This window comes from Cornus florida, unplaced genomic scaffold (genome assembly GCF_030987335.1).
Source record: "Cornus florida cultivar Cherokee Brave unplaced genomic scaffold, ASM3098733v1 CherokeeBrave_3.0.0_Hap2_Chr04, whole genome shotgun sequence".
Lineage (NCBI taxonomy): Eukaryota > Viridiplantae > Streptophyta > Magnoliopsida > Cornales > Cornaceae > Cornus > Cornus florida.
In genome coordinates, this window is record NW_026775574.1 from 14,267,570 (window position 1) to 14,411,748 (window position 144,179).

General features: G+C 35.3%; 10 protein-coding genes and 1 pseudogene across 22 annotated transcripts; 6 read left to right on the top strand and 5 right to left on the bottom strand.

The window, feature by feature from the left end:
• Positions 1–2,103: 2,103 nt before the first annotated feature.
• LOC132304748 (14-3-3-like protein GF14 iota) lies at positions 2,104–14,018 on the bottom strand (annotated as a pseudogene).
• Positions 14,019–18,418: 4,400 nt separating this feature from the next.
• Positions 18,419–22,130, bottom strand: LOC132302784 (14-3-3-like protein GF14 iota). The gene is made up of 7 exons (XM_059799722.1): positions 21,853–22,130; positions 20,552–20,858; positions 19,974–20,061; positions 19,739–19,848; positions 19,488–19,636; positions 18,864–18,910; positions 18,419–18,763 (listed from the first exon to the last, which is right to left on the bottom strand). The coding sequence occupies exons 1-7, from the start codon at positions 21,923–21,925 to the stop codon at positions 18,758–18,760; spliced, it is 780 nt and encodes a 259-aa protein (XP_059655705.1). The 5' UTR covers positions 21,926–22,130; the 3' UTR covers positions 18,419–18,757.
• A 1,962-nt stretch (positions 22,131–24,092) lies between these two features.
• Positions 24,093–31,388, bottom strand: LOC132302785 (probable methyltransferase PMT5). Of its 3 annotated transcripts, none has more exons than XR_009480921.1 (10): positions 31,193–31,388; positions 29,968–30,984; positions 29,590–29,725; positions 29,082–29,322; positions 27,326–27,536; positions 26,852–27,015; positions 26,378–26,678; positions 25,423–25,555; positions 24,930–25,132; positions 24,093–24,528 (listed from the first exon to the last, which is right to left on the bottom strand). XR_009480921.1 is itself a non-coding variant. In XM_059799723.1 (9 exons), the coding sequence occupies exons 2-9, from the start codon at positions 30,477–30,479 to the stop codon at positions 24,983–24,985; spliced, it is 1,848 nt and encodes a 615-aa protein (XP_059655706.1). In that variant the 5' UTR covers positions 30,480–30,984; positions 31,193–31,388; the 3' UTR covers positions 24,093–24,982. The 3 variants fall into 3 exon arrangements, 1 of the variants encoding a protein (XP_059655706.1); XR_009480920.1 differs by having other exon boundaries at positions 24,093–24,808; XM_059799723.1 differs by having other exon boundaries at positions 24,093–25,132.
• A 7,984-nt stretch (positions 31,389–39,372) lies between these two features.
• LOC132302786 (protein KTI12 homolog) lies at positions 39,373–47,943 on the bottom strand. Its single transcript, XM_059799725.1, has 2 exons — positions 47,595–47,943; positions 39,373–40,607 (listed from the first exon to the last, which is right to left on the bottom strand). Exon 2 carries the CDS (start codon positions 40,554–40,556, stop codon positions 39,645–39,647), a length of 912 nt encoding a protein of 303 aa, XP_059655708.1. The 5' UTR covers positions 40,557–40,607; positions 47,595–47,943; the 3' UTR covers positions 39,373–39,644.
• A 457-nt stretch (positions 47,944–48,400) lies between these two features.
• LOC132302787 (uncharacterized) lies at positions 48,401–54,119 on the top strand. Of its 2 annotated transcripts, XM_059799726.1 has the most exons (9): positions 48,406–48,697; positions 48,923–49,140; positions 49,628–49,742; positions 50,049–50,138; positions 50,338–50,511; positions 50,620–50,739; positions 51,354–51,464; positions 53,571–53,650; positions 53,739–54,119. In XM_059799726.1, the coding sequence occupies exons 1-9, from the start codon at positions 48,545–48,547 to the stop codon at positions 53,800–53,802; spliced, it is 1,125 nt and encodes a 374-aa protein (XP_059655709.1). In that variant the 5' UTR covers positions 48,406–48,544; the 3' UTR covers positions 53,803–54,119. The 2 variants fall into 2 exon arrangements, with proteins under 2 accessions (XP_059655710.1, XP_059655709.1); XM_059799727.1 differs by lacking the exon at positions 50,338–50,511 and having other exon boundaries at positions 48,401–48,697.
• A 7,519-nt stretch (positions 54,120–61,638) lies between these two features.
• Positions 61,639–81,707, top strand: LOC132302789 (beta-glucosidase 40). Its single transcript, XM_059799729.1, has 13 exons — positions 61,639–62,169; positions 65,048–65,114; positions 65,478–65,536; positions 65,870–65,945; positions 77,158–77,229; positions 77,639–77,726; positions 77,817–78,072; positions 78,537–78,652; positions 79,983–80,206; positions 80,340–80,371; positions 80,655–80,757; positions 81,088–81,196; positions 81,361–81,707. The coding sequence occupies exons 1-13, from the start codon at positions 62,038–62,040 to the stop codon at positions 81,533–81,535; spliced, it is 1,509 nt and encodes a 502-aa protein (XP_059655712.1). The 5' UTR covers positions 61,639–62,037; the 3' UTR covers positions 81,536–81,707.
• LOC132302788 (uncharacterized) lies at positions 66,582–69,816 on the top strand. The gene is made up of 2 exons (XM_059799728.1): positions 66,582–68,600; positions 68,703–69,816. The coding sequence occupies exons 1-2, from the start codon at positions 67,266–67,268 to the stop codon at positions 69,516–69,518; spliced, it is 2,151 nt and encodes a 716-aa protein (XP_059655711.1). The 5' UTR covers positions 66,582–67,265; the 3' UTR covers positions 69,519–69,816.
• A 181-nt stretch (positions 81,708–81,888) lies between the features above and the next one.
• LOC132304749 (expansin-A2-like) lies at positions 81,889–82,876 on the bottom strand. The gene is made up of 2 exons (XM_059802471.1): positions 82,738–82,876; positions 81,889–82,511 (listed from the first exon to the last, which is right to left on the bottom strand). The coding sequence occupies exons 1-2, from the start codon at positions 82,874–82,876 to the stop codon at positions 81,904–81,906; spliced, it is 747 nt and encodes a 248-aa protein (XP_059658454.1). The 3' UTR covers positions 81,889–81,903.
• A 4,767-nt stretch (positions 82,877–87,643) lies between these two features.
• LOC132302790 (UDP-glucose 6-dehydrogenase 1-like) lies at positions 87,644–91,137 on the top strand. The gene is made up of 2 exons (XM_059799730.1): positions 87,644–87,831; positions 89,376–91,137. Exon 2 carries the CDS (start codon positions 89,396–89,398, stop codon positions 90,836–90,838), a length of 1,443 nt encoding a protein of 480 aa, XP_059655713.1. The 5' UTR covers positions 87,644–87,831; positions 89,376–89,395; the 3' UTR covers positions 90,839–91,137.
• A 13,256-nt stretch (positions 91,138–104,393) lies between these two features.
• Positions 104,394–110,964, top strand: LOC132302791 (uncharacterized). Of its 9 annotated transcripts, XM_059799735.1 has the most exons (6): positions 104,394–104,687; positions 105,663–105,726; positions 106,262–106,344; positions 108,111–108,593; positions 109,029–109,126; positions 110,247–110,964. In XM_059799735.1, exons 4-6 carry the CDS (start codon positions 108,485–108,487, stop codon positions 110,586–110,588), a joined length of 549 nt encoding a protein of 182 aa, XP_059655718.1. In that variant the 5' UTR covers positions 104,394–104,687; positions 105,663–105,726; positions 106,262–106,344; positions 108,111–108,484; the 3' UTR covers positions 110,589–110,964. The 9 variants fall into 9 exon arrangements, 7 of the variants coding, with proteins under 7 accessions (XP_059655718.1, XP_059655720.1, XP_059655717.1 ...); XR_009480923.1 differs by having other exon boundaries at positions 108,549–109,126; XM_059799737.1 differs by lacking the exon at positions 106,262–106,344.
• A 27,272-nt stretch (positions 110,965–138,236) lies between these two features.
• Positions 138,237–142,347, top strand: LOC132302793 (uncharacterized). Of its 2 annotated transcripts, none has more exons than XM_059799741.1 (3): positions 138,237–138,665; positions 139,617–139,784; positions 140,680–142,347. In XM_059799741.1, exons 2-3 carry the CDS (start codon positions 139,640–139,642, stop codon positions 141,948–141,950), a joined length of 1,416 nt encoding a protein of 471 aa, XP_059655724.1. In that variant the 5' UTR covers positions 138,237–138,665; positions 139,617–139,639; the 3' UTR covers positions 141,951–142,347. The 2 variants fall into 2 exon arrangements, with proteins under 2 accessions (XP_059655724.1, XP_059655723.1); XM_059799740.1 differs by having other exon boundaries at positions 139,634–139,784.
• The last annotated feature ends 1,832 nt before the right edge of the window (positions 142,348–144,179 follow it).

The following is a 144,179-nucleotide window of genomic DNA, read 5'->3' on the forward strand; positions in this document are numbered from 1 at the left end:
GCCTGCTCCAAATTCTGGAGCAGGCTCCCTTGGTATTTTTGATTTATTTTACGATTTTTTTTTAATTTTCTACATACTATGTTCACTGTTGGAGCATGGAGACTGTTTGAATGAATTTGGAACTTTACAGAGGGATCAAGGAATGAATTTTGAGTGTTATTAAGACCCTAAATTGAGTAAATTTTAATTCTAAGTTGTCGGGACAAACAGTGTAAAAATTAAGGCACTTAACAAATGGAAGTTGAATAAATTGTTGAATTAAAATTCAGCAATTTGGTGGAACATAATGTGTTTATAAAACTTGTTTTAGAATGCATTCAAGTGCATGATAAGGTCATTTAATTATTAATTTTGATCTATGCATGCTTAGGAGGCTAGTTGCTGAATTATTAAATTGTTTACTGCAACTATATGGTTAATGCTTGGATTTAAACTGCTGAAATATTTAAACAATCTTCTGTATTGTTTTAGCAATTTATTGGTTAATAATAGGATTATTTAACCTATTCACATGCATGATGAAGTCCCTGACATATTAAATTTGGTCTATGCATGCTCTGGATGTTAGTTGTTGATTTGTTAAATCGTCTCCTGCAACTATAGGGTTAAATGCTTGGATTTAAATTGCTGAAGCTTTAAATATTTTTCTGCAATTGTTTGGATGGTAGTTTTGGTCTGTAAATTATTGAACTGTTATATATGTTGTAATTTACATGGATATGGAGGATGGTATGTACCGGTATGGGACGGTGACATACTAGGGACGGTTTAGCTCAAAACGCATAAACCTAACCTAATGGATTAATGGAATGGATTGAAAGATATCGAATCCTAATTGTGACTAAGTCAGCTCAGCTGTAAACAAGTTGGATGACTTCCTGGATTAACGGTTGGTAGTTAAGTCATATTAACTGAATAAGTTGAATGACTAACTAGTTGGTTTATTGTATGACAGTTTAATAAATAGTTGAACTACATACACAGGATTTGGACGGACTTTATATATAAGGTTATGGTACCACGAGTTGAGCTTGAGTCTCAGACTCGTTGGTTAGGGTGCATATATGCAGTGGATGCGTAGCTGGTTATAATAGGTTGAGGTGTACCCTGTTAGGTCTAGGTACTCACGCCCACCTTTGGGTGCGTATTCGCATGTTGCCTTCTATTCAGGTTGAGACCCCTATTATAGACTGGTGAATGTCCCTTAGTGTGGATATATTTATACGTATGGACTAGATAGATATTTTGAGGTCTCTGCGGTGTATCTGCGTATCGGGTCACTGTATGGATTGCAGTTAGATTAGAACTTGCTCGTGGGTCTGACCCACTCCTTTATTATTCTTTTTAGGTACAGGACGGTTCCAGCCTTAGAGCTTGATCGTGCTTGTCGAGGATAGTCTCACCTTCATCTGATTACGTAGGACTTCTCTGGATATTTCTAGCATTGTCTATTTTCAGTTTTCAGTTTCAGTTGAACTTTTGGTTAGGGGTCCATCAGTGGATTCCCAAGTTGTAACCTTGAAGTTTTGGAGGATTGGATTTTCAATTTTTAGTTATACATGGAGGATTTTATAATTAATGTTACTTTCAGTTTTATCCCATCACTTTTGTTTCATTTTGTCATCTGTGTTCGCTTTAAAATACTTTAATTGTTTGATATTCCCTCGGGTTTGGGCCTGGGCCTGATCAACCCGTGTCTCGGATTCGAGGGGTATCACAATTTACATTTTTATATTTGATATGAAAAACATTAAATGGTAGAACCAACTGCAACAGCACAATATCTTCGCATGAACATGCACCTCACATTTTCTCTTCTTATCGTCATCAATTTAATGTTTTTCATTTTACTAAACAAAACAGTACTAAAAACTTGAGTGTGAAAACCAAGATTTGATTTGGAACGACCCACAAATTGTTTGTAAAAGATCCCAATTTGCATTGTATAAGAAGTCTTTCCAAACAGTAGAATAGAAATTTTAGACTCACACTATGTAATGCTTTTCTGAACAATAGATTTTGTTTTTTTAGTTTGGGGGCACAATTACATATTCCCAAATTCGAAATTCCACCAAATCCAAAAATATTTAGCTATAAAATACCTCAATCTAAAGGTAAATCAGAGGTCCAAAGAGCAAGGTTGTCCCTCAACACCTACATATTCAGGGTAAGGTTGTCCCTCAAGAGTATGACTCCTCACTCAATGTGTCTAACTCTGCAATTGCCTTATCAAAAGCTTGTAATGGCAGGTCCCGCAAGTTTAGTAACCAAAAAAAATCATCAATCTATGTCACAAAAATTGGATGAGAATAATACAAAAGCTTTCAAAAGGTGATGCCAGGAATATAAAAATTTCCTTTCAGGAGAATTCATTATCTAGTAGTAAAAGATGGAAAAGTTGAGGGCTAGGCCAAGACGGATTGGGTGCGTTGAAGGGAGATCTGTATTTGCAGTACCAGAAGCAACCTAACAAGGAAATAGCAAAAAGAGGATACATCAAGCGAATACAAAGTCAATATGCATTAATTCACCATATATTTCTATGTATAAGTTGTAATACCCTTCATTTTAAAAGGATAGTCTCGGTATTTATTTATTTGTTTTAATTGTATTTTTTAATTATTTAATTAATTATTTGACTAATTGCTTATGTGTTTAATTGAATTAGGTATTACTTGATTATTTGATTATGTGTCTATATATTATTTGTATTTGTCTATGTGTTAATTGTTTAATTAGATTATGTGCTTAAATGGTGTTTTGATAAATTGTAAATTAAATGTTTTCTTTTCTTTTATTATTTTATTTATTCTTCTTTATTCTTTTGTACTCTGTGTTCGTTTATTATCAATTTGTTTTGATATCCTCGGGTATTCGGGCGTGGGCCTGGTCAACCCGCATTCGGAAATTCGGGGGTATCACAATTGGTATCAGAGCAGTCCAGGTTCATGTGTCCTTAGGAGTGTCTTTCATTATGTGACTTCCGCGTTGCGTCTCTTAAAACTTAGAGCCCGTATTAGGATTCGTTGTACTCTATTTACGGTTTGTTAGAAGGAACTGATGTCAATTATATTCTGTAGTCATAGAATGATTGGCACTAGGAAAATGATAGGTTCAAGGCGAAAGCGATAAAGACCCAAAGGAGTAAAAGAGTACGTTATCGATTTCGTTGCCAGAAGGCAGAGTTAGGGATCGATGGTTTAGGTTCGTTTGCCGTTACTTTAAAAGTATAAGCCAAGGAAGGATTTAGGTGTACGTGATAGGTCACCGCATATCAGGGCCAACACGACTTCAGTTGTTCTTTTTTAAGAGACAAACGAGGAGTAGGAGCCGAAGAGGATCCTAATGGAGGAGATTTATGTGCATCCAATAGAGAGGGTACTAAATCTTGAAGATAGATGATCGCGCGAGGTGATCTGAATTGCTAGTAGTATAGCGAATGTTATTAGTAGAATTGGGGTTGATCAATCTACAAATAATTAAGCTTCTTATCATCTCTAAAAGAGGTATTTAAGAAGTATTGTTCAGGAGTTTGGGGATCGGATGTGTTCTTATCAGAATGAAATACATAATTTTTAAATCACATATAAGAGGGCATTGGTATTATGTTGTGACGTTCTAATTCGCTTTAAAAAGCCAAGTTAGACAGTTTACATTCCGCATATAAGAAGGATGAGGGTTAAGCCCTTGGTATTTGCTTAAGCAAACATTTGTGTTTTTAAACTATGTTTTAAAGGATATGTTTCGAGATTGGATGATTATTTATGAAATTATAAAAGGAAAGTTTGAAAAAAATCTAATAAGGTTGATTTCAAAGGAGATTTTTTATTTTTTTTTTTATTTTTTTAGAAAGAACGATATCCTAAGTAGGAGTATATCTTGTTTTATTATGTTTATCATACGTGTTTTATTTTTATTTTTGTTAATTACTCCGGATTTAGTATGTGGTTTAGTTGGGGACACAAGTGTGTGATCAGCTAACTATTGTTTTAATAACATGGATTAATAGCGCTATTTACGCTAGATTTGTAAGCATACGGTCATAGGATTTGGTAGATACACATAAATCTAGCCAATCTATTGGACCTAGACATGTGTCATTATGATGTGTTTTGGGATGGGATAATTAAACCATCACTACGAGTCAAACAATCTAGAACGATTAGTTTGATATACTTTACGTTAGGTATGGATTCGTATCATATTACAATGCCATGATATTGGTGGTTGTTAATATTTCGATATGCGTGAGGTAGTAGTAAATAAATATCACTGTAGTGCCATGACGATATATCAGAGGTGCTGGATTTGCTGAACATCTTCTTGAAAATTTCAGAAATTGTTACCAAGTCGGAAGGAGGATTTAGTACTGGATTAAGTACTTATTGGAATGACACCGAATGAGGATGGAAGACTGAATAAATATTCATCAGTAAATTCTTAATCAAGAATTTATTTAAGAGCGTGTGTCATTCGGAGGAATTTGCCGGTGTTGCACACGGAGGAGGAAACTAAGTCTCTTCATTTCCATAAATAATATGGAATTATTTTTTTAGTCACAATTTGCAACAATTAGCTGTTGCAAGGAAATTGATGACTTATGTAGAGGATGAAAAGATTTCATATTCTTTTGAAATTAGACAAAGAAGTTGGATTATCATTAACTTGTCTTAAAGAAACAGGATGTGTCAAAGACAAGATGGTAAGACCAAACACTTATATAAAGATGAGGTGCATGGTATGTATGGAAATGTCGTAATTTGTTGACTTTTGTTGAGTTAAAGTCATGGTATGTATGGAAATGTCGTGGTTTGTTACCGATTGACTTTCAATATCGGTAAGTTTATCACAGATCAGTGGTGGATAGATTTAGTTGCAGAATTCACTTTTGAAGATACTCCAATTTAAACAATGAGTACAGACGAAAGCTGGTGGTACCGGATTAACAGTACTTTCTGCAGACAAATTGGATGGAGGATGCAATGACTGAGTTTCACAACTCTTAGTTCTTTATTTATCCCAGTGGAAACATGATACTTCAGGGTATGAAGCAGACGTTTGGAGGACAGGTAGGAGGGGAGACATAGTGATTTTGTCTCCCATTGTAATTTTTATTAGATAGTCGAGATGGACCATCAGAGATCACTAGATTATTTACAGCTATTCCTTATATTGAAGTGGAAATGAGAGAGCATTTTCCACGGATTTAGTTGAGGGATTGCTGACTTCGCACAAGGGTCATGATTCTGGATGGGATATTGGTTGACTGATGAGTTAGGTTAGCTTAGTTCTTCTCTATTTCGAACTGGTAGGACTTTAGTTCATACGAATAGAATGGATCACGAAACGGTTTAGATAGATGAAAGTGGTAATTCACACTTTATATCAAGTTCCGTTTGGTGGAAGCAATTATGGAAGTGGATGCTCTTAACAATCGATAAGATATTTAATTCTTTCGGTTCGTTGATGAGTTATCAGTTAAATGTATAGCAGGTGTAATAATAACACTTGTTATTATCAAGGTAGTTCAGGAGGTCAATTTTAAATATTGGAGCTGACCCTAGAGAAGGAGTTTAAGGTACTGGAGGAGAGTTAGTAGTTTCTGTAAATAGTGATATGACAATCGGGCGACTGAGATGAAAATTTATAATTTTTCTTGGTACACCCAAATGGTTAGAAGGTACATCACAACATTAAATGTCAATTTTGGTGAACAGGTACGGATAGGGACGTGTATATAATTGCCCTAAGTGTAAAACCTGCTACAAAGGTGGAAAGTTGATAATCGGATATCATAGGAATCTTTAGCCACTTCCTATAACAAATATGGAAGTTGAACTAAACAAGAGTGACGGTCAGTGGGAAGGATCGACATTGATTTGGAATTTTAATTTTTCATACGGAATCCGAGTGGTGGATTGAGAAAGATCGCTTGAGGACATAAATTTGAGTGATGTTTATTTTAGAACTTCATAGTAGTTCTATAATACAGTGATAGTGGTGTTATAGCATGTGGATGTCCATATTAGTGGATGCAAAGTGCTATTTCGAATGAGCTTTATGAAAATTTTGGAGCAGCAGCTCTATTTCATATCTATAGACGGAGGAATTAATTGAGAGATTAAATTAGACCATAAAGGATATGTTTAAGGCGTATATTCTAGATTTTCATGGACAGTTGGAAGTGTTTACTTCACTTATCGGAATTTTGTCTGTGATATTATTGGCACAAGGAGGTTAGTGTGATAACTTTGGAGGTTTTGTATCTTACACAATGCATACCTCTCATTTGTTGGTTGGAAATGGAAGTAAGGGTTGTACAATCAGACCTCGATTTCATTTAAAAATATGTCGGGAAAAGATACTTCCTTTTGTATTGAACTGCGCACGGTTGGGAGGCGACAGTGGGATGTTGTAAATTGTTGAACTCGTATACTAGAGTTTTTCTATCAGGGAGAAGTTTGCTCGTTCTGTTTTCCATGTAGGAAGAACGGCGATTTTTGGAAAAAGGCAATTTTACTTATTACATTGACTTTTAGAGGATTGTGTTTCGCAATTGAGGCAGTCGCCTCTGAATTAGTGTTAACAAATTATTAGCGCTGGGTGCATAGGAGTTTGTGCGTATATTCTATGGCACTTGGAGGTGTTTAGATCATTCCCTTGTCAACATGGGAAGATTATGTTGATACAACCTACGCATCGTATGATTATTGTGTTTCTTAAAATATAGGAACCCTGTATACCACTTGGTATATTGGAGTTAAGTGGAGCCCTTATAGTGAGGTTGCGTCTATTTGGGAATATGAGGATGTTTTTCGCTCACAGTTTCCAAGCATAATGGAAGAAAGTAAGGGCGAATTTCGAGGACGGAATTCCTTTTATTAGGGGGGAATAATGTAATACCCCTAATTTTAAAAGGATAGTCTCGGTATTTATTTATTTGTTTTAATTGTATTTTTTAATTATTTAATTAATTATTTGATTAATTACTTATGTGTTTAATTGAATTAGGTATTACTTGATTATTTGATTATGTGTCTATGTATTATTTGTATTTGTCTATGTGTTAATTGTTTAATTAGATTATGTGCTTAAATGGTGTTTTGATAAATTGTAAATTAAATATTTTCTTTTCTTTTATTATTTTATTTTATTTTTCTTTTATGGTTATGGTTAGTAGTAATGGGCCAACCAATTGGGTCCCATGGACTACTTAGATAGGAGGTTGGATGTGTATGGATTATTACCTATGGATAATGTATGTATATATATAGATATATATTATATACATATATAAAAAGGAAAGTAATTTATTAATTATTTTTATGGTAACTTGGGTAGTAATATTTAATCTGATGTATATGTTTTATATTTAAATAATAATAATATACATAAATTTGATACGTGTTATGTTTTAAGTTATTTTATAATATTATAGTAACTTAAGTATTATTGGATAATCCATTAATAAATAATGGAATGTGTATAATTTATTTATTTAATAAACATATATATAAATTATATACGTAACATATTTTACTTACCTTTTTAATATATATATATATATAAGAGAAAGTAATTTATTAATTACTTTTATGGTAATTTGGGTAGTAATATTTAATCTAATGTATATGTTTATTTAAATAAAAATATACATAGATTTGATACGTGTTATATTTTAAGTTACTTTATAATATTATGGTAACTTAAATATTATTGGATAATCCATTAATAAATAATGGAATGTGTATAATTTATTTATTTAATAAACATATACATAAATTATATACGTAACATATTTTGCTTACCTTTTTAATATTTTTATTTACATTTTTTTTTAGTTGACTTGGATTGGGAAAAGGGTTAGGGTTATTTTATTTAGCCTATAAATATATAGCTATAGGTTGTAAAAGGGGGTTAGAAATATTCACGTGATATATACTAGAGAGATAGTGTTAGAGAGGGAAGGAGGAAAAGGAAGGAATGAGGAGAAAAATCATGTAGAGAGAAGATCAAGGAAGAAGAAGTTAAACTTTCAATCCGAAAGTTTAAGGCAAGTTCTTCTTCTATCTCTTTCCCTTTGATTCGTGTTTCCGTACATGCCTAGGAAATTTCAGGATTTATTAAACACATAAAATTAAATAATTATGCATGTTTAATTGGGTTAGAACATAGGTTTTATGAAATTGGTTCATATCTGTTCTTGTGTTATGAATTGATAAAATGCATGATTTTGATTTAATTTCTTATGTGAATTTTTACATGTTTAAATTATGTATTTTTTCATATCTGTGGAATGATGGAACGTAGAAACATGCCTAGGATTCCTGAACATTAAATAGGGACTAGGTTTGGGTTTTAATAAATTTAAATAGACTCAATCATAATGATGCTTGCTATTTGAATGTTTTAAACAAACGAATGGATTTTATCTTTTAAAATATTTTAGCAATTGAGATTAAATGTGCAGGATGAATTGGATATAGAGAATCCTTATTTAACGGTATAATAAAATATCATCATGTATAAGATTCAGTTTGGTGTAGCACATATGATATAGGAAGTTTAAAGAAATAATAAGTCATTCCTATTATGTGATAACTTGATATCATATTTATCATAGTTATTTATGGAATGTTTGATGTATTTCCTTAATTGTTACATCAATTGTTGGATTGTGTGGTTTAATGCACCGGTATGGGACGGTGGCATTCTAGGGATGGATTAACTTATCAGTTAAGTCCTACCTATTTTATATAAGGGAATAGATTAACTAAAATGTTAAGTCCAACTTTTATTTAAGTCAGGTCAGCTGAACAAGTTGAATGACTTATGGAGGATTAATTTATTATATAAGGGAATGGATTAACTAAAATGTTAAGTCCTACTTATATTCAAGTCAGGTCAGCTGAACAAGTTGAATGACTTATGGAGGATTAATTTATACTGGATATGATGGTTACTAGATTATATATATATAAGTATGGTGCCATGATATGAGCTTGAGTTTCAGGATCAATGGTTAGGGCGCGTATATCGCCAGGATGTGTAGATAGATATAGTGTAGTTGTGCACCCTGGTAGGTCTAGGTACTCATGCCCACTATATGTGCGTTTTGCATGTTGCCTACTATTCAGGTTGAGACAACCCTATAGTCTAGTGAGGTTCCTTTAGTGTGTGTATATATATATACGGACTACTAGTTACTGTTGGATTGACTAGGATGTATACGTGTATCAGATCTCTGCTTAGACTGTAGTAGAGTAGAACTTGTTTGTGGGCCTGACCCACCATTATTTTTCAGGTGTTCGTCACGAGTAGAGGTTGTTAGTGCTGAGCGGGGATCAGTCTACATCATTCTTCCGATGCTACATAGGAGTTCCTTTATGATTCAGTTTCCTATTTTAGATTACTGTCATTTGTTTAGTTTGGATTTTCTAGAGGTCCACACAGTATGGATTCCCGAGTTGTATTTTGGAGGATCAGAAGAGTTTATTAATTAATGGAAATATATTATGAGGTTTATTATTAGATTATCATTTTAGTTTCTTGTCAGCATTTTATTTATTCTTCTTTATTCTTTTGTACTCTGTGTTCGTTTATTATCAATTAGTTTTGATATTCTCGGGTATTCGGGCGTGGGCCTGACCAACCCGCATTTAGAAATTCGAGAGTATCACATAAGTCAATACGCATTATATGTCAATATGCATTATAAGTCAATACGCAATAATTCACCATGCATTTCTATGTACGTGAATATGCACAAATTCACCATGCAATTCTGTGTATAGGTTGTCAAAGTGTCATGTCAATAGATGTGGACGTGCCTCATAGCCTTTCAGTGACTGTTCAGCAGCCTCATTCCTTTCCTGATCAGTCATAAAATTCAGCAAGATACCGGTAATAGTCACCTCTCCTAAATTCAAATTAGCCAGAGCACAAGAAAATATAAACTTTGAGAAGAAAAAGAAAAAAAAAAAAAATATATATATATATATATATATATATATACACATATATATTAAGAATAAATAAAATATAAGTAGCAGAGCCACATTGCACTTCCCTTTTTGGGGAAGGGCAAAAGCATAAGTAGAGTCCATTGCCTCCTTACATGTGCACCACTTATATAAAAGATGTACGAAAAACAAAGAAAATTCACTAGGACCCTGCAAGTGAGACCGTGGAACAAATGAACTGCCCACTTGTATGATAGACGCGTGAAAAACAACTTTTTTTTCCTCAGATCTGAAAACAACTACTCTCTTGTATGATATCTTTTAAAAATATATTCAATAGTATATCCAGAGTTAATTTATTTTAATCAACAAGATAAAAGAGGATAATAATATGAGAAAAGAGTTGTATTTCATCCAAAAACTAGGAGTAAACTACTATAGAGCAACTCATATCAAACAAGCACGAAAAATGCTGGATTATCCAGGCCGACATAACTCACAATATTATAGTCGAATACAGTGGCTTCTCCAGAGCTGGAAGAGGGCTCCTCGTCCACCTTCTGGTAGTAACCATTAAGCATCTTAACATTTTTCTCATTTCCCTTAGACTCTTCCTTCTGCTCAATTGAAGACATAATACGTCAATATGCTCTCCTGGCAGCTATAACATTCATGTATCCAAGAGAAAGAAGGTTCCGCTCCTCCACAGTCAGCTCAACATCAAAGTTTGCAACTTTGTTCATATGCTCAACCATTTCTGTGACATCCATCAAACATGAAGTTTCACTGGAAGCATAAAATAAAGACTTGAACTTTTATGAAGGTTCATATTGACTACAAAATGCCAGTACATAGAAATGTCATACCACAATTCCAGATAAAATTTCTATTACAAAAACTTAAATCTTCATAATCCAAAACCATTCGATGTTTTCACAAGCGATTAAAGGTTCCCAACCACCAGAAAGAAGAGCCTATTATCACACACAATTTCTTTACCATAATTAAATGCAAAACCACCATTAAACAACTCATCAAGACTTGAACTGCACATGAATACTATCAATTAATAATTCAAACCATATCAAGCATCGTTGGACAAAACTATGAACATAATAAGCTCAAAAAATACATAGTCAAATGGTAAAGCACAACAATGCCCATCTTCATTGAGGCGCCAAGTGTTCAAATGCATCAAATCACAACAAGCATCACAATGTTGGATGAATCCCAATAAACATAATCACATAAATACAGCAGTGAAACAGTCAATTTCCCACATACATCAACTTCGAACAGCACAACCTAACTCTCAATTAAACACATCAATATAATACAAGTAACCCAATCGATCAATGGTATACCCTCGTCTCCCAAAAAAAAGTAATATTCTTTTCAAAATTGATAGAATCAAAATCGTATCAGTCAAAGCAATGAAACATAGCTATACTAGAATATAAAAAGAGTACTTTTGGCAACATAATAACCATATAAGAAGGCCTAAGCGTATGAGAGACTAAACTTTTGTTTAAGAGAATAAACAAATTAGAAAGCCCAAGAGTGAAAGTGTCAACCGAACATAGAAAGAGTGAGACTGTGAGCCCAACGAGGAAGCCCTAGTTACAGAAACGAAAGACCAATACATGTCAATTATATCTTCTTCTTCTCTGTCTTCTCTTCTACTCCTCTCTTCTCATCTTTGTACTTCTCTCTCCTCGTATAGTTCTCTTCTCTCTCTGTCCTTGTTTTTTTGGGCTCTGTTTTCTTATTCCTTTTCTTCTTTTACACTCTCTCTCATCTCATCTACTTCTCTCTCTTCATTTACTTCTTTTGTCTGAACATCTTTTTTTCCTTTGTGCTCTGTTTTATGGTTCTTGAATGCTTATACGGTTGATGGATTTACATTTTTATATTTGATATTAATTTTTAGAATATTAATACGACTTATGAGATGTGAATGCTTTTATGGTAGTTTAAAATTTCAATTGTGTGCCTCACTTCACTCTTGCGCCTAGGTTCCGAAGGACCTCTAGCGCCTTGGTGCGCCTTGATCCTTTAATAATGCATGCATACAATTGAGGTCTAGGTATCAGTTTCCATTCGGTATCATAAACGAACTTGTTGCAAAGTACAAGTACAAAAACGATGGAATGTTTTCAAGAGCCAGGTTTATTCTCTAAAGATTTATAAGTAGATTCTGCTACGCCACGTGCATAGTTCTAAACATGGTGGGGAATCTATTATGACACACACACACACACATATCATAACAATAATAAAAACAATTGACAGCATAGGTTGCTCAGTTTACATATGATTTAGAATACCAAGAAACATTAGGCTGAACTTCTGGACCGCATAATTTCCAGTATGAGAAGTAGACGTATGAGAGATGCAAGAAATGGAAACAAGACGTGAGTCCAACCATTTTTACTCCATAAAATCTATGCCAACAAATTTCAACGTATTTTTTATCAGATCATCCATAACTGGGACTAAACAAATTGGTGAACACTACATGCATGTTTCCCACTAATCCTCTTTGCACAATGGGTTTCCATGTCATTGTTATGCACCATTTTCACAAACTCCATTATAAAAAAGGCAAGAAGGTACTGATAAAGTAATTTGAGAAATGAAGATTTATTACCAAGCAAATCTTTGAATTTATGATGCACCTTTAAAGGCAAGTTTGAAAATCTAACTAAAGAAGAATAGGAAATTACAGAAGAAGAAAACATGAGGCTAAGACCTCATACTTCAGAATCCATGAAAAAGGAAAGCAGACATCATTGAGAATTCTAAGAAGCAAAAGGAAATCGTGAAGTTCTGATTGCAATTTCAACAAAGATAAGGATTTCAAAAACAGGCTGCTTGTGAAGAGAACAAATAATTCAGAAGTGGTGGCAGACCAAACAATTGAAAATCCATATAATTACTTGAATTGGGTATTAGATTAAACAGGTAGTGGACAGAAATGTAGGCCATAGAAAATTAAATAAGATGTAGAAGATTAAAACAGATGATTCTAATACTGAGAGAGAGGTATCTCCTAACCTTTTCAATCATGGGATTTGGGAATTTCACTTAGGACAGACCAACTATCTAGTGGACAATGACCAATCTCACAATCAAACAAGGGATAAACCAAACAACCCTTCAAACAATTTATCCCGTCCACCAACCTTTATTTGCAGTATAATTGATATTTTCATGAGAAATCCTCACTGTTCATTCCCGCATCTTCACAAACATACTGGATACAAGGTTTCCCATTCTCTTTATCATCCAGTAATAATATTATGACTTATTAGAAGGAGAGGAAAATGTTCCTCTTTCTCTTACGATTTGTACATTGGAGAGTTAGCAAAATAATTTGCAATAGAGGTGCCAAGACTTGGACTTGTTTACTTTGTATTAACTAAATAGAGATACTAAAGTTTAGGAGCATTCAATCCAATATATACTGATAATTTGGAAACTAATGCTGAAGTTGGAAAGGAAATAACATCAAAATCACTTACTTCACTCTGTCAAAATTAAGACCCATCCCTTTACCACCATCTTGACCTGTATAAACCAAACACATTCAAGACAATTTTAATAATGTTAGAAATCAAACACCCTCTGTAGCATTTCTGCTAAAACTGATTACACGAGAAGTGAGAACAATACTTTGAGACTTTTACAATTTAAGCAGTTTAATTTGACAAAATAGTTATCCCCTCAACTAATCCAATGAATAATATTAGAAGAAAAAATTCTTTTTTTCCAAACAGTAATAACTTAACATTTGAAACATTTACCCTTATTTTCCAACATTTTCTTAGCAACAAAGCAAATAATAAAAGGGGAAAAAAAGGCCGTGATAGAAGCCAAGAAAATGGGTTGCTAGAACCCACAACTGGCAGCCAAAATTTTATTTTCTTTTCGTTTCTAAGAAACCAAAAACAAGGAATAAGAGAAACAGATGGTACCTGGTAATGGTAATGGGGTGTAGTAACCCAAAACTTCCAAGTGCTTGCCATCTCTGGGAGATCTGCTATTGGCAGCCATAACTCGATAAAACGGCTTGTTTTTGCATCCCAACCTCGATGATCTGATTCTCACCACCAATTTTTCTGGTTTTTCACTTCAAGAATGAAAATAGACACCGCCAACACACACGTCTCTGGATGGAGAGACGATGGCAAACTGGTAATTACCAGAGCAGCCTAATGAATGGCAAACTGGAAAAATTCCCTTTTTATTTATTTTTGGGGTAAACCTATTCACTAGATAAACAAACAGCGTACAAAATCGTTGTTAAATAAACGAGCCCAACTCAAACTGTTTTTAAGACTCACATTCTGCATATGTTAGTTTTTGAGATACAGAGTCTTTAAATTATTAATAAAGAAACCTAAATATATTGTTCACAACATTTGATCAGTTCATTTCTTATTTGAGTTCATGATTTAATCAACATCATTGCAAAGGAAAAGAAGATCACGATAAATCCCTCAAAACCCAATCCTGCAAACCTAATGAATGATCACAACAGCTTGATGTGCAGCAATGGCGTGCTCCAAGTGAGCGCATTGAGCACGAAGCGATTTTCGTCTCTCTTCAATGGCTGCAAGGTGGTCTTGAGCCTGCCTATACTCTCTGGATCTTTTTCTTGCAACTCTGCGGACATGGCAGCAAAGGTAAGCCTGCTCTCGCCTGGAGTCGGCCGAGGTCACCGCCTCAGGAATATTTGTTTGGGACTGAATCACCGCCTCCCAGACGGAGAGGGGAGAAGTCCAGCAAGTGTATCGCGGGGTGGACCGCCCCCAGACCAGCAGTCCTGGCAAGCCCTTACACCATCACCTACAACGCCGTCACCCAGGTGTGGCACCGAAAGCCCCAAACAGTGTTAGCCGGCTTCACCTACCCTCATTACCATGCATAGCATATAGGGTTTACTTATGCTCCATGATATGTCCTATTTAAACCCCTCTGTACACTTGTATTATTCATTCAATGCAAAATACATTTTCACATATTCTAACATAATATGATTTTGAACGTTATCTGCTTGAGTAAACATGACTTAGACATGTGAATTTCTAGTTTACAATTAAGTGGGATTTCTGATTTTCGGTTTTTACTTTTGGTATAGCATTGTGTTCATGGAATGGAAAATTGACCTATTGTTAGCTCAAAAAAGATTGTCTATTGGATTAATAAATAAAAAACACTTTCAAATTCTATCTATTACTCGACAATAGAAAGTTTTACTTTAAACAGAGATGTCAATAATGAAGAACTATATTGATAAAAAGAATATAAAAACTCTTTTTGCATTCCATAAAACCAAACACCAAAAAATGTCGTCACATACATAGGGAAAAGCTTATCCCTTGAAGAGCTCGTTTACATGAATAAAAAAAATCTCCTATACAAATATGTATATATATATACGCACAATTGAATTGAAAAGTGACAAGAAAACCTTAACAGCTGCAAGGAAGACGACGTGCTTCTGCAACTCCTCTACCGATAGACCAAAGTTACTTTGCTCTCAATCCATCACCAAATTCCTTCCTTTACAACCCAATTCTCCCAAAATCATCCACAAGATCAAGAATGTCGTCGGTTGAGTCGGTGCACTGAGAACCAATCGATAGTTGTTGGGTGTCGAAAGCTTGGTTCAAACATGCCCAGGAAAGTTGCATAGCCAAGAAGATGGTGAGGCGGGGCTCTAGCCACGATAAATCGAGACCGACGCTCTTGAACTCGGCGATGGCGTAGCAAGCAATCTGAATGTATTCAGCACACAATCGTCGTGCCCTCCAGGTCTTCACCACAGAAGATAGGAAAACCAACATTTCCTCCAGCACCGGGGCTTCGACCCCGACTGGATTTGGAATAAAGCGTGAAAATGTCTCTGGATGAAGACTCCAGAGTTTGTCGAGACAAGGAACATTCCGAAACTTGCACAGGTAGCCACGCCACTCAACCAGGTCATTTGGGCCAGGGGGAGTCGAATTGGAAGGAAACGACGTCATTTGGGCTAGGGTTTATGCGAGGAGGATTTGGAGGCGAATGACAGAAGAAGGTGAACAACGAAAGAAGATATAGCGTATGCTGCGTATATATAGACCCTAAACCATACTCTTTGAAATTAGAATTAGAATTGAAAAAGGAATTGTATTTTATTTTATTTCACCTTTCGTTAAGGAAAGTATTAAAAAAGAGTATTTTAGTAATTTAAGTAATTAATTATCAAGTCTTGTCAAAAAATTTCAATTTTTTAAAAATTTGTCTACGAGTTCTAGTTAAAACCCAACTAATTTGTGGGATATTTCTCACTTGTTCCAGTCTTGGGCGTTGGGCCGCTTGATCGCTCTCCCGGTGTTCTGCGATTAGGGTGTTCTCCGATTCAGGTGTTCTTATAATGTTGGCTGGTGTTGGTGTGCGGGAAGGGTGCTTATCCAGTCTGTTATTGTGCGCTGGACTTCTTCTTTTTGGCATCAACTATTGCTGTCCACTCTATGGATGGGCTCAATCCAAGCTTGTTCTCTGCGCCTTATTATCTATGTAGACTATGTGTTGCATTATGTCTGTTATATCAGTTAGGCTCTGTTTCTAGTTGCGGGTCTTGTGGTCCTGTCTTGTTGGGTCTTATGGTCCTGTATGTTATATCAGTTACGCTCTGTTTCGTTTGTTTTTGTCTCTTGTAGATGCTGTACGGCATTGCTTTTGCCGGGGAAAAAAAAAAACTAGAGTATAAAAAGGGCTAAAATAATTAAATCTCTCTATTATTTTTAAAAATTACAAATAACTTTTTTAATTAACCGCTAAATTATTACAATTTGATAAAAATAACATTCAAGAGTATAATATTAATTTAAAATTTAAGTGTCATATTTTTTAAATGACAATTATGTCTTTCACGAGGTCCGCCACAAAAATCAAAATTTCCATTAATAGATTTTTTTGTTCACACCTTTTCATTATATATATATATATATATAGAGAGAGAGAGAGAGAGAGAGAGAGAGAGAGGAAAGCTGATCCCCATATTTTTGGGATCCTTTTTTTTTTTTTTTTTTTTTTTTTTTTTTTTTCAGGCACTCCAACACTCGGATCTTCTATGCATTGAGCCACTAGGGTTGCTGGCGTATAGCACCGTCACCATCCCCACCCAACTTCCACCACCACCTGCAAAATTGAAGGCACAACCACCATAATCGGTGGCGCCAACACCACCATAAATGTCAAATTTTTTCAAATTTTTTTTTTTAAATTTGTTTATGTACTATTTATCAGCCATTGCTAATTATAATTTTTTTAAGATTTGTCTAAGTATCTATATTTTTCTGTAAGAGAAAGTCTACTAAAGGCCAAGTGGCATTAAAAAACAAGGATATAACTTAACTCAATTAGAGAAATCCAATTCAACTTTAGCCTAATCCTAAATTCAACAACTTATCAGAAACATTTAGTCCGAATAGTATAATTTTTCCTCAAAAGAATAGGCAAAAAAAAAAAAAAAAAAGGTCCATCACATTTTAAAGCTGAGAAAATTGAAAATATATTTTTCCGTTTGGATAACAAATTCACTATGGAGATCATCAAGTAGCAGAAACAGAAGTAAAGGAACAACTTTGAAACAAAAACATCATGAAGTAGCAGAAACAGAAGTAAAGCAACAACTTTGAAACAAAAACGTGTGGCTTCCACACTGTCCCATGTTTGCATGGTAGTAGTATTCTGTTTTCAACTGCCTCATCTATATTGGTTACTCATTAATGCTGCAAACAGTTTAGTTTTTAGATTTATACACAAAAAAAAAAAAAAAAAAAAAAAAAAATTCATTGCAAAGGCAAATAATATTACAATAAATCCTTCAAAACCAAATCCTACAAACCTAATGAATGATCCACAGCAGCAGCTTGATGTGCAGCAATGGCGTGCTTCAAGTGAGCACGAAGCGATTGTAGTCTCCCTTCAATGGCTGCAAGGTGGTCTTGAGCCTGCCTATACTCTCTCAATCTGTTTGCTGCCACTATGCAGCCGCAATAAATCAAGGTGGACGCCCTTGAATGTGAATGTCTTCTGTAGACAATTGTCTTGTCCTCCACTTCTTCACCGATGAACAAAGAAAACACACCATTCCCTCTAGAAATCAGGCGTTGTCGAGCATGAGATCACTTCGAGCTCATTTTAAACCACACTGTACAATTTGAATTAGTTCATGTATTCATGCAATGGGACAAAATATTTCAAGTCCTAGAATAAAAGTACATTATACACACAAAATGGCAACTAGTACTCCTAGCAAGTGTGAAGAGACTTAATGGTCAGCTCATACATATAAATCCAGTTCAAGAAAGGTTGAGACTACTTGAGAGTTTGGAAAAGAAGGTAGCTGATACCAAAAGCTTCGAACCACAATCAGAGAAGAGATATTATATTAAAAAGGGAAATTTAGAAAGAAAAATGAGCAATCACACTTTAAAGCTGAGAAATTTGAAAATATATTTTTTCCATTTGGATAACAGATTCACAATGGAAGAACATGAAGTAGCGGAAACAGAAGCAAAGGCAAGGTCCACAAAGGAAAAAAACTCGGAAACAAAAATCTGGCTGGTCAGCCTCAAAATCTCCTCATCTTCTGGCTTTTGGATGGCCCCAAAAGATTAATTCCATTGTAAGATGTCTTTCTACACTGTCCCGTGCTTCCCTTCGCGAGAAAAGCTGAAAAAAAGCAACTTTGCATAGTATTCTCCTTCGAACAACCTCATGTAATGCTCTTGGTTACTCCATTAATGCTGCAAAACAATTTATTTTTAGATTTATGCAAAAAACAAAAAGGAAGAAAAAATAAAGGTTCCAATCAGTATTTGATTGAAAATAAAGTGAAACTCTAACCTCTGGTTCTGCAGCTTTGCCTTCTTCACCTTTAAAGCTGTCCTCACCTGCACCAGAACATATACAATCGATATTAACCTTCATAAATCCTATATGCTTCTAATTATAACAATAAAAAGAAAACATAAAGAGATTAAATTATCTTCACAAACTGAGACGAAATTCACGCTCTTTCCCACTCTTCTCCTCATCGCTAACATGATTATGGCAAGCAACAAGTGGAATGATGGTAGACCCTATTGCACCATCACAACAATATCCACGCACCAACATGCACCTCACATTTTCTATTCTTACCAGACCATTTTTCAGCAATCTACTGTTTTGCATTTTATGAAACAACACAACACCAATAACTACAGGTTTTTCTAGTGAAAACCAGGATTAGGACATGAACTTTTTTCAATTCAATACATTTGGGATGGCAGTCAAATTGTTAGCTAAAGATCCCAATTTGCATAGTATAAGAAGTCTTTCCAAAAGGTAGATCTGGAATTTTAGACTCAGAATATGAAATGCTTATCTGAACAATAGACTTTGTTTTCTTAGTTTGGGGGCACAATTCCACATCCCCAAATTCAAAATTCCACTTAATCCTCCTAATCATTTTTGGCTAGAAAATACCTCCATCTTCAGGCAAATCAGAGGTCCAAAGTGTAAGGTTGTCTCTCAACAGTTGCATAATCAGGGTGCTGTCCTTGTATGACTCCTCACTCAATGTGTCCAACTCTGCAATTGCCTCATCAAAAGCTTGTTTAGCCAAATGACAGGCCCTGCAAATTTTGTAACCAAAATAAATCATCAATCCGTCTCACAAAAATAGGAGGAGAAATATAAAATCTTTCAAAAGGTGATGCCACAAATATAAGAATTACCTTTCAGGAGAGTTCATTATCTCGTAGTAAAAGACGGAGAAGTTGAGGGCAAGGCCAAGACGGATTGGGTGTGTTGAAGGGAGATCTGTATTTGCAGTAGCAGAAGCAGCCTAACAAGGAAATAGCAAAAAAGAAGACACATCAAGCAAAGAAATATACGTTGATATTCATTAATTCACCATGCATTTCTATGTATAGAAAAGTTAAAGAGTCGTGTCAATAGATGTGGACGTGCCTCGTAGCCTTTCAGTGACTGTTCAGCGGCCTCTTTTCTTTCCTGATCAGTCTTAAATTCAGCAAGATACCGGCAGTAGTCACCTTTCCTGAATTCAAGTTAGCCAGAGCATAATATAATATAAATTTTGAGAAGAAAAGGGAAACATCAAAAAGAAAGAAGTAGCTGAGTCACATTACCCTTCCCCAAAAGGGAAGGTAAAAAAGTATAAGTAGAGTCCACTGCCTTCTTACATGTGCAACACTTGTATAAAAGATGTGCAAAAAACAAAGAAAACTCACTACGACCCTGCAAGAGTGACCGTGGAACAAATGAACTGCCCTTATATAATAGGTGAATGAAATATAACTTTTTTCTCTCTCATATCTGAAAACAATTATTCTCTTGTATGATATCATTTAGAATATATTCAATATGATATCTAGAGATAATTTATTCTATTCCACAAGATAAACAAGGATAAAAATATTAGAAAAGTATTGTAATTTATCTAAAAAACAACGAGTAAACTGCTACAGAGTAACTCATATCGAACAAGGAAAAAAAAATATAGGATTATCCGGGGCAACGTGACTCACATCTTATAGTAGAAAACAGTGGCTTCTCCTGAGGTGGAAGAAGGTATCAGGTGCTTGTCTATGATAGTAAGAATGTCACTACAAATCTTGGAGAGTTCGTCCTCCACCTTCTGGCGGTAACCCTTAATCAGCTTAACATTTTGCTCATTTCCCTTTGACTCTTCCTTCTGCTCAATTGAAGACATAATACGCCAAGATGCTCTCCTGGCACCTATAACATTCTTGTATCCAACAGAAAGAAGGTTCCGCTCCTCCACAGTCAGCTCGACATCGAGTTTTGCAACTTTCTTCATACACTCAACCATTTCTGACATCAATTAAACATGAAGTTTCAGACTTGAACTTTAATGAAATTTCCTATTTAGTATCAACTGCAAAAATTCTACTACAAAGAAATGTAATACCACAATTCCTCATAAACTTTCTATTACAATGATCTTAAATCTTCACTAATCCGACGCCATTAAATGTTTTCAAAACCGATAAAAGGTTTCACAACCACCGGAGATAAAAACATGCATAAACACTGTTAAACAATTCATCAAGACTTGAACTGCATAGGTATAGTATAAATAAACAATTCAAATCATCGTGTTTCTGCTTTACGAATGTGATATTTTTTGGGCATTTCTAATAATATCTAGTATTATTCCTATCTTGGCATTTTTAATTTCCAGAGTTTTAGCTCCGATTAGCAAAGGACCAGAGAAACTTTCTAGTTATGAATCGGGTATAGAACCAATGGGTAGGACTTAATTGGATTGAGACTTGGTATGGAAACCTACTAAGTGAGACCACAATAAGCTTGAAAAATACATAGCCAAATGGTAAAGTACAACAATGCTCATCTTCATTGAGGCCGAAGTGTTCAAAAGCATAAAATCTCAACCAAACATCACAATGTTGGACGAATCCCTATAAACATAATCACATAAATCTAGCAGTGAAACATCAAATCTCCGCATACGTCAACATCGAACAGCACAACCTAACTCTCAATTAAACACATCAATCCAATACAAGTAACCTAATCGATCAATTTGTATCCACATTTCCCAGAAAAAGTATTAATCTTTTCAAAATTGGGAGAATCAAAACCATATCAGTCAAAGCAATACTCATCATTATGCAATTTCATAACTTACACATACAAAGAGATCAAAACACAAACAGATCCACATCAAGATCAGCTTCTATATACAGATAAATATGCACGCGCACACACACACACACATATATATATTTCAGATGTATGAATTTATATGTAGCAAACGAAAGGAAATAGGGATCAAATGCGAGACCTTCGTAACGCTCAGCCTGTTCAGAGAGCTTGGCCATGTAAACTTGCGTCTCTCTTTCCTTCTCGGTCGACATAGCTGGTGATGAGAGAGAGATCAACGCTTAACACAAGAGAGTGCAAATTTTTAGAGAGAGAAATAAGAAGGCTACGAGAGGAATGGGGAGGTTTATATAGTGAAGAGACTGGTTAAAGATCGAGCAACTTGGGGAAGGAAGACCAGATCTGGACCGTCGGATTTTGGGTGAGGGTTTGAAAAGATAAATAGAGCGCGCAATTTGTGATTCGAGAGAGGTATATGTTGAGGGTTGTGTGAGGTGGTTTCGTTCAATCGTGTAAGTCGGACGGGCTTGGATGCAGTTTTTGTAAGTATTAACCGGGGTCTGAGCGTAATTTATATTTTACTATGGGCTTCTTTGAATTTACAGTTCTTAAACTTTAATTCATGTGACATAAATAATGTTTTGAAAATGTATTGTTTGTGACATAAATAATGTTTTTGAAAATGTATTGGGACTTGGAGAGTTTTGAACTTATACACAAGCACATGAACCCTACTTCCATTTTTTTTTTTTAAGCACCATGAAACCCTAAAATTGAGCTCAAACAGTAATTATTATTATTACTACGTATTGCTCTAAATAATAAATATTCATGATTCGGCTGGATTCAATTGCAAATCAAGTATATATATCATAATTGAAAGAAAAAAATATGATTGGATTTGAAATCAAAATTTCATTTTGTGTATTTTTCTACTATTTTATCCTTATTAATTAGAATTTTAGCTTAAAAGGATAATTTGATAAAGTTACAAAAGTACAACTAAATTGATTTATAAATCCCATCAAACTTCACCATTTTTTTGGTGGGATTTGAAGACACCATATTTGGGATTTCAAATCCCATGAAATCTTATGTTCCCAATACCATATATAAATTCCATTTTTGAGTTAAAAGCCTCATCAAATCGCATCTTAGGTTCCAAACACTCGGATTGCCATTTTCAGTTTCAAATCCCATCAAAGAGCACCATTCCAAATACTTAGAAATATTTTCAGTTCCAATTTTTGAATTCAAACGTCTCATAACCTTACTTAGAAATATTTTGTACTTTCATAAATTTTTTGTGGGTTACAAACTAAGAGTGCACAGAGTCGGTCCAAACCGAACTGAATATATGCTTCGGTTCTTCAACATTTCGATTTCGATTCTGATTTCAAAATTGGGAATTATTGAATTTCGATTTGGTTCGGTTCCAGCTTCAGATCCTTTAGAACCGAACCGATTCCATTTTATGCAGTATATATATATTTTATGATAAAGTTAAGAAAACACTTGAAGTATAGGTTTTGTGCACAATGCCTCCCTCATTTTCAAACATGACTACTATGAGTCCTTATTTTTAAAGAAAGGTGCATGTCAGTCCCAATTTTTCAAAAAATGTGTAAATAACCCACCACTTTTTGACCAAAAATAAATAGTCATTTAGAATTACAATTTATGATTTATATTATATTATAATTACAATTAGTCAGTATTACAATTTACAATTATAATTATATTATGCACAAAATAGACACAAAACAGATTCCTCTATTCTGCAAATTTGATAAAGTCGGAATTTTGTTTCAAGCAGCGGGAAAGGTTGTTGCTGGTCTAGCACCATTCCAACAAATATTGTACCAGCGTTGTTTAGAAAATTCAAGCATTTCTTTACCCTATATTCTGATGAGGGTGTTGTGCATCAGTAATTTGAACCATATTCTGTAATTTTCTCTCTTAACTTCTGTAACTATTTAGAGAAAATTTTCATGTATATATCTTTCTATTAACTTCTTACAATGTATAACATATTTTTCCTGCAAAGTAAAAAGATTTTTCCTCCGATTCCATGTCCCAACGGTTACGAAAACTTTCCCTCCAAAATTTTTCCCTTCGGTTTCATATCCAACAGTTACTGTTTCAGTCCCATTTTCAATTTTTTGGGAATCATTAGAAACGGGTTGATTCCGATTTAGCAAGAAACCGAACCGGACCGGGTTGATTCCAATTAAGCAAGAAATCGAACCGGGCCAAGTGCACCCCTTCCTCAAACAACGCTCTATACCAACTTCTTGTGTACTTGTTTTGTAATTCTTTGTTCTGTTAGTTTTTCTTACTATACTTCCCCAGCCAAAACAAGAAGATAAAAGAAGAAATGGCAGACCGCCAAGTTCAAATTTCAATATGAAAACATGGGTCTCAAGTACAAAATTAACAGTGAAGCTTGTGAATTGAAAAGAAGGTGGGATGAGAAACAACTATATTACAACATTAGTTCTTATACTTCGTGGCACGAAGCTCCCCTCCTCGACGGGGGAGTTTGTTCAGTACAGAAACACAAATCCAGTTACAAAATTGATATAGAAATCAGAAAAAAAAAAGAAAAAAAAAAATGGGGATGAATGAATTGCTACAAACTCTTGTAGAAAAAATGATCACATCTACAGCCACTTCTGCAGCAAAATCTCCTCTAATCTACTACAGCTTCTGAACGCACCTCTCTTTCAATGTTGGGCATCTCGGAAATCCACCTACACTCCAAGCCCAGACTAATAGTGGAGGTGTCGTGCAACTTCACTACGGTACAGATCATAACAAATCTTGGACCATAATGAATACGATATCGACCAGAGTCCTGAAAAACATGCAATTACTGCTGAACTGTTTTTTACGTAGCAAAGATCCAAACTAAACACAAGCTTCATTCACAAATGGCTGGTGATTTTCATGAACTCGCTCCAATATATATATATATGTATATATTTTCCTAACTAACACAGCTCCAACTTAATCAGCTCTGAATCTCATACGTTGCTTCAAGTCATAATTTTTATATTTGGTCAGATACAATGTTGTGAACTCTTCACCCTGTGCATGCACTCTTTAAACTTTCAGCAGAATTGTATCCATGATTTCTACAAGCATCCATAAAATCTCTTTGAGGAATTCAAAAGTACGAAATGCACATTTCATAACAGCAGCAACAATGACGAAATTTTGTTTCCTTTATTTTCCTGACAAGTTCAGAGAAATTACCATAGTCAAAAAGGATTGTCCTACAAAGGGTGAGAACCGTGGAGCTGAATCAATCATTTTCTCAAGAATGGCTTTTGGCAAACAAGTAGCCGTTGGTCACTGCCATTCTGAAGGTCAATCACCCTTGCTTCCCATCGAATCTGTGTAGTAAGTGCACGCGCCTTCTCTATTGGCCCTAGAATATCACAAAGAACAACCCATCCCTGCCAACCAACCACTAACTTATATATCAATTTTTTATTTTTTTTTGGTCAAGTGAATATATCAAAATTGACTGTTCAATCATGTGAAAGGTGCAAGGACTAGAACAAACAGTAGAAATAAAGACCGGTCCATCAAATGATGCACACCATATAGGAGCTTAATACTCAATAGAGATGTTATAGGCAAATCTTTTTGAATGATTTTAGAAAACAATATCAATCTTAGTAAACAAATAACTTTTCAACCAGAAAAAACCAACACACGCACACTCAAATACGATTAAAATTACCTCAGGGCGTAAAATACGATCCATCTCCAAAAGCAAGTTCATTATACTGCATCCCTCTGAAGTAAGGTGTGAAAGGAGCCCATTTGCATAAAGCAAGTCATATGTTCGGGGGTATGTGGGGAAGGGTTCACACCTGTGCCCAATTCCACAGAGCATCCAAGTCAGAACAGAGTTTGATTCTTCCATAACTGAAGGAGTCTGTAGTAATTATATTTGTAGAACTGTTTATGGACAAGTAATCAAAGAAATGCAAGACTGGTATTCAAGAATATGCAACCCACAAATAAATTTAAAAATATCCACAATGTGTAAGACTTTGACTTCACGTAGACATTCAAAGTCCAATAAATCCAGTATGTGTGCTTCGGTTTACTGACTTTAGTTCAGTCTCCAGAAGAAATTATGCATGAAGTTTAAGAGAGACGATTACAAGTGTACAAAGGCAGTCCTAAAATCACATGAAGGAAATTACGACACCTTTCAATTGTTGCAAAACCAAGTTGGTATAAATTGACAATCATTTAAAATCAAATCTAGCATTGCCTCACTTTTCATGTTTTAGACAATTTAATACCTTCAGATCCAGTCATTTTTCTTCACATCTTCATCACATAATAAGGAACGTATATGCAATCAAATTTAACATCAATATATTCTTTAAGACCTAAAATGCCCACAAAATTCTCTCAAAATCTTTTTAAAAGAAAAGATAGATTTTGTATTGATAGAACCAGTATTTTAAGAGAGATCTAAAACCATTTTTCTGAGAAGGATCTTCTACCAAGATCTTTCAGGAACGGAGGGAGAGAAAAGTTTCTTCGTCTTATTTGTCCAAAAAGCAGAGACAAAGCTTCCAATAATTTTTTTTTATTAACCGTGTCAAAAAAGAACTTAAAAGAGAAAGAACCACCAGTTTGGATACATAATTTAGAGGGAAGTCAAAATAACACCCTACCAGTCATGCAAAACGCCAGTAAAACCTTGATCAAGTATGAGAGGAAGCGTATTACGTTCCTTGATGGGCACAACATTCATCACCCACACTGATTTTTTTGCCTCCATAAATGCAGCATTTAAACACCCATAATGAGCATTCATGTCCATCACATTACGTATCATGTTATATGGAGGCAATGGGTCTTCATCGCCTGGCCTCTTTGGATGGTCAGAAAAAATCAATGGTGTAAGCAAAGACCAATAGTTTCTTAGAGCTGATTTTGAGATCTGCAAGTCTTCGTAGAAATCTTCAGGTTGGATTCCTGCAAAGATAGAAGGGAATCAGTACAGTGACATTATGAGTGATTAAGTAGGGAAAGTCCCATCTGATTTATTACATCTGGAGATTAATGAAAAATTCAACATAAAACTATTGTAACAAACAAATTATCAATACAACATTAAGAACTAAATATTGCTTAAAAACAATACTTTCCATGAACTTCAAGCTCAGCTGGGCTCAAAAGGGAACCAGAAGACCGTTTCTGAATGGGAATCCAGCGTTTGCTGGTAGTCCCACTTATACAAGGTACAAGAGGATGATAATATGATTGAGCGTCCTGCTCTTCTTTACAAAGAGGTATGAGACCATGGTTGCTGCAATGAAGAACAGCAGAAGCACATTAGAGGTGTTTTCTTGAGAAAAAAGGAGGAGAAGGGAAGGGGGGAGAGAAGGAAAAAAATAAGTTTCCAAACAAAAATTAAAGTGAATGAACACGATAGCACCTTAAGTTAGAATCAGTTTATAATTCAAGCACTTATTATGATTCATGTCATATTCATTCTGACGAGTTTTACGTTAGCTTTCAAACTGCCTTAATTAAAATTTGTTTATAATTCAAGCACTTATGCAAAGAAATACAACACGTCATCAGGGAAAGGCGTGCATTACAATTACTAGACTCACTTAGATGTATAGCAATGAGCCTCCACAGTTTTCTGCCAGACAAAAGTCTCATCTTGCTGAGCTAGAAGATTCCAACAGATTTTCTGGGTAAATTCTTCAATTGCTGTTAACATGTGTCCCTTCTTTGAACTCAATGAATGTCCACGTGGTTTCAAAACAAAATAACCTCCAGGCTTCAGTAAACGGTCAACTTCAAGGAGGAACATCCCATCTGATTTGTAAAATCATCATTAGTGTGGAACGAAATGTAAATCTGCAAGGTCGAAGTATCACTGCTCCTAGTGATAGTATTTTAATGTCTATAATAGTTAACGAGATAATAATAATCCAACAATAGTTAATATCCTGAGTCACCAACTTGGATCCATAATGCATAACTTTTTTTTTTCTTCTTTCTTTTGCTAGGTAGCCTAGGTTCTATGATTCATAACTAACTAATAATTCTATTTCCCACTAACCACTGCATGAAAAATATTTATATATCAGTTAACTAAATATAATTTTTAACACAAAATGAAGCAAAAAAATTCTTTAGACACAGGAAAAAAATGATGCACCTATTTCCCTTGGTGACCAATTACCTCATATACACAGGAAAATGCAATAAAAAATTCAAGATTAGCAGTTTAACACAAAATTTTCCTTTCCCATGGTTTTCTCAATTATAAGTTTTCCACATAAAATCTAATTGTCTTCTAGTTTGTTTAATTTTGTCGTTTGCATACTCCTGGTAAGTAACTACTGTGTTTGGTTAAATGCACACAATTAGTAATAAATTGATAGAGACAATAGCACAGTAAATGAAAAATAATAAATTTACATTTTTAATAATTACAATCAAGTAAGAGGAAATCAGAGTTTGATTAGGACCTATACAACATAACTAAGACCATAAGGAAAGATAAGGGCTCCTATTCCTTAGGTAAGACTACGGCCCTGAATCAAACCAGATGGCCAAACAAATATATGGAACTGACGCAAATTAATTTGGACAAACTTTTGGGTTGATTTGAGTTGAGTTTGCCAAGCAAATTACCTCTCAAAAATCTGAGCTACTATCCAGTATAAACACAGGATGTAGTGCATCGAAATTCTCTATGACTGCAAAGTTCAGCATTAATGCCTTTTTTGACTGCATTTAATTGTTTTGCATTCACACATTGGGAAATGATTTCTATTCATGTTGTTGCTCCACATAGCATAAACTTTTCATATTTAAGGCTTTCAAAAGTTAAACTGCTTCTTACACTGTTTGACAACTGTTTCCCTTTTTTTTTTTTAATAAGTAAAAAAAAAAAAAGAAAAAAAAAAGGGAAACAGTTGTCAAACAGCGTAAGAAGCAGTTTAAATGCGACAACTGTTTCCCTTAAAAAACAAAAAAAAAAGGAGTTACATGAAAGGAGAGAGTTGATTTAAGCAAAAGTAATTCATATTTAAAGGTGTTAGCAAATCGTTACTATGATATTACTTTAAGCATACGTTGTATCATAAATAGACAGCTTCAATGACTACACACTGTTTGAATGTTTTGATTTTTGATTCTTAAGTTGAGAAAAAATCTGACTTGCATCCAAATAAAAGTTCACAGTTTCATAATGGAAATAATAGTCTAGATGTTTAATTGAATAAAATATATGGGCATCAATGAAGGAACAGCTAACTACTTTAGCATCAGCAAGAGACAAAAGGAAGCACGTGCATGGAATTAGTCATGTGTGAGTGGAAAAAAATTGTAGACCAACAAGTCCAACAGTACCTTTTCCATCCCAGACAATGCCACATTGAGCACAGTGAATCATGTCAAATGATAATGACGGATATGGAAGCTGTTTTGAGATAAAGTTTCCAATGATTGCTGGAAGACCTCGCTCAAGGGCCAACTGAACTTGGCTACCCGTTAGCTCATATGCCGCAATACAAACAGTCATTAACTTCAGTGAGAGCAAATGAGCCCCAAAGCTACCAAACCCACAACCAATATCTAGTACACTGCGCACCTGTAAGAGAAAGAATAAACAAACTTAATGCAGCAGAAATGGTCCTACAGCATTGTTGATTCTTCGAAAGGAAAGAATGGCAATAAATATAGTACTTTTAGTTAGTTCAAGCATGAACTTTTTTAGATACTCTAGAATACAATAATAGTATAATAATAAAAATAAAAAAAATAACACAAATAAAATAAAATAAAATAAAATAAAAAACAGCTCAAGTAAAAAGTAACAAATGTAATTAAATCTATATAAAGGAGAAGGAAGACATACACCAGCTTGAAAAAATTCAGAGTCACTTGCCAACCCAATCATCTCGGCAATTTGGCGAGAGTAATCTTTGACACCATCATGGCTATAACCATCATCAGAGTGGAAAGCAATTTGATTCTCCTCTAGCAACATTAACCTGGAAGAGTTTGTTAAGAACAAGAGGGAAATGTATATAATATTAAATATCCAGTCATTAGCTCACAAAAACAACCTAGGGCCTCTTGGCATGTGCTTGTATATGGGATCAATGTAGTATTCTAGTGTGTTTAAAAAAATTTTAAGTCCCGAGGCCTGAATCAATTTTGTAATTAAAAGAGGTGACACTAATATTCCCCTAGTTTCCTAACATCAAAGATAGACTAGATAAATAAAGATTACCGTTTCGTCATGCTTCCAGAAGAAAGGAATTGGTCTTTAGTTAACTTCAAATTTCCGCTCCATATCACATCCCTACCAGCTGGCCAGGTCAGGGGGATCTTATAGTCCTTAGGAGGACGAATCAAGCACTGTTGACCCTCTTGAGATGCTTCACAGTGTCGATCAAACTCCTCCCCATTACTAACACCAGCTAACAAATTTCCAGACACATTATAGCAAGGTACGTAGTTCTCTCTTTCTTTGCCACAGAGACTGAACTCTCTTAGACGACTAGGTCCTAGTGACAGAGTCTTTAACTCCAAATAATCACTTGTTGCTTGCTCCTTTAGCTTTCTATAATTCAGATAAATGTTGGGTTTTGCAGCAGAAGTTACAGAGTCAAAGGCACTTGAAGAAGATGATCCCAATAATGCAATTAGTACAAAGATGCTTATAATACACAACAGCAACCAATTGAGCGGCGGTCTAGGGCCGAAAATTACAGAGAATTTACTCAACCAGGGGCTTCTCATGTCCAAATTGTGCAACCTCCTTTTAAAAAGTTGAGCTGAGCAAACCCACTAAGAAAACCTATTGCTTAAACTTGAATCTCCAAGATATACAAAAACCATAACCTATCATAACATGACAGTTCCAATTTCTAAAATCAACATCCCCCGCAAATCCTACTAGCATTGAAACAACTACCTTATTAACTTCCTTCACAATCACAAAATGCACAGATCATATAATTGGATCACATAATCAAGAGAGCATACAGAGCACACTCATCATAAAACCATCCAAGACATAACCAGAAGGCAGAATAAGCTCACAAAGTCCCGATTCAACACCCAATTATAGATCAACTATCTACTCGTCCGATCAGAGAAAATCCAATTATCTAAATCAAAATTATTAGTCAAAACCACACCAAATTCTGGAACAAAGAGCACACTTCCTCATAAAACAACAAATCTAATCGTGCAATGCCAATTCTAAAGACAAGTGATCAGCGAAGTAAATCTTCAGATCAACCTGCAATATATCATAAACAAAATTAAGCTCCTAATCACAATTCGAATCGATCTACATTTTTCATAAATCAAGAGAGAGAAACATTTAGATCTTAAAGACGGATCAGATCGCATAACACCACAACAATCTAGATTTAGAAAATACGTTGTAAATCCAACAGACATTGCATGATAAAATACTGGTGCAAGTAGTTAGGGTTTTGGCATACCAGGTCGTCGAAGTGTTTCTTTCTCTATATTATATATATGCACCGTTGAGAAAGCTATACGTAGTTCTGATTCGCCATTGACATGTAGAGAGAGAAAGTAGAGAGGGAGGAGCTTCTTGATTTGAGTCCGATAATTGTGGATTTTCGTTTTAGTTATGAGCGTTTGTGTGTGTTTGTCTGTGTGATACAATCATATAAGTGAAAGGCTTTTATATACTGTGTGTGTGTGTGTGTGTGTGTGTGTATTACTCAGATTCAAAGGCTCGCAATTTTAGAAAAACAAACAAACAAAATTACTTTTTTCCAAACATAAATAAAAAAATTATATTAACTAAATTTACTACCTATAAAAGAGGAATAATTGTGTGCTATTTAAGGTTTTAGCATTTATTTTGATTTGCATTTTACGCCTACCAAAAAGCTAAAACCCACTGAGGGGTAATGATAGAGTGACTGTTGCTGTGACATTTGTGCTTGACAGAATAAATCGAGACGCTCGTTGAGATTGATGGTTGTGATTTAGTCGAGCAAAGAATTTGTGGCCTTTTCCGTTGAAAAATGGAGGATATGGTTGACTTTTCAACGTCACCCTCTGAATAAATCCTCCACGTTAAGTAGATGTAGACCATTAATATTGTGACGCATGAGTTTTCTTGGTGCGGGCACTAAATTACATAGCCATCTTTTTCAATAAATAATTACTTATAGGGCCAAAGATTTTTTTTTAAAGTTTTGTAGTAGTTATTAATAACTGTAAAATTTAATAAAAAATAATTGGAAAAAAAAAATAAAATAAGAAAATATTTCTATGTTTTTTTATAATTATGTGAAACTTATTCATAATAATTTATCACTAATTCAAGTCTCCTTAGGAACAAATGAGTGCCTAAATTTTTTCTGTCTAAGAAAATAATATATCTTTTTTAACTTGTAGACTTTTTTAATTGTGTAGTTAATATAACTGTATAAGTTTATAAAAAATAATTAAAAGTAAATATATATATATATATATATATTGCTATGCTTTTATAATTAAGTAAAGCAAATTAATCACAATGGAGCTTGTGTTGTTTATATTTTGTGATTATGGAGATTTGGAAAGAAAAATGAGTTTTAGTGAATTGTCAGAGTTACTTTTTTAATTGGTTATTTATACAATAAATAAGAAAGTGTGATTCTTCATTTACTTGTATTATGCATAAATAATCAATTATAAACATTTGATTAGGTAATCCACTATAATAAATTGATGTAAGTATCACTATTCAAAAAGGAAAATACAATTGTGGAGGCGCCTTGTGGATGCAGTTTTGGAGTTGTTGTCTTGATGATGGCCAGACATTTGGTCACTCCAATTTGCTGTTCTTCTCCCTTGGTGGTTTCTATTCTGGAGCGGTGACTCTTTCTCAACAAATCTGGAGCCGGTTCTTCATTTTATTGTATTGCTTCATGATTTGTATGTCTTTATTTGTCTTAGTTTATGCCTCTATACGGCCTCCTGGCTTGGCTTTTGTGCTTTCTAAATGATATAAAAACAACCTATCATAGTTCTTGAATTAAATGATTAGACTTTTGTAGGTATGAGGGTCCGAGGACACCGTTGAAAAGTCAATTTCTGGGGTATATCACTCAAGGCAATGCGAAAAAAGCAGAAGAGCTATAGAAGGGAGAGAAAGTTAGTCACCGAAGTTGGGATTGAAGTGATGGTAGGAGAAATAATGCCCAAAGTCGATAGTCTGTGTAGTCCGTCCCTTGACCTTTTCATGTTCCTTCCTTTTATAGCCTAAGGTTACTGAAGGGGAATTTATTAGCACTGATTGGGCCTCCTTCTAAACAGGGTAGGGCTCTCGTAATCATTAAGATCAAGCTGCCCTAATTCCTATTCTTCAGGACCCACTTAATAAGTGTAACGTTCCCCTTAAATGACCCAGGTAAGATCAGGCCTAACGGCAGCGATACATACTCCGGCTATTTCTCACTTTGATCCTCAACTTGGGTCTTGCTTTGCAAGACTTGACTAGTTTTCTATTGTCCATTCCAAAGTCCCTTCTGTATTCCCCTCGATAACGAAGTCTTACCATTTATACTTCGTTCTGGTTATGTTTAGATAATTTTAGGGCCATCAATCGATGATTCGTAATCAGATCAGCTCGTGTGATACCCTCGGATTTCCGAATGCGGGTTGGCCAGGGCCACGCCCGAATTCCCAAGGATATCAAAACAAATTGATGATAAACGAATACAGAGTACAAAAGAATAAAGAAGAATAAATAAAATGCTGACAAGAAACTAAAGTGATAATCTAATAGTAAACCTCAGAATATATTTCCATTAGTTAATAAACTCTTCTGATACAACTGATCCTCCAAAATACAACTCGGGAATCCATACTGTGTGGACTCCTAGAAAATCCAAATTAAACAAATGACAGCAATAACTGTCTAAATCAGGAAACTGAATCATAAAGGAACTCCTATGTAGCATCGGAAGAATGAAGTAGATTGATCCTCGCTCAGCACGAATAACCTCTACTCTTGACGAACACCTGAAAAATAATGGTGGGTCAGGCCCACAAACAAGTTCTACTCTACTACAGTCCAAGCAGAGATCCGATACACGTATACATCCTAGTCAATCCAACAGTAAGTAGTAGTCCGTATATATATATATACACACACGCTAAAGGAACTTCACTAAACTACAGGGTTGTCTCAACCTGAATAATAGGCAACACGCAAAACGCACATATAGTGGGCATGAGTACCTAGACTTACCAGGGTATACAACTACACTATATCTAGCTACACATCCCTGGCAATATACACACTCTAACCACTAATCCTAAAATTCAAGCTCATATCATGGCACCATACTTATATATATATATATATATTTTAGTAACCATCATATCTAGTATAAATTAATTCTCCATAAGTCATTCAACTTGTTCAGCTGACCTGACTTGAATATAAGTAGGACTTAACATTTTAGTTAATCCATTCCCTTATATAATAAATTAATCCTCCATAAGTCATTCAACTTATTCAGCTGATCTGACTTGAATATAAGTAGGACTTAACATTTTAGTTAATCCATTCCCTTATATAAAATAGGTAGGATTTAACTGATAAGTTAATCCGTCCCTAGAATGCCACCGTCCCATACCGGTGCATTAAACCACATAATATAACAATTGACGTAACGATTAAGGAAATACATCAAATAATCCAGAAATAACTATGATAATATGATATCAAGTTATCACAAAATAGGAATGACTTATTATTTATTTAAGCTTCCTATATCACATGTCCTACACAAACTGAATCTTATACATGATGATATTTTATTATACCATCAAATAAGCATTCTCCGTATCCAATTAATCCTACACATTTAATCTCAATTGCTTAAACATATTAAAAGATTAAATTCATTCGTTTGTTTAAAACATTCAAATAGCAAGTATCATTATGATTGAGTCTATTTAAATTTATTTAAACCCAAACCTAGTTCCTATTTAATGTTCAGGAATCCTAGGCATGTTTCTACGTTCCATCATTCCACAAATATGAAACAAATACATAATGTAAACATATAAAAATTCACACCGGAAATCAAATCAAAATCAATCATTTATCAATTCATAACACAAGAGCAGATATGAACCAATTTCATAAAACCTATGTTCTAATCAAATTAAACATGCATAATTATTTAATTTTATGTGTTTAATAAATCCTGGAATTTCCTAGGCATGCATAGAAATACGAATCAAATGGAAAGAGATAGAAGAAGAACTTGCCTTAAACTTTCGGATCGAAAGTTAAACTTCTTCTTCCTTAATCTTCTCTCTACAGGGTTTTTTTCCTCTTTCCTTCATTTTCCTCATTCCCTCTCTAACTCTCTCTCAATGAGGAAAATGAAGGAAATAGGAAAAAAACCCTGTAGAGAGAAGATTAAGGAAGAAGAAGTTTAACTTTCGGATCGAAAGTTAAACTTCTTCTTCCTTAATCTTCTCTCTACAGGGTTTTTTTCCTCTTTCCTTCATTTTCCTCATTCCCTCTCTAACTCTCTCTCTAGAATATATCACGTGAATATTTCTATCCCCTTTTACAACCTATAGCTATATATTTATAGGCTAAATAAAATAACCCTAACCCTTTTCCCAATCCAAGTCAACTTAAAAAAAAATAATAATAAATAAATATTAAAATATTAAAAAGGTAAGTAAAATATGTTACGTATATAATTTATGTATATCTTTATTAAATAAATAAATTATACACATCCCATTATTTATTAATGGATTATCCAATAATACTTAAATTACCATAATATTATAAAGTAACTTAAAACATAACACGTATCAAATCTATGTATATTTTTATCATTTAAATATAAAACATATGCATCAGATTAAATATTACTACCCAAGTTACTATAAAAGTAATTAATAAATTACTTTCCTTTTTATATATGTATATAATATATATCTATATATATACATACACAACTATTCATGGGTAATAATCCATACACATCCAACCTCCTATCCAAGTAGTCCATGGGACCCAATTGGTTGGCCAATTACCACTAACCATAACCATAAAAGAAAAATAAAATAAAATAATAAAATAAAAGAAAACATTTAATTTACAATTAATCAAAATACCATTTAAGTACGTAATCTAATTAAACAATTAACACATAGACAAATACAAATAATACATAGATACATAATCAAATAATCAAGTAATACCTAATTCAATTAAATATATAAACAATTAGTCAAATAATCAATTAAATAATTAAAATAAATAAATAAATACCGAGACTATCCTTTTAAAATTAGGGGTATTACAGTTCGAGGTCCTAGGGTCGTCGATTGACCCGTTAATCTGTGGTTGGATCGGATCGAGGTTCTAGACCCGTCGATCAAAGTTTCGTGGTCAGGTCGGATCGAGGTTCTAGGCCCATCGATCGACGTTTCTTAGTCAGGTCGGATCGAGATTCTAGGCCCGTTGATCGACGATTCATGATCAGGTTGAATCGAGGTTCTAGGTTCGTCGATCAACGATTTTATGGTTGATCGGATTGGGGTTCTGGGTCCGTCGATCGACGATTCATGATTGTGTCGGATCGAGGTTCTGGGCCCTTCGACCGATGATTCGTGGTTGAGTCGGATCGAGGTTCTGGGCCCTTCGACCGACGATTCCTGATCGGATCTAGGTTCTGGGTCCTTCGATCGATGATTCCTGGCTGGGTCGTATCGAGGTTTTGCGCTCGTTGATTGACGATTCATGATCGGATCTAGGTTCTGGGTCCTTCAATCAACGATTCATGGTTGGGTCGTATCGAGATTCTGAACCCGTCGATCGATAATTCGTGGTTGGGACGTTATGCTCCTCGCCCCAGCCTTTGAATTTATTATGATTTTGTCTTTCCTACTTTGGAGTAATGATTTGTGGGGGCTACTTAGATGACGAGTATGTGACGTGGCTTTAGTACATCCACAGCTTTTTCGTTAAAAGTTAGGACTAACTATATTTTATTAAAAAATTGACACAGACTAGTCATATAGAGAAAAATGAAATTGATTGACTGATTGAGAGATGGAAAATAGAGGTTTGAGTGAAAGGTAGGCAATGAATTATGATTAGAGAGGAGTTGCTAAATAATGAACATCACACTAATGATGTTGTTGGCGCGTAATTAACAAACCAACCCAACTTGATTGATTACTTATTTAGGAAAAGAGAATACGTTAATATATGGTAGTAGTAGGTTGAGAATATATATATATATATATATATATATATATATATATATTGTAGTGAGATAGCGGGATGAGGCATGCATGAGGTGGTTTAGCACTCTAAACAGCCAAACATTCTCGTTGAAAAAACTTACAATCTCACGTATATGCTAAAGTGTGGCATGTGGTGCGATGCCAGCTCACCGTGCAGGGCAACAATATAAACAATAGCTGTACCAAATCATGCACGCACATATATGTGTATATATATATTTGTGGTAACTTTCCAAAAAACAAATCAGTGAAGGTGAGGCTATGTTATTAGGCTATACAGTGAAGGTGACACTATGTTATTAGGCTATATTACCTTGGAGCTGCTCATATATATATATATATATATAAACACGCGCATATATAAGCTGCATTACAAATATCAAATCCCATTGATTACGGTGCGACCCACGTGTTAGAAAATATCCATAAAATATGTTTATATTGTATTATATTGCATATTCCATTCCTTTCTTACAAAAATTATTCCTAAAATTTTAATTTGGTACAAATAATTGACTAAATTATTCTTATTGAACCATTTTATAAAGTATATAAAAATAAATAATTTTATAAAATGATCGAAAATGACACTATTAATTAGAAGACACCCTCACGTACATAAAACATTCTCAAAGTTTCAATTTAGTACAAATAGGTCCCTTTGACAAATTTAAACCATAAGTTGACTAAATTATCCTTATTAAAACATTTTATAAATATATATAAAAATAAATAATTTTGTAAAATGGCCGAAAATGACACTATTGGAGGATGCCGACAAAGGACAAGTAAAGATAAAAATAAAAAATAAAAAATAAAAATAAAAGTAAAGATAAAATTAGAAAAATAAAAAACAAAAATAAAGTACAAACTAAATAAAACAAATTTGCTCCAAACTCTGAAATTGCACATTGATGTTGAGATATATATATCTATATATATTTTAATAGTATTGGTGCAAAAAAAAAAATAATAATAATAAAGAAAATAAAAAAAGTAACGTGCGCATAACATCCCTATACTATGAGATTAGTAACATATATATCCTTTTAGGCATTTTCGAAAGAATAAAAAGACAAAACGGGTATTGCAACACTAATTTATGTCAAATTTTCGATTAAGGGGTATTTTTGCACAATGTAAAAAAATTAGGAGTGGGGTAAAATGACCGAAAAGGACACTATTGGAAGACGACAATGGACAAGTAAATATAAAAATAGAAAATATAAATATAAATATATAAGAAAAGTAAAGATAAAAATAGAAAATAAAGTTCAAACTAAATAAAATAAATTTGCTCCAAACTCTGAAAACACTACACATTGATATTGAGATATTATTATTATTTTTGTTTAACAAAAAAAATAAAATAAAGAATAAAAAAGTAGCGTGCATAACACCCTAACACCCCCTGTACTACGAGATTAGTAGCACTTTTTTAGGCATTTTTGGAAGAATAAAAAGGTAAAACCAGTATTACAACACTAATTTATGTCAGATTTTTGATTGAAGAGTATTTTTGCACAATGTGAAAAAATTAGAAGTATTTTTTACACACTTTTTTAAACAAAGATAAAAGTGTTACGTAAAGTATACTTTAAATGTGTTTTTTTGCACTTGTCCCTACTTTTAGAGGTAATACTCCCAATGAAAGTCATACCACCTCAGCATAATATGCTTTCACATGTATTACAACACTAATTTTTTGAAGAATAAAAAGGCAAAATCGATATTATAACACCAATTTATGTCCGATTTATGATTGAGGATTATTTTTGCACAATATGAAAAAATTAGAAATATTTTTTGCACACTTTTTCAAACAAGGATAAAAATATTAAGTAAAGTATACTTTAAAGGTGTTTTTTTTTTTTTTGCCCTTGTCCCTACTTTTTCCCAATGAAACTCATACCCCCTCAGCATGATATGCTTTCACATGCATCAGTACACAGAAGGGGTTTTCTTTTCTACCTGTCACATACTGTCCCAAAAGAGAAATCGATTGGTTGAAGACGACTACCCCAACAGTAGAACTTTAGACATGCGTTTCGTGTGTGCGCGAGAAGAGGTTCGCCGGCATATTTGACGAGGGGATTGCCAATCACAATTCTCATAGAAGAGAAAACTTTTTGAAAGCAGAGCAGACGCATAGTCCTATTTAGAGAATTTTCGGGCCAAAAAAGGTATTTTCGGAGTTTCCCGACTGTTGAACCATCCATTCAGTGGGTCCCACCACCACAACAAGCACAGCCAAACGCTGGATGATCGTATTCCAATCTAATTAACAAGTACGTAGTGGTTGCTTTCACAGTTATTAAACTTTGACTCGAGAACTATTCAATGGAGAAAATTCTTAAATTGGAAAATCTAGAAGAAAAGAACAAACAGACATTATGATGAATTAATAATGTTGAAAAAAAGAATACAAATACGACCACTAGCATTCTGTTTCTTCTAACCATCAATTTTCTGGAGCTGCTGTTCCCACCACAGCCAAAATGACATCCATTGTGTGTGTGAAAATAACAATTTCCATATTTTCCTAGTGATGCAATAAATAATCTATTCATTAGCACAAACATACCAAATTGAAGACACCCCACTTGGGCTTTCATTAATCTAATATCACCTGGAGCCTCTTCAAGCAGTTTCTAGTTCTCTGTTCAAGTAATCCACAAACATCCTCTTTGCACTCTCTGCATCAGACGGCGGTGGTGGGCCACTCAAGCTTGACTGCCCTGTCAATTTGATGAAAGTTCTTCGCAGCCTTCGTAGCTCTGGCAGCCCAATGGTTCTTGAAATATCGATAGTTGGTAGTCCCTGGCCAAGAGTAACTCCATTCACAGGCCCCCCAGTTGACTGGGTTTGTGCTTCCATTATAGCATTAATAACTTCTTGTGTCGCTCTGTCCATCTCATAAAGGGAATTTGCCTCAGAAAACCGTGCAGATTGTGTTGCAATTGTAGGCTGCAGAACTCTAACATCCTTTGTTTTCGAGTCCACTTTTTTCGTTAAGTACAAAACAGCATCCAGAATGGCTGCATTGCTCTTATCTATTCCATCTTTAGATGGCCATAACTCAAACAAAGGAGAATCCCATCTATTTCTTCTGTCTGGTTTCTCGAACCTTCTCACCAAATCTTCAAATATTTTATCATCATATGACGTTTCCCCCTTCTTCTCCCTGCGTTCTTCATTCCATTTTCTACAATGGATCTCATCAACATCACAATAAAGGACACAATATCTTATCCCAGCAGCACGAGCTAAACACCATAACTCATATCTATAACCCTTGATGCTGTTTAAGGAATCTACTATAATGATATTATCTTTTGATAAGGATCTATCAACTTCAGACCTAAGCACCCCTCTTAAATTCTTCTCAGCTGTCATGTCAGCATAATTGTGGTTGCGATCAAGATGAAACGAAGCTTCATCAATGATCCTGACTGTTGGTTTGGGTTCCAAGTCTTCAAGAGTTTCCAATAAGCGGACTGCAGCTGTTGACTTCGCACTGCATGGTTGCCCACAGATTACAACCAATGCCATTCACAGAAAGTCACAATTGGTTTTTGAGTCTCTCCGATGCTCTTTACTTTCCTGATTAGAATTAACCAAAAATATATACATATAAATATATAATAACAAGTATCATGTATGACTATTTAAAAGCTACTTTATTTTCAAGGTAGACGGCAGGATTTGAAATTAAAGATAAATGCAAATCTGTAACTTCACGTTACAGCCCTTGTTTAATGAAAGAAAATTGAAGCTTAATAGATGTCAATCTAATACATTTCTCATGGTCATCAAGATTTAGAAAATGTGATGATGCATAATACAAAACAAAAGGCACGAATTAGTAAGGGGGAAAACTTTTTTTTTTTGATAAGTAAAAATAATATAAGAAAAGGCGTTCAAAAAGGGAAAGCGTCCCAATTACAAGAGTGGGACCAGGACTAAGGCCCCAACGAATCCAAGAAAGTAATTAAATCATCCGAAGAAGAACATAAACTTCTCTTCACATAATTGAAAAGAGAGCGAAGAATGTAAAGTTTGACCATTGCCGTAGGCGACTCTTTCCCTTCGAACATTCTGCTATTTCTCTTCTTCCAGATGCACCACCATACATTTAGGGCATTTGAAATGAGAGAAAAATGATTTTATTTATTTATTTGAGAACTTGGTGGATTTGTTGGAATTTCATTGCTTTTCCCATCTTGACATCTAGTTGCTCTAATGTAAAGAAGTGTGTGGCAACTTGTTGGTTGCCTTTCCTCTGTACCCTTTAACCTCTTTTAATTTTTCTCCCCCGCTATCATATGCACATCTTGTATGCTATAGTCTATAACACATCAATATAACCATATTCCTCAAACAATTCCAAACTGAAGATTGGAAAATTAAATCAACACCTGAACCAAAGCATAACTACCAACGAATTGACAAATTTCACCATAATCACGATTTCACGACATAAACAGCTCAAATTTACACAACACAGACTTGTCAAAAAACAAAAACAAAAAAATTCTTCTCAGTGAAAGAGTTCATTAATCAGGACATGAGAAACAAACAATTTATGGAGATATGATCGGACCAGTGAGTGCTAAAAACAGAAAAAGGGTTTGTACCCAACTGGGAGCACATGACATATTGCACTTTTCTTGGCGCGCAAGTACCCTTTTTTTTTTTTTTTTTTTTTTTTTTTCACTTTTTTCCAAGAATTTGTAATCGTGCCGATAGATTTGATTAATCAGATAATAATAATAATAATAATAATAATAAAAGAGCTTAATTTTCTTGTTCTCTGTTTCATTGGGATGTAGACTAAACTTTTAGTCTAAGCCAGAATTTATAACAGTTGAAGTCACCTGATTCAAATTTATCCATACAGTATAAACTAATAGTGGTACCTTTAATTTCTGTCACCTATACAAGAAGATGACATATTACATGCATCTCTGATTTCGTTACACCATATTCGGTAATAGTGATACCTATATTTTCTGTCACCTGTACAAAATGATGCCACACTATATGCATCTCTACTTTCTTTACACCATATTCCATTAAAATGCGATACCTTTAATTCCTGTCACCTATTTAAGAAGATGTCATATCATATGCATCTATAATTTCTTCACACAGAAGTCCATAATGGTGATACCTCTACTTTTGATTTGCTAAATGATTTGAGATGATTAGCTTCGTCTAATGGTAAAAGCTTTTGGACTTCCAAGCATGAGAATGCGGGTTCAAGACTAATGGCAGCTAATGTGAAAATAATGACAAAGGCTTGAAAAATTAAGTAGCATTTAGGAATTCTCACCTGTTTAGTAGGTAATCTGCCAATCTCTAGAGTGCTCTTGAGGGTGGGTAACGAAAAGCAAAACTTAGGCTGATTGTTTTTCCTTGTCACTTTTCTTAGTAGTTTCATCTACTCTCTCATGATCCCATCACTCTTTTCACCTATGGTGTTTTAGTATCCTTTGCTAATGTAGCCCCTTTCGCCCTTTTAGTTGACATAGACCCAAGTCATTTAGTAAAATGAGGATGATGCTAAACTAAGGTTAGATAAGACTTACAGGCAGACAAGCTTATCAATAAGAATGAGAAAGATGACTAACACGAAAGATGTGTTGATGGGTCACCCCGAAGGAACCTCTGTGGTTGGTCGTCTTCTTCTATCGAATATTGGGCACACCCTCTATTATAAATTATAACGAATCTCCGGGTACTAAGATTCTTAGGAATCTCCAGATTAACAACCGAGGTTAGCTGCTCTCCCTGATCCTGATTCCAGAAAATCAAATATTTGATAGAGCATGACCCGTGTTGTAATACCCACAAGGTTCTTTGGTGAGTGATGGTGATGATTATTTAATGCTGGGTATCGTGGAGCCTTGTTGTAGAATATAAGTGGGAGTGTGAGTATGCATGTATTACTGCATGACTGTATTTGATGTGCCAACACTAGGATAACCTGTCCACATGTTTGACCCATACACTCATTTGGACTGAACAAATTAAAGTGAGAAGGTCTTGGCATGGACAGCTAGATTCATGTTTGTATAGTACAATATGGAACTATTAGCTCAGCAAAAGTTATCAAAAGAATTCTCTGGAATCACTTGACCTGATGAGGCTATTAGGTAAGATAATATATAGAGATATTAGCAAAAAAAAAAAAAAGAAAAAAGAAGAAGAAGGGATGCACGTGTCACATCAAAAGCAAGTGGAGGATCTCTAAACCCCACATTAGAAACACCTGTATCTATAGTTATATTTTATAATAGTAACTCCAGCTTCTAAAGGAAGCTTTCTATATAGTTCTAGAGTATCGTACTAGTAGATATTGGTAGAAAATATAGGGGAACAGGGGAGAGAACAGAAGCTCTCGGTCCAAACGAAAGAGAGAGGAAGAATAAGAGAGAAGAAAAAGGAAGTATATAGCAAAGACCTGACTTGGCCAACTTCTCTGCGAGTTCGTACAAGGTAAGGACAGGTTGTGGATTGTTTGGTTCCAGGGCATGAGGGCTGTTTGGAGTTGCTCTTACAGTTCAAAGGTTTCTTAAAAGTGGCGATTTTGAGGAGAGAAGAAGACTAAAGAAGAAAAGAGGAAAAGAATTGTTGAAAATTTTGTTGTTTCTACTGTTAAAATGTTAGAAAATTTTATAAACTTGTTTCCTCACATGCAAACTATGGGATTAGATTTTCAAATTGTTTTATTTAGCATGAAAATGATTGTGAATCATTAGACCTCATATTGGTTTCCTGTGCTGAAAAAAAAAAAAAAAATTTGAACTGAAGGTTTAGAGCTGAAAATATATTTTGACTTGTTATTTATATTTGAAATTTTGAGGTATTAAATTACACTAGTTAAAGAGCTTCCGGGTTTTGATTTGACTTTAAAATGTTGAGAATTTTATTTGTTAGAAATTTTTGAAGAAGTTGTGAGAACTGCTGTGGAACTGAAATTCTGGACAGAATTATAATACTGTTTTTTTTTTTTCTTCGATACTGACCTGCTCTGCGAGTATACTTATAGAATAAATTTAATAATAATAAACTATGGTAATTTAGCTTTCTAATGCCTTCAGTCTCGTCTCGTGTCATTTGAGCAAATATTTTATTTTGTATAAATATTTAAAGATGAGTTGTTTTTGGTGAAACTATTCGGACCAGCAGTGTCTTTGTGTAATTTTAGATCCTACCTATTTTTATTTGAGAAAGAAAGTTTGGAAGATGAAAATAGACATTTAATGGTTTCTCCATAAATTTATTTCATCATTTGATATGAAGTACTTGATTTTCAATTAATTTTCTAGTATGAGCTATGGCTGTGGATGAAAAATAGTTTGTGGAATGCAAATGATATATGGTTATCTACATTGTTATTTGGCTTTGGTCCCTCAATTGTGTATGTGCCTGGCATGAAATACGTAGGGTAAGAAACTCCCTTAGGTTGAAATACCTTAAATGACCCGGGTTTAATGAGGGGGTGTTCACGGTCCCTGGGTGAGACCCCCATAAAGCCGAAAGACGGAGGCGGCGGTCCCGGGGGGAAGGTCTCTGAACAAGCATAGGGTACACATTGTTGGACCAGTTATTGCATTGATGATATCCGCTGATTTGCCATTTGGAATGGATTATTTGTGTATTTATTCTTTTGAGTTGAAATTGGTGATCTAAAAGTTTGTAGTTTAAAATTATATTTGTTCAATTATAAATATTATTATTTTCTACCTAGATTCAGCTCCTTAATCCCATTGTTCAGTTCCTTTTTCTAAAAGAATGTTAAAATGCTATTTTCTTTCAATGGTTCAAAGAAATTTGTTTTCTACTAAAAAGGTTATAGTTTTTTTAGTAAATCCCGGGAACCTACTGGGCTCGTGTAGCTCACCCTATTTTTCTTATAAAACATTTTTCAGGATTTTAGCTAGAGAGAAGGCTTCAAGAAGTAAAGTTAAGACAGAGGAACAAGGGTTGGTAAGTTATTTAGTGAAGTTAAATTTTGATTTACTCTTGGATGGTTTTTGAAGTGAATGTGAGTAGGGAGGTATGTAATGGTTTGAACTGATGTTGGTATATTTTATGAATGGTGGTTAGCTCACGTGCCTTGAGGAGCGGGGCGTGACACATGTTGTCCTGAAAAGAGCAGCAATAAAGGAGAAGACGGATATCTAGATAGCTATATATGCACGTGTTTAATAAATACAACACTTCTTCCTTATACACTTCACAATCGTATTCTATAAATTCTACTAATTTTGAACAAATTCGATCTACCCTTCTCAGTACCCTAGACTAATAGTAACCAAATAAGGTGATGATTTCATATTATTTCATATGATCGGAGACAAATTATCAAAGTTCATTTATAATCCAAAATGATTAGTCCAGACATGTGTCAAAGAACATGACACAATGTGTAACTAATAAACAATTAGTAATTATAAGACATTTAATGGACAATGGATTCCCCTTTTTCTTCTCTTTCTTTTGTGGGTAAGGTAAACAACGAATTCTCCAACCAAGTTTGTCAGCATATATAGAATTTACATCAAGCAGTCAGTGGAAGAATGCAACAACATAAATGAATTCCCCAAGCTAAACAAGTAATCAAGTTTAAATGAATACCCCAAGCAAATCCAAAATTTTTAGAAAATAATAAGCATTAACACAATAAGCTACAGGCAAAAACAGCTTTGGGTTCTAATAGACTTAATGGACTCATTGCTTTTATATATCCCTTAAATTCCACTTTGTTTAATGGCCACACTCAGAATTGTAAACCAAAATATGTAAAATCTCAATGAATATGGGGCATCATAAAATGCATTTAAGAGACGAAACAGATACGAGTGAGGTTACTATGTTTCATGACTTGACTCCAACGGACCTTGTTGAGTGGGTTGGTAAGTTTCATTGGGGGGCAATTGAGAAAAGCAGGCAGTCCAATATTGAACTTGTGGACAGGGGCCAAGCAAATTATGCCACTGGCAGGGGCAATTTCTAGAAATTCCAGTCTCAAAATTCAAAATCCCTTGCAAAAATAGCTGCCCCAATCAGTTGGGACAGCCTATAAACAAAACCGACCTTCACCCTTTTCTTTCGAGCATCTCAAATTCCTTCCCGATTGGCCATAGTTCAAATGGGATTCAACCTAAAACAAATTCTAATGCAATACTAGAAGTGAAATTAAGTCGAAAAAACAATTAGCGACCATGCTTTGCAGCTTAAAAATTGAAGGCTACCACATACTGGAACTACAAAAGGCAAACTCAAAATGAACGGAAGGGTCATAAAAAAATTTAAAATTTAAAATTTAAAATCATTAAATATATATATATATATATATATATATATATATATATATATATCTTCACAACGTATTCTAGGAAATAAAAAATAAAAAAATCCAGGAGCTATTTTCCATTGTTGACTACATTTCAATGAAGAAATACGGATTTGTGGACAATATTGATCTATTCTAGCTGGCCCACCTAATTAAACTGAACCCACAAAATGTTTGTATTTTAGAACAATTCCACCAACTCCTATTTTATGGTAGGTTAAATTGCAATGCCATTGGTATGACCTCCATTTGATTTGAGTTCAAATTTTTTGGCTCGGTAGCAAGGAACAACTTTAACTCTTTTCAGTAGATATAAATGCAACAATTGGGATTGCCAACAGACCTAAATATACTATTTCACTTTATTTCAAAGCCAAAATTATAGAAACTTTTGAGGCCCCCTACCTTTTTCTTATAATCTATTACAAATTTTTCTTTCCTATTGGTTTGATCAACAACCGGAGTTTTCTTTTCTCCAACTGTTGAAGAAGGAATTCACATAAAGAAGGCTATGTGAACTTCATTTATTAAAATTTCTAACCAATTTAAATTCTTTAAATCAAGAATCTCTTCAAGTGTGTCATTATTCTTTTGTTTTTTAAGAGTTATTAGTATTCTTGTGTTGTACAGCATTCAAAGGTTTACATCACTCATTCACACATTTGATTGTTCATAGTGTGAATTATGTGAAACGTGAAATGCTGCAGATACAGTCTGCAGTACATCACTAGTGCTTGGAATAACTGATCCCTCTCACTAAAACAAAACCATATCCATGGAACACAAACTTGTGTTTAATTGAAAAATGGAACAGCAAAAGATAGTAGGCACATTAAGTGAGCATTGACCAAGATCCTCACGACCCATCATGATCCACCGAACTTTGGTCAATTCTGAAAAACTACAATGGTTGGGAAAACGTTGACCATCAATGCCCCCATCAATTTCCTGATTGAACCCAAACTAAAATTCCAGGAGCTATTTTCTACTTTCTAAAATCATTATATATATATTCCAGAAGCTATTTTCCATTTAAAAAATATGACCAAAGAGAGCTTTGTTGTTCATTCGATTAATATGAAATCAAAGATTTGATTTTTGGTCGTAGTTTAGCAATATTATAAACCCTAATTGCCCAATGGTGATGTATGCAACATGTGATGCAAAGTTTAATATACATAATACATGTGATCAGATCACTGACGGAGTAGGGTAGTTTTGGTTACCTGGAAGTGAAACCCCAGGTGAGATCGACAAGCTTACAACACAAAATTCCTTCAACGATTGTTGTTGATGGCAAATTCTGTTACGCGATTCTTCAATTTGGCACATTAGCATCAAACTTTTGGGGGCTAGGAAAGATAAAAGCTATTGGTTCGGGAAAGCAATTACAGCTAGTTCGTTGTGGTAGTTTGTTGAAGAAGATAGAATCTTAGAAGAATATATATACGCACGTATATATATATACACACTAGGGTTTCAAGATATCAATTGAAGAAGAAGAAAAGGAGGACGGGCGGGTCATGCATAAAATACTAATAAGAATAACGATACAACACAATGCTATGGTGCTAATGCATGAGCCTGGATTAACTTTCACATTATGATTATGACTGTACTCACATATGGACTGGCCTAGATATCAAGGAGTTCAGTAATAGTACCAATGCCGGCCCAGCCCAATACGAATTGGCCTATTTCATGATGACCCACAAACAGAAATAGCATAGCTATGGCAAAGATTCCTACCCGACTGGCCCGCTCCGTTTGGGGAGCTGATTATGTAAATGGGACGTGAATGGAAACTGCTTTTAAAAAATTTCGATGGGTTTCGGGGCGATTTCGGAGAGAGTTGTTCCGCGCCGAATGTATTATAAATTTATTAAATTACCCTTATATATTATAAGGATGGCAAAATTACTCCCGTTGGGCCGCGATCCCGTTTGGAACGACTTTGGGACTGCTTTGAAAATCCAGTGGGTTTTGAGCAAGTAAGGGGGTGAAAAAATTAAACAATGATGATGAATGATATCCTGCCCCCAAACAGCCCAATTGCCATCTGTAGACATACGGGACAAACATGTAATTTCAATATATGAACCCTACCTTCCTCAGAGAATTTTCGTTTTCTGTATCGCTTTGAATCGAAATCGAAGTTTGGAAAGAGTTAATAGTGATGATGGAGGACGACGAAGAAGGCCCACCACTCGCTGTTGAAATCGACGACCATTACTTATCACGACCGACTGATCAACGGCACCAAAACGCCGAAGCTTCATCGGTCGGCGTAACCGTCATCACAGGCTATCTCGGTGCCGGCAAATCCACTGTAATAAGTTCATCCTCGTCATTCTCAATAAGCGTTCAAGGACACAAACACATTTACACACATATTGTTAGCATATGATTGATACTGAGCTTAATTTTTGGACTGTTAATTTCAGCTTGTTAATTATATTTTGAATTCTCAACACAGCTGTTATAAATATATATGTATATGTTGTTAGCATATTGTAGCTGATTATGACCTTAATTTTTGGACTGTGGACTTCAGCTTGTTAATTATATACTGAATTCACAACACGGAAAGAGGATAGCTGTTATATTGAATGAGTTTGGTGAGGAGATTGGAGTTGAAAGGGCAATGATCAACGACGGCGAAGGAGGCGCTCTAGTCGAAGAATGGGTTGAGCTTGCAAATGGGTGCATTTGTTGCACTGTGAAGCACAGTCTGGTTCAAGCGTTGGAGCAACTTGTCCAGAGAAAGGAAAGGTCTTGAGCTCTAGTTCTTCATAGTCTTTGAATTCATTTCTATTGCATTATATAGTAATTTCACAAATACCCCTTTATGGGTCTAGTCATTTTGTGCAAGTGTAATTTGACATAGACCCCTCCATGTGTCTTAGTTTTTAAGTTGTATATATGCTCTGTTTCAAACATCATAGACTTTCTTTGAGAAGTAGTGAGATTATATATTTTTGTTATAAAAATTATTTTCGTATTACTCTTTGACCCCTTTCATTCATTCCTCTATCCTGCTAACAAAGAAATCAAAATGCATACACAAAGAGTGAAAGTATCGAGTTTTACAATTATTGTCTTCCTACAATTTCTCTGCTGCTTGTCTTCTTGAAGCTAAGTTAATCGGTTTTGAACAGTTTGGCATTTCATTTGATTGGTTAGTTGCATAATATACACCAATACCAATTGGGAATAGCATAAATCAATTATTTCAGAATTGTTGTTTTTGTGTCTGTAGGCTTGATCATATATTGTTGGAGACCACGGGGTTGGCCAATCCTGCGCCTCTAGCATCTGTTCTTTGGTTGGATGATCAGCTAGAAGCACAAGTCAAGCTCGACTCTATTATTACTGTGAGTTTCAGACTATAATAATCTAACTAAGTTTATGAGCCATCTGTATTTAGGTATTGTTTTATTTTTCACATTTCTTGCTCATTTCTAGTGTTGTAATTGCCTTAATTATTTTATCAGTGGCTCATGTTATCATAAGTGTTATTTTGTATGATTTGCTAGAAGTAGATATTAGTTAGCAAACGAGATTAAATTCTGCCTTGGGCTAATTTGCTTATGTTTTTCTTCATTAAAGCTGTTAGTCTTTGTTTTACAATGAAAGTTAATTTTTTTTCTTAGTTTCTTCTTATGAATTTTTTTGCATAGGTTGTGGATGCAAAAAACCTCCGTCACCAGCTCCAGGGACATCATGATTCGTCTTCATTTCCTGAAGCATTTTCACAAATAGCATTTGCAGTAATTGTCACGTTGTTTTACTCTCATAATTCATTTTTGGAAGTCATTATCCAGTTTTGTCAATCTCAATCATGCTTCCTGGTTTTCCTCGTTATCGTTGTTTCTTTCATCACTCCTTGAAGTGTTCATATTAACATACCTTGACTAGCACGAGAACTTTAAGATCTTCATAAGTTTTGTTGTTTTTTGTTTATTGTAGGATGTTGTGATTCTTAACAAGGTTGATCTGGTATCTCCAGAGGATTCCGGAAGTGTTCTGGAGGAATTGGAGAAAGACATACATAAAATCAATTCCCTAGTTAATATCATTCGTTCCGTACGGTGTCAAGTTGACTTGTTGAAAATACTAAACTGTCGGGCCTATGATGCTTCAGTTAGGCATACTTCATCTTCATTTATTATCCATAGGTACATTTTCTGAGTTCATAATGACATTTACTAAGCAAAAACTGATGTACGTTCTTTTTCTTTTATTTTTCAGCATGCCACTCATTTGGAAGCATTGTTGGAAGAAAATAAATCTCTAACTACAAAAGATTTTCATGATAGTGGTGTGCGAACCTTATGCATTTGTGAGCCACGTCAGGTCGATCTTGATAAGGTACTTTTGTGAGAACTATAGATGGAGCATACTGTAGGAAATTGTTGGCATGTACCTTTTCCTTTGTTCACAGCTTGTTGAAACAGCAGATCATTAAATTCGATTATATACAGAAAACTTAGATAGTATGAATGGTAAAAAATTATTTGTGAAATTTACTTTTTAAGTATTTTGTATTGTATTGTACGGACTGATGATATTAGAAGAAGCTTCGTGAACTCAAAGAGTACCATCTGTGTTGCTTACCTACTTTTATGTTCTTATAGTAGATGCATATTCTCTTTTTTTTTTTTTTTTTTTCCTCTGGCTAATGGGGAATCACATACCATGGGTTTTGCCCCGGTTGGGGGGGGGGGGGGGGGGTGGGTCTAACAAATTGTGGTCCTCTTTGCATCAAGTTACATTTTGCTTCTCATAAATTGTGTGAAATATTAAGCCAAAGGAATTACAAATCACAACCTAAAGGGGTCAATTTGATAGAATGGCGTGCATCTATGCATTATCTTCCTTGCTTTTCTTTGTGCTCCTGCTTGGCTATTCTCTTCCTTGCTTAGAGAATGTTTATATGAGTCGTTTGAGAAACGTTTAATCTCTATCTCTCTCTCTCACTCTAGGTTCGTTTGTGGATTGAGGAGATTCTCTGGGATAAAAAATATAGCATGGATGTCTATCGCTGCAAAGGGGTTCTAAATGTCTCAAACTCAGATCAGCTTCATACTCTACAGGTATTTTTTGTATAAAATGTCATTAAATGCTTTATCAAGGTATGTTGTTATTATTATTATTATTATTTTTCTGGTGTGTGCGTGTGTTCCAGCATTTAAGACCTTGTGATTCTGTTTTGGGATTTTATTTTTATCCGTCCTTGTTCTTTCTTATCTTCTTGATTGTTAGCTAGCTGGACTTATATGATCGGTACATTTAGTGGACTTCTCTATTTACCTTTTGAGATAATCTTATAAAGCATGCTCATGACTGAACCCACATAATTAAAAAACAACTGCGAGTGGAAATACTTCTATGGCTGCAATATATGGCCTGAACTTATCTGTGCCCCAATGTCAACACATAAAAGTGATTTTAAGTATTTTTTCTAGGCTCTTTTGTTGGACAATTAACATCTATTAACGTAGATGGCCATAATATCCATCTCTCTGGTGTGTGATATTATTTTTGTATAAATTGACTTAAAGGCTGGATTGAGTGTGTCAATATTATATTCAAGCTGCATATTGTGGTAGGCCAGCTCTCACCTGGCCGATTTCCTCCTTTACTGATGTGTTTGCATCCCTTACTGAATTTGCGCATTAATCTTTTTTGTCTAAGCTCCCTACTTTTGGTCCCAGCTTATAATTTTTGACTATGAAAAAAGAAAAAAGAAAAGATAAATAGTCGAAGTCACCGAACAAGTATCATACTCATGTATCATATAGATAAAATAAGATATATCTGGGTGGGTACTGAACATAAAAACCTGAATGGTTGCACAGCCAATTGCCAACTCTGCTGGAGCACCTCGTTGTCTCAAAACTAGTAATTTTATTGTCCCTTTAATATTTCATCTTTATTTGTTATTGTGTAGCCTAATATTAGTTTTCTTTATTGCTCTGAATCATAATTAGATATCTCATTTAGGTGCTAGAGGATGTGTTTATTGAATGTGTAGTTTAGGTTTAATTTTTATTTTATCTTTTTGTGTTGAGGTTTTTAAGAATTATAATTTGAAAGAAGGATAGGCTTGGCGGGGCTGGCCTTCAATGAGGGGTATGCACCATTTGGGTTAAAATGATGGATCCACCCCACCTCGCCCAGGGTAATGTGGGACGTCCCAATCTGTCAGGACCCGCCTCACACTAAGCAGATATTGTCTGCTTTGCATCCTCTTGGCACTCACAGTTTTAAAACGTGTCTATACAGGTAGAAGACATCCTCCCTTACAAGTGCCAACAACTTCTCCCATCCAGGCGATGTGGGACATCACATTCACCCCGTCTTGGGACCCAGCGTCCTTGCTAGCATGACCTTTATGGAGTTGTGCACGCTCCTCCCATATTTCGAGGATTGGCTTTGATACCATCTCTCAGGATCCACTTTACACTTTGCAGACATTATTAACGATTTCATTCAAGCTGTACTAGGCGGGGATGTTTTAGTCATGGCTTCATCTTGCGCTAGTCATTTGTTCAGATAGTACTACTTGTATGTTAATAATGAGTCCTCCATTTCACTTGCAAAGGAGCCATCCCAAACCCTTCATCCAGAACCAATGTCTCAGGTCTGATAATTATTAGGCTCAACATGTGTACAGGGGATCATTCCCTGACTTCGTGAATTGCAGTTTCTATTATCACGCCTTCGTAATCATATTACATACCCTAGTTTTTTGGCTCTTTATCTTGTGTTGGTGCAGCTTGTTTTCGAAGAGGTAAACTATTGTATTAACATGTTCACTCATCTCTAACCAATGTCTCGGGTTCTGACAACTATTAGGGCAGCATGTTTACAGGGGATCATTCCCTGACTTTGTGAATTGCAGTTTCCATTATTGCCTTCGTAGTCATATTGCATAATTACCCTAATTTTTTGGCTCTTTATCATGTGTTGGTGCAGTTGTTTGGTTTTATAGAATAAATGATTGTATTAACACGTTCACTCATCTGGAACCAATGTCTTGGGGTCTCGCAATTATTAGGGACCACATGTGGATCATTCCCTGACTTTGTGAATTGCAGTTTCCATTATAATGCCTTGGTAATCATATTACATACTTACCGTAGTTTTTTGGCTCTTTATCATGTTCACTTATTATCTATGCTTTTAATTTGTGGCAGGCTGTGCGAGAGATATATGAGATTGTTCCAACACGGAAATGGAGGACAGAAGAAAATCAAATGAACAAGATAGTGTTCATAGGAAAAGATCTAACCATACTAGTCTGTTCTATATAGTTCTTCTGAATAAATTGAGGACTTCGTTCTGATTTTCTTTTACCTGTTTGCAGGTCAATCGCTAAATGAGGAAATCCTCATCGATTCCTTCAGAGGTTGCGTGATAACTTGTTAAATTGTGTTCTTTACAAACTTATGCTGAACATCACAGCTTTAATTAATCAAAGATGTGTTGCACGTGGTGGTTTCATATCACGGGGCAAAATCCATAACCATGCTGATCCTTGATTTGGTTGCCATCGTAGTCTTCTATCAACAAAAACGACCGGATAAGGTTGAATAGTTTTGGTTAAAATACAAGAATTTCGAATATGCAAGTCTATGTTTTAGTGGGAAGAAGATTATAAGAAAAAATGGCGCCATTTATTTGTTCAATTTGTTTGTTTTGAAATGTACACTGGGATAGAAATGTAATATGACTTCAGATGGAAACTCCCCTCTCTCACACTTGCACACAGATTTCGTACTACAATGTTTTCTTCATCACTCAGTTTAGATGCATATGTATGTCTTCAGATCGAAACTCTCTCTCTCTCTCTCACGCGCACAGAGATTTGGTACTACAATGTTTTCTTCATCTCAGTTTGGATACATATGTGATCAAGCTAAACAAGCATACATCTTAGCATTGATGCATCCTTAATCGTCTGTTTGGTTCCCTTTATATATATATTTATATAGTTAATGTATAAAGTCAATTTGTAAAACTAGGTCTTGTTCTGACTCTGCTTAGAAAACTGTCGACCAAATAGATTTTCAATCTAAGAATGAAAACTGTTGAACTAAATTTTCTCGGATTTTAAATCCAAAACACTAGTTTGATACTTCTAAACGTAACAATAAAAAATTAGAGAATATTGGGAATTGTGTTTGTTAATTTTTCATCTTTGGCCAACTTTGTCTATTTTTTAAATCAATTAATTAATATATTATCACATTACGGTTTATCTTCATTTCAGGCTTTTGAGCTAGATACTGCTGAGGGTGACAATTCTTAAGGTTGCAACTTGAGATGGTCAATTCTAGTCCAATCCCATTTTTGGACAGTTTATTTTTTATTATTTAAAAAAAAAAGAACATTTTCAACTGAATTTCAATTTTGATTTAACCTTTGGATATGGTGTTCAAAGTCATGCTTGAGTTGACTCGATATACATTAGTTTTAATAAAGAGTGTGTCTAACTTGACCTTTAACTGAAATTTAACCCGAGTATAATCAGATTAAATCAACTTTAATAATGATAAACCAACAAGTATATTATGTGTTAAAATTTAAAATAAATGTGTTAAAATACGTTTTTAACTGTGTTGAAGTCTCTTTTAAACATCATTATTTTTTAGTTTCAACGTATCTAAATCGTGTTTGGACGTATTTGTTCTTTGCGTTGAAACATGATTTAAATACGTTTTTAAAAAATATTAGGTAGACAACATTTATTTCAATGAAGTTTATGTATTATATCATCATTATTGAATCCTATGCCACACACACACACACACACACACATATATATATATATATATATAACCTCCCCTAAACGTCATTCTAAGCTATGGGACATACCATCATTATTCAATCGTATCATATCTGCATATATATTATACATTCATATAGACCATCATTATATAATATACATTCCTATATACCATCATTATATATGATACATTCATATATACCATCATTATACATTCATATATACCATCATTATATATTATACATTCATATGTACCATCATTATATAATGATGGTACATATGAATGTATAATATATATGTAGATATGATAGGATTGAATAATGATGGTATGCCTCCTAGCTTAGAATGACGTTTAGGGGAGGTTTTTGTTGAAAGGAATCACACTGAGGGTGTGTTTGAAGGGGAATGATAACATTAGTTATGAGGAAAAGGGAAGGGAAGGATAATTTTAATTTGGTATTGTGTTTGGTCGATTAATGAAGGAAAAGAAAGTGAAGGGTAATAATCATGTTTGGAGAAAAAAAGGGAAAGAAAAAAATGGGAATTATTTTAATAAATTAACTATTATACCCTTATATATATATATATATATATAATCCTATACCTGCACAAGAAAAGAAAAAAAAAAAAAATTAGGGCAAATCATTTCACCTCCCCAATCTCGCCTCCATCTCTATTATATATATATATATATATATATATATATATATATATATATATGTTCTCCTATATCAGCAGCTGGGCCACAAGAAAAGAAAAGAAAAATTTAGTGCAAATCGTTTCAGCCTCCCCAATCTCGCCTCCTTCTCTATTATCGTTCTCAACTCTGAACTTACCCTCTCTCTCTCTGTGCACTACAAGATTCAGAAGTTCAAAACCCAAACCCATATATTTCAGTTTATCTTTTTGTCTGCAAGAATCAAAAATTCAAAACCTGTATCGGTATATCATTTCAGATTGTTCAGAAAATCAAAACCCATATCTTTCAGTTTCCATCGCCGCTGTTCCAATTCGGGTTCGCCGTTCCCAAGCTTCAGCCACTGCCCGCCGTCTATCCATTCTGTCTGCAACTGCTAACTTTTGTTTTTTTGGGTAAGTTCTGCATCTGCTAACTTGCTTATAACTTGTATATATATTATTTTGAGGGTAAAATTAACATCACAAATATTAGATCAATCATTGCCTTCCCTTTCTTTCCATTTCCTCCCATTTTTGGGAGAATAAGCAAATCACGGTATAAGCTATACATAACCTTCCGAACTCTTTCCTTTCCTTTCATTTCCTTCCACCCATTTTACCCGAACACAATTTTTTAGTCACCCTCCATCACCTTTCCTTCCCTTCCTCTCATTTTCACTCTACCAAATTGAGGCTGAGTGGCTGACAGAATATGTGAAAGGATCCACATTGGATTTTTGTTCGTAACACTACCCATTCGTGTATGTCATTCAAGTTTATAATTGGCAAGGTTTTATGATTTATCCCAAATATATATATTTATTAGTATAATAATTAAAATTGATAACATCATTTTCCTTTTCTAGTTTATTACTATTCTTTTTCTGTCAACATTGAAAAACAAATATTTTTATTATTAGTATTTATTTTAAGAAGGGTTTGTAGTCGCTTTCTACTCAAATGTAAGAAGTACTAAGTAGCAAAAGATGGTCCATTTTTGTTCTTTTCTTCACATCACTCTCGTACCTCAAGATGCTGGACAACAAAGCTTCATGTTAGAAAAATTCCATGGTTGTATAAATGTACACTACTTAGAAAACTGAAATAGAAAATGAATCCACTACGAATTTAGAATAAATAAATAATTAACAATTAGATATCTCAATTGGTTAAATTCAAGCAAGCGTATGCTTGCAACATAAGAAGTACTTCTTTTGTGATTTATTTTATTTTATTTTATTTCGGGTAAATTGAACTGATACTCCATGAAGTTTTGGTCAACGTCACTCAACGGACAATCAATGATTTTTTTTACATTGATACCCGCTGAGGTTTCAAAAATATACATTGACACCCCCTTTTAGACATTTAAAACCATATAAAATTACCTTTTAACTCTTTAACTTGTCAACAACTCCATTTAAATTATGAAATTATAAATTTAATCTCTTAAATAAATTTAATAAACCAAGCTAACTTATTTATCTCTTTGATATAATTTATATATAATAATACTTAAACCACCATAACCACCATCGCAACATAAAAATAACAAATAATTAAAAAAAAAAAAAATAGCTAGATAACTGTATACTATCATAACCACCACCACCACACCCAAATACCATAGTAGGAAAGAAATTTTTTTTTTTTGAAAACAACCATGGCCCCTAGACGCTACCAGAACCAGCACCACCACCACAATAGAAAAAATAAAAATAAAAATAAAAATTTTGAAACACCCCGCTAACTTAGACACTACCATAACCACCACTAGAGTAGGAAAAAAAAATAAAAACAACCATGGCTAGCCCAGACTCACAAAAAAAAGGGGGGGGGGGGGGGGGGGGGGGGGGAAAGCAGCCATGCCTGAGATTAGGAAGAGAGAGCAGCCATGCCTGAGATTAGGAAGAGAGAGAGGGAGTGTCAACGGCTATGTTCTAAAATGAACCAAAAAAAAAAAAGTTGAAGATTAGGGTAGAGAAATAAGTTTAATTATGAGAGGAGTTTCGTTAATTAATATGACTGATATATTGTAAATTAATTGAATTAAATAATTAGAGGCAAATATGATATTTGAAATCAGAGGGGTGTCATTGTTAAAAAAAGCCATGGACCCACATCTGACACTGGATAAAATCTCAAGAGTGCTAATGCAATTTACCTCTAATTTTTTGTTATATCAAAGTACCATATGAATATCTTTCAAACCAAAAAAAAAAAAAAAAAAGTAATAATAAAATCATATGAATGGTGGTGGATTCATTCACTTTTGAATAGAAATGATTTTATCAATTCCAACAATTTTTTTCCTTTTAGGTAGAACTTGCTCCAATTGATTCTTTCAATTTCTATATCTATTTTATCCCTCTAAATTCTATAGTCCAAGTTATTAGATCTATTCATTAAGAAAACTCGATTCAATATAATTCTTATATCCATAGATCTATTCATAGATTTGAATAGGATGAATCTATAGTAATCAATTGCCTCCTTTAAGTAACAAGTTAGATCCACTACTACAACAATACAATGTTATAAAGTAGAAGACTTTTAGATCACTCACAAGTGAAGAAAAATCACAAGAGGAATCGAGGTTACTAAATCACTTGGGCAACCGAGTCATGCAAAAGGCACACATATCGCATGAACAACACAAATATGGCCTCACTAATGAATCATGCATAATATATATATAGATGCACACACACACACACACACACACATACACACACTCTTGAACAAATTTACAGCTTTTCATGTGGAGAAATCCCCATTTGTTATCGATGATACACAGAGCACGATGTAATTGTCATCATTGGTGTGTATGTTACATACTCAAGTGTCAATTCCTCCTAATTATAAGAAGTCTCTGTCAATCTATCTGGTTTTCTTGTTCTTGTTCACATGTCACAAAAAGCCAAAAAGTAATGATAATACAAAAAAACCAAGAATATATGTGTCTATATCAGCTACAAAATGATCCTTCTTTTTTTAAAAAAAATTAAATAAAAAACATACGTGAACAAATTAAGAACAATAATACAATTAAATAATAGTAAACTTTGACGTTAATAATAAAATAATAATAATAAGTCCAGCTTTTGAAGCATATTTAGATCCAACATGTTGCGTACGCGTAAACATAATCTACTTGGCATGACTCCACCATTGGCATCCTTTAGATTCCCGTGAAAGCAATGTACATCCACCTCCTCTAGCTAATCGAATGTATTCTTGCTTGAAGGAAATGATTAACACACACATCCACACACAAACATATATTTCCGATTCTGCCATCACAATTGTTTTGTACTTCTATTTTAATTTAAATATATATATATATATATATATCTATATTTATTTTAGAGTGTTTTAAACAGTATTTCGAATGTAATATTTATCTTTAAGATTGTTTTTGTACTGCTAAAAAGTGTGTAACTTTCAAAAAATATATATATATTTGTGGTTAGATGCATTTGGTGATTTAAAAAAGTGAGTTCAGTAAGTAAAGATTTCCTATAAAAAAAAGTGCGTTTACATGAAGTTTCTTATTGTATCTAATAAGCCACACACAAACACTATAGGTGGCGTAGAATGACAAATTATATTTTTTAGCTATAACGTGTATTTAAATTAGTTTTATAATCAGCAATCATGTCATGTAAATGAATCACTCAAAGTATGCAACATTGTTATAAGTGTTTTAAAGAAAATTGATACCAAACAAATTTAAACGCGTTTTAAGTATAAAAAATATTTTATAAAATTCATCACCAAACACATAACATACTTTTTATTGATAGCAATTTTGTGGCAGACTTATTGTTAAAAGCATTAATAATTTCATTATTCTAACAGAAATCCCAAACAGACTCTTATTGCAAGATTTTTGGAAATAAAAACATAAAATCATGTTTAGTAAAAAAGTTTTGCAAGTTCGAAAATTTAAATGACTAATTAAAAATGTTTTTTTAAAAATTATTATTTTTTAAATAGTATTTTGTTGCCGTGCTGAAGCAACCAAAAGCATTAATTTTTTGCTTCTTGTTTTGGCCGGTTTTTCAAAAACGATTCAACACTATTTAAATGACGATAAATGTTATAAATCATATTTCATGCTTTTACTTTTGATTCGTTATTGTATATTAACAAAAATAAAAAACATAAAGCATAAATGATTGTCAAACGGGTCATACCGTTTGGCAAAACACACACGTGTTTTAATTATTGTTTTAATTATTGTTTTGACTTGAGTATTCATGTAAAGTGTGCACCTAAAGAAATAGTATCCATGCCGAGATTCATCATTGCGAGAATGGCGATGGAAGAAAAACTGTAACTACCAACATTTGAACTCTTTCAATGAAGAAGACATATTGGTTAAGTGGTTAACATCATCAACGAAATTATATATGGTGTATACGTCTATTTGTTTTTGCTTACTAATATTTGACATATATATACACAACGGCAAAATGTAATTTTATATTTATTTAAAAAAAAAACTTATTTGCTTAAATTAAGAAAATCAAGGAAATGCATCCATTATGTATCTAGTGAAAATACATATGTAATTCCTTTTATAATCAAAACCAAGTGGAAATTTTTTTTTCATGTGAAGATAGCTGCAATAAAATATGGACAAGACTTGTCTATTCATTAATGAATAGGTAATTTTTACTGACCGCTAATGTGGTCCACTTACAAATGCACAATAATTACAAAATTAGATTAATGAAAAATAAGAAAATTAGAAAGGGTAACCTTCGTTGAGGTATTTTCATTCAAAGATTTAATTTTACTTATTAAAATACTCTTTGTGACGTCAAGGGGAACTCGAATAAGAATTTATTCATTAAAAAGTTATTGTACTTATTTATCATTTTTCTGATTTTGTAATTACATTATATTTGTGTATTTATGATTGGACCACATTGGCGATGACTAGAGATGACCTATTCACTCGTGAGTAGGGCAAGTCTTATCCATAAAATATTACGGCAATCTCCATAGCATCATAGTTGCATATTCGTTAAATGCATTTAGAAAAGTATTACAAGGGTTTAGCGGCATTGATAAGGATTCAGAATATAAGTTTTTCAAGGTTTGTTTTTGATTCGTACTTCTAACTTGAATAGTGTTTGTGTTTCATATTAATTTAGCATTCTTTTAAATGCACCATAGCTCTACAACACTCTTATTTTTTAAAAATTAAACGCCAGAAAATGATTGGATTACACAGTTGCCCATGAAAAACAGTCTCACATTCCACTTTCTCCCCATGTTTTTATTCTTATATATACATAAGACTCGAAACTCCTTTTTTTATTTTATTTATTCATAATATAACTTTAATCATCTCCTATAACAAACGGTATAATTTTTTAAAATTACCTTTGGAAAGAAGAGGTATTTTTTGAAGTAAAAAGTCCAAGAATTTAAGTTTATTTATAAATAAAATAATTCTCCCTATGGAGACATTCTTAACGCAAGCGATAACAGTGGCGATGAAGGTCAAAAATTGCTAGTACCGAGACTGAAATTTCCGAGGAGATCCAGGAAAGGAATTGGTCGGCCAATGGAATGAGTATCATTGTGAACAAAACAAACGGCGTTTAATCAACGAAAACAACTAAGAGAACAAGAATGACAGTGGAAAGGAAGTGACATAAACAAAAAGACAGAAAAAGGCAAGCCAATTATTTAAACCCCCCCCAAAAAAAAACAAAAGAAAAGCAAATGATCAAATCATATATATATACAGTGTTATATATACTTGTTGTGGTACAATATGAAATGCCAAATGAAAATCAAATAAATTGGTGCGATGCTCATGAAAAGAGTATGAAAGCGTGTGAAAGCAAGACTTCCCCCAAATTACATATTACAATTTACAACTACTACGTCCACTACCATTCTCTCTCTCTACATCTTTCTCTCTCTATCAGTCACCGCCACTTTCACCACCATTTTTGCTTTTGCCCCAACCCCATTTCACATTATCATAATATTGTTCTCAACTCTTCCAGTTTCTTACATATATATATATATATATATATATATATATATATATATATAAGTTCTAGCTTCAACACAGACTTAAAAGCTCGCTCTCTCTATCTTCCTCTCATTTCCCCTCTCTCTCTCTCTCTCTCTCTAGAATATATATATATATATATATATATATATAAGCAATGTTGAGAAGGAGCATTGCATTGGTATTTACTATTGTGGTTGTTTTTGGGATCCAAACATGCTTGGCACAGATGAATAGAGGAAGCTTTCCAAAGGGTTTTGTGTTTGGAACTGCCTCTTCTGCTTACCAGGTTAGTTTATTTATTTCTTATTCTTCTTTTTTTTTAAAAAAAAATAATAATTAATTCATTAGCTGATTCCGCTTTTAATTAGCTGTGAAAAAGAATAATTTATTTTTCAAATCCCTTTTTGGTGCAATTTAATGATATTTACTTTTTTTAAAAAATAAAAATCGTATATATAGTCACTACTTTTTTTGCTGCTACTCCAAACCAAATATTCCAATGACTATTTACTTTTTATTTTTAGGTAAATAATGAATATTTATTTTATTTTTAATTATCAAAAAAGAGATGGTGGTCCGGATAAGGTGCAAACTTGAAACTTGTGGTGACTTTAAATACAAAAAAAAAAAAAAAAAAAAAATATTCATGTTGGGTCTTTGAAGAAATCATAAAAAGTTGATGGTTTATTCTGTTTGTTTGTTTGGATAAAAAATATTTTTTATTTTTATTTTTTAGTATTTAATTATCATAAAATATTTACGAAAAAAACAAAAATCTAACAAAAATATCTTCCTCATTAATTTTGGACAAATCTAACAGACTAGATCTCAATCTCGAGCCGTACATTGAAAAATAGAAAATATTTTACCTAAAAACACAATCGGAGTAATGTCTTCAAGTTCTATAAAACCATAAATACATCACGCTTTGTAAATGTTTTCAACCTTTCCTTGATTGAGATGGGTGAGTGGAGGGTAATTTGGTAATCTGCTAAATATTCCGTTATATATGCCTGGCCCCCCACAAGCGCGCGACAGAATAAGAACGTTATCTGTATTGAAAGAATTTGTTGTCGGTAGTTTCGTGATTTTGTTTTTTTTTTTAAAAGCCTTCATCTCTTGTTATATTTGGAAATAACCACTCTATTTTTAAAAATTTCAGTGCACGCCCACAGGTCTTGCTTAGTTCTTCAGTTCAATCCTAATTTATATTCTATTGTATTCTTTTTCTTGGAGTAAAGATACAGAAGATCAAAGAGCTTCAAAAGTCTTCTATGATTTCTTGGATTTGAGTTTAAGTTTATGTTTCACATGGACCACTCAAAAAGTTTGATTCTTTATGTTTATAGTTTATACCCTACCATACCAAACATACTATACCTTAGCTTAGCATATTGATCTAGATGCCTAAAAAGTTTCCCAATCTCACACAACCAAACTAATCCATACGCAATTTTGTGTGTGTATGCGTGTGTCACTTCATCAAAACTTAGAAGAAAACTTTCTAGTAGGATTCGGGATAAATTTTTGTTTGGCAGTACCAAATTAGTACCTTGGAAATGGAATTGGAAGAAATTTCCTTTAATTCCATTTACAAGGCGTTTTTATTCTGTTCTCCCAAGTACAACATATGAGTTTTTGGGAGTAACATATCTTATTCTATTCCATGCCAAATTCTTGAAAGTAAAACAATCCCTAATAGCTGAAAAAGTAGATGCTTAGAATAAGATCAACAATGGTAACCCCTAATGACCAAAAAAAGTAGAGTAAAAATGAAAAAAAAAAAAAAAAAAAAAAAGAAAGAAAAAGGAAAAAATGTCAGAAGAGAACTAAAATTTATGTGTGGTGATTGCATATATTCAAAGCTTACCTTGCAGTGTCCTATACCATAGCTCACCAAGTTGGAAGTGTTCCCCATTCCAAAAAAAAAAAAAATGGGAAAGGAATTTATGTGAAGTGACTTATATTTTAGGGTAAAGTGCAAAAACCCCCCTTTAACAATTATCCATTTGCAAATAAACCCCTTGAACTAAAAGAGGCTCCCTAAACTATTGATTGGTTGCAATTAAGGATAGATTTATTACAAAGACTATTTTGCCCTTTCTCATTAAAATTTTTATTTTTTATTAAATCATTTTTATTATCTTTTCTCTTATCTAAATATTTATTATACTATTTACCTTAATTTTATTATAAGTATCAATTTATCATAAAAATGAAAAAAAAAAAAGATACATAGATATGTAACTAACATTTTCTAAAATGATTAACTTATTATTAAAATTTTATTATTTATAATAAAACTTATTATAATCAGTTTAACCTTTTTTACAGTAGAAAAATATATATTTTTCATATAATATATTGATTAAAATTTAATAAATTACTAAACTAAAATATACCTTCTTTTTCATGTAATATATTCATGAAAATTTTAAAAAGTAATTAATTTTTTTATTTAAAAAAAAAATTCTACTAAAGATTTTTATTTAAACAATTAATTTCAAAAATTAAAGGTAAATTTATGCAAATTTAATGGAGAATATGTCATCAAATTAATATAATTTTTTTTCATAATTTATTTCAATAAGAAGTGTAATTTAATAAGAAAGGGCATTATGGTAATTTAATGAAATATAGTATAGGACAAAATATAATAGTTTAGGGGGTATTGTGCACAAAATATAGTCCAGTGGGATTATTTGCAAATTCAAACATAGTTTAATCGGTTTTTTTGCACTTTACCCTAATTTTATTAGTTAGACAAGGTTATGGATGCAAAGCTATTCAACCATGCTTGGAAGGGGACAACCTAGCTTTCTCCCTATAAAGAAATTTCTTTTAACGACGATTAAAGGTCAGAAACACACAATGCAACAATGTACTTTTTTAATTAAAATTTTCAGATGTACATAATATGGTTAAAAACTGTCTTGTGGATCAAAAACAACTATGCAGATAAAGATCGTGTTAATAGTATAAGAATTCATTTTTTTCATTCATTTCACAACCATTAATAGTTTGTTGCTATATATTTCTATGTCATATCATCATGCTAAGCTCGGCTCTTATTCAAATGATTATCCGTCGTGAGAAAGGTAAACTAAATTAGATGATGATGGCAACTTAAGTAATACAATCCATACTGCTTATGTTATTTTCAGTATGAAGGAGCAGTGAAAGATGATGGAAGAGGTGCGACTAATTGGGACGTATTTGCACACACATTCGGTAATACTTTATCATCAGAGTAACATGAATGGTAGTTTGTCATTAGAAATAGAAATAACAGTGCTGCAATTTTTTTTTAATATTAATTATTATGTCATAAGGACTAGAAGATGTTAATTTTATTTTCTGCAAAACAGAAATAATTTAAATTATACCATCTTCACATTCTTTCTGTTTGTTATATGATAGGTTTAAAATTTTAAATTCTGTGAAGTAACGGTGATGCAATTCCACTTTAAGCACATCAACTAGCTCAGTAGACTTTGGGATGTTTGAATGATAATTGGTTATGTGTATTAAAAACACATTTTAAAATCAATGGCCGTGGTTGTAACTAGGTCCTAACCTTACATTTTGCTGCAGGTAAGATACTTGATGGCAGTACTGGAGATGTTGCTGTCGATCAATATAATCTCTATACCGTAAGTCCTCACCCGATCTTTCTTTTTTTTTTTTTTTTTATCAAGCTTATTGCCTTTTTTTTGAGAAAAATAGCACTAGCTTCATACCAAGCTGAAGCTAGTACCACTCTTGTGTTCATTCTATCTGATTTGTTCCGAGAAGCACATAAACCGGACTATTTTGGTTGCTTCCTCGACATTCAAACTATAATTTTGCATCTTTATGGAAAAGAGCAGCAATGTTTAGAATGATTTGCTTTAAATTGATAGCCAAAACAGTTGTCACCGTCAGTAGACCTTTTCTGTTCCTTTTTGTTGTTTTTACTGGCCTAATGTTACGGATTTTTGCAACAGGGAGATATACAACTCATGAAGGATATGGGAATGGATGCCTATAGATTTTCAATTGCTTGGTCTAGGATCTTTCCCAGTAAGCTTTATTTACTATTGCACCATTTCAGGATTTTATTGGGTGATTCAGCATCAAATCATAGTTTAATTTGATATACATAGAGTAAATTCGTCAATCCATGCATAAATAATCTTGAATTTTCGATGCATTGGAAATAGTAGCATATTCTTAAACCCTCACTCCATGCCCCTTCCCTTCCCAAAAACCGATAGGTAAATAAAAACCAAGATAAAATGGCAGCTGTTATCTCAATCTTTTTCTGTGTTCCGTTAGAGGTCTGGGGATGGTCATTGTTGAGTGACATAGTGCCTATTTATACCTTCTGTAACATTTTTGAGGTAATCTCATCTCTACCAACATATATACCTATAACTATTGTACTATGTGCATGAGAGTCACTAATTCACTCTTTTCAGTGACCAAATCAATGATGTATATCAGATATAATTAGAGTGCTCTGACCAGAAAATTACTTATATCAACAGCTCTAATGCTTAGATCAGGATGATTTTTCAATTACATTCTGCAAGAATGGGTAACTTTACCTGAAGTTTTCCTTTCGTTAAAAAAAAAAATGAAATTTAAATGGCGCAGGTTTTGGGAATCCTAATTAATTCATCCAAAAATAAGTACATAGAAGAGAAGCATTGAAGATGCAAGAAACTCCTTCTATTCTTTCTCTCTCTAGAATTCTTACACCTCAACCCGAATCAAGATCCCCCTCCTCTTCATTCCAACTCCTATTTATAGATATTTACAAGATATTTACAAGATATTTACTAATTGCTGGACCTGGGCCTATTCCTCAGTAAGCCCTGGTCACTCTTGATGGGCTTACTCCCGCTCGGCCCATATGGCAGTGTCTTTTTATGGGCTGACCCAGCTGTTCGGACTGAAGGTTGTGTTTTGCGAGTCGGACCTGGCCCATGTCATCCAGGGCCTCCTCAACTGCCCCCATAATTGCCCCTTATTTAATAAGGGGTAATTATTGATGGCGTCTCATCATGACGCTGACGGCTCGAGATAACCACGTGGGGGAGCGAACGGTCAGATCCAGAATCAATGTTCCGGGGTTCGAGGGATTTCTTGCCTTCCCGACGCTTCGGCCCTCGGGCCCCCTTGCCTATATAATGCTCTCGAATTCCACTTCACTTCCCTTTACCGTCTCCATCATCAGCCAAATCTCCCTCTTTCTAGAACTGTGCTAAGCCTTTTCCGGTGAAATCCTTCGAGAGTCATTCTCCCAGCGATCTTGCAGTCCTCCGAGGTTAGTTTCGTTCTTTTTACTTTCGGCAGGCTTCCATTTTCCCTCTTTTAGATTCTTCTTGCACTTCCACCATGGTTGTAGATCTGGGTGTCCTTCGTATGAGACTTAGGCTTCCTGACAACATCGTAGTTAGGGTTTGCCCCCAAGACGTTAATATTACGACCGGCGCCGGCCTCCTGCCCGGCGAAGTCTTATTCACAAACCTTCAACTGAATGTTGTTAGGTTCCCTCTGCACCCTTTCTTTAGTTACGTCTTCAACAGATTGGGGATATCCCCTCTGCAGGTCAACCCCAACTTCTTTAGGATCATATCTGTTATGCTCTTATTGATGCGTGACAGAAATCTGGACCTTGACCTCATAGACCTCCTTCTGTGCTATAAGGTCAGTAAGATCCGTACTAACGAGCCCTTCTACCACCTCTACCCGTTCGAGAAGATGTCCATATGCACTGACACAATAAAATCTGAAAAGGGTTGGAGGGATAGCATAGTGGGTATTAGTGGGGCTTGGTCTTCGCCGGCTGCAGAGGATTACCCTATCCCGAGCGCCTTTGGTGTCTGCTCTGTCTCCTCCTATAAAAAATTCAAATCCCATAAACACGACTGCCCCTGTGAAACATGCGTTCCTCGTTTTTGCACTTACTTATGCCGCTCCTTGGGAATACCTTGTGATGACTTGAGCTACAGTGTTTGCAGGGATAGGATTAACTACTTGAAGAGATACGTTCTGAACGATATTCCTTCCTGCTCAGATCTCCTCACTTCAGACAACCTCTTTGCGCTCTCATCACTCGGCTACAATATGAGCAGACTGCAGATTCCCTCTTTTGGCAGGAGGAAAAATACTCCCCCAGTCATTCCTGCTGCTGGGGCGACCTCCTCTCCAGCGTCGGCTTCTTCTTCAGCCACCATATCTGACACTGTCCCGAGCGCAGTGGCTACTAACCCTGCTGCCAGCGCCCCTGCGGCCAACCAGAACGCGCCCTCCCCAGCTACCATAGCTCCTGCTGCTGCGGGGGGCGGTCGGGACAAAGAGCGAGGCAAAAGGCCTCATCCTGACAGTGAAATCGACCCTGAGGAGGAGCCTCTTATTAGAAGGACCCGAGTCTCTGGGCCGGGTACTCTCTTGCACCGAGCGATCAGAGCTCCTTCTCACTCTGGGCCTCCTGCAGCTGGTGGCTCTGCTTCTGCTTCAGGCCCCCCTTCTATCCCCAGCTTGCCGCCATGGGCCCCTCGGTACACTCGAACGGATGGGACGTTCGTGAAACCGAACGAGACCATGCTGAAGGATGGCCAGACCGCTATGGCCTACTACAGGAGCATGTGGACTCCGAAGGACATTGAGGCGGCAAAGGGCCTTTCCCAGAGGGACGTGTTCAGTCGCTTTCCCCAATCTGCTATGGAGGTGACTTTTATTTTCTAACTCATGAATTCTCTTATATTACTTGGTCTTGCCTTCTCCCGTTCTGACTATTGGTTTAACCGTTCTTATTGTGCACCTTTGCAGACATTGTTTGGGATGATGGCCATGCAGAAGCAGGTGGAAATGGGGAACGCCAGGGCCCGAAAGTATTCTGACAGCCTGGAGGTGGCTAATAAAGAGAACGACCTCCTTGCCATGAAGAATACCGAGGTGCTGGTTCGGCTTGACAAAGCCGAGCAAGAGAGAGATGTCCTGAAAAAGGAGAATGATTCCCTTCAGGATGAGAAGGACGCCCTCCAGCTCGAGAAGAGCGTCTGGCAGACTGAGCAGGAATCACTCAGAGAAGAGAAGGCAGAACTCCAACGTCTTCTAGCTGATGAACAGTCTGCTCGGATGGCTTTTGAAAAAAGAGCTCTGGACGAGCGTACCGCTCTGATCGACGTTATCAGCAGAGTGGGTGGTGGGATGCTGGCCCTTCATGCTCGGTTCTCCAGGGTCGGTGCTCTTCGGTATGCTCAAGGATTCCGGGAAGGCTTCGCCGACCGGGTTCCGGATGAGGGACAGACCAGCTCCACTCCGGATGAGGTAGACAAGGATCTGGGGATCGAGCCTCTGGGGGTCTATGTCGACCCAGAACCCACCGAAGCGGAGCGTATTTTTGATGAGTGCCAGGACATCGCATCCTCAAGGATCATCACAGCTCCTCCTACCGCTCTGCCACTGACCGCTCCCCAATCGTCAACCGTGGCTCCCTCTGTAGCCACTGCTGACGCTGAACCCCAGCCGAACGACTCAGTTATTCACCTGGATTCCCCACCTCATGAAGGTGAGGCGGCTGATGGGGCCGAGGAGGCGAGTCGGCAGGACCAGGATGCTGTTGGTACTGAGGCGTCTAGCTAGGGCTCCTTCGAATTCTTCCAGTTCATATCTTCTTGTAATGATGGACACCTCTCTTTTGTAAACTAAATGTTCAATATTAATGAAATGGCCGAACTCTTTTTCTCTATGTGTTGTGCTCTGTTCAACTTATCTTCAGTACATATATATCTTTTCTCTCTTTTTCTTTTTATATTAGTTTTGCTGTGTGTTTGTACGGCAAGTGCCTGGCGCTCGGCTAGAATGCCACTTGCCACTTGGCTTTAAATTTTTAGCAAGTGTCTGGCGTTCGGCTTATAGTGCCAGCTGCCACTTATCTTGCTTAAGTGCCTGGCGCTCGGCTAGAATGCCACTTGCCACTTGGCTTTCAATTTTTAGCAAGTGTCTGGCGTTCGGCTTATAGTGCCAGCTGCCACTTATCTTGCTTAAGTGCCTGGCGCTCGGCTAGAATGCCACTTGCCACTTGGCTTTCAATTTTTAGCAAGTGTCTGGCGTTCGGCTTATAGTGCCAGCTGCCACTTATCTTGCTTAAGTGCCTGGCGCTCGGCTAGAATGCCACTTGCCACTTGGCTTTCAATTTTTAGCAAGTGTCTGGCGTTCGGCTTATAGTGCCAGCTGCCACTTATCTTGCTTAAGTGCCTGGCGCTCGGCTAGAATGCCACTTGCCACTTGGCTTTCAATTTTTAGCAAGTGTCTGGCGTTCGGCTTATAGTGCCAGCTGCCACTTATCTTGCTTAAGTGCCTGGCGCTCGGCTAGAATGCCACTTGCCACTTGGCTTTCAATTTTTAGCAAGTGTCTGGCGTTCGGCTTATAGTGCCAGCTGCCACTTATCTTGCTTAAGTGCCTGGCGCTCGGCTAGAATGCCACTTGCCACTTGGCTTTCAATTTTTAGCAAGTGTCTGGCGTTCGGCTTATAGTGCCAGCTGCCACTTATCTTGCTTAAGTGCCTGGCGCTCGGCTAGAATGCCACTTGCCACTTGGCTTTCAATTTTTAGCAAGTGTCTGGCGTTCGGCTTATAGTGCCAGCTGCCACTTATCTTGCTTAAGTGCCTGGCGCTCGGCTAGAATGCCACTTGCCACTTGGCTTTCAATTTTTATAGTAGACCATTGGAAAAGAAAATTCTTCTCTTCTTTTTTTGTAAATTCCGGTAACTTGCTCATTCATATGTATTTGATTAACAACAAATAACATCCAATTAAAACCAGAACTTAGCTTCTATTGATAGTACCTCTTCAGAGACGTGGCGTTCCAGGGCTTGTTGACCAACTTTCCCGCCATGGTTTCCAACGTATATGCCCCTTTGCCAATGACTTCTGCAATTCTGTATGGGCCTTCCCAGGGTGGCATCATTTTTTTGACCATCCCCACCTTTCTTTTCAGAACCAGATCGCCCGGGGCAAAATCCCTGTGTTTTACTCTCTTATTGTGACTATTCGCCAGCACTTGCTGATACGATGCTAGCCTTATAGCCGCTGCGTCCCTCCTTTCGTCTATCATGTCGAGGTTCAATCTTAACATCTTGTCGTTCTGATCTCGACTCCATGCTAAGCTTCTGATAGTGGGGACTAAATGCTCAACCGGTATAACTGCTTCGGTACCATACGCCATCGCGAACGGGCTCTCCCCAGTCGGCCGCCTTGGGGTGGTTCTGTAAGCCCATAGAACGTTCGGGAGTTCATCCAACCACTTCCCCTTATGATCTTCCAGCTTCTTCTTAATGCAGGCGAAAATGGTTCTGTTTGTGATTTCTGCTTGTCCGTTAGCCTGAGGATGACTTACTGCAGCCAACTTCTGGTTGATTCCATACTCCTCCAGCAGCTTTCTTACTTGCCTGCTGTCGAGGTTTGTGCCATTGTCCATGACTATTGTTCTGGGAACACCGAAGCGGCAGATAATGTTGTTCCAGATAAATCGTCTCACCTGAGTCTGAGTCACGCTAGGATACGGTTCTGCCTCCACCCATTTAGTGAAATAATCCGTGGCCAGTAACACATACTTGTTCTGAGCTCTTGCAGTTGGCAGAGGACCGACCACATCCATCCCCCATTGCGCGAAAGGCCACGGCGAGGCCATTACGTGCAATTCTTCAGGTGGTTGGTGGATCATTGGTCCATATCGTTGGCACTTATCGCACCTTCGAGAGAACTCCTCCGCATCTCTTGACATGTTTGGCCAAAAATACCCTTGTGTCATTGCTTTATGCGCTAACGATCTTCCCCCAGAATGATTGCCACACACACCCTCATGAATAGCTCGCAATACCTGCTGCGATTCCGCGGGGGTGACACATTTCAAGTACGGGCCAGAATAGGACCTTCTGTACAGCTGGTTCCGCACGATGGCGTACTTGGCAGCATTCTTTTTGAGTTTCCTAGCTTCATCCCTTTGCATAGGCAAAACGCCATCTCGAATATAGGTAATGATTGGGTCAATCCAACTCGGTTCATACGGTATGACGTTGACTTGCCAAGGGTCCGAGACCATCGGTTCTTCGAAAATGGACGGCTGGGTCACTATTCCCACTGGAATCACCCTCGCCAATGTTTCACCACAACTTGAAGCACTGCATGCTAAACGGTCTGCATCTGCATTCTGTTCCCTCGGCAACTGTATGAATTCAATCTTTGCAAAGTCCTTGGCTCTACGCAGAACGGCAGAACGGTATGCCCCCATCATGTCATCCTTGGTTGCGTACTCACCATTTACCTGCCGAACAATCAGCTGCGAGTCACTATACACTGTCAAACTTTTGATCTGTAGCTCTTTGGCCAACTTTAATCCATTTAGCAACGCCTCGTATTCCGCTTCATTATTGGTGGCTCGGAACTCAAGTCTGAGTGCTTGGCTCAAGGAAGTACCTTCTGGGGTTTGCAGTTTGATCCCAATCCCAGCCCCCGTCGGGTTAGAGGAGCCATCCACAAAAAGTTTCCAAGAGCCGCTTCTAAGGTCCTCTTCCGTATCTTCGGCATCACATTCTAGTAGGAAATCGGCCACCGCTTGCCCTTTAATAGCTGTTCTCGGCTCGTACGTTATGTCAAATGAACTCAACTCTATGGCCCACTTTGTCATTCTGCCCGAGAGCTCTGGCTTGTGCATGAGCGTTCTGATTGGGAAAGTTGTTAGAACAGCTATGGGGTGGGATTCAAAATAATGCCTTAACTTTCTTTTTGCATTTACAAGTGCAAGTACCACCCGTTCGGCTTTTGAGTATCTTTTTTCTGCCTCCATCAGTGTCTTGCTTACATAAAATACTGGGTATTGCACCCCTTCCTTGCAACGAATCAGAACGGCACTCGTCGCGACACCAGATACTCCAAGATATAGAAATAACTTTTCTTCCGGTTCTGGGGCTGACAGGACTGGCGGATTCTGCATATATTGCTTCAAATGAGTCAATGCCTGTCGTTGCTCATCCCCCCAGACCTGCCTTCCATGGCTCCGAATCGTGTCAAAGAATGGTTTGCAGTGGTCTGACAACTTTGAAATAAATCGACTTAATGCAGCTATTCGTCCTGTTAGGGCTTGCACCTCTCTGATCGTCTTTGGCTCGGCATTCTTAATCAAAGCCTCTGCTTGAGCGGGGCTAACTTCGATGCCCCTGCGGTTGACCACGTGTCCCAGAAACTGCCCGGAACTCACACCGAACGAGCACTTGGTCGGATTGAGCCTCATCCCATATCGCTTTAGTACATCAAATACCTCTTGCAGATGCTTCAGATGATCATCCTTTTTCCTACTTTTCACCACCATGTCATCAATATAGGCTTCGACAATCTTACCCATTTGATTCTTAAAAACTTTGCTGACAAGTCGTTGATAAGTTGCTCCCGCATTCTTTAATCCAAAAGGCATAACCTTGTAGCAGTACGTTCCTCGCTCGGTGACAAAAGAAGTTTTTTCTTCATCTGCGGGGTCCATAGGAATCTGATTATAACCTGAATATGCGTCCAGAAAGGTTAAACGCTCATACCCCGTGGTGGCATCCACCATTTGATCAATCTTAGGCAACGGGAAACTGTCCTTCGGGCAGGCTTTGTTTAAATTGGTGAAATCAATGCATACGCGCCATTTCCCATTTTTCTTCTGCACCACAACGACGTTGGACAACCACTCAGGGTAGTGCACCTCTCTGATAAATCCCGCATCAAGCAGCCTATCAACTTCTTCCGTTATGATCTGATTACGTTCTGGAGCAAATCTTCGCTGCTTCTGTTTCACTGGTTTGAAATTAGGATTGACATTCAGGGAATGACAGGAGACGGAAGGACTAATTCCAGGCATGTCGAGATGACTCCATGCAAATACGTCGACATTGTGGGATAAGAAATCCACTAGCTCTTGCTGCTCTTCTCTGGTCAGTCTTATACCCACTCTGGTAGTTCGTTCTGGCCTGGACTGATCGATCTGCACATCCAGAAGGGGCTCCTCGGTCAAGTCGGCTGACTCCTCCACCCTATTCTGCTCGAGTGGAGGTTCCTGTAATTGCTATCTGGGGCTTGTCGACCGGACGGGCGCCTTTCCCTTCCCTGCATGCTTTAGTGTGACGGAATAACACTCTTTGGCTGCGACCTGATCCCCCCGAATGTCTATCACTTTATCTCCATCGGGCCCGAGGCACCTCATGACCTGATGCAGAGTTGAGGGTACACCTCGGACTCTGTGAATCCATCCTCTTCCCATCAGGAGATTATACGAGGGGTGAATTTCCACAACCACAAAAGTTTCCATAAGAGCTCGCTCTGCAGCTTGAACTTCTACTTCCACCATCCCGACGGGTTCCACCCTCTTCCCATCGAACCCTAATAAGGGATTTCCGGTGGGCTTGAGCCTCTCTGGTTTAATGTCGAGCCTGTCAAATGTGTCCCTTGGCATAACATTCGCACTGCTCCCAGGATCGATCAGAACTCTGCGCACCAAGCATTCTGCCACTGTCAAACTGACTACCAACGGGTCGTCATGAGGCAGTTGGACACGCTGCAGGTCTGTCCAGTCGAACTTTATCTGCATTGACGGGCTCTGTTGGTGTAGAGTGGTCACATTGCCGACCCTTTTCTTCATCTGTGCCTGCCGCAGGCGCACCCGTAGCAGCTCATCTGGCTCTTCACTAGGCTCGGGTCGACCATGGATAGCATTGATTATACGAACTGGTTGCGAATTGTGGGAGCTTTGTTTATGACTCCTTTTTATTTGTTCCACTGGTCGATTCTGCTCCATCGCCGAGCCTTGAACATAACTCGCAAACTCCCCTCTAGCTATCAACATCTCCACTTGCCTCCTCAGGTTCCTGCATTCGTTAGTCTGATGTCCGAAATCAGAATGAAAAGCACAATGTTTAGTTTGATCCCTCTGTTCGAGGGGTTGTCTAATTGGCAGTGGTGGATGAAACTTGTCCTTGTTCTCCTGATATAACCTCGCCAGAGTGACCTTCAGCGGAGTAATCAACTCTTCCTCCCTGGACCTTTTTTCGGCCTTCCAAGTGGTCTGACGTTGCGGCTGAGCCTGCTTCTGCCTGATCTTTGCCTTGGACTTTTCCTCGGTCGACACAAGCGACGTTGTCCGAGCATTAGCTGCCTCCTCTTCTTCGAGGCGCACAAAGCCATCGGCTCTCTCATTGAGTTCGTCCATGGTAGCTGGCGTATTCACTACCAGACTGGTGTGAAACGGAGTTCCGCGTGTCATGGCTAACTTGAAGGCTTGAACTGCCGTAGTAGGATGGCATTCGATTACCATACTCTTAGTGAGATTAAACCTGGTAAGAAAGGCCTGGAGCCGTTCATCCTTGTGTTGCCGCATCGTGAACAGGCTCGAGATGTCCTTCGGCGGGCGTTTGTTCCCATAGTACTGGCTTATGAACCGATCGCACAGGTCCCTGAAACTGCCAATGGAGCTCCTAGGCAAGTTTTTGAACCAGCTGAGCGCCGGTCCGGCCAAACTTGTAGGGAAGCATTTGCACATTAAAGAGTCGTTTTCCGTGTTCAGGGCCATTTTCAACTGGATATGATACACATGATCGATCGGATCGGTTGTTCCGTCAAACAGAATAAAGACTGGCATAGCAAACTTCCTTGGATGCGGCGCATTCAAGATCTCGTCGGTGAATGGTGAATCCACCGTCCGAGCTGCGGATCGGAGAGCTTCATTCTCTCTCTGGAGTCCGGCGGTAGCTCTGTGAGTTACGGTTCTGCCCTCCGAACCGTGATGAGTGACAGTAACCATGGAGGGCCGGTAAGACGGATCGAACGACCGTTCCTCTATGAACTCTCTCTGCCAAGGCGACGCTACTCGACGGCGATCTACCTCCATCACTTCCTCTCGGTCAAACCTTTCCCGCTGCGGATCAACGTGAGTCGAGCCTTCGTGATCTTCAACTCGACGAACATTTGGCGGCGAATTGTCCATCATCCTTTCATCACGGTGGTGAGCTGACTGATTGTTCTCGTTCTGATCGCCTTGATGCGCGATACTAGATGGAACACCTCCTTCTCCGACCGGAAGCGGATGCGAGACTGCGGGTATTTGCCGATGCTGCAATCCAGCTTTCAATTCTGCATTTTCTTTTCTGAGAGCTTCAATCAAATTCATCAACTCTTCAAGCTTTGTTTGCTGGACAGCCTCCATCGGATTGGAGCTTTCACCTATCATTATTCCCGAACGGAGTAAAGGCATTAATCTCAAGCTCGCGAGTAGATCTAAGCTTCGTGAGTAGGAATTTTTAGATCTGGCTTCTAATTCTCCGAATTATGCTCACTGTTTACAAGATCTGAATTGCCTGGACTCTAAATCCGTCAGATCCTGTCACAATCGAGCAACTCGCGGTTGCGTAGATCTGAAGTCACTCCTGCCAAAGCTTCAAGAATCGTAATTCCTCCAGAGTAGGTCACAATCGCTCAGATCTGGATTCAAATCCGCAAGATCGAGTCTCGATCAACCGAATTGGTTTGAATCCATTCGATCCTCCTCATTGATCAACCAAACTTTTATGCGTTTCCCACAGACGGCGCCAATTGAAGATGCAAGAAACTCCTTCTATTCTTTCTCTCTCTAGAATTCTTACACCTCAACCCGAATCAAGATCCCCCTCCTCTTCATTCCAACTCCTATTTATAGATATTTACAAGATATTTACAAGATATTTACTAATTGCTGGACCTGGGCCTATTCCTCAGTAAGCCCTGGTCACTCTTGATGGGCTTACTCCCGCTCGGCCCATATGGCAGTGTCTTTTTATGGGCTGACCCAGCTGTTCGGACTGAAGGTTGTGTTTTGCGAGTCGGACCTGGCCCATGTCATCCAGGGCCTCCTCAAGCATATAAAAAAGTCATCTTAAAAATTATGGTAAAAAGTTTCAATGCACTCAAAAGAGAAAGGGACTTTTAGTTTGCTATCCTAATAAATTATATTAGAGTTCGAACATATTGATTGCTCATGAGTTGCACTAAACAATGGAATTTGTTGAGCTTAGCCTCCAGTAAAGATAGACTAACCACCTCCAAAATTCTGAAGACATCACACAATATGATAAATATTTAGCATATTTTACATGTTAACTCTTTATACTATTTTATTCTTCATATTCTTGTTAGTTCTTTGTACGAAGCTTTTAGACAAACTTGCCCTTAAAAGAATTACAATAATAAAAGTACTTTCTCTGTCTGTATCAGATGGAACCGGCCAAGTCAATCAAGCGGGAGTTGATCATTACAACAGTTTCATCAATGCTTTACTCGCCAATGGTACCCTTAGACAGTAATTTAATCCTTCCTTCATTATTTTGTAAATAGGTGACAGTTATTTGTATGAAAATGGATGTATAAATGCTCTCTGCCATACTTAGCATCTGTTGATAGCTTAAGATTCTTCAGATACTTGTTAACAAGTATCGTTATCGAACGGAAAATGATATGCAGTCTGACAGTCGGACTAATCTGACTATTTTTATGTAAGTGGAGGCTGACTCATGATTACATCAAAACAAAACAGTCGGAGTTGTCTGATTGTCGGACTCCGTATCATGACTCTTATCATATCTTTGTATCATGCTGATTCTCATAACCATCAGATTGGCAGTGAATAATTTGATTTCCCGGCCAATGGTACTGAAAGATGCATGATTTGTGATTGCATTCATTATCACTTATGCAGGAATTGAACCATATGTCACCCTCTATCATTGGGACCTTCCTCAAGCCTTGGAAAACAGATATGGAGGATGGCTCAACCCCCAAATCATGTAAATGAATCATTTCAAACTATGCTTTTTAATGTTTTTGTAAAAATGTTCATTTTAGCGGAAGTGGAATATGACATTAGTCATTTACAGAAAGGATTTCGCTGCATATGCGGAAACATGCTTTGAGAAATTCGGTGACAGGGTGAAGCATTGGATAACGTTCAATGAGCCCCATACATTTGCCATACAAGGCTACGACGTGGGTCTCCAGGCACCGGGACGTTGTTCCATCCTTCTTCACCTCTTCTGCAGAGCTGGGAACTCTGCAACTGAACCTTACATAGTTGCCCACAACACCCTTCTTTCTCATGCAACCGCGACGGATATATACAGGAAAAAATATAAGGTAAAAAATATAGGATTTTGTTATGTTCTTCTATTAGCATGGAACATTCTTTGTTTTTACTTCTATTAATATTTGGTTGCTAAGCAAGATGACAAAAAAGGCCATTACTCAGTCATGATTCTGGTATGTGTAGTGAGGGAGGGATGGACTTGAGCTAGAATATACCTTCGGCATTATTTTATAAGAATTGGCTGCTCTTAACCTGTATTCTGATGCTAGTTAGTCCAAAATTTTACCATTTACTAAGCACTCCTTATGCAATACAAGAACAAGGTAAAAAAGAAGAAGAGAGCGCCTATATAATACGATTACCTCCTTCTTGACATAAAGAAATAGAGGCATTGAGAATTGAACCTGAAATATTCATCCTTTTATTTAGAAATTCAGGATTTTTCATAAGCATATTTCTTGCATGAGTCGCTATATATTGCTTGTTATTTATCATGACTTATTTTTCTGCACAGCCAAAACAACATGGATCGATTATGGTGTCATTTGATGTCATATGGTATGAACCTGCGACAAACTCAACTGAGGACATTGAAGCAACACAAAGAGCACAAGATTTTCAGCTAGGCTGGTAATTTTTTTTATTACTGTTCCATATGTAATTCCATGTGTAGCTAAGGAGTAGAACAGAAATTCTTTTAGCTGACAGAGTAGTATCAGCACTCAGTGCACACTGTCAGTGTGGAACCGGGGTTATACACCGTGTGTGTGGATGCCCTCGCATGTTTATATATATTTATGCAGTGCCTCTCGTGCTACCAAAATGACCCTCTTAACTAAAAGAGAAGAACCCTATTTTCCCTTCACTAACAACCAATAAAAGGAAGTGTCTCCAAGAAACCTCAATTTTTTTTGCTAAATTTAGAATCCAATTTCTTTATGTCACAAACAGAAAATGTCAGATACTTCTGCTCCATGCCCCTCATTTAGGAACTATTAATTCACTTTCATAGTGCTTATGACCTTTTAGTAAGTCTAAACTTACGTGGTATCCAAGGGAGGAACTGGTAATGGGCTAACCTGGGTTATAGCCCAGGTCTAATTGAAAAAAAAAAAATTAGTACTATTGTTCTTATAAGTCCATGTACTACTCTTCCTCTTCCTATTAGCCCAGCCCAATCCATAATATTTCTATAAATAAAAAGAGTTATAAAATTTACAAAGGTCAAGCCTTAAATATGAGCAAGTCCACAAGCCATAGACATACCCAATCACAAAATAAACCATAATAAATTATATTATAGGGCCTAGCCTAATAAATCAAACACATTGTCAGTCTATGAAAGAAGACCTAAACTCTTCGTATTTAACGCACTAAGGCATAGGTGGATGGATATCATGGATTATTATTGTTAATCCAGTGAAATATTGAATTTTATTTTTGTAAAAAAATAAAAATAAAAAAAAAAAAATTAAAAAAGGGCTTTATTGATGACTTGATAATTTCTTGTTAAATTGAGTAATTTACTATATAATGGATTAATAACTAGTCAGAGGCGAAGCATATAGGTTTTAATTTCTAATGTGAATTTATTAATAAGGAACATATAAATTTTGCATTCTTGAAGTTGTTTGTTTTAATACTTGTATTCAGCAAACTTCAATGAATTCTTGACTATAAAAATACGTTAGAGTTTGGAAGTGTAAATGTGTTAGAAAGTTGTATATTATTGGATTTAATTGAATAACTGATGCATGTAAATTATGTATTTAGAGCATGGATGACACAGTGAGCAATCAGGAGTTTAATTATTTTTAGCTCTCCCTACTTTGCAATCCTGGCTCCGCCCCCGCTTGTATCCAAAAGAAGTCTCAAGTTGAGGTTCACCGTGGAAATAGCGGTGTTCTAGGTGTACTTTTTCTATTTCTGCTGAATGTTGAAAGGTAGTGCATAATTACAGGTTTATTGAGCCTTTGATCTTTGGAGACTATCCAAGCTCGATGAAAAGTAGAGTAGGAAGCCGGTTGCCAAAGTTTTCCAAAGCTGAGTCAGCTCTTCTTAAGGGGTCATTGGATTTTGTGGGCATAAATCACTACACCACATTTTATGGCGTGAACAATAAATCTAATTTAATTGGTGATCTACTCAACGACTCCCTTGCAGATGTTGGTGCTATTACCCTCCGTATGTCATCAGCAACCCCTCTCTTTAATGATCTAGTATCATATTTTCCACTTCTATTTTTTCGGTAATTCCATTTGGTCTTCTTCTGTATGTTAGCAAATACAGGTTAACCTAATGCTTTTGTTGCTTTCAGCTTTCAAAGATGGAAAACCTATAGGAGACCGGGTACGTAATTGAAGAAATTGGAAATTTTGTTGTATAACTATTGTTTAATGCCTAGCTACCGCTCCTTGATGGATGACTCTATGTATTTTCTGCACAAATTTGAATTCAATACGCGCTATATTGTTTTAGGCATACACTTTGCCCGGGCCAAGCACATTTTTGTCACCAGTCACAATTCAATTTCCAAAAAGCATGAAACTTCATTCTTGCAATAACCATGCAAGCCTTTTCATTATTACTTAATTAAATCATCTAGATCATATATATTTATTTTGAATTGCAGGCAAATTCCATATGGTTGTACATCGTACCTGATGGGATCAGAAGCTTAATGAATTACATCAAGCAAAAGTACGGGAATCCACCGGTCATTATCACTGAAAATGGTAACCTTTTAAAAGCTAAAGTGATATTCTTTTGCATTTTCAATTGATGACTTCAAGTTTTTGGTCAAATTCGTAGTATTTTCTTTATCTTACTAAACTGGTTTAAATACATTGTTGAATTTCATACAATGACTAGTGCTATTTTAATATTACTTTCGATTTGCTGAAAAATGCTATGCCATTTTATTCAACAAAACTGTGAATTTCAGGCTCTTCTCCAAACTCTGGTTTGAGCTATATTTTTCACTATTTTTTGTTAAAACATTTTAAACCCCACTCTTTCCTTTTGACGCATAAAAATCACAAGCTAATTTTCCATTGTTTTTACAGGGATGGATGATCCTAATGACCCATTTACGCCTATCAAAGACGCTCTAAAGGATGAAAAAAGGATCAAATACCACAATGACTATCTCGCGAGCTTGCTAGCTTCCATCAAGTAAGTATTACATTACTTGTTTATGTAAATATGCATAAATTTGTGTGTATATATGTATATGAACATATGAACCATGTCACTGAAACAAAAATAGTATTGTGTAAGAGCACGTCGTGTACAGTTGAAAGATCGAGCTAATATGCTTTGTTTTGCTTAAAATGCAGAGAAGATGGATGCAACGTACAAGGTTATTTTGTATGGTCTCTATTGGATAACTGGGAGTGGGCAGCTGGATTTTCTTCCCGGTTTGGCCTCTATTTTGTTGATTACAAGGACAAGCTCAAGAGATACCCCAAGGATTCGGTTAAATGGTTCAAGAGCTTCTTGACTTCTACTTGAAAAATCGGATGACTGAAGCTGATATATGCCACTGTACAATACACAGAAAATACGCACACACACACACACAAATGTTGATATGTATAAGGGGCCTTTTGGTGCATGTTCTTTAGATTGAAACATTTCATTGTGACAGAACTGTGTTTACTTACATATGTTATTGATTCATAAATCTCTTAGTATAGTAAAATTGCATGGTATTATCTGGTTGTTCAGATCATTGAGACATCACATGATTCACATGAACATGTAACATCAACCACTCTTTTATGATTAAGACAGTAAGCTAGATATATACATGTACGATGTATGTATGTATATGTATATGTTTATTGGTTAACATCAACCACTCTTTTACTGATATATCTTCAAAATTGCTTTCCCTCATAAACATGACCAAATTTCCAGTCAGCTGGTGCAACATTATCAGATTGCAGCATCCTACCATCACTAGTAGTCACTTGAAATGACAAATTCTGTCCCACTAGATGAGCATCAATTTTCCAATTCTGCCCCCAGTCCCGCGACATCCCTAGCCATTTCGCGCCAGAACCCTTGATCCTGACTCCCTCAACGTCACCGGCTCCTCCCACATTGTACACTAAAATGAGCATCGAATAGGGATTTCCCTTGATTTCAAATTCAATGCCTCCATTTTTTATGCAGGGGGTCCTCCTGTATACAATGGGGACAACACCGGCCTCATACACAGCAATTTTTCGGAACATTGGCTGTGACAAGTCAAAGTGCTTGGAGGGTGGGTTGCACCAGTTTTCACTGGGATTTATATAGTTGGAAGGGCAAATGTTGGTGGCAGTGACTTTGATAGTGTCATTTAGGCACCATTTTGAATTGTCACACTGGATTTCGTAACAAGCTCCACAAGTAAGCCCCTTGTGGAAGAGAACTGTGCTCAATGCCGTCGTTTCAAGGCCATACCCACGCTCAAATAGATCTCCATAGCCACAAGCTCCCTCTGTCGAACACACATGGTGAGAAAGAAAGGTTAAAGACTGGATTAGAACACTTTTTAGGTCTTTATATATATAACATCAAAAATTAGTTTTGTCTGTTGTTTTTCCTCCCAATGCTTAGATGGGACTTGCATGATTAATGTATTGATTTTACTTTTTATAAATAAAAAAAAAAAAAAAAAAAATTACATCTCTTAAAAAGAAAAAAATAATAATTTAGTGATTTACGCATGGTCTCGTTGCCTTTCACGTCACCATAAAATGTTGCATGTGCACCATTCCACCCATCTTTGGTCGCAACTGCATCAACTAGGAAAAATGCCATGACCATGACCATGACCAAAATGACACACTCTTTTGCAGCCATAGTAGCTGTCTGTGTGTGTTTTTGTGTGTGTCTGTGTGTGTCAGACAAGTTAGTGTGTGTGTTGGAGCAAAACCAGAGCTAATTATATTTATAGAAGGCATGTAGTGTTGAAACAAAGTATATTTTATGACTGAAATTATGTTAAGAAAGATGTTCCAGATTAAATTTTTGCATTGGCCTCACACAAAGAATCTTAGCAAAGTAGGCGAATTTTTTTAGGTGAAACAAGTCCTTGTGGCAAACCTAATTTCGTCTGCATTTAAATCAAATGGACAAAGATTTGGATATTACTTTAAGAATATTGATTCATGTCTTTATCAAAACTTCATTTTCTGCTTTCAAGAATGTAAATGGGCCTAACTAGGGTTACCCACCGAACATATACGGTCGGTCTTTCCATTCAAGGGATGGCAACGGGATCGGTATGGAGCGGATTTGCCTAAATCCATACTCGCGATAGGTTTTAATTTCACAATCCATACTAGCCCCGTTAAGAGATGAATGTGTTCGTGCCTGTCCGGCTCCGTTTATGTTTTTTTTTTTTTTTTTTATATAAATATTTTTATTTATATAAATAAATTGATAAAATCTATAAATTTTATATAATGTAAATAATGATATATATATATACATATACATATGAACACAGTAATATGCATACATCTATAACACTTATATACATTTATATTTATAATTTTTTTAAAAAATATAAAATATAAAGTGCGGAGCGGGACAGGATGACTGTTTCTCAAAACCCGAACCCACCTCATATTCTCTGACGAGTTTAAAACTTAAATCCATTTATGTTATTACGATACATAAACGATTTTTATATTCGTACAATTAGGGGCGGGACAGAGCGTAACTCCGACAATAAGAAACAAATTGTCATCCCTAATTCACATGTGTGCACTCTTTAACACCCGTGCAATCTTTCTATTTACATGTATTGACCGAAAAGTTCTTTAGGAGATCCAAGAGGGTTCGAAGTTCTCAACCTTCAATACATGAGGTGATAAGCTTTGTCGGCAGAGAGTGAACAAGAATTTGATTCTAACCCACTAAATTCTACACATATATAAAAAAGTATAAAGTTAAATCCGTTTTTCTTTCTAATTGTGTGCAGACAAGACAAGAGATAGTTAAAATAATATATAATGCAATATCTCCACAAATTTAACAACTAAAATTTTCGAAGTGAATAAAAATGACATAAATCTTTTATCCATTGGGCAAAGAGGTGGACCCCACTTACAATTAGAGGCAAAGATCTTACAAATGATTTCTCCAATTCCCTCTTCAGTCTTCTCTGTCACCTAGGTGCTTGCAGTGTCCTTCACATTTGGCTTATTATATAGTCTTCAATTTTTTATTTCATTATTATATATCAATATATATATATATATATATTTATGTGAAAGAATAAGTTTACATGATCTAACAACCATTAGCCTCTGAGCTGTATCTTCTAAATGTGGTTATGTAGTTGCCATTTGTTATTCATTCATGCTTCCAACTCACTCAAAGACTCTGTTCTCTTGACCAACTTAATAATAATATATTTGCTGACTACTTAAATGTTTTGTCCTATCGTGTTTACAAATATGGTAATTGGTAATTTTGTCTCCTACTGTAGTTCAATTTTTTTTTTTTTTTAATTCATGGTGCAAATATAGTAATTGGTAAATAGTGACTTACATGGTGGTTATAATTCCAAATATTTATTGAAAAGTTGCAAATATATTTCCTATTAATAAAACTAATAATTAGAGATGGCAATTTGATTCACCCTCACGGTAACCCGCCCTGCCCCACCCCATTTTTAGAAATTTTTGAGGACCGTTCTGCTTATATGGGCGAGGATAGTTTCATGTAATAAAAACCCTCGCGGGTTTGATGCGGGGGTGGGGGGAGGTAATCCCGCACCGCCCCGCCCCGTTTAGATAGACCAATTACTTAAGTATCCTTATTTCAATAGTATATATATTTACCACTGCATATTAAGTATCTTATATAACAATACTAAAGTAACAAATGAATTTAATTAAAAAGAAAGTTGCAATGGTGAATAATTGAAGATAAGGGGAAAAAAAAAGGAGCAAATCTATTTTAATAATAAATAAATTATGATCTTAAACGGGGTGGGGCGGGTACCTACTGGGGTAAAAATGTTAAACGGTTATGGGAATGGGGTAGAAAGTTCTCCCGTTTTTGCGGTTTTGGACAGGAACGGGGGTGGGGGAGGGTACACCCGCCCAAACCCGCCCCCGTTGCTATCCCTATTGATAATGTGTCTTTGCTTACCAATTAAAAAAGAAATGTGTTCATGGTCTTCACTGTTTTCTAAATATTGAATTTTTAGAGGAGATATTCAAACCTCATTTTTGTAGGTTTACACTCTAATCTTAAATGAAATGACATTACTAACCCTAACTTTATAAATAAATGATTACTATTTTTCAAATGACCCAAATGCTCTTTCAGATTTTTTCTCTTTATCTCTAATCTTTAATATTTTAGGTCTCTTTTAAGAAGACAAAAAAAAAAAAAAAAAAAAAAAAAAAAAAAAAAAAAAGGTAAAAATTTTAAAAAATTATCTCTTTTGACAAGAAAAAAAAAAAAAAAAAAAAAAAACCCCAAAAAATATCTTTATTGAAGAAATTATCTCTTTTTCTCATGATAAAAAATGGTATGAAAAAAAAGAGAATTAAAAAAATTATTTCTACAAATAAATTATATCTTTTGATAAGACCAAAAAATAAAGAGAATATATATATTGAATATATATATATTTTTTTACTGGACCCATAAAAAATTACCAATAAAAAGGTTACTCTTTTGACCATATATATATATATATAGAAAAATGATATTTTTTTTTAATTATAGAAAAATGATTTAATTGACTACTATAAAACCCCGATAAAAACCACTCACACAAAAATCTAATGTGACTATTCTAAAATTTTAACTCAAACACAATTCTTTTCATAATGTGACTATCCTAAAATCCTTCCAACATTCTTTACATAACCTTATTATCCTAAATTTTCATCTCATAACATAATTCTTTCCATAACTTTTTCTTCCTTTTTTTTTCTTTATTTATTTTTATGTATTTAGAATAATACATAAACAAACTCTTTCCATATATATATATTTCATTTTCACATACTGGGTTTGCATAACTATAAAATGTATTCGAATGCTTTTATAAGAATTTTATAAGAAATTAATTTTTACAAAATCTAAAACAAAATTTTCATTTGAAGTTTTGAATATCAACAAAAATCGATCATTAAAGAATTTAAATTCTTATATTATAAATTTGTTTATTTTTTTTTATCATAGTTATTGTTTTGTTAAATTTTTACTTTCTTTGAAAGTTATTTTTGTTTTTTTTTCTTTTGGGTAAGTAAAGAGAGTTATTTTTGTTAATTTATTTTTGGAGAATTTTTGTTTTGAAAGGGCATTTTATATTTTGATTTTAAATTACTTATTTTTACACTGCCACGTGAAATCGGTGAAATATCGTTTTCCTTTCGACAATATTACTACTATCTATTTTGCTGTTATTTTCATTATTATTAGCATTAATTTGGTAACAATTGTCGTCCATGACAAATTTTTTTTTTTTTTTTTGAATGGTGTCCTCCATGACAATTTACATTCTAAAAACAAGAAAATTAATCAATATAAATATGACAATAAAATGCAAAAATAGTGTTATTTCCCTCTTGCTTCATTAATTTGAGCTCTTGTAGTATCTTTAAAAGCTATCAACGCATGAAATTTAGTTATGCTTGTAAAAGAGGTTATTCTGGTCAAAGTAGAGATTGTCAAATTTCATGCACCACTCCACTAATAAAAAGAGGTATTTTTGGTCTTATTTTATTTATTTATCGTAAGAGAGGTTATTCTGGTCAAATGGTCAAAGAAGAGATTGTCAAATTTCAAGCAACATTCCACTAATACAAAAGTAAATACATATTTTTTAAGTATTGGATCCAAATGCGAGCATTTGCATAAATATCAACGTCACTAGATGCTCATTTCACTTGCACATATATTAAAGGCAAAAATAAAGAAAAAATTGCTTGTTTATGCTCATTTTTATCATTACACAAAATAATAATTCTTAAATTTCAAGCTTCCATTGGAAGATTCATATATTTAACATAATTATAAGAAAAAATATTAATATATTTAATATAATTATAAGAAAAAAGAACTTCAAGATAATTTAATGACAAAACTCTCACTTCTTTTTTCGTAGATCAAAATTTCAAAAAAAAACAAAATCATGGTTTGTGTAAGATGGGAAAACTGAAAACTGTATGTGAATCCTATGAGGTCCGAATTAAGTTACATAAAGCGAGAGAGGGAGGCGAGAATGAGAGCGACAAAATTAAGTCATAAATAGTTAAAATTTGAGCAAGAGCGTGTTCGGAGTGTGAAAACAATATCTCTTAAAAAAGATTGTATAACTTAAGATCCGAAATTATGTGTGACTTAAGAGCCGAAATTACTATCATCAGAAGAATATATATATATATATATTTGAACAACATATATTTTTTTTACATATGTGTTTTGAACATTTAATATTTAGTACACGGGATAGTAACCCATAGTAACATGAGACAGTAAGTCAATTTACCACTTTAGCCTTTGCACACATGGTAACGTATAAGTTGTGGTGTGTTTGGTAGGTAGTATATGATTTTGACGTGACAAAACATGAAAACGTGTTGAATATTCTTACAATTTTCTCCACCTTTTTACATAGAAAATCTGAACGCAGCTCTTGCGCGGGTCTATATATGCAAGTTTGTTTGGCCTTTGGACCTCATACGCATCAGATCTGTGACTCCAGATCTGTACTTTCTCTCTCTCTCTCTCTCTCCTATCTCACATCTCTCTCCACTCTTTCGAAAGCTAACGATCATAGCAAGGTAATTCTATTCTTCCATCACACACACACACACACACACACACACACACATATACATATGCATATAGATACACATTTATGCACATGTTGTGTTTGTTTTTGGGTTGATTTCCAAATTGAATGAATGGGTTAAAGGAAGACATTTTTATCTGATTATAATTCATGTACCATGTTTGTATTTATTGGGGCATAATGTTTATGCATGTATTGTGTATGTTGTGTGAATCTTGTAATGCACAGATCCGGTGTTGTTCTTGTCATTTCTTTAGATCTGATTGCTAAGTGTTGTATTTGGTGATCTGGGTTTCAATTTTTTTTTTATTTTTTTTGCTTGCAAATTTTTTTATTAGTGATTGTTGGGGTGTCGATGTTTGAATTTGAAGTGTTTAATCAAGCAGTACTTGGAATGTGATATGGAAATTCATTTACTTAAGCAAAACAATTGGGTAAAGTCTAGATCTGTGAGTTATTAACGAAGGCTTGACATTGCAATTATAGATCTGAGTTTTTTTCTCTCTCTGCAATTGTGATTGTTATTATTCAGAAGATTATTTTTTATTGCCTCTATATTTACTTTGAGATTCAATTCAAGTTATATGCTTTATAAACCCTTGCATTGGATTTGGAAGCATGCAATGGGAACCTTGGAATTATAATTGGAGAAAAATATATTCAAAATTATTGTCGGTGCGGCGTCACTGTGGGTCCGGGTGGCCCGGGGAAGCTTTGATGTACGCAGCATTACTTCCATATGCGGAGAGGCTACATCACATAGCTTGTATAAATGATGGGAAGCATGTGAAAAATAGTTCTCTTATATAATTACGTTAATTAACGGCCATGGGCCACCTTAGGTAGATTATTTTTACAATTTATTTGCAGATCAGAATCATTTTGCTTTGAATATCTGTTACCCCAACCTTGGAATTATAATTGGAGAAAAATATATTCAAAATTATTGACGGCGCTCCCGCCACTGCGGGTCCAGGGAAGCTTTGATGTACGCAGCATTACTTCCATATGCGGAGAGGCTACATCACATAGCTTGTATAAATGATGGGAAGCATGTGAAAAACAGTTCTCTTATATAATTACGTTGATTAACTGCCATGGGCCACCTTAGGTAGATTATTTTTACAATTTATTTGCAGATCAGAATCATTTTGCTTTGAATATCTGTTACCCATGATTGACCAAACACACTAGTAGTCACAGACTTGTTAGATCCTGCAAGTGTTTAACTAGGGTAGTACACCCATGAACACCGGCATGACCAAGCCTAATGCAATAGACTTCTAGCCTTTTACAATTAATAAGATCACGATTAAAATTTCTAAAAATGAACAAATTGTATTCGAGACTCGAGGGTTTGAGGAGCTCTCGTTATATCTTTCGTAATGAGGTTAATTATGAGAAAGGCTGCCAGATCCTGCATGATTGGTTGAATATTTGGTTTGCCGGATTGCTAATTTGCTACACGAACTTTATCTTAAAAATGAAGATCTCTTGACTTGGCATTGCCCTTTTGATATGTTTTTGTTTCAGGCTATCAAGAACAGGTAAAAATGGTGAAGATCTGTTGCATTGGAGCCGGCTATGTTGGAGGCCCTACCATGGCCGTGATAGCACTGAAGTGCCCCTCAATAGAGGTGGCCGTTGTTGATATATCTACATCACGGATCGCTGCTTGGAATAGTGAGCAACTCCCCATCTACGAGCCAGGCCTTGATGATGTGGTAAAGAAGTGCAGAGGGAAGAACCTTTTCTTCAGTACTGATGTTGAAAAACATGTTTTCGAGGCAGACATCGTCTTTGTTTCAGTTAACACTCCTACAAAAACTCAAGGCCTTGGAGCCGGCAAAGCTGCTGATCTGACCTATTGGGAGAGTGCTGCTCGTATGATAGCTGATGTATCAAAATCCAATAAAATTGTTGTTGAAAAATCAACAGTCCCTGTGAAAACAGCTGAGGCAATAGAAAAAATTCTGACCCACAACAGCAAAGGTATCGACTTCCAGATTCTCTCTAACCCGGAATTCCTTGCTGAGGGAACTGCAATAAGTGACCTTTTCAATCCTGACCGCGTTCTCATCGGAGGTAGGGAGACCCCAGAGGGCCAGAAGGCAATCAAAGCACTCAAAGATGTCTATTCCCACTGGGTTCCTGAAGAACGGATCATTTGCTCTAATCTGTGGTCTGCTGAGCTTTCCAAGCTTGCAGCTAATGCTTTCTTGGCACAGAGGATCTCTTCAGTGAATGCCATGTCAGCACTCTGCGAGGCAACCGGTGCAGATGTCTCCCAAGTGTCACATGCTGTGGGTATGGACACGAGAATTGGACCCAAATTCCTCAATGCAAGTGTGGGTTTTGGGGGTTCTTGCTTCCAGAAGGACATCTTAAACTTGGTCTACATTTGCGAATGCAATGGCCTCCCCGAGGTTGCGAACTACTGGAAACAGGTCATTAAGATCAATGACTACCAAAAGAACCGCTTTGTGAACAGGGTGGTTTCCTCAATGTTCAACACTGTTTCAGGTAAGAAGGTTGCTATTCTAGGATTTGCTTTCAAGAAGGATACTGGTGATACAAGAGAGACCCCGGCCATTGACGTGTGCAAAGGACTATTGGGGGACAAAGCCCAGTTGAGCATATACGATCCACAGGTTACTGAAGACCAGATTCAGAGGGATCTTTCAATGAAGAAGTTCGACTGGGACCATCCAATTCATCTTCAGCCAATGAGTCCTACTACTGTCAAGCAAGTCAGTGTGGTTTGGGATGCTTACAATGCGACAAAGGATGCTCATGCCCTTTGCATTTTGACCGAGTGGGATGAGTTCAAATCACTCGATTTCCAGAAGATCTATGACAATATGCAGAAGCCCGCGTTTGTTTTTGATGGCCGGAATATTGTGGATGCGGAGAAGCTGAGAGGAATCGGGTTTATTGTTTACACCATTGGTAAGCCATTGGATGCTTGGCTTAAGGACATGCCTGCCGTGGCTTAAAGAATGATTATCGTTATCGGCTTTTTGTGGGTGGCTCAGGGTAGAATTACAAGTATAAGAGGATGGAGAATTTACTTACTATACAGTGTTATTACTCTTTTGTTTCTGTTAGACTTGGTACTATGTTGTCTAAGAGTAACTAGACTTGGTACTATGTTGTCTAAGAGTAACTAAGTGTCCGAATTGTTGTCTGTAGTTAGTGAAAAATATGAATTTTGTTCTTTGGTGGTTTATTGTAATAAATCAGCACCCAGCAAATACAAATATTTTCTAAATATATCTATCTCCTTTTGCAGTGATATTATTTATTTTTTGAAAATTCAAGCTCAGAACTGTGATAATTTTTCTGACTTTGTTGGTTTGGTTTATGAGTTGACTCCAGATGATTTTAGTAACACCAATTGTGGAATAACTTTGGAATCCAGAAACTTGAGTAATAGTGTAATACTATAATGTATGTATTTATGTCTTCTACTATTTTGTTAATGCAACACAACAACGTTACAAAATGCAACGCATTTATAACGGAATTCAATACATTTATGTGAAATATTTACATCACGTTATAATATTATTAAATTCAAAATTTAATACATTATAATGTTATAATACCTTTAAATTCAGAATTTAACACATGATTAAAGTATTCAGAATTTAACACATGATTAAAGTTGCTAGGGTCAAAGTTGTTAGTGTCAATATAAAGATGAAAATGATATGGAAGAGGATGTGGTTGAATTTAAAATTCATTTTTTTTACAATAAAAACATTAGAACTAAACTTTTAACTAGTCAAGTTCATAATTTACATGTTCTATATTTAGGAAAAAAAAAAAATTTACATGTACACTAATTATTTCTTTTCAAAGAAATAAAATCTTCAACCTTCCACTAGCTAAAATTACAAAACTTCTTGGAATTTTTTATAATTGAGGCAATAAAATTGAACTAGTTGTGTCCAACAAAATTATATAATAATATATATATAGGGAGGCAATATTCGCACTCCACTTTTTAACGTTTGCACTACAATCTTAAATGAAATGATAATTATAACCCTAACTTTATAAGTAAATAATTATTATTTTAGGTCTCTTTTGACAAGACAAAAAATAAATTGAATATTTTTTTTTTTTACGGGACTAAAAAATAAAAATTTATGTTGAATAAATTGACTCTTTTGACCAGACTAAAAAAATAAAAAGTAACCATTAAAAATATTCTCTCTTTTGACATGAAAAAAAAAACCCTGAAAAAAAAATATTTATTGAATAAATTATATTTTTTGTCAACATCTCCAAAAGACAAGAAAAAAAAGTATGAAAAGAAGAGGATTATATATATATATATATATATATATATATTTATCTAAATTGAATAAATTATCTATTTTGATAAGAACAAAAAAAAAAAAGAAGTTAATTTTTATCTAATAAATTATTTCTTTTGACAGGACCCATAAAAATTATATATATATATATATATAAAGTTAACCTTGTTGAATAATATAGTCAATTGTACAAAAAAAGTTAACTTTGTTGAATAATATCCCTTTCAATTGTACAATAATAATAATAATAATAATAATAATAATAATAAGTCGTTATGGAATAAATTATTTCTTTTGACGGTCAAAAATTAAATTATAAGTATGGAATAAATTATTTTCTTTGATTGGACATATGGAAAAAACAAATAGAAAGGAAAAAAAAAATAGTAAATAAAGTAAAGAAGGTAAAAAAAATATTAAAGTTGTATAAATGGTAGTTACGACATTACAAATTAAGGGATAGTGCATCAATGAATTTAAGGACCTTCTTGTCATTTTCTTTAAAAGAAAAAAGGTAAATGTAGTGCAATTGGAGAAAAGTGGAGTGTCAATATTGTCTCATATATATATATATATATATATACAGGAAGGCTCTCATGTGGTCCAAAACAACGGACTTTTCAACGGATCAAAACTTAATTAGTCAATTACACTTTATTACCTTAGCAGACTTAAACCATAGTTAATAATGTTAAGTTCAATAGTCAATTTACCATAGTTAGTCAATACCTTTATTCAATTTCTCTCTTCCTTAATCTCTTTCATATTCCTCGCAATTGCAACCACTACCACGATATCCACATCATCACAGCCACCATCTTCACCACTACAGCCAAAACACAACTACCATATTTATTCTCCAACATATGAGACTTAAAAAACAAAAAATATATAAATTTGAAAATTATTATAAATTAAGAATATTATTTTTCTACATATAAAATAAATACGTGATTTTATAATGTCTAAAAGTCTTTGTGATGTTATATTGTAATTATAAAATTAATGGGAGGGTAAAGTAAAGCTTTTGATTGTTAAAAAAAAAAAAACGCAAAAATTGAACAGGTTCCATACTATTTGAGTCTCATGATTATGTTTCCCGTGTGCAGCCTTGTTGTGGGGTAAACAAAAGAAATGGGATGAAGAATGGCTCTTATTAAATATATATTCAGATCCATAACACATTGTTGCCTCTACTCTATATATTTCCTTTCCTTCCTTTTCCTGGTCTAGAAAATAGCAGATGCCGTAAAAATCGATTCATGTATCGATATCAAAACTATAAAAAACGTGTTGAATTGGCGACTAATCTGACCTATGTTATAGAATAAATTGACCATTAAAGTTAACATTATTAACTATGGTTAAGTTTGATAAAGTAATAAAGTGTAATGGATTAATTGAGTTTTGGTATGTTAAAAAGTCCGTTATTTTGGACCGCATGAGAGCCTTCCTGTATATATATATTTAACTAATTAAAAAAATAGCATAGAGACATCTTTTTTTATATTTTCTTTATATATATATATATATATAGAATCTTTAACCATGGATTGACTAAAATCACAAAACTTCTTTGAAGTTCTTATTTTGAGCCATTAAAATTGAACTAGTTGTGTCCAATAAAATTATATTATATATAATTTGGTGGTCAACCAGCAAATCATGCTTGCAAACTTATGCTTCCGCATCCCAACCTTTTGTCTCAATTGGTAATCAGTTGCCCAATTAGCTTCCAAGACATATCAACAGCAGTGCCAGCAGTAGTGCGTCACCTGCCACGTTAGTTGCCATGTCAGACACAGTCAGCAGCGGTGCCAGCAGTAGTGCCACATCAACTGCCACATCAGTTGTTAATCGTGCCTCCATCTTTATCATGGGTGAAAACCCATCTTCACCAAATCGCTTCCGCCATGCCGCTTTCAAGATCTTATTTCTAATGGTTTCATTCAAAACACCTTGATTTTGAGGGGGCTGTTAGAATATATTGTAGAATATATTATTACTATATTGTAGAATATATTCTAACCTTATATAGGATTACCATATATAGGATTCTAACCTTGTATAGGATTACCATATATATAGTTATCCTATATAAGGTTAGAATATATTATACAATATAGTAATAATATATATTCTACAATATATTCTAACAGCCCTCCTCAAACTCAAGATGGTTTCATTTAATCTACCTTGGTTTTGAGGGGGCTGTTAGAATATATTACAGAATATATTATTATTATATTGTTGTTCGCGCGATTTTTTACGTCGGTTGATGAACTCTTGTGGGCGTGCCAGAGTATTTGTATAAAACACTCAAAATTATGAATTGAACACCAACCTATCATTTTTTTCGATGGCTGACTTCAGACGAATGTGTGAGAGAGAGAATAGTAAAAACTCCCAGCAAGGTTCTTTTATGCCTTGATGCAAGGACTTTTAATCTAGGTGCTAAAAGAAATAAAAATGCAATGACTGAAGAAAATTGGAATGAACAAGCTGAATGAAAATTGACTTTAAAGAAAGACAGTTGAATGAAAATGGATAATAAGAATTTAATCGATTGCCATTTAATAGAAAACAATTTGAATTAAAATGTGCATAATTTAAATGAAGTAAAGTAAAGCAAAATGCAGTGGCAAGAATTTAATCAATTGCCAGTAAAAGGAATGACAAGAATTTAATCAATTGCCATTGAATTGAAAACATTTTGAATTAAAATAGCATAATTGGCAGAATGGAAATTGACTGAAAAGAAATGAAGTAAAGCAAAATGCAGAGGCAAAAATTTAATCAATTGCCATTGAATTGAAAACATTTTCAATTAAAATAGCATAATTAAAACTTGTAGAATGGAAATTGCATGGAAAGTAAAGAAATAAAATAAACTGGCTGAATTGACATAACACAAATCTGATCAAAGATTGGTCATTGAATCTGTTTGCATGAAAGAAATGACTGATAATGTAAATAGCATAATTAAAACATTGCAAAAGAAGAGTAAGTTACGGGAACTTAAATTCTTTGAATGAAAATTACCATAAAGAAATTGATAAAATGACGTAGAGTCAATTGAATAAGAAGTGCATGTTTTGTGGGTGGTGCTGGACGAATTGGAATGAAATTACAACACTTCTATATAAAAGTCTTAAATTAACTTATTCCCTAATTAATTGCTCTGAAAATTCTCTTTTCCTTCATTTTATTCACTTTGTTATTCAAACTAGGTCAAAACCCAGTGCTCTTTTATTTCCTTTCTTGCCTTGCTTCATCTTGCTTCAATAGGAAATCATTGCTGAAAACTCTCCTTGATTTAATCAAATACAAGTTGCCAAATCGTTGCTGGAAAGTTTGCTAAAAAGTTGCTAATTTTTAGCAACTCCTTTCCTTAAGCTCGGCTGAGGTACTTCGTAAATGCATGACTCATGTGACTGCCCTTCTTTGTTGGAATTCTTTCTCCAATTAAATCCTTATTTCATTGGGATTTCTTTTTAGCCGAATTTCTAGTGTTTCTTTTCCAATCAATAACCAAATTTGAATTTATTCAAATCCCTTTGCAATATATATTCAGCAACAACCTTATTGATATGGTGGCTGAAATATATTTCCCTAAATTTTCTCCTTTTGTCTCTCTATTGGCCGTCTTTCCTTAAAACCAAACCGAACACGTGTCGGCTCCTCACTGGTCCACGTCACCACTGAGGTGGCTACCAAGTTTTGGTACCAACAAATGCCCCCTGAATTTCAAATGCTTTTATCACTTATGATAAAAAGCTTTTGGAATTTGAATCGGCCAAAACTTGAATTTCAAATATTGGTCATAAATCCTTACTCCACCCAACTACCTGCCTTAATGGTTATCAGTTCCCATTTAAAGTGGTGATTAGATATATCCCGTTATTACATCCAACTAGTATTTAGCTCCGTGTTTTCTAAAACCCTAAAATCATTCTTCTTTCCTTAAATTGCTATCTCTGAAATTCCTCTTTTCAGTTCACGACAACCAACATTCTTCCCCTTGATAATCTTCTATGGCTCTTAAGAAAACCAAATCAACTGATTCTAACTCAGCCCCTCAACCCTCAGATCCTTCGACTCATGGCAATATTATTGAAAAATCCCTAATGACCCTTTCTCCTTAAAAATATTGTCTCGGCATTCTCATAGACCTTCGTACCGATTTCAAAGGTTTGGGTCCTGCCTTTTTTGATAAAGCCTCTAGATTCATTTCACCATTCTACCCTTCAGCCGATATGCTTCCATTTCTTCAAACTTTCCCTCCTAATGAAAATGACAGTTTGCCACATTTTCATTTTAGGACATGGCATATTCCCAATGATGCTTGGATCAATTAGGTTGATCGAGTTGGGGCTGTAAAAGGAGATACGTGAAAGGTTTGTGGTATCTATGATGCCATCCAATTAAGTAAAACAAATATTGCTTAAGACAGGGCCCTAATGGTAGCGGCTATGTTCAACTGGTCAACCACCACTAACTCTTTATACTTAAAATGTGGCATGATGGCTCCAACCATTTAGGACATATGCTTTTTAACAGGCCTCAAGCCTTTTGGGATTCATTTGAGCAGCTTACTGGTAAAGGAGGATTCTCCCTTCATCTTTCCTTCTAAATAAACCGGAACCAAATCTTCCGAGTCTTCGTATGGCAAGTATTTAAATTCCACCATGGACCCTCGTGTTCCTGTAAATGATGCTGAACACATTGCCTTCCTATTGGCCTGGCTGAATAAATTCTTTCTGTATGTGCCGTCCTTTCAAGTTACCAAAGATTACATCTATGTGGCTGTTGCTCTTTCCAGAGGTAAGCCCCTTACTTTAGTCCCTTTGGTCCTTTCTCATTTATACAGGGGAATTTATGACATGCTTACCTCCAACTTTGGACGTTATGGTGGCCCCCTTTAGCTATTTTAGATTTGGCTACAAGTTTATTTTCCTGAGTTGGGGCATGTGGTGAGGGCTTCAGCCATGGACCCACTCATTTCTGTGAGTTATGCATCGGCCGTACCCAAATCTCACTCATTTGGAGATTGTTTCTCCTTTTTCTACTCTGGCTGCGAGCACAAGATCATAAGCCAATTTATTTCATTTTCCCATTGTTCTCAAGCCCCTCGATGGCTAACTCCTCATCAAGGAGTATCCACAAAAAAGAATACTGACGAGCTTTCGGCCATGTGGGCCAGTTTTCTTCTTACCAGAGATCTTCATTTCAACACTGGTCCTCTGGGGATAGTGAATATAAATGTTGGGGTTGAATTCTATAACCCTAGTCAGCTTGCTAGGTAATTCGGCCTAACCCAAATGATTCCCATGCCTCCTTATCTTTCCTTCAACAAAAACTTTCAACGACGTGTGGTATTCTCGGATGACTCTTATGTTCAAAATGTATCCTCTCAGTTTTTTAGTTTGCAAGCTGGATTCAAATTCCAAAATTTCATTAAAAAACCCAGTCTCAGATTCCAATTTTGACCAATGGTGGTTTTCTTATATTGCTTCTACCAAGATGGCTAAATGTCGGTTCTTTATCATCAAAATCCTAGAGTTATTCAAATTTATATCTGTTGCCTTCAAAGGGGCTTTTGTAATCACTCGGGCTGTTACCCCAAAGAAAGTTGTGCCTCAAAAAGATCCTCCCAAAGGCAAGAAGCAAACAGCTAAGAAACTTCATTTTTCTCAACTGACAGATGCTCTAACAAGGATTAATAAAGAAAGAAAAGTTAAGGCCAAGACCACAGCCAACCTACTCAAAGGTATCTTCCTTTATTTTCATACATATGTATTTTAAAAGCTTTAGACTAAATTCTCTTACCCTTTTGTAGATTCAGATAATGAAACTTTGTCAGCCTCCCTTAATCCAGATAATGTTGAGCCTCAAGATGACGAAATTTCCTCCAGTCAACCTCCTCAGCCTGCAGAAATTGAATCAACCACTATCCCTGATATTCTTCTAGTCCTTCCACTTGTGGGCAAGGTAAAAGATTATGCTCCTTAGCCTAAGAATCTTTTATTCTTTAGTAAAATGATCATATCGGCCCTATTATCAAAATACATGGCCGATATTGATACCTAATTCTTGGCCAGAATTGTTATCGGCCGAGGTAATCTTTAATAAGATTTCCTTCTTCAGGGAAAGAGGAAAAAGTCTACTGCCCATGGAACTTTAACAAGGACAAAGTTTAACAAAGGTAAAAAACCTGAAGTTAAAGAGAATCCAGCAAGTCCTTAGTCTACAGAAGATGTGGTTGATGACCCTATAATTGAATTGGCTGATGATCCATCTGACCATTCCTTAGCTGAAAAAGAGGTAATGATAATTTTCAATAATTTTCACAACTTTGTTTTTTCTATAAAAAAAACTTCATAACTTTAAATAACACCATTGGTCTTCCTTTTGGAGCAATCTCCTATTCTTGACTTGGTTTATAGTCCAATTAGGAATTTCAGTCCTTTGAAGGATTTTCATGAACGCATTGAAGTACCCTTTAATGTTCAAGTTACTCCTGCCAAAGCTTCATCTTAAAGGGACAACATAACTCTTCAGCCTGAATTTCTTCCACCAGTAATCAGCCATTAGCCACCCTTAGTTGCAGATATGACCGAATCATCCAAGGTATTGATTACCTCATTACCTGTAATTTTGTCCATACTTCAAAATTTAGGGATCTAACCTTCTTCATACTGACAGGTTGTGCATGAAGAACCTTAAACTATTCCTTTATTTCCTCCACCAAAAGCTCCTACTTCCTCCCTTCTGGCCTTGAGTAATTTCTTCAAAGATGTGATAGCTTCAATAACTAAGGAAAGAGATAGTGAATCTTTAGGAACAACTCCAATTATTTCATGGCTGTCCTTACCACACTCAGCCAGTATCCAGACTTCCCAGTCAACCTACAAGCCACCATTGCTACTTTTAAAGGTCAATTGCCAGCTTTGGCTGATGAGATTTTTCAGCCAATGAATCAATTAATCAGTTTAACAAGAGCAAGAGCAGGAAAGATACTCTTGGTGATCAGTTGTTAACCCAAGCTTCTACCTTTGACCGAGTGAACAAAGAATTCATCAGCCTTGAGGAGAGAGAGAGAGTCCTCCAACAAGAGATCGACCAGATTTATGCTCGTAAGGCCATCTTGTTTGCCGAAGTTGCCACATTGCAGTTTAACACTCAAGACCTTACTCACGAGCATGCAAATCTTTGTGAAGAATTATCAAAATTGGAAGAATCAAAGAGACAGGCTATGGTTGCCTTTAATCGGTCCTTAGTGGTTTGGGCTGATTTCAAGGAGAAATTGGCAAACATACAATGTTTTTCAATAAGACCCCTTTTTTTTGTAGCCATTACAGTGTATGAACTCAAATGATGTAATCTTTACACTTCAATAAATAAATGGCTTATTTCGCTTCAAATACCAAGACTTCAACAAGAATTTTTTCTTTTATTGAAATTCAAACAACTAAATCAGCCTATAAATAAGCCGAGTTTTATTACATAAAGGTACACATGGTCAGCCAAAGGTACTGGCTGACTCTAATTTTCCCTTTCAAAGAATTATTGGCACATACCTCTTAAGGTACTTACCATTAATGGGGTAATCATGCAATCGGCTACTAAGATACTTCAGCCTGTATGTTCCTCCATTTAGGACTTGATGGACTAAGTATGGCCCTTCCCATTTATGAGACCATTTCCCATATTTCCTATTAACCTTACCCATTGACATAACAACTTTCCAAACTAAATCTTCTTCAGCAAAAGACTTAGGTTTTACCCTTTTGTTATAGATCCTCATTACCTTCTTCTTGTGAGCTATGATGTGATCCAAAACATCCAACCTGACTTCATCTAAGTCTTACAATTCTATCAACATTGCTTGAGTGTAATTAGCCAGAGTTAGGTTATTTTGGAATGCAACTCTGGCCGATTTAACCTTCATTTCCATAGGTAGAATGGCATCATGTCCATAAGTTAACATATATGGTGTGATTCCCGTGCCTGTTCTTTTTGAATTTCTATAAGCCGATAGAGCCTCAGATAAATTCTCATGCCATCTTCTTGGCTTATCTTTGATAATTTTTTCAATGATCTCTATTAAAATTTTGTTTGAGGACTCAGCCTGACCATTTGCTTGGGCATAGTATGGTGTAGAAGCTGACATATGGATATTCATATTGTGGCCAAATTGTAACACATCAACTGCCCTAAACACTATTGCATTGTCTGAAACAAGTGTTTTGGAATTCCAAATCTATGGACAATATGTTGTTTCATGAAGTTAATCACTGTATGTTGATCAACCGTTTTACAAGCTTTGGCCTTAACCCATTTAGTAAAATAATCTGTGGTAACAATCACCCAGTGATGGTGGATTAACTTTACCAATAAGGTCAAGGCCCCATTCTCTGAACAACCATAATTTGATTATTGGCTGTAATTCTTTTGCTGGCATGTTTTGAATCGGCCCATGTTTTTGACAAGCTTGGCAGCCTTTTGTATAATCTATGCAATTTTTTCTCATTCTTGGCCAATAGTATCCATACCTTTGGATCAACCATCTCATTTTAATTCCTGCTTGGTGGGCTCCACAACTGCCTTCATGTACCTCGACCATAACTTGAAGTGACTCTTCTTTACTTATGCATTGTAGTAGGAGTCCATCTTCAAGGCTTTTTCTGTATAGATCCCCATCAAGGAGTAAAAGGTTGATTGCTCTTTTCTTGATACTTCTATCAGCCTTGATATTTGGATTTTGGAGAAACATTATGAATGGTATTCTCCAATCATCATTGGTCAGATCTTTTATATCAATTACCCAAGAATCAGCCATCTTAGTATTTCTTATTTCGGCCGATGGCAAGGATCTCCATGTTATCTTTATCAATTGATCTTTTACTCCGGCTGGTACTCTTATTCCAGAGGCTACTTGGGCCATGTTATTGGCCTCCTTATTCTAACCTCTTGGCCAAAACTTAAGTTGAACATTATCAAATTGATTAATCAATGAAGTGGCCAAATAATGAAACGGCCTTAATTGCCAACTTAAGCATTTGAAATCTTCAGTAATTTGAATAAGTACCAAGTTTGAATCTCCCAAAATTTTTACATCTCTAACAGCCATTTCAATTAAAATTTCTAGGCCGATCATAAGTGCTTCATATTTGGCCTGATTATTCGATCATTTAAAATCTAAGAAAAATGAAAATGAAGTCTTTCTTCCAGCAGGTGAAATGATAACAATACCTACCCCTGCTCCATCGGCCGTGTTTGATCCATCGAACATCAATATCCAAGGGGTTAGGAATATGGCTGATGACTCAAATTCATCATAAACCTATGGATCAATATCAGTCGAAGGATGATCGACCAAGAAATCAGCCAGAACTCTTCATTTAACTTATTTTTATAGGACAAAGATCAAATTGAATTCCATCAAGGCCAATGCCCACTTACCTATTTAGCCAGTGATCAATGTCCTTGATAGCATATATTTAATCACATTAGTTTGACAAAGAATGTAAACATCAATCGACCGCATATATACCCATAATTTCATGGCTGAATAATACAAAGATAAATAAAGCTTCTTAATTGAAGAATATCTGCATTCAACATCAGTTAATACTCTGCTTAAATAGTAAACAACCTGTTCCTTTCCAAGTTCATTATTCTGAGCAAGCATGCCACCAATTGATTCCTCTGCGGCCGATAAATAAAGTTTCAACGACCATTTCTTCCTTGGAGGCATCACTACTGGGGGGTTTGCCAAATACTCTTTTATTTTGTCAAAGGCCTTCTTATGGGATTCATCCCAATGGAATTTCTCATGTGACTTTAATTTCAATAAAGGAGAAAAATCATGTACTCGGCCAGCATGGTTAGAAATAAATCGTCTAAGAAAACTTACCTGGCCTAGAAACCTTTGTACCTGTTTTTTGTTGGTTGGGGCCATAGCATTTATAATAGCTTTGGCCTTATTCTGATCAACTTTTATGCCTCATTGATGTACTAAGAATCCCAAGAAGTTCCCGGCTGAGACCCCAAAAACACACTTAAATGGGTTCATTTTCAATTTGTGGATTCTCATCATTTCAAAGGCCTTTTTCAAGTGTTCCAAATGCTGTTTTTTGGCCGATGATTTCACAACCACATCATCTATGTAAACTTCCATAAATCGGCCAATCATATCATGAAAGATTGAATTCATTGCCCTTTGATAAGCAGCCCCTACATTCTTTAGGCCGAATGGCATTACAATCCACTCAGAAGTACTAATTGACCCAGGACATCTAAAATTCGTTTTGGGAATATCCTCCTCGGCTATATAGATTTGATTATAACTAAATAACCGTCCATAAAAGACATTATTTCATGTTTAGCGGCCGAATCAATAAGTTGATCGGCCACTGGCATTGGATATTCGTCTTTTAGAATGGCAGTATTTAAATTACGAAAATCCACACAAATCCTAAATTTGTCATTTTTCTTTATTACTGGAACAACATTAGATAACCATTCAACATACCTAACAGTTCGAATAAATCCTGCCTTAAGAAGTCTTTCAATTTATTCTTTAATTTTGAACATTACTTCCAAGGACATCCTCCTTGGTGGTTGTTTATATGGCTGAAAATCTTTCTTGATAGGCAATCTGTGTTTTACCAGCTTTTGTGATAAGCCAGGCATCTCTTCATAACTCCAAGCAAAACAATCCTTATATTCCCTTAGTAAATTAATCAAATCGGCCTGAAAATTAGGCTCAAGTAAGTCACTAACAAATAATGGCCGATGGTCTCATTCAGTACCGACATTAATTTCACATAAAGGATCCTGAACCTCTACCTTATTATCTTCCATCCTGAAAGGGGCTGACTCCAGATCTTCAAGTTGGATTGCATCCAGCTTTTCAAAACCTTCTTCAACTATATCAGTCGTACTGGCCGATACTTCTTCATATAATTGCTCTTCTCTGGCCAATCTCTTTTTAGCCAGATATGCTTTCAGTCTTATGCAAGCGGCCCTAAAAGCTGGACGCCTCTTTTCTTCTTTATTTGTGCAATCCATTAGAAATGTCTTCAATTTCCTTGATGATCGACATGAAAATATCAATTTTCGGTTGAACTACTTCTATCAATAACTCTTTAATATAAGTTTTAACGAAGTTTTTCTTCATTGTTGCTACAGCTGGTCATCCCATCCTGTTAATGCCATTAAATTTGACAGGTACAACAATTTCATCATAAAGTGCAACCTCGGCCGAATACGCCTTAGCTATAAAGGGTTTATTATCGGCCTTAACAATTTTTACCTCATTTTCATCCCAAAAAATCAATATTTGATGCAATGTTAATGGGATACACGTATTAGGGTGAATCCAATTTCGGCCTCAAAGGAGATTATATGGCGTGGTTGAATCAATGATAAAGAAAGCTATGAAGGATGTTTTGCCACTAATAGTAATTTTCAAAAGCAGAATACCTTTGGTGTTACTAGATCCTCCATTAAAACCACTGATGGCCACGTCGGTTGGAACCATATCATCCATCATCTTGCCCAATTTCTTCAAAGTAGTCGCTGGAATGACATTTAACATTGAACCATTGTCGACCAACACCCTATTGATTAACTGTCCTTCAACCTAAACCTTAACATACAACGGCCTCAACTGTTGTGTCATGGCCAGATGTGGTTTTTCAAAGATGATTTTATCGGCCTCAGTTGATTGACCCTTGTACACATAAATTTTCACTACAAGAATTAGGGGTATTGGTGATAGTCCTTTAGGGACAGTAAAAAAACTGTCCCTAAAGACACCTCTTTTGGCGACAGTCTAACCTTTTCGTCCCTAAAGACACCTCTTTTGGCGACAGTCTAACCTTTCCGTCCCTAAAGACACCCCTTTTGGGGACAGTCTAACTTTTCCTTCCCTAAAAGACCCCTTTTAGGGACAGTCTAACCTTTCCGTCCCTAAAAGATCAAAAAAAAAAAAAAATTAAAACTCTCTTCCAATTTGGTGGCGGCAAAATTTAGCGCCACATTTATTGAATTTTTTTTTTTTTTTTTTTTTTTTAATAAAAAAATCATCTGAAATAGCCTTTTGGGACGATAAACTTATCGTCCTTAATTGCCTACTAAGTAATTTTACAAAAGTACCCTTGATGTAGTTTTGGTCAATTAAGTATATACAAAGTTAATCCACCAGGGTTCACACTTGCAGATGTTTCTCAATTTCTTATTCGATATGATCTCTGCTATTCTTGCCCTAACTATTCTCCTTCGTCCTCTCTCTCAAACAATGATGATCCATCCACCCACTACATGACATCTCGTGGTGAAAAACTGGTTTGGTCTTCCCCAATATCGATCTCTTTCTTTTCAATTGAAGTCATAGCCCTACATGTTATCTTTCTCAAGATGGGTATCAACATAGAGGTCGCCCCCAACAATAGCAGCCGGAAACACCTTGTGGGGCGTCGCTGCTGCTACCACCCCTTTTTATCTCGTTCAGGTCCTCTAATTTCTGTCTATATATATCTTATACATACCTATATTTCGTTTTCATTTAACGGTTTATTGTAATTTTTTCTTTGCTTATTTCTTTTCTTTTAGATTTTGATATTGGGAATATGGTTTTATTTTTAGTGTTGATTATATAGGTGGCATGGCTTTATAAACATATATATTTATTTATATCTTAGATCTCAGAAATATAGGTTCAGGTTTTTTTTTTATTGATAAGTAAAATTATAGCTGCAGAATTTGATTTCAATTGCTTATTTAAACATTTATATTAGTGAATATTGTTTGTCTTTTTGATGCTATGTGAAAATGAAAGATTGAACTTTTTTTTTTTTTTTGGTTAGTACATATTCTATGTTGGTGGACGTATGGATGTAATGTTAATTGATTGAGCTTGGAAATTTCATGAAAGTTGGAACCTTAGTAGTTGAATCATTGCTTATCATGTTTCCCATGGTGTTCTAGTTTGAGAGTGTCCAGTATCAGATGATTCTTTAGAAAATTTATTGGGTTAAGAAGTTGGAAGCCTAAGTATTTCGGTCCATCTCATTGATCATAGTCCGTTTTGGGAATTACTCTTTTATTGATATATGGCATATAATATTCTATTTATTTTAGCTATATTACTTGGTTAGGAAAGCGTTTTTCTATTTTACCAATTCTTCTACTTTAACCATATAAAAGTAGTTGTTAATTTAAAATTATATAAAGATCATTTTTCTGAAAACTTTAGGACTTTCTTAATTGAGTTTTCATAAAAACAAATTTCAAACCTGTCAATCAAACCATTTTTATTTTATAATTTTCTAGTAATTTTTAGTTTTCCCACCAAACACATCCAAAATCAGAGAGATTCTTCTTCACATGAAGGGACTATAAACACAAATCCGAGATATAAACAGAGTTTTGAACAATTACAGAGTTATGGGGTTTTACGATTTCTGAGTGTGTGTAATTTTTTTAGGAATGAATTTGGTGAAGACAGTGATCAGATTCCATTTATAGCTTCAAGATCTGGTCTTAGCACAGTAAGTAAACCTGTTTTTAAATCTTTGATTCGTCGAAAAATATGACTTGATCTCTCATGAAATTTGGATTTTTGCCCATTTTCTATCGCTTTCTCTGCAATCTGGGTTTGTTGGCATTTGCTTCATTTTTCTACCCATTATATGATCATCATTACTGGAATTTTATATATTTTTTGGTGTGTCTCTTTATTTTTCAATCTGATTTCAATTTTCTACATTGTATGCTCAAGTTCAAATGCTTAATTTGTCATTTGAACTAACATGACAATATACTGGAATGCAAGTATAGACCAGAAATACACACACACACTCACACACACAATTGAAACTGAGCTTCTGGTCATCAATTTGCAATTTGCACCTCTTAGTTGAAAATTTTCTATCATAACCTTTTAGGAAAAATAAAAATTTAAAAATCCTATCATAATTGTTCATATTTTACCACAAGTCATCTGTTTTATGTGCATTTGGTGTATTGGCGCCCTTTTTAAGATCTCTGATTTGCCTAATAAATGTTTGTCTTGGTCGGTCAAAGGGTGTTGGTTGCTTTGGCTGCTCATATTGTTTTCGGTCAGAGTGGTCCTGCTGAACTTTGTCATTGAGTTGCATTGCCCACAGGTAACAAGTGACCAGTTTTTGCTTTCAATGAACTGTTTTCTGCTACTCGACAAATGCAACCGTAGACCATCTATATGAGTTGCAATTGTGGTAAAAGTTTATGCAATCCATATAAAAATGACCAAATACTTGTGTGGTTCTATATTTATTTATTAACAAATTCATTTTAAAAAATGGATTAGATTCTCTGAGCAACCCATTTTGTTTGCATAATCAGGCCAAATACAAACTAATATCACATGACTATTACAATATTTAGTAAGCATAACGCCACTTGTATGACACAATGGATTTGTAAGTTTTGTACTAGCTCAAAATTTTGTACTACATGGTAACCAACATGTTATAGAATGCAACACTTGTTAAGTATTTTCTTTTTCTTCACAATTTGAAAAGTAACCAACATATTATAGAATGCAACACTTGTAAGTATTCACTTTAGGTTAATTAATTTGCACAATTTTTTCTTCCTTCGTAAGTAAGTAATTTTTTTATTTTTTATTTTTTATTTTTATATAATACAATCTGTTTGGATAACTAAGAGCAAAAAGAGAGGAGGGAAAAAATATCAGTAGAATTGATTTGTGGATGTGGATGGTTTTGAAGAGAAAGGTGAACCGTTGATTTGTTTTCATCACTCTACAAGTCTTATGGTAGAGAAGTCAGAAGTTTTGTCAAATTTAGTTAAAACTAGCATATTGGTATAATAATGAAGTTGTTAATATGGATTAAAATGGGTACAATTTATTTGTTGGTCCAGTCTGTCTTTTATTTCTTTGACAAAAATATCATGTCTACCTACCAGTATTGGTCTATATGTATATAGACGTGAGTAGTAGAGTGAGAAGAAAAATCAAAAAAATTAATAATGATAATACTGATAATGATTTATTTCTTATAGTGTGTTTCAAGTCTTCCCACTTACTCCTTTTAGCCTTCATCTTTTAGCCGAAAAGGGAATAAGATTTTGAACCAATCCACACAATTTACTAAGGGTCATCATCCTCCGTCACTTGAACATCAGTTATTGGGAATCATGTATTTTGAATCCAAATTCTAAACAAATGTGAAGCTAAATTTGAAAATTACATAATAAGATACAAGTAATACTATTAAGAAGAGAATATTTTTATGTGCTCTCCATTTATTAATATCATTGAAATTGAAACAGTTTATAAAATACTCAAAAAAAAGAAAAAAAGAAAAAAAGAAAAAACAGTGAGTTTTTGATTACCTCCAACTACATGCATGGAATATGTGTCAAACATAGAAAACACTCTGGATAGATTTTTTTAATTTTTTCCCTTGAGTAGGGAAATATATCATTTTGCAAATATTTAGTTACATGAATCCCCAAATTCATTTATAGGTTGTAGTAAATTGAGCACAATTAAGTAAGGAGTTGCTTCTTCAAATTATTGAGCTTAATGTCATGCCATCCCATGCCATGCCATGAAATCAAATAAGATTGGGATTGTTCCACTAAAGTAGGTAAGGGTTTAAGATGATATAGCACATTTATTGAACTTAATTTCATCTAACAATTTATTAATGGAAAACTTTAATTTGTAGGAGTAATAAGAAGTTAAGCAAGGTTAGAATTGCCTACATTGAGTTATATGTTGAGCCAGCCTAACATATACCATCTTTTTAAGGTCCCTAATATATATTGAGTTGTTGATATGTCTTTCAATTTATAATTCATATTCACTAACTTACATTTTAATAAATGCCAGAATGACCCATCCGTTAATTTTCCTTTTCAGATTAAGAAGAAGCCTTATTTTTCTCTCTCAAATGGCTGACTACTAGATCAAGTGGACCTGGTTTCATTCACTGCTATTTTGTGATAATACACAATCGAATAAATGAAGGCGTGAGCACGCTGGTGGTGTAATACAAATTCTTTGTCACGTTGATTGAATTTAATTAATAAGATAAGATTTGACTTTTATGAATTAAAAGCTAACCCTTCAACACCCAACTATATTATGACCTTGATAAATATATATTATATATTATATGTTAAACCCTTTAATGGCTTTTCACAGTCTCTCTCACTCTTTCAGCTAGCCTATAAATAGAGATGAGTAACTGATTAGCTTTCTCATCCTTCTCCAGTTTGAAAAAGTATACGAAAATGGCTTCTAAGGCATTTCTTTTGCTTGGTCTTGCATTTGCTAATCTTCTTCTCATCACTTCAGAGGTGGCAGCTAGAGACTTGGCTGAAACTACCACTGAGAGAAAGAGTGAGTTTAGGCTCTACATTGATCACACACACTGACACACATATCACATAATTTTTATTTTAATTTGCACATGAAAAATAAATGATTCTTGAAGGGAGAGACTGCAGCGAAATAATGTTGGTTAGTTACAATTCTTCTATTGGTTCATTGTGATCATTGTTGATGCAAAATTGGTGATTTAAAATTGGAATTAAAAGAAGATTAGTTTAAAATTTGTACTAATTTTTTTTTTTTAATTTAGACATAATGTTCTTTGTTGTGAATAGAGTATATATTAATACCCCAAACTCACATCAATTCCTTTCCACCTGGGTAGTCTGGTCCTTTGCTTTTCCTTTGCCTGCTCCCTTTTCCAGATTCTAGTTTTTCTGAGTTCTTAGATTTTCTGTTCATGAGGCTATTTTTTTGGTTGCAACTCTTTCTCTGATGAGGAAGTTGAAAGTCCTGAGGAGGGTCCTGCTATTCGCATGTACAAGGACACGCGTTTTAGGGAAGAAACTGGATGGGTAAACGAGATAGCTAAGCAGAACTACGTAAGTTTTTTTCCCCCCATTTTACTTATTTTATTTTTCTTAATGTGTTATTATTGCCATCTTGTTTGATAACAAGATTGTGTGCATGTGTAGTAAATTAGTTACAATATATATACTTATATGTAGAAGTATATATGAATTGCTGTTCTGATAATAAGATTGTGCGTGTATGTGTAGTAAACAACTTGATACATGATTTGTTGCATTCCCTAATGCATTTACTATTTCTTCTTGCTTTGAGTGTGGTATAGAAATTGTTATTATTATTTTTCTTTATCCTTAAGAACATAAGGAATTTATCTTCCATATATGTTTTTCTTTGATGGTGTGTGCATTATTATTTGTTTTTAGCTTGTACTACTCTTTTGATTTCTCCTTATTTGATTGTGTTTGTGCCTTTTTTGATTTAGGTACCGGATAAATAAAAATACAAGAAAAGAGAAAATTAGAATAGGAACATGGAATATAGAAACATCCTCAAATTTTTCATAATCACCAGGCTTATAATTAACATTGAAAGAAATTTAATCAAAATATCTCTGCAACCAAACACACTGGGGGCGTAAACTGATCTTCAACATGACTCGTGAAGAAATCATATAAAGTATGTATGGAAAAAGTGATGATAATTAAAGCAATTTTCTTAATCTTCTTCAAAAAATATATATATATATATATATTAAACAAAACTGAGCAAAAAAACAGACTGGAAAAATTAAATTGACATAGAGGACACATGACTACTACAAAAAACAATTAAGATGACATCATCCAAAATATCAAATAATTTCAGAAGTATAAGCTGTATGATAAACATTATAAGAAATTTTTGGGAAAACTGACAATACTAAACAACATACCAGTACAATACATTTATTTTGTGTTTTTTCCTAGTGTCAGTATTGAAATGAAAACAAAATACTGCAAATGAGGAAAATAAGCAGGAAATATCAGTACAGTGAAGAAATGCAAAAAATCAGAAGAAAAGTGAAGAAAAGGTGACCATAGAACTGAGAACCTTTCTTTAGTCTATAATGAAAAAAGTTGTTCAGTTATTGATTGCAATATTACTTTTTTATTGACCTACTGATGTTTAACACTACATTAATCTTAATTTCAGAAAGAAATGAAAGAGAAGTTTTCACAAGTTTCTCACAATTCTGATGGTACCAATCCTATCATAAATGATGTTGAGATAGTGAAAAACCAATTAGGTATCAGAAAGGGATATCGTCGTGAGTTCGGAAATGGTTTTGTAGCTCCAAGCCATCAACGTGCATCCTCATCTTTTGAAGAGGCTTCTATAAAAAGGGTGAAAAATGTTGAAGAAAAAAATGCACAACTTACGGAGAAAGTTACAAGTTTGGAGGAGAAGTTGGATACAATTCAGAAGCTACTTGAGCAACAACGGCACCTCCTTGAGCAGCAACAACAGCAACAACAACAACTCCTTGAGCAGTAACAACAGCAGCAACAGCCGCCACCACCACGGTTCCACTAAAATCGACATTCTCCATCACATTCCCAACAGCAGCATGCCCCGCCAAGCTGGTATTAGTAGCCGCCAACAATCACCTGGATGAACTATAAAGATAATTATTTTGGTAGATATATTTTGGAGCTTTTTGATAGCTAGCTAGCTGATTTCTAACTATTTTGGTACGTGTATTTTTTGGCCTGCATTTTCATGATTGCATTCAGTTTAAAATGATGTTTTAATTTTTGAGGATGTTTGGAACCATTTGATGTTAAAGTAGCTAGTACATACTTTTAGTTCTTGTTTACAAAACTGGAAAATTTGTAGTTTCATTATGAGATTAAGAGCTCGTTTGTTGGCACCGTATTGTGGTGATAAACAATTTTTTTCTTTCTACAATGATATTGTGGATGTATGTCCTTTTTAGTTCCGAATGTTTTGGTTTAATAAGTTTTTCTAGAACACAAATCCAGCCGAACAAAAACCAAAAAAAAAAATAATAATAAATGAAAAAAAAAAATAATAATACAAATTTAATAATAATAATAATAATAATAATAAATCATATTAGGGACAGTACAAATTGTGCCTAATAAGTATTGTATTAAGGACAGACAACAAACCTGTCTCTAATATATTGACTATTAGAGACAGTAAATACCGTCCCTAATAATAAATCAAAGGGGACGGTCTTATTTGGGACAGTAAGTCCGTCCCTAATAAATCGGCCTATTTGCGACAGTAGGTCGGTCCCTAATAAATCAAACGGGGACGGTCTTATTTGGGAGAGTAAGTCCGTCCCTAAAGGTTGAACTTTTTAGGGACAGGCAACTTTTGCCGTCCCTAAAAATCTTTTGGGACACAGCTATTAGGGACGGTCGAATTCGATCATTAGGGACGGTCTTAGGGCTTTTAGGAACAGATTCGCCCGTCACTAAAAACCTAATTTCTTGTAGTGTTTGTAGTCTGCAAATAAGAAACAAAATAGGGAGCAAATATAATATTTTATTAATTTATAAAAATTTGAGTACAATTCTTTGTAATAATATTCCAAAGAATAAGGTCTTCTGGTTCGATCTCTTTGTTAGTTGGTTGGATCCAAGGGCTGCACGAGCTTGATATTGAATTATCGTGGAATTTGGATGAAGAACGACACGTCTTTAGATATGCTTGTTGTTGATCACCGTGGAATTTGGATGAAGAACGGCACGATTTGATGTGCTTGATGTTCTTCGCTTTTGGGTTTGGATTATGAATTTATGTCTCTGACTTCTGAGTCTCTGGATTTTTGAGTCTCTGGATTTCTAAACTTCTAAATTCTAAATTTGTGTCCCTTCCTTTTTCCTATAGGCCTCTATTTGTAGGTTTTTTGGATTAATAGGATGATGACATGTGTCATCTCCTGATAAGGATAAAATAATAACTGGGCTGGCCGGTTATATTATGATAATTATCCTTAAAATAATTATTCCAAATATATTTTATTAGGAATAATTATCTTTTTTATTTAACCATCTGGGCTAAACTAATTAAATAATTTAAGTGGACCAAGCTTGGGCCAATTATATAACTTAATTAAACATTAGGCTCATATTTAATGGGTCAATTTGTCAAAACCAAAGCCCACTAAAATTTTAGTGTCTACAAATTGTCCCTACTTCGAGTCCCAAGTTTGACAGGACTTGTCTCATTTTTCAAGTGGGACTTGAAGTATCCAACTTTTCTTTTTTTTTTTTTTTTTTTTCTTTTTTTCGCTTTCCTATTCTACTTTAGATTGTAAGATTTCCTCTTTTGCTTTTTTATCCAACTTTGGATTGGAATTTTACTTTCCTATTTGAACCGAGTTATACAAATCCTAATACAAATAGGAGGTATTTTATTGTTTATATATACCCCCAATATTATAGGCTTTGACATCAATTCTAATATTCTCTGAAGACTTGTCAGATTACAACCTCTGAAGACTGTGTTGGATTGCGGCCTCTGCTTGAACAAATAATCGGTATGATTTTTTTTCCTTCCTTATCACGCTTTATTTTTTTTATTTTTTTTTTTTTCTTCCCTTTTTTTTTTCTTTCCTTTTTCTTTTTTATCCACAAACTTTTTTTTTCCTTCTTTCCTTTTCCTTTTTTTTTTTTCACGATGATTTAATCACTAGTTCCAGAGGGACCTTTTGTTCCTTTGGAATGTAACTAGTCTGTAAGGACCCATTGTTCCTTTGGAACGCATTTAGTCCGTAAGGACCCATTGTTCCTTTGGAACGCAACTAGTCCGTAAGGACCCATTGTTCTTTTGGAACGCAACTACTCTATCAGGACCTATTGTTCCTTTGGAACGCAACTAGTCCTTCAGGACCCATTGTTCCTTTGGAACACATCTAATCCGTAAGGACCCATTATTCCTTTGGAATGCATCTAGTCCGTAAGGACCCATTGTTCCTTTGGAATGCAACTAGTCTGTAAGGACCCATTGTTCCTTTGGAACGCATCTAGTCCGTTAGGACCCATTGTTCCGTTGGAACACATCTTTACTAGTCCGTTCAGGACCCATTGTTCCATTGGAACAAAAAAAATCTTCCATACAGATTTTGGAGCGAGAGAACAACACCATAAAGAAGGAACTACTCTGGATGTCGGAACGTCTCTTATTAGCTACTTTGCACTGAAACCGCTTCACTCTGATCCTCCATACCATCATTTGCTAGAGTGGTCCCGCATATCTTCCCGTGAGCTCTCCAACCTTGGCTGTAATCAGAATAAGGAGATAAGCTCGATTTCAGATGTTTTGATTTTACGCTCCGCACTTCATGAGCATATTTTTGTTAACAAAGATGTTGTCATTGTTTATTTGTTTAGCCGTTCATAGTTTATACTTTTGCGGGGCAGGAGTAATACGAAGATTTTTTTTTTTTGTTTTACATAGTTTTAGCTCATACGGTTCAAGAGTATAGAGCAGTTTAAGCTCATACAATCAGGAGCATTGCCTTCATGGGTAGTAGCGCTTCAGGAACTTGCCATTAATAGGCCCACTCTTACTCCGTCTTCATCAATAATGAGATATGAGCCGTTAGTATAAACTTCGCGAACAACATATGGTCCATCCCATTTGGATACAAATTTATTTCCCTTGCGATTCAGGATAATTGGTCTACGAACAGCTAATACTAAGTCTCGAACTTGAAATGACCGAGGTCGAACTTTCTTATTGAACGCTTTAGAAAGTCGAGCTTGATAACACTCTAGCTGTTATTGAGCTTCTACTTTCTTCCCATCCAATGCTTCCAGTTCTTGAAGACATAAGATGGCATTTTCTTCATTTGTAAGACCTTCTTGTATGGCTATCCTTAACGAAGGGATCTGTTGTTCCAATGGAAGAACCGTTTCTATGCCATAGACAAGAGAATACGAAATTGCTTGAGTAGGTATACGATGCATAGTGCGGTATGCCCACAATACTCTTGCATTCGCTCATGCCAATCTCTTTTTGTCTAATTGACTATTTTCTTCAATAACTCACAAAGAGTTTTATTGAATGCTTCCGCGAGACCATTTGCAGGGGCATTATACATGGAGGATTTATGTTGTTTGAAGCCAAACTTCTCACAAAGGTCAGTTACCCAACTGTTTTTGAAATTCGTCTCGTTATCAGTGATGATATATCAAGGGACACCATATCGATAAATAAGGTTAGACTTGATGAAATCAACCACTGTTTCTTTTTTCACATGTTTATAGGGTGCAACTTCTGACTATTTAGAAAAATAATCAGTGGCAGCCAAGATATACAAGTGGCCCTTTGAAGACTTTTCTAGAGGACCAACTACATTTAATCCCCATGCATCGAATGGCCATGACGTCACAGTAGGGTGTAACGGCTCCGGTGGTTAGTGTATGAAGTTAGCATAGAATTGACAGGCTTGACATATTTTCGTATACTTTAAGCAATCTTTGACCATGATGGGCTAATAATAATCTATATTTTTGACGCGAAAGTGAAGTTTTGGACCAGATTGATAGGCTCCACAAATCCCAGAATGTGCCTCATTCATTGCATGGGTTGCTTCGTCATTTCCAAGGCAGCGAAGGAAAAGGCCCTCATATGAACGCCTATACAACGTATCATTGTAATAGATAAAATAAGGTACTCGTCTTCGTATTTCAGTTTTGTGACGTAGGTCTTCGGGAAGCTTTCCATGTTCCAGATAATCAATGACAGGGAGTCTCCAGTCTTCTTCCTCTTGTGTCCAACAAGAAACCAAATTATTTTCTTCAAATTTATCTTCCAGGACTTGTGGCAAGACCCATCGTTGACATACAAGAACATCAACCAGGTCCTCTGTAATACCCCTAATTTTAAAAAGATAGTCTCAGCATTTTAATTATGGTTTTATTGCATTTTTGTGTGATTAATTGATTATTTGCTAAACTATTTAATTGTTTTATTATTTATTTTATTTAATTATTTAATTATGTATTTAATTACATTTGTGATTAATTGGTTGTTTAATTGAATTAATTGTATTTTTATTTTCTTTAATTGACTAATTGTATTTTTATTTTTCTTTATTGGAAATTACTTGTTTTAATGGGATTAAATTAGTGTAATAGTTTTAATGTTACAATTAAGTTTTTTTCTTTTAGAAATCACGTATGGGTCGACTAGGGTTCAGTTTAGGGTTTTAATTGGACTTAGGTTTTGTAATTTCCTATAAATATATATGTCGTGCGTCTGCCTAGAGTTTTAGAACATTATTCACGACACAGTGAAGGCAGAGCGACATAACATAGACTTGTGAGAAAACAGAGCAAGTGAGGGTTTCGGCTATGGCTTAAAGATCAGACCTAGGAGGAGGGAAGGCTGAGCAGTAGGAGGTTGAGTTGACAGTAAATGGACGTCGTCGGAAAGCTTAGGAAGACGGCAATAAGGTTTTGATTCCAAAACCATACAGGCAAGTTCTATTCTGTCTCTCTCCCCTTGGCCTATATTCTGTGCATAACTAGATGATCTCTAGGATTTTAATTGAATATTAATTGAGTCTTGCATGCTTGATATGTGTTAAATTGATAGTCTGTAAGAATTTAATTTAATCGGAGATTGTTTTTGCAAGTTTGGTTTCACTATCTGGTTTTAACGCATAATGAATCGGTAATTGTTTTTCATGGTTGTGTTAATGTAAACGGTTCTAAATAAATGACTGGAATAATACTGGATGTAAATTAAGACCCTTAGGTTCAGTTTTAAGGAAGAACAGAAAGGTTGGAAGCAGCCGGAGACAAAGCAGACGAAGCAGAATGGTTCAGGGCTCTCAGAGAGGGAGAGAGCCGGCTTCATGGAAGAGGGAGCCGGCTCCCTCAAGTGCAAAGCCGGTTCTGGGGGGTTTAGAGCCGGCTCCCACCCCTCTAGAGCTGGCTCCAAGGGGCATAGAGCCGGCTTCATACTTGGTTGGAGCCTGCTCTAAAGGTTTAAGAGCAGGCTCTCTTATATACTTCCGATCCGGACTTTTCTGGGCACTATTTGGACGTGTTTGGTATTCTGGATTGTTTCAAGGACTGTATTGAGGGTTCTAAACATAATTTCAAGGGATATTAAACCCTTTAATTGCATAATTTATTCCGTATTGCTAATAGAATGAACAGTATGAAAGTAAACAACTTTGCATGCTGTTAACGGTTGGAAGGAAATTAATTGCTTAATTTTAATTTGGCGATTTAACGGATTATAAAATGGATATAAATCTTGTTTTGAACGCACACTAGAGTCGTTTATTTATCAGATTTGATTTATATATACTCTGGATTTTAATTGCTAAAATATTAAACTCTTTTCTGCAATTACCTGGATTAAGGCTTGGATTTTAATTGCTGAAATATTATACACTATTCTGCAATTACCTGGATTATGGCTTTGAACTTTAATTGCTGAACTGTTATTTATGTTCTGTAATTTACATGGTTTTGGGCTTTTAATTGCTGAACTGTTATTTAGGTTCTGTAATTTACATGGATGTTGTGGATTGTATGCACCGGTATGGGACGTTAGCATACTAGGGATGGTTAGCTCAGAACACTAAGACCTACCCTATTGGAATAAGGGAATGGATTGTAAGAATTGAATCCTACTTATATTTAGGTCAGATCAACTGAGTAAATTGAGTGACTACATGGATTAATTGTTATTCGTAATTAAGTCAGATCAATTGAATAAGTTGAGTGACTAACTGGATTATAAATATTATGTCAGATCAACAAAGAACTGAATGACATACTGTAATACCCCGATATTTTAAATGATTTATTAATTGGAATTAATTACTTGTATTTTATTTTTAAATGATTTATTTGATTTAATTTGAATTAATTGCGTTTATTTTAATTTTTAATTAATTGAGTTCTTAGATTAATTGTTTTATTTTATTTATATTTCGCGAATTATTGATATGATGATTTTTGTGTGTGTGCTTGATTATTGATTGAATTATTGATGTATTGATTTTATTGGTATGTTGTGACTTGGTTGTAATTTCTTGTTTTGTTTATATGCTTCATGTAATTAATTATTTTAATTTACGTGTTTATTTAATTATTTGATTTATTTAAATTAATTGGATTTTGGGCTTAAGGGAAATTAGACCAAAGGATATGGTCTTGGGCTTGAAGGAGGCCTTATTGGGTTAATTAATAAAGGCCCATGGTTATTTAATTATTTAAATGATCATTTTTGTATTAATTATAAATATATAAAATTATATATAAATATAATTAATTAATAATTGTTAGGGAAAGATATATATAGAGATAAATATTTATGGATATATATAGGTTTATATGATTTCATTAACTAATGGTTAATTATGAAAGATAAATATATATATGTGTGTAATATAATATATGCTTATATATATTATATTATTTAAAGGTTATTATCTTATTAAGTAGTCCTAGTTGGAATAGGATTTAGGTTTTAATGTGTATAAATATACACATAAGGTTTAGGGTTAAAAAGGTTGGTATGTTAGAAAAATAAGAGAAAAAAAAAAGAGAAGAAGAAGGGAAAGCTGACAATGAGTAGGCCGGATCTGAGAAAGAGGATGCCAGAATTGGAAGAGATAAACAAGGCTTGAAGTGTCGGTTTCGAAACCTTCAGGCGAGTTTTCTCTATCTTTCCTTTTAGAACTCATAAATATTTTACCTTCAGTATCAATACATTAATTAAATTTATTAATAAAGTCATAGTTAGATTTGATGAATTAAAAGTATGAGATATTATGTTTTTAATTCTTTTGGAATTTTGGGTTTTAATTTATACATATATGTGTTGTATCTATTTTAGAATCAATCTATAGGTTGATCTTGGACCCAATATGATTAATTAGGGTTTCTAGAGTTTCCGGAATTTTTCTGTAATTTTTGGACTTTTCTAGATATTTTTTGGTATTGTTCTATATTTTTTTTAGGAATTTATTATATATATATTTTTTATACAATTGTTGGAAAACTGTATATAAATATATACTGTTTATATATATGTGCACGACTGTGAATCGGTGCATCAAGGGGCGAGAAATCCAGTCTGGGTGAGTGCATAGGAATTTGGTTCGCAAGCTGATCTTGACCATTGGATTATTTAAAGTTAACTGGATTAATTCGATGTGATGCGGGTGCATGGAGGTTCAATGTGTCACAAATATGAACCTTAGATGTGGTTGATTGAAGGGAGAGTTGATGTGGTGCGGCGCTAGTGCATGGAGGCGAATAGATATGCGGTGAGATGATCCTGTGCGACGCGCGCATAAGGACAAGCATGCATCCAGCGAATGGCAGCATGCCACATCAGCCAAAAAGGAGTGTTAGGCGCGTGGCAGCGCGTGAACCGTGTGTAGAGGCGTGTGAAGACAGCTGACAGTTAGTGGTGGCGCGTGGGGGCGCGTGAGGCACTGTTTTGGGTCCCATTAAAGTCCGGTGAATTTATAGAATTGATTTTAAGCCTGTTGGGGTTAAACACGACCACTAAAGGAGGTGGTCTTGGTGTCTTGGAAGCCATAGAGTGTTACTACAATGATTTCTAGCATTTATTTTGAGTAGATATAATAACTTATTTTATTGTTATGGAATGTGGGGTATATATGTATATATATAATTATATATATGTGTGTGTACATGGATTTTATTAAATTGTGATTAGTATGGAAGGAAGGATATATATATATATATATATATATATATATATATATATATGATTTAAATAATCAAGGATTGTTAGGGGAAGTTTATACACATATATTATTATATAATATATGTGTATATATATGTCTGTTAATTAAGATTATTAGTATTATTATTTTTATTTGATATAGCTGGATAAACTGGTTGTTAAATTAGGGATGTACTGCTAGTCTGCATGAGATATCTATGTATAAATTAGTTATCATTGAGCCTACAAATTGTACATGGATGAGTTGCCATGGGCGTAAATATATTGCCTAAGTATTTGTATAAATAAAATACATACATTAGAAGTATGGATGAGTTGCTGGTTTATTAGTATAAATAAATATACTTAAGGAGCATGGTTGAGTTGCCAATATATAAATAAATATATTTTTAATGGCATGGTTGATTTGCCAATGTATAAGTAAATATACTTAAGGAGGCATGGTTGAGTTGCCAATATATAAATAGATATATTCATAATGGCATGGTTGAATTGCTAAATCATAATTAAATTGCTATGCGTATTAGATGATTAAAATTCATTTATGGATACTGTATGTATAAGTTGGATTAGGATTAGATATTCTTAAATTAGAATAATCTAATAGTTACATGTTAGTGTATTATTTTATATATATTAATAAAATAATATTGGTAGAGATATGAATGATTTGTCAAAGCCTAGGTATTGGTTGTATGATTTAAATAATTAAATTCGTTGTTGGCTTTTAGATTAAATATAATTTTCCTTGAATTATATTTTGTTATTTAAATGATTAAATAATTATTTAAAATGGAGTTAAGGTTAAAGGGGTTTCTCTTTAAAAGAGAATGGGTTTTGAATTGGTTTAGGTACGATTATGTTCAATCATGGTTTAATGGTTCTATAAATTAGTGAAAGTATTAATGGATGTGAAGTTTATACTCTATAGAATTATTTAGACATATGCGTATCGTTGTTAATTAAACTTAAAACTTTATTAAGGTTGATTTTGATCAGAGATAATCTACTTATTGGTTTTCAGAGGTCTGGTAGAGAGAACTTGCTCGTAGGGTTTAACCCACGATTTATTTTTCAGGTTATCAGAGGTTCCAGTCTCGAGGTTGAGGATCCGCAGCTGGGAGACTATTATTCATATATTCAACTTGTGTACTTTTAAGTAGTATTGGATTATTGGATAATATTTTAAGGGGTCCTTGGGTTATGAGATTCCCGAGTTGTAATTGTTGGAGAATTATTAATGGAATTTTTATTTAATAGATTTTCCTTTAGCGAATTATTTATCCTTTTTATTTCATTTTTGTACTCTGTGCTTGTTAAATACTTTAATTGTTTTAATATTTACCTGATTTTGTGCGCAGACTTGATCAACCCGTGTTACGAAATTAGGGGTTATCACACATACTTTGGTATCATGCTCATTTAGGTACATTTTGCATGTTGCCTTCTATTCAGGTTGAGACCCCCTTTGTAGTCCAGTGAATGTACCTTAGTGTGGATATATATATATATATATATATATATATATATATATATATTTATGGACTAGATAGATATTGTTGAGATATCTAGGATGTATCTGCGTATCGGGTCTCTGTTTGGATTGTAGTTAGAATAGAACTTGTTCGTGGGCCCGACCCACTCTTATTTTTCAGGTGATCGATGGTTCCAGCATTAGAGTTTGGTCATGCTGAGCGGAGACAGTTACTCATTCATCTGTTTACGTAGGACTTCTCTCTATGTTTTAATTTGGGATTTTATTTTCAGTTGTTCTTTGTTCAGTTGGGATTTTGGTTAGGGGTCCACTGGATGGATTCCTGAGTTGTACTCTTGAAGGTTTTGGAAGGATTGGATTTTATTAATCTTTATTTTTTGAGGATTTTATATTTAAAATTCCTTCAGCTTTAATATTTATTTCTTAAATCTTTTTGTATTCCTGCTTGTTTATATATTAATTGTTTGATATTCTCTCAGGTTTGGGCTAGGGCCTGATCAACCCATGTCTCGGAGTCGAGGGGTATTACATCCTCATCAGTTAATGCCAATGTTGTGGCTAAATTTGCCAAAGCATCAGCTATCCGATTTTCTTTTCTCGAAATGTGCTCTAGCACGACGCTATCAAACCGTTCCAACAAATGAAAGGCATAACGATGTACGATACTAGATCATCTTTCTTAACCTCATATTCTTTAAGAAATTGGTTGATCACCAATTTAGAGTCTCCATATATTTCGAGATCCGTGATCTTCATCTCATTCGCCCTTTGAAGGCCGATAATTAGGGCTTGATATTCAGCTATATTATTTGAGTAGTTTTCAACAAGTGCAAAAGAGTATGGAATAACATGTCTTTTTGGAGAGACAAAAGCTACACCTGCTCCTGTCCCATCTGATTGTGCTGCCCCATCGAAAAACATCATCCATGGGGGGAGGATGTCCACAAAGAAGACTTCTTCATCAGGAAAATCTTCAGAAATTTCCCAATCGGTTGGAATAGGATAGTCAGCTAAGAAATCTACTAGGACTTGTCCTTTCACTGCTTTTCATGGCACATAAACAATTTTAAACTCATTGAATAAAATTGACCACCTCGCCAAGCGTCCAGAAAGGACCAGTTTAGACATGACATATTTGAGAGGATCAGTTCTTACAATAAGATATATTATATGAGCCAAGAAATAATGCCTCAATTTCTTAGAGGCAAAGACAAGCGCGAGGCATGTTTTTCCAATTGGAGGATAATTTCGCTCCGTCGGGGTGAGCCTGCGACTTAAGTAATACAAGGCTTTCTATTTATGTTCTTCATTGTTCTGAGCAAGTAGGGCACCCAACGATTCTTTTTGCGCAGCAATGTAAAATATGAGTAGTTTTCGAGGTACAGGTGCTCCTAATATCAGAGAATTGAGAAGCTACTTTTTAATGCTATCGAAAGCATTTTGGCAAGATTGGTCCTAGTTGAATGGGGCATCTTTCTTTATGAGTCAGTTAAAAGGCTAACAACGACCAGCCAAATTTGAGATGAACCGATGAATGAACGCAAGTTGATCTTGTAAACTTCAAAGCTCGCGTAAATTCTTTGGTGGCGGTATCTTTTGAATGGCCTCAACTTTATTAGGATCAATCTCAATACCACAATGACGTATGACGTATCCTAGGAGTTTCCCTATAGTCACACCAAATGCACATTTAAGGGGATTCATCTTGAGCTGATATTTTCGGAGGCAATTAAAAACTGTGTGTAAATCCTGTAAATGATTTCTTTGTTCTTTCGTCTTAACCACCAAGTCATCAATATAACATTCAATAATCTTGTGGAGTATGTTGTCGAAGATCCTCTGCATGACGCGCTGGTATGTTGCTCCCGCATTTTTGAGTCTGAAGGGCATAACTTTGTAGCAATATATGCCTTTAGGAGTGTGAAAGGCAATTAGTTCCTCATCTTTCGGAGTCATTCTTATCTGATTGTACCCGGAGTAACAATACATGAACGAGAGTTCTTCATGCCCCGTGGTTGCATCTACAGTAAGCTCGAGGATGGGAAGAGGAAAATCATCTTTTGGGCATGCCTCATTCAAATCACGAAAGTCCACACAGATTCGAATCTGTCCATTTTTCTTCTTCACTAGAACAATGCTCGAAATGCATGTCGGATATTTTACATCACGAATAAACTCTACTTCAATCAATTTGTTAAGTTCTTCTTCTATCCTCAGAACTAGCTCTGGACGGAAGAAACGTTGAGACTGCTTAATTGGACGTATCCCATGTTTGACAGTAAGATTGTGCACTGCAATTCGAGGGTCAAGACCGAGCATCTCTTTTGTATGTCCAAGCAAAGACATCCTTATACTCAGACAATAATTGAAAGTAATCATTTTCTTCTGAGGGGTTTAAAAATGCACTAACGAAAACTGGTTTGGGTTGATCATCAATCCCAAAGTTAATTTCCTTGAGTTAATCAACAGTAACCTGCACCCCGTCTTCTAGTGTTGGTGGAGCTTTCTCGATGCCATCTGGTTGTTCAGAGTCAGGTTCCTCTTCAACAGTGATGTGGTATGAAGTAACACAAGATAATTCACCAGTATCTTCTATTCTATCCACTTTTTTTGATTGATTAGTGAATACAACGGTTTGCCTTTAAGCTTTTAGTGTAACATCATTGGTGATATCTACATTTGTCTTACATGTCATTCGCGAGGGTACCAGGCTCCGAACTTCACTATTGTTCACCATGTTAATGTTAGTTTTCTCTAACTTTCCACTCTTGCTGCTTCTTAGCGGCACATCATTGATACTACCAATTCGAGAAAATATTGAATTTCGAGATTGAGGTTATGGAGATTTTCTTCCTTGGTCATGAAAGCTCATTCTGCTAAAAACAAAGGTACGAGGTGAACTGTTGACATGAGAACTTAAGACATTTGATTCTTGGCTCGACAACTGTAACGACCCACTCCACCACATGGTATGATATTGTTCGCTTTGGGCCTAAACCCGCACGGTTTTGCTCTTGGGCTTCACCCCAAAAGGCCTCATACCAATTGGAGATGACACACTTACATATAAGCACTTCACCTTTCCTCTACCCAGGCGATGTGGGACTGTGCACCCGTAGCTCCCCAGTGTGGTAGCCTGATAGTATCTCTCGTACCCGCCCACGGCACACCCGCCTACAGGGTCATCACAATCCACCCCCCTTGGAGGCCCGACGTCCCCGTCGGCACACTTCTGGCTGGGTCAGGCTCTGATACCATTTGTAACGACCCACTCCACCACATGGTATGATATTGTCCGCTTTAGGCCTGAGCCCGCACGGTTTTGCTCTTGGGTTTCACCCCAAAAGGTCTCATACCAATTGGAGATGACACACTTACATATAAGCACTTCACCTTTCCTCTACCCAGGCGATGTGGGACTGTGCACCCGTAGCTCGCCAGTGTGGTAGCCTGACAATATCTCTCGCACCCGCCCACGGCACACCCGCCTACAGGGTCATCACAACAACCTATTGAATACAAATATCGATCACATGGAGCTCCTATACGGTCAAAGACCAATTTTTGATACATAGTCTGCTGATCTTGTTCATCTTAACTTCTTCAAACCCAATGTATAAGGTGTTTGACTTCTTATCCTTTTTTTGTGATTTGAATTCGAAGTGGCTCAGAAGCTACGAAACCGAGACCGGACTTGGGTGGAATGATCTTATGCCCTTGTTCTTACAATTTCTTCTGTGTCTCATTGAGGCCATGCACTTTCTCACCGGTGTCCTCAGAATTCAGTTTTTCAAGGCTTGCAGGATTTGTAAAATCATACCCCGACTTAGCCACGACTTGGTATGCTTTAGGATCGAATCCTTCATCAATCCTTTGTTTTGAAAGTGAGTCATGATCGACCAGAGATTGAGAAGGCCGCACGAAACCTTTTAATGGAGGCTTGGAAGGCAAATACTTTTGAATCTTGGTGAGAGACAGAGTTAACTCTCCTTGCAGCTTTTGCATATCTTCTTTTTCCTTGGTTTGCGACATTTTCACTTTAAATTCCTTGGTCTCAAGTATCTCGATGACAGGTGACTGCCCTTCTTGTCGTTGAGATTTTGGAACATACTTTAAATAGGTTTCGTCCGATGTGCTTTTATCGAGACCCCTCGCGTTTTAGCTACCTTTACAATGTCTGTCACTTAAACATCTAATGGATCACTTAATACTTCTTTTGTCTTTGTAGATTGAACCTTTTATGTAGACGGAGTGCTTGGGATGGGCACTTCTGAAGGTGTATCGGGATCGATATAGAACTTAGCATCGACAAAATGAGACTCTGCTTTTGTAAATGGTTTATGGTCCGCCACAACCGTTTGTACGCCATTCTTGTATAATTTGAAGCACTGATGAAGAGTCGATGGAATGACGCCATTACTATGTATCCAAGGCCTTCCCAACAATAAATTGTAGGACGTCTTTGCATCAATAACATGGAATAAGGTTTCAGCTTGGAGCTCGCCAATAGTTAGCTCCGCCCGAATCATGCCAATAGCTCTGTCCTTTTTGGTGAAAACCTTAAATAATAAGACGGCTACGAGATAACTCATCGACTGTGATGCCGAGATTTTCCATCGTAAATTTTGGCATGAGATTCACTGCTGATCCACCATCAACAAGAATTCGAGTAACTTTTTGTTCTTTTATGTAACCGAAAATGAAGAGAGGACAATTATGTGGCTTAGAACCCAACTGAAGATCCTCGTCAGTGAAAACAATTGGTGCATAACATGAATCAAGTGTACCTCTGGCTATTTCATCATCATCAAACTTTTTAATGATGGCTGCATCCTTTGCATGGTTCTCTATAGTCTAGGCTTCATCTTGATCCTCTTTATTCTCATCATCAGGGCTCGTTTTCCCAGTTGAAACCATGTAAGTTGTCACAACTTCATCATCTAGATATCCTTTTGGAAAGAACTTTTGCAAAGTAATGGGGTTTTAGATCCCTTTGCTTATAGAGGTGTGTTGGGATGACTGTGTCTTCTTGACCCATTTTCTATTATGGCTATACTGTCTATAGCGGTATTGAGGTTTCTTCTTCCTTTGCCCCCTGTTAGAATAACTAGTCTGAAAAATGTCAGCTCGTTGCTTCAGTGGTTTCTTTCTTGTCACCAGAGTCCATCCTTCTTCATTATCCTGAGGAAAAACTCTTCCAAATATTGAAACATCAAGTACACTTCCTTGGCCAAGATAGATGGGGATTGGTTCGAATGAGCCAAATTGGATGGTTCTGCAATATACCTTAGAATTGGAAGGTTGAGAACGAACACTCCCCACGACAAGGGTTGTCAAAGTAGCAGTAGTATGATTTAAAGTTACAACTTCGTCTGTGTCCAACAAGATTTTTCCTTATTTTTCCAGATTCATCACTACCTCGTTGAAGATAAAACACTTCTCAATTGGATGACTGACAATACGATGATATTTGTAGTATTTCGAGTCGTTAACACGTCCCATCTCTTGAGGGCGTTTGCATTCAGGGATTTCTATAACTTTACTTTCGAGTAAACATTCCAATATGCTAGGGACATCGGAATCATGGAAGGGGTATTCCTTCTTCTCTAACTCCTTTAGTATAGGACGCTGTCTTTCCCTCTCTTGAAACTGGAGAGACTTTTTATCATCCTTCTCTTATCTTTAACAGATATCTTGATTGGAGTGGTTGAGATAGCTATGGAATCTTTAGCAGCGGTCTTTGACGGCTTGTCGCCCTTCTTCCAGTCCTTCTTGTCTTTGCGTGGTTCTATGGTCACCGGACCTTTGTCGTTATGGGGTTTTATACTGATCTCCATGTCATAGGCACACGTAGTTAATTCTTCGAATGTGCGAGGTTTTATGCCTTGGAGAATGTAAAGAAGGCCCCAATGCATTCCCTGCATACACATTTCCACAGTAGAGATTTCTGACAATCTGTCCTTGCAGTCAAGACTGAGTGCTCACCATCGATTAATGTAGTCGATTACAGGCTCATCCTTCCATTACTTCGTGTTAGTCAACTCTATCATACTAATATTATGATAAGTGCTATAAAACTTGTTCAAAAATTCTCGTTCCATTTGGTCCCAACTATCAATTGATTCTGACTTTAGGTCGGTGTACCACTTGAACGCGTTTCTTTTAAGGGAGTGGACAAACTGTTTAACTAGTAAATCCCCATCAGTTCCGGCATTATTGCAAGTCTTGACAAAATGGGCAATATGTTGCTTGGGGTTACCTTTTTCGTCAAATTGTTAAAGTTTCAGAGGTTGGTATCCTACATGCATCCTCATACTGTTGATTCTCCTTGTATAGGGCTTTGAGTACATGAGAGTGCTCTGTGAGACGCCTCCGTATTGGGCTCGGATTGTATTCGTTATCATATCTTGCAATTGTTCGACAGATAATGAAGAAACTGAGGAAACATGATTGCTTTGACCAGTCGCCTGTTCTGTCACCGACGTCTGTTTAAGGTCCTCCGTGCAAGTACCTTGTGCTATAGAATTAGGATTCCCAGACAGTGGTGGTGTGGAAGTTGCAAGATTCCCAGGTGGTGCTGCTGTGGAAGATGTAGGATTCCCAAACTGTATTGGTGATTCTCCGAAGGTCTGAACTTCTAATTTGTTCATCAGTGTAGCGATTTACAAGTCATTCTCTTTAATAGTCTTTGTGAGGTTCTCAATGGCATGAGACATAGTTGCTAGTTGTTCCTCCACCGTGGCAGCTCCAGTCATCATAGCAGCGACCACATCTGAGTATGATAGGCCTTGAGAGTCAACGTTCCTTGAAGTGATTGATTGTTCTGAAGTCTGATGCGGTGACTTTGGGGGTGAACTGACACTAGATTGAGCATCATAGACAGAATGAGGTAAATCTGGTGGCAGAATCTCCTCTGGAACAACATCAGGGTTCTCGACATGTTGAGTTTTCACCGCAAGACTAGTTTTCATCGCAGGACTGGTTTTCACCAAGTCTTACTGATGTTTGGATGACGCAATTTCCTGTGACTTGCTACGTGTCACAAGGCCCACCAAGGTATTTCCATCTCTTGATTTGGCCTTTGTGCCACTTTTCATTATGGCTTTGGCATCAACCTTTGCAGTAGCGATGTTCTTTTAGGCTTTCTTATCTGTCTGAGTCATAGGGGGAGCCATAGAATCTGATAGAGAAGAAACTTGATGGTAGGAGAAAGAGATGAGAGGCAAAGGATGTCCCTCCGGGCATGCCAGAAATTTATACACACAAATTTTGTAGTCTGCAAATAAGAAACAAAATAGGGAGCAAATATAATATTTTATTAATTTATAAAAATTTGAGTACAATCCTTTATAATAATATTCTAAAGAATAAGGTCCTCTGATTTAATTTCCTTTTTGGTTGGTTGGATCCAAGGGCTGCACGAGCTTGATCTTGAATCACCGTGGAATTTGGATGAAGAACGGCACGTCTTTGGATGTGCTTGTTGTTGATCACAGTGGAATTTGATGAAGAATGGCACGATTTGATGTGCTTGATGTTCTTCACTTTTGGGTTTAGATTCTGAATTTGTGTCTCTAACTTCTGAGTCTCTAGATTTTTGGACTTTTGAATTCTGATTTTATGTCTCTGACTTATGAGTCTCTAGATTTCTGAGTCTCTGGATTTCTGGACTTCTGAATTCTGAATTTATGTCCCTTCCTTCTTCCTCCAGGCCTTTATTTATAAGCTTCTTGGATTAATAGGATGATGACACGTGTCATCTCCTGATAAGGATAAAATAATAACTGGGCTGGGCTGGTTATATTATGATAATTATCCTTAAAAATAATTATTCCAAATATATTTTATTAGGAATAATTATCTTTTTTATTTAACAATCTGGGCTAGGCTAATTAAATAATTTAAGTGGACCAAGCTTGTGCCAATTAAATAACTTAATTAAACAATAGGCCCATATTTAATGGGTTCATTTGTCAAAACCAAAGTTCACTAAAATTTTAGTGTCTACAACCCTGAGAAACCAATCCTACCCCGGTCAATGAACTCTTTGAATCATTCTTGATTTCTGATGATTCGGCCTCGTCCTTAGGACCGACTGATGTGACGTCCTTGTTCATCTTTGGCTCCGTTCTTGCTTCAAACATAGAAGGTAAAACAAATACCATATTGCAATATACCTCATCCGGAAGGGAACCAAAATGAATCCTGTACTTAGCCGCATGCTTTGGATTTTGATTTGGCTGATCATCTTTCCCCTCATAAGAGGATGCGTCATTCCCAAAAGATATAACCACCTCCATGTGTTCAGCCTCCCCTGGCTCATCTTCTTTGGCTGATTGAACCCGATCAATTTTAACCTATTTTCTCCTAAGTTCTACATTCTTCCTTTGCATCCTCCTTTTTTGAGTACGTGTAGGAGGCTGCTTAAGGAACTTCGGATGATTCACACGAGTCCATCTTCCATGATCAACCAAATGAGGTCTGACCGTTCTTACACGGCTAGACTCTTTCCTCTTCTGAATCCATATTTCTGACTGGATTATTGGTTTCCTTTTGAAACTAGGATAGAGTAGGTTGTGACGGATTCGACTGAAGAGCCGATTCCTAATTGTTGGAGCTACTAGCTTGATTCGGCCTATTCAAAATGGCAGCTGGGAGTTGGGACATAGTTTTATACATATCGTTGTGACGTGCACTCATCTTTCCCATTGCGTCTACCAGGGAGCTCACTTGCACTTGAATTACTGTTGACTTATCCGTAGGGCCCAATGCAGAGCTCTCAGCCTGAACTGGCTGATGCCTTTCCTCGAGATCTTCTTCAGTAGCTACGGCCTTAGAATTTTTCGTAAACCATGACATTTTTTGCTTCTTCCAACACCCACTAGTGGTCCCACCGGGCGTGCCAAAATATGTTCACGCGGTTTTTTATGCCGGTCGATGGACTCTTGCGGACATGCCAGAGTATTTGTATAAAACACTCAAAATTATGAATTGAACACCAGCCTATCCCTTCTTTCTGATGGTTGACGTCAGGCGAATGTGTGGGAGAAAGAATAGTAAGAACTCCCAGCAAGGATTTTTAATGCCTCGATGCAAGGACTTTTTATCTAGGTGCTAAAAGAAATAAAAATGCAATGACTGAAGAAAATTGGAATGAACGGGCTGAATGGAAATTGACTTTAAAGAAAGACGGCTGAATGAAAATGGATGATAAGAATTTAATCGATAGCCATTGAATTAAAAACAATTTGAATTAAAATATGCATAATTAAAATGAAGTAAAGTAAAGTAAAATGCAGTGGCAAGAATTTAATCAATTCCCAGTAAAAGGAATGACAAGAATTTAATCAATTGCCATTGAATTGAAAACATTTTGAATTAAAATAGCATAATTAAAACTGACAGAATGGAAATTGACTGAAAAGAAATGAAGTAAAGCAAAATGCAGTGGCAAGAATTTAATCAATCGCCAGTAAAAGGAATGACAAAAATTTAATCAATTGCCATTAAATTGAAAACATTTTGAATTAAAATAGCATAATTAAAACTGGCAAAATGGAAATTGCATGGAAAGTAAAGGAATGAAATAAACTGGCCGAATTGACATGACACAAATCTGATCAAAGATTGATCATTGAATCTGTTTGCATGAAAGAAATGACTGATAATGTAAATAGCATAATTAAAACATTGCAAAAGAAGAGTAAGCTACTGGAACTTAAATTCTTTGAATGAAAATTGACATAAAGAAATTGATAAAATGACGTAAAATCAATTGAATAAGAAGTGCATTTTTGTGGGTGGTGCTGGACGAATTGGAATAAAATTACAACACTTCTATTTATAGAAGTCCTAAATCAACTTATTCCCCAATTAATTACTCTGAAAATCCTTTTTTCCTTGATTTTCTTCACTTTGTTATTCAAACTAGGTCAAAACCCAGTGCTCTTTTACTTCCTTTCTCGCATTGCTTCGTCGTGTTTCAATAGAAAATCCTTGCTGAAAACTCTCCTTGATTTAATCAAATGCAAGTTGCCAAATTGTTGCTGGAAAGTTTGCTAAAAAGTTGCTAATTTTTAGTAACTCCTTTCCTTAAGCTCGGCTGAGGTATTTCCGTAAATGCATGACTCATATGACTGCCCTTCTTTGTTGGAATTCCTTCTCCAATTAAATCCCTATTTTATTGGGATTTCTTTTTAGCTGAATTTCTAATGTTTCTTTTCCAATCAATAACCAAATTTGAATTTATTCAAATCCTTTTGCAATATATATTCAGCAACAACCTTATTGATAAGGTGGCTGAAATATATTTCCCTAAATTTTCTCATTTTGTCTCTCTATTGGCTGTCTTCCCTTAGAACCAAACCGAACACGTGTCGGCTCCTCACTGGTCCACGTCACCGTTGAGGTGGCTGCCAAGTTTTGGTGCCAACAATTATATAATATATTCTAACCTTATATAAGATAACTATATATATGGTAATCCTATACAAGGTTAGAATCCTCTATAAGGTTAGAATATATGTATTATATATTCTACAATATACTCTAATAAAAATCAAGGTGGATTGAATGATACCATCTTGAATTTGGAAATGAGATCTTGAAAGCGGCATGGCGGAAGCGATTTGGTAAAGATGGGTTTTCACCCATGATGAAGATGGAAACACGATTAACAACTGACGTGGCCCGTGACGTGACACTATTACTGGCACCGCTGCTGACTGTGCTTGACGTGGCACTACTATTGGCACTGTGTCTGACATGGTAACTGACGTTAGGGATGGCAATTTCCTCCGACCCGGCGGGTTTCTGCCCCACCCCTGCCCCTAATGGGGTGGATTTAGTGGCCTTTAAATGGATTTGGGATGGATATGGCAAAATAATTGAAAATTTGAAGCGGGTTTGGGGCGGGGATAGATTTAGTGATGAACCCGCCCTGACCCTGCGCCCGATTATATATGTACTTTTTTTTTTTTTTTTGTATATATAAAATATATTTTTTTATATTTTTATGACTCTTATTAATTTGGTGGTAGTGTCTGTTAATATATTAATATTCACTACTTAGTAATTTTAAAGTTGGCCCAACTTATTTATCAGTCCAATTTGAGCAAATTGGGCTAGTTTTTTTTTTTTTTTTAAACTACATAATAAAGTGGCATAACCCGGCCTGCCCCCACCGTGCCCAGCAATTAAACAGAGTAAATGGGGCAGAGTCGGTACTTTCTTTATCAGAGTACCTGCCCTCGCCGCACCTTGTAATTAAACTGAGTAAATAGGGCAGAGTCGGTACTTTGTCTATCAGAGTAGGGGCGAAGATGGTATAACAATTACAAACCTGTTCCGGAGTAGGGGGCGGAGTTGGTGTGATAGATTTTCTAACAGGGTAGAGTAGGGTTCATCCAAACCCGTCCCAACTCCGCCCCGTTGCTATTCCTGACTGACATGACAGGTAACGCAGTATTGTTGGCACCACGTTGATGTATCTTGGAGGCTAATTGGGCAACTGATTACCATTTGAAACTAAAGGTTGGGATGCAGAATCATAAGTTTGAAGGTTGATCGCTGAAGGTTGACCGCCAAGGATGGGGCTGATGGCAAAATGCTGATGTGGCAACTAATGACGTGGTAGAATGACGCAGCGGTGCTGACATGGCCTGACACGTGGCGCGGCATGGATAATGATGTGGTAGAATGACACAGAGGTGCTGACGTGGCCTTGCACATGGCGCGGCGTGGATCTGACGATGTGGTAGTGCTAACATGGCAGAATGACGCGGCAGTGTTGACGCGGCAGTGTTGATGTGGCAGGATGACTTGGCCTGGCATGTGGCGCGGCGTGGATCTGATAATGTGGCAACTGACGGAGAAAGGTTACAGAACCTTCTAGCGACGCACGCAGAATGTTCTGAGTGTGACTGCCAAGATGTTCTGAGTGTGACTGCCAAGGATGGGGCTGATGGTGCCATCCTCGGCGATGACTACCATAAACTGATAAGATTGTTACCAATAATCGAGAGGCTTTGATACCATGCTAAATATAAAAAAGAAAGAAAGAGAATAATATTATATATTATATTGATGTGTTGTGTATGAGATGTATACAAGAGATTGATGTGTTATATATGAGATGTATAGAAGATTTGCATATATAATATTGGTAAAATTTTCTTAGAATTGAGATATTTTTTATATTTTTTCGTTACATAAATTGAATTGTTAGTTATCCATCATTTCTATATCTTTCCACTTTTTAGAGGAATAGTAAAAAAGAATAAAGCAACCCTTCCTTAATTTTTTTTTTAATTTTTAATTTTAATTTTTTTTTTCTCATTTTTAATCCAAACATAATTTTAGGGCCCGTTTGGCATGCGTTTTACTTTAGGCGTTTTGTTTTTGGCTAAAACAGAAATAGCGTTTTTACTATTAGAGTGTTTTGGCAAAAATCGGAAGCACGTTTGGGAATGATGTTTTGCTGTAAAAATATCGGAAACAAAAATATGCAAAACACGTTTGGTAAGTCATGCGTTTCAAGAATTTTAAAAACAAAACATGTTTGGTAACTCCAACTGTTGTAAACAAAATAAAACAGAAATAAAAAATATGTTTGGTTATCATTGTTTTTAATTTATTTTTATAAATTTTAAATTTATTTATAAATTTATTTCTATATAAATAGTCTATATATTTTTAATAAATTTATTGAAATTTGAACACACAAACATATATATATATATATATATATATATATATATATATACATATATATATATATATAACCAAAGTGTAATTACAGAAGCAACTGCTTTAGCGAAAATGTAGAATGTTAGTTCTAATAATTGAACCAATAATTTCAACCATTTTGCATGTTATCTTGATCTGAAACTACACTTCAAGTTATTTGAAATTTCTTGATATAGTTTGTTCCTTTGGTGATGATTGTCCATAGGTTTGTATTTCATTCATTTTTCGCATTAGCGAAAGAAGAAAAAAAAATACTACACAGTTCTGATAATAATTTTCGACTCTTGTAAGTCTGCACTGGTGGGAATTTAACTCCAAAATACAGATTCTTGCCTTCTCTTTTGTAAAAAAATGTAAACCCCCACCAAATTATATATATATTAATTTTTGCAATAACCTATTTACAAGTTATTTACAATAACCTACTTCAAATTTATTATCATTATACCTGTATAGTCCAATTCAATATTAAAAATAAATAATCTCTAGTCACATTTTACTATACTACATGAGAGTCAACATTTGTAAAAAAATTAGCAATAACCTATTTACAAGTTCTTTGCAATAACCTGCTTCAATTTTATTATCATTATACCTGTATAGTCCAACTCAATATTAAAAATAAATAATCTCTAATCACATTTTATTATACTACATAAGAGTCAACATTTGTAAAAAAAATTTGCAATAACCTATTTACAAGTTCTTTGCAATAACCTGCTTCAATTTTATTATCTTGATACCTGTATAGTCCAACACAACATTAAAATAAAAACAAACTCAATTGAAAGCATAATTGAAATAGAGTGTATAACATTTACAAGTCCTGAAATATTCAACCAACAAATTAAACACGTTTAAGTTGTACATAAAATGTTTGGAACAAAGCATTAACAATACGTAGTTGTCACTAAAAATTAATACGAAGTTCATAAAGTGGATAACAATGGCAACGACACATCATCTTCATAACAGCACATGTGGCCTTCAAGAGAGCATCAACACACTTCATATCTGCAATAATAGCATTTAAGTTGAATTATATATCTGCAAAAAATATTTATATTACATATATATATTGCAAGCTCACAATAGCAACAAATATATTACATATAAAAGAAAAAATATACCATCACCTTTAGAAGGATCAAGAGTGCTGAAGAGTATTAAAGAATGATCAATTGATAGGTTAAACCACAGAGGCCTCTGCTTTCTTTGGAGATTGGTATTTCCCAAAATAATATGTTCTTCCAAACTACAGGGAATTATATAAATTATGTGTGTTGCATTCAACCATTTTATGAAATATAGGTCAAACAAAAGAATGAAATTGACATTTCAAAGAACCTCTTTCTAATAGAAGAAAAGTAACTTTGTCCAAGTCAAAAACAAGTCTGTTATTCTACCACAGACACTATTACCCACAATATAATCATTTGTACATGTTAAAATTTGTATGTAAAGGTTAGGGAGTACAAGTCTGTTCAAACTCTTTTCCTTCATTGCATAGGAATCAATTGGATGTTTCTAAGGAACAAGACACCTAGTGAGAGTAATATTACGACAGTCAATTTCCACTTCATAGGAAACTTAAAGGATGTTTCCCCTTCCAACGAATTGACTGAGATTCTTCCGAGTAAAAAGGTTTGTTCCTAGCACAAGTAGGTACGCTCACTAATCTGCACGCCACATTTTGGCATTATAACTAATCTCACATTTCTATGTTCACCATTTACCACATCCATATGTGCACATTTCTGTCAATAGCAAATGGAAGAGGACTTTCTTCAAACAGTTAAAGATCCAAGAAGACTATGATGTGTTTCCATTAATAAGGGCAGCTGATGATGTGATCAGATTGTGTGATTGTTTATTGGTCTAGAGTCATTTATATAAGTCTTAAGTCTGTCTTTATTTCATGTTTAGGATACTATTGTCATTTTAGTTTTTATTTTATAAGTCATGTACCTTTTTAAGCGAGTCATGTGCCTTTTTAAGCGAGTCATGTGACCACTTAAGCACTATTTTGTCATTTTAGCGTCTTTATTTTGCTAGATAGAATTCTAGCTATTAGATTATATTTATACGAAGGGCTAGGATTAATTCCTTGCTTAGGCATCTCTTGTGTCTTATAAAAGGTTGTTCCAAGTTGTATTCAGCAGCTTTTTGACGTATTATCAATATTTTCAGTCTTCTGTAGCAGCCTTTTACCTCTCCCTTTCTTTGGGATTGAGTTATGGGTGTTTAAGCTATTTTCTAGCTTGAATTAGCTCTCTGTTTTCCCTTCTTCAGATTTATTTGTTTTCTTTCATAGCTGATTGCATTAGTTAGTTATTTGGAGGGAGAATACTCCATTAGGTGGATGGTGCTTGGAACAAGAATTTATTTTGAAAATGTACCATAGGCTCTCTAGTGGTAACAAGCAGTCCTTTCCTTTGAAAGTAATATGGGAACAAAGGCACCCTTAAACGTAGCTTTCTTTGCACACAAAACAACGTTAGAAGCCATCTTGTCAATTGATATTCAAGAAAGAGCGATCTAAGTCATTAGTGATTGGTGTTGTATGTGTAAGAAAGAATGGTCCTACTCATCTTGTTTGGAATTAGTATAGACTAAGCGAGGAATTGGTGATGACATGCTGGTCAGTTGGAAAGGATGTTCCATTCAAGGGATCCTAAGGAGTTTTTGAATCACTAGATGAAGTTCCAATCATTATATAATTTTTTTTTTCAAAAGAATTGTGCTTTCGTTATTCTACCAGCTTAATGAGGAGATAGCTTTATTTGTAGATTCCTATCATTCTAGGATTTTTGTTTTCATAGAATTTTTATCCTACTTATCAAAAAGAAAGCAACATTATAAGAAAATATCTGATGTGTGATAAAAGAGTATTTCAGGACTCATATAAAAAATAATAATAAATAAAAAGTAGATATAAAAATCTGCACTGTATTAAACAAATGAGTCTTAGGGAGATGTTTATCGAGTAATGAATTAGACATGAAACAAACAGTGGTAAAATACTAGCTTGGCTACAGGATTTAAAATTTCAATACAAACAGAAGATTAATAGAAAGGTGTAAAGAGAATACAATGATCCCCATACACTGTTTTAAGACTCAGAGAAAGGCTATTCTAAGATTCCTTGAGATATTATGTAGTTTGGGGGGAGGAGGGTCAGTGTTGCAATTAAATATATTCACATGATGTAAGATATTTATGATGGATTAGTATAGTAAGAACAACTACACGAGAGTCGAGTAAATTCTCACTCACTATGGTTTACATAAAGATTAGCATTATATTTTTATCATTTTCACATATTTGTTAATGAATGAAATGGACGGATCCAATATAAGGTTCTAATGTGTGCTTTTTTTCAGTGATATTGTTTTTAACTGATAAGACTAGAATAAGGTAAATGCCAAAGTAGAAGTCCTGAGAGAAGCTCTGAAATCAAGAGGAACCAATACAAGTTGGACAAAATTGAGTGTGTGACGGATCCAATATAAGGTTCAAATGTGTGCTTTTTTTCAGTGATATTGTTTTTAACTGATAAGATTAGAATAAGGCAAATGCCAAATTAGAAGTCCTGAGTGAAGCTCTGAAATCAAGAGACATCAATAAAAGTTGGACTAAATTGAGTGTGTGATGTGTAATTTCTAGCAAAATACAAGGGGAAAATAGTGAGATTGAAGAGCAAGAAAGAACCAAAAAGGGAACAATTTTTACTACCAAAGTTTGATCATACAAAACTAGAGGGAGAATGTTGCTAATGAAGTTAAGACGCTATGAGCAACGTGGAGTGCTTTTGGTGTGCTTTGTAACCAACTTATACCCATAAAGTTGAAAATAATAAGACCAGTCATGCTTTCTACGGACCCAAGTGTTAGGTAGTTAAGAAACAATGTGATCATAAAATGAGCATAATCCAAATACTAATGTTGATTTAGACAGAAACACATTCTTGAGGTGGTACAAGTAGAGCAAATCAGAGATAAAATTAGTGAAACCAATTATGATGGTTTTAAACATGTACGGTAAAGACCCCTTAGTGCACCAATTAGGAAGAGTGGCACAATCCACATTGAAGGTAGTGCTACTGGTAAAAACCCATAATTAATATGGGTTGAAATATTTAGGACACATGTGGAACAAAGAATAATGATAAAAACATAACTGACTCCAAAGAAGAATTAGTTGAGCTGAGAAGAGTAGATTAAAAAATAAAAAATTAGTTTTCCTGCTAGCTCTAGTAGATTGCAAATTAGTGTATCCTAAGATGGGTACACAACAGAATTTTATTCTGAATGAAGCCTATAATTGCTTGAGCAATTGTTTACCCTTTTCATTGTTCATCACATATTTGGAAATTCCACACGTATGTTCGATTTTAGCTTCATTTCTGTTCATCAATTTTGCTGAAAATCCCAAATTAATTGTCTTTGATTCAAATTGAACAAGCAAGAGTTAACCAGTTTTTCTAACATTGACTGTGTCAAACACTCTTACATGAGAAGCACAGTCTTCTTGTTTCACAACTAAATCGAAGACAGAGTGTTTAAAGAGGATAAAAATAGAAGAAAGAGTACTCACCACAGTTCGTGCTTCCGATTTTGTGCTTTTCAAAGACTTCGTGCTTGCGATTCCCCTTCGCCTCCCAAATCGCCTTCTCTAGGGTTTCAGATTCCCTTTCGCTTCCCAAATCGCCTTTTCTAGGTTTCAGAGAAGAGAGAAAAGATCGGGCCAAAGTGTTGCAGACGACGTTTTAAAGTTACTTCCTCCGCTACAGTTCAAGACCCAACTTACTTCAAGCGCTACAGTTCTTTTTATTAGGCTACAGTTCAGAAACAACAAAAACACCATTTCGGTGTTTCAGTTTTGGGCCAAAATTGTGTACTGTTTAAAACAATATTTTTGTACTGTTTAAAACATAACAAGGGGCTACCAAACATGTTTTTGGGCCTGAAATTGAGCACTGCAATAAAAACACCAAAGTAAAACACATAACAAACAGGCCCTTATGTTTCCCTCGATTTTATTTTTTATTTTTCCTTTCAATTCCCTCAATCCAAACATGATTTTATGCTTTTCCTCGATTTTAATGCGCGGTGCTTTTTTTTAGTTGCACGTGCCCGCACGCTACTTTTGGTAATGATCCACGTGTGCGTTACGCGAACCGGGTTCAGTCTTCGGACTCTGCGTCGTCTACAAAAACACGACACGAACCCTATAGCCCTCCTCGTTCTGTAAATACTAATCTCTCACAAATCAGCTTCGTTTCATCTTCGATTTGTTCTTTTGATCTTCTAATAAATCATAGATTCGAAAAAATCTCGTTATTCTCTACCAATTGATCGTTCTTTTGAGCTCAGCCGTCCAATCTTCGTAATTCTAGGGTTAGGGTTTTCAATCTCCTTCATCGAAAGTATCTAACCCTCCGATCTCTTGATCCTTTGTTTCGCATCAATCGATCTTCAATCTCTGTTCTTTTCCCTCTAAATCTGGGCCTAATTTTGTCGATCTTCACGACCCGATTAGAAATTTAGGGTTTCGAAGTGTCCGCTTTTTTAGGGCGTGTTCGATCTGTTAATTGCTTGAGGGCTGAGGTAAGCCTCTTTGTGAATCGCTATTTCCTGCTTGTTTTGATGGAAAATTTTGTTGAATTATGTATAGATTTGATGATTGACTCAAATTATTTTTTTCATTAAATTAAAAAAAAAAAAAAAACAAAATAATATCTTTGACCGTTATTTAATTGATTAATTTACAAAAATATAAGCAAAAGGAATATTTGTTAATTACAATTAACTTTAGCTTTATTACCTTCCTTCCAACCCAAATAAATAAATAATAAATCAATTTAAAAAATATAAAAATAATATATCAAACTTAAAAAATATAAAAAGAGTACTAGATATCTATATCACAAAATGTCAAAATTGATTCTCATGCTGTTTTTGTTTCAATTATTAAGAAACTATACCTGCAATGCCCACATGTAGTCCAAATGCACAGACCATGCCTTCTATTCAGGGACTAGGCCGGTAAAATTCTAAGTAAATGCCTATGTAAAAAAATTATATTGTTTTCTATTAATATGATATGAGAATTTTCTATTATTTACTTGTAACAAGAAAATTTGTGGGTTATTATTATTGTGGGTTATTATTATATTGTTTTTTTTTGGATGTGGTAGAATAAAAAAACATAGATAAATGTTGGTAGGTTTTTAAACACAAACTAAAGGAGCTATGGTTCGACATTTTGTGGAATTGTGTCTTGACAGCTGGAAGTATGCACTTATAATATGTAAAAATTAGTGTTGGCTGCTAAAACCATTTCTGCTCTTAACGTACTGCAAATAGCTTCTATTTTCTTTGGGAAGTTGGTTTTTACTTCAATAACTAATACTATATTAACATTCAACCAAATAATGTCAAAACCTTTTTTTTTATTTTTATTTTTCGACAATCAAAAGAATTTCAAAGGTTAGGCTTTTACCTAGTTTGCCATGACCTTGTTTGAAGGAGACAAAACACTGCTTAATGGCCTTTTAGTCTCTTAATTGTTCCAGGCCAATATGGGATTCAAGCGACCCTTTGATGAGGAGGCATTTCAGGAGGCTCCATTTAAGCACGCAAGACAATATGACCGTGGGCTTAAGCTGATTTCATACACTGACATTTTTCCTTTTCCTCAAGCCCCTCAGAAAACTGATATCCCAGGTAAGAAATTATCTCATTTGTTCCATTATTTTTTTGATGTTTGTAGTTTGAATTTTTTTTTTTTTTTTTTGGTACGGATCTTATCCTTATATGAGTGGAGGCATGAAGAGTTAGAATAAGAAAATAGAGACATGGAATCTGGAGGATTCTGCCTACTATGGCTGAACCTGTACTCACGAGGAGATAGAATATTTTGTTAGTCTTCTAATAATATCCATACATAGCAAAGCACACAACGCACAAATTATAGCATACCACACAAAGCGAATGTCCCTCTCATTTGTCAGAGCCCCAATTTAGTGAAATAAAAATTGATCCATTTCTGTTACAATTTAGAATGCAGAGTTTAATAATGACTCTTTGTCAATAAAAGATAAGAATGAACTTTCTCATTTTAATTGTATATTTCATTACTTATAACATGCTTCTAATATGCTCGAACTTGTATAAATTAGGTATAAAAAAATAAAAAAAAAAATCTCCATCCCCATCCAAATATCAACAATCATCCTCTAAAATCATAAAGTAATGTGACTCACATTGATCAAGTAAATCGAAGAACAGTTTCCAGTTGACCTAATGATGGATTTATATGTTGTCATCTCATCATTTTTTACTTTTGCTTTGCAATTCACAGTGTGTACGGCTGCGATTGCTCACATGTGTGGTGCCCCACACGTGTAAGCAATCATAACAGTCTGGTGCGGTACTGCAATGTGTTGTTACCGCACCGGATCCTGACTCCATGTTGTACATATGGCATGCACTACACCTGACCAAACTATATTTTCTTATTAATTTACTTTTTTGGCGTATTTAGTTGTAAAATAATTGAGGCTGAGTTCACTAAGCTATTCACAAGTTGATTTGATGATCTAATTTTTATGTGAATTAGGTGAAGGTGAGGAACAGTTCTATAAATTTGGATTGTGGGATGAACTTGAAAATGACAATGCGAATATGGTTTCAAATATTGCTGACGCTGAGTTTGAGATTAGTGATCCTTTTTCATGGATCACCAGCAGTACTAGTGAGGAAAATGCTGGTTCTGGGGCAGTGGTATGCTCGGGTCCATCTCCAGAGTATTTTGACTCCAACTTTTCAAGGAGATCATTAGTGAAGTGTAAAGATACACATTCATCTCTCTTAGATTGTTCTCCTACAAAACAAGTTCCTCTTGGACCAAATCATCAAGCTGAGGTTCCTGTCTGGGACTTGCAGGTAACCGAGAAACATTCTTTGGTTTCTGATCACATAACTGACGATGACCGTGGGAAGGACATAATGGGGACTTGTGTCATTCCATTTCCAGACTTCAAATTACATGCTCATGGTGGTTTAAAGGCTGGAGATGGCAGAATAGATTGTTGCTGCCTGGATGCAGGCTCTGTCAGATGCATACGACAGCATGTCATGGAAGCGCGAGAACGAATGAGAGAAACCCTTGGGCATGAGAAATTTGTGGAACTGGGGTTGTATGACACGGGGGAGGAGGTAGCACAAAAATGGACCGACGAAGAAGAAGAGTTGTTTCATGAGGTCATTTACTCTAATCCTTTCTCACTTGGTCGGAATTTTTGGAAGCTCCTATCTGCGATGTTTCCATCTCGAACCAAAAGGGAACTTGTTAGCTATTATTTCAATGTCTTTATGCTTCGGAAGCGGGCTGCTCAGAACAGATCTAGGGCAATGGATATAGACAGTGATGATGATGAGTGGCAGGGGACCGATGGGCACCTCTTCGGAGTTCCAGAAGCATACGAGGACACTGCAATCAAGTCTTTTGTTTATCAAGATTTTAGGGTGGATGAGGAGGATGATTACCTTGATGATGATGATGATCATGATAATGGTGGTGACAGTGATGACAGCACCGGGAACAATGGCAATAATTGTGCTGGTGATACTGTCATGGGAGATGATGGTAGAATTCCTACGCTGAAAGAACAAAGTTGTAGGACACTTGACGACTCCAGGTTTGATTTAGCATTTCATCATACGGACAGTGTGGGGGATGATAACGAAGTTCTACACGTCCCATGTGTGTCTTTTGAGCGTCACCCTAGTACGGTTAAGTCCTGCTGTTCAGGTGATGTCGAAGGTGCTATACAAGAAAGGGGGGTCAACAACGATTACGAGAAATGTTTGTTTGGCCACGGCGATTGATTGGATCCTGAACTTCTCGGATGCCAGGTATCCATTGTTTTCGTTCCATGATGAAATAAATATTTCGACCGTGCACTTAGAACTGCAACTCGAGAAATGATAGAAATTTTGGGTAGTGGCTTCAAAGATGATGCATTCTTTTTCACAGTATTTATCCTGGACATTCTTTCATCATTGGTGAGGGCAAGAATGGAAGTATGGGCTTCACAAGTTGTTCCAATTTTTTAGTGTACACAACAATAATTTCAATAATTTTGTTGGTTTGTATTCAAAGTAATCTCAGTAGTATCTCTTTGGAAGTTTAGATGCTTCCTGAGTTGCACAAATCGTACATATTCTCTCCAGTTTGTGGATACTTGCACCTCCTTTATTTATGTAACAAGATATAATCTGTTAACCACGTAGTAGTATAATATTATTATGTATTATATTATAGTATCATCGGTGTTAGGAAGTCTAAATTATAATATATGTTCATCCTAATTTTTTATTTTTTTTCTTTTCATGTTTGCACTCTTGAACATGCTTCTCTTACTAATGAAGAAAAGGCTCCTATTTTGATATGTGTTGAACAAATTTTTTACCATGTATATATATATATATATAAGTAGTGAGTAATGTTGTCATGATATTAATCATGAATTAGTACCAGTTAAAACTATTTGAGTTTAATTAGGTCTGTCACACTAGTTCCATCTCATAGTTATACATTTAGAATTGAGTAAAGCAGAGGTTGATGTCTGCATAATTAATAATATGATTTTTTTTTTTTCCTTATCTGCAAAGTCTTTTACTAATTTTAATTAATTAGTTTATAAGTTAGGTAGGGACATCTGAGTCAAGCACAAAGATGATTACTCAAATTTTGTTTGAGTAGTCTGGTCAGCTACATCCAAACTAACCCATAGAAAGGAAGGAACTGTGGGCAGTGGTGACACTATTGAAATTTCGATGATTCTTTTTTTTAGGTAATATATATATATATATATATTTAGATGTTTGATAAAAGTTTAGGTCTGAGTCCATTAGATAAAACATATAAAATAACTTGTCAAAAATTAATAGATACGAGATTTTTTTTTTTCTTCGTAAATTTTTTACGACAACCAAACATCAGAAAATATAAAAATATTTTATATCCAAACAAATAAAGCCTTAGTATTTTTTTATTTTTATTTTTTTTTCAATTGTCCTTGATATTATCCTTGTGTATTCATTATGAAAGGAGTGACATGGATTTTGATTTTTTTTTTTTTTAAAGAAGATTAAAGAGGAGTTTAAAATTCAATCCATTGATTATACATGCACACTTATCATTTAACTTTGATCCTGGATTTATATATTAAACAAGGACAAAAAGAAGCTTAACCAAGAAAGAAACAATGGATGTGAGACAAGCAGATCAATACAGCTAGTTTGACTTAGCCAATGAAAGCAAGTGTTTGGTATCCCAAACGCAATATACTAGTGTAGTATTTTGTTTCGCTCTAAAATAAGAGAGGATATGAAATCCATGGAAAATTTTATAGTATTTTAGATTATGGGACGTTTTAAGAGATACAATGCCATCATTGTAGGAAAAAAGAAAAAAAAAAATAATGTGTATTTATGAGAATTTCCTCTAAATAATAAAGTATATTTTTTCTTTGGATGTAAAACTATTCCACCATAAGAAGAGATCATGCTACAAGATCTTAGCATATATGGTATATGATTCATTTTAAACCTTTTATTCTTATTGTCATGATGTTCTCATTTCCTTTAAATCGCTCAAATGATGATGGTGCAATATATTAAAAACATATCATGACACAAAAAAAAAAAAAATTGTAAATACACAAATCCTTACAAAATTTTCACATCTTTTCAAGTCATTAAAACCTCAATGTAAGCTAAAGAAGTAATTTTTTTCTGTATAATTTTTTTCCATGTTCACACCAGCCTAGTTGTCGTGTGAGAAAAATTTGATTGCGCACTTTGCATTGTACAACGGACACATTCAGACCGTTCGTATAATATATGAACAGACGCGTATATTATATGCGTGATAATAAATGATTGAATGTGCTCGTTGCACAGTGCAATGAATCCCTTACCTATGTTCTAAAAGATAAAATTTCTTATGGGACTTGAGTTGCTGAGCATGTTTAATTTGTAAGGGTTGAACTAACTTTATTTTTATTTCAATTTCAATTTCAAAATATTAATTTTGTGCAACTATTTTATTCA

Excerpts from the sequence above, each read along its gene's own strand:
- LOC132302784 (XM_059799722.1), bottom strand. The coding sequence starts at position 21,925 with ATGTCGACCGAGAAGGAAAGAGAGACGCAAGTTTACATGGCCAAGCTC. Across the intron at positions 20,062-20,551 it reads ACTGTTTTCTACTATAAGAT|GAAAGGTGACTACTGCCGGT; the intron begins GTGAGTCACGTT and ends ACTTGAATTCAG. Across the intron at positions 18,911-19,487 it reads TGATTTGCCTGAAGATGGAG|GTGAGGACAGCTTTAAAGGT; the intron begins GTATTTTCTAGC and ends GTTCTGGTGCAG.
- LOC132302785 (XM_059799723.1), bottom strand. The coding sequence starts at position 30,479 with ATGAGAAGCCCCTGGTTGAGTAAATTCTCTGTAATTTTCGGCCCTAGA. Across the intron at positions 27,016-27,325 it reads GCTCATTGCTATACATCTAA|CAACCATGGTCTCATACCTC; the intron begins GTGAGTCTAGTA and ends TCTTCATTGCAG. Across the intron at positions 26,679-26,851 it reads TGAGCTTGAAGTTCATGGAA|TCCAACCTGAAGATTTCTAC; the intron begins AGTATTGTTTTT and ends TCTTTGCAGGAA.
- LOC132302786 (XM_059799725.1), bottom strand. The coding sequence starts at position 40,556 with ATGGCATTGGTTGTAATCTGTGGGCAACCATGCAGTGCGAAGTCAACA.
- LOC132302787 (XM_059799726.1), top strand. The coding sequence starts at position 48,545 with ATGATGGAGGACGACGAAGAAGGCCCACCACTCGCTGTTGAAATCGAC. Across the intron at positions 49,141-49,627 it reads CTTGTCCAGAGAAAGGAAAG|GCTTGATCATATATTGTTGG; the intron begins GTCTTGAGCTCT and ends TTGTGTCTGTAG. Across the intron at positions 51,465-53,570 it reads ATCAGCTTCATACTCTACAG|GCTGTGCGAGAGATATATGA; the intron begins GTATTTTTTGTA and ends AATTTGTGGCAG.
- LOC132302789 (XM_059799729.1), top strand. The coding sequence starts at position 62,038 with ATGTTGAGAAGGAGCATTGCATTGGTATTTACTATTGTGGTTGTTTTT. Across the intron at positions 78,653-79,982 it reads CAAGATTTTCAGCTAGGCTG|GTTTATTGAGCCTTTGATCT; the intron begins GTAATTTTTTTT and ends GCATAATTACAG. Across the intron at positions 80,758-81,087 it reads GGTCATTATCACTGAAAATG|GGATGGATGATCCTAATGAC; the intron begins GTAACCTTTTAA and ends TTGTTTTTACAG.
- LOC132302788 (XM_059799728.1), top strand. The coding sequence starts at position 67,266 with ATGGTTGTAGATCTGGGTGTCCTTCGTATGAGACTTAGGCTTCCTGAC. Across the intron at positions 68,601-68,702 it reads TTCCCCAATCTGCTATGGAG|ACATTGTTTGGGATGATGGC; the intron begins GTGACTTTTATT and ends GCACCTTTGCAG.
- LOC132304749 (XM_059802471.1), bottom strand. The coding sequence starts at position 82,876 with ATGGCTGCAAAAGAGTGTGTCATTTTGGTCATGGTCATGGTCATGGCA. Across the intron at positions 82,512-82,737 it reads GAAAGGCAACGAGACCATGC|AGGGAGCTTGTGGCTATGGA; the intron begins GTAAATCACTAA and ends TGTGTTCGACAG.
- LOC132302790 (XM_059799730.1), top strand. The coding sequence starts at position 89,396 with ATGGTGAAGATCTGTTGCATTGGAGCCGGCTATGTTGGAGGCCCTACC.
- LOC132302791 (XM_059799731.1), top strand. The coding sequence starts at position 104,498 with ATGACATCTCGTGGTGAAAAACTGGTTTGGTCTTCCCCAATATCGATC. Across the intron at positions 104,688-109,028 it reads CCCCTTTTTATCTCGTTCAG|TTGAAAGTCCTGAGGAGGGT; the intron begins GTCCTCTAATTT and ends CTGATGAGGAAG. Across the intron at positions 109,127-110,246 it reads AGATAGCTAAGCAGAACTAC|AAAGAAATGAAAGAGAAGTT; the intron begins GTAAGTTTTTTT and ends TCTTAATTTCAG.
- LOC132302793 (XM_059799741.1), top strand. The coding sequence starts at position 139,640 with ATGGGATTCAAGCGACCCTTTGATGAGGAGGCATTTCAGGAGGCTCCA. Across the intron at positions 139,785-140,679 it reads TCAGAAAACTGATATCCCAG|GTGAAGGTGAGGAACAGTTC; the intron begins GTAAGAAATTAT and ends TATGTGAATTAG.